The 144,179-nt window shown below is 30.9% G+C and overlaps 1 protein-coding gene across 4 annotated transcripts; it reads left to right on the forward strand.

Annotated features, from left to right (window-relative positions):
• The first annotated feature begins 28,710 nt into the window (after positions 1–28,710).
• On the forward strand, positions 28,711–116,301 carry LOC143256305 (uncharacterized). 4 transcript variants are annotated; one of them, XM_076513379.1, is made up of 7 exons: positions 28,711–29,269; positions 53,261–53,528; positions 57,489–57,635; positions 62,019–62,095; positions 63,529–63,734; positions 65,308–67,791; positions 115,333–116,301. In XM_076513379.1, the coding sequence occupies exons 1-6, from the start codon at positions 28,812–28,814 to the stop codon at positions 66,000–66,002; spliced, it is 1,851 nt and encodes a 616-aa protein (XP_076369494.1). In that variant the 5' UTR covers positions 28,711–28,811; the 3' UTR covers positions 66,003–67,791; positions 115,333–116,301. The 4 variants fall into 4 exon arrangements, with proteins under 4 accessions (XP_076369494.1, XP_076369495.1, XP_076369492.1 ...); XM_076513380.1 differs by having other exon boundaries at positions 28,713–29,269; positions 63,538–63,734; positions 65,302–67,791; XM_076513377.1 differs by having other exon boundaries at positions 28,714–29,269; positions 65,302–67,791.
• Positions 116,302–144,179: the final 27,878 nt, after the last annotated feature.

The raw sequence follows: 144,179 nt of genomic DNA on the forward strand, positions 1-144,179 counted from the left end.
CTAAGGTATTCGGTATTAAAACTGGTGAATCAAGACACTGTACTAAAGATCTAAGGTATTCGGTATTAAAACTGGTGAATCAAGACACTGTACTAAAGATCTAAGGTATTCGGTATTAAAACTGGTGAATCAAGACACTGTACTAAAGATCTAAGGTATTCGGTATTAAAACTGGTGAATCAAGACACTGTACTAAAGATCTAAGGTATTCGGTATTAAAACTGGTGAATCAAGACACTGTACTAAAGATCTAAGGTATTCGGTATTAAAACTGGTGAATCAAGACACTGTACTAAAGATCTAAGGTATTCGGTATTAAAACTGGTGAATCAAGACACTGTACTAAAGATCTAAGGTATTCGGTATTAAAACTGGTTAATCAAGACACTGTACTAAAGATCTAAGGTATTCGGTATTAAAACTGGTGAATCAAGACACTGTACTAAAGATCTAAGGTATTCGGTATTAAAACTGGTTAATCAAGACACTGTACTAAAGATCTAAGGTATTCGGTATTAAAACTGGTGAATCAAGACACTGTACTAAAGATCTAAGGTATTCGGTATTAAAACTGGTGAATCAAGACACTGTACTAAAGATCTAAGGTATTCGGTATTAAAACTGGTTAATCAAGACACTGAACTAAAGATCTAAGGTATTCGGTATTAAAACTGGTTAATCAAGACACTGTACTAAAGATCTAAGGTATTCGGTATTAAAACTGGTGAATCAAGACACTGTACTAAAGATCTAAGGTATTCGGTATTAAAACTGGTGAATCAAGACACTGTACTAAAGATCTAAGGTATTCGGTATTAAAACTGGTGAATCAAGACACTGTACTAAAGATCTAAGGTATTCGGTATTAAAACTGGTGAATCAAGACACTGTACTAAAGATCTAAGGTATTCGGTATTAAAACTGGTGAATCAAGACACTGTACTAAAGATCTAAGGTATTCGGTATTAAAACTGGTTAATCAAGACACTGTACTAAAGATCTAAGGTATTCGGTATTAAAACTGGTGAATCAAGACACTGTACTAAAGATCTAAGGTATTCGGTATTAAAACTGGTGAATCAAGACACTGTACTAAAGATCTAAGGTATTCGGTATTAAAACTGGTGAATCAAGACACTGTACTAAAGATCTAAGGTATTCGGTATTAAAACTGGTGAATCAAGACACTGTACTAAAGATCTAAGGTATTCGGTATTAAAACTGGTTAATCAAGACACTGAACTAAAGATCTAAGGTATTCGGTATTAAAACTGGTTAATCAAGACACTGTACTAAAGATCTAAAGTATTCGGTATTAAAACTGGTGAATCAAGACACTGAACTAAAGATCTAAGGTATTCGGTATTAAAACTGGTGAATCAAGACACTGTACTAAAGATCTAAGGTATTCGGTATTAAAACTGGTGAATCAAGACACTGTACTAAAGATCTAAGGTATTCGGTATTAAAACTGGTTAATGAAGACACTGTACTAAAGATCTAAGGTATTCGGTATTAAAACTGGTGAATCAAGACACTGTACTAAAGATCTAAGGTATTCGGTGTTAAAACTGGTGAATCAAGACACTGTACTAAAGATCTAAGGTATTCGGTATTAAAACTGGTGAATCAAGACACTGTACTAAAGATCGGTATTAAAACTGGTAATCAAGACACTGTACGATCTAAGGTATTCGGTATTAAAACTGGTGAATCAAGACACTGTACTAAAGATCTAAGGTATTCGGTATTAAAACTGGTGAATCAAGACACTGTACTAAAGATCTAAGGTATTCGGTATTAAAACTGGTGAATCAAGACACTGTACTAAAGATCTAAGGTATTCGGTATTAAAACTGGTGAATCAAGACACTGTACTAAAGATCTAAGGTATTCGGTATTAAAACTGGTTAATCAAGACACTGTACTAAAGATCTAAGGTATTCGGTATTAAAACTGGTGAATCAAGACACTGTACTAAAGATCTAAGGTATTCGGTATTAAAACTGGTGAATCAAGACACTGTACTAAAGATCTAAGGTATTCGGTATTAAAACTGGTTAATCAAGACACTGTACTAAAGATCTAAGGTATTCGGTATTAAAACTGGTTAATCAAGACACTGTACTAAAGATCTAAGGTATTCGGTATTAAAACTGGTGAATCAAGACACTGAACTAAAGATCTAAGGTATTCGGTATTAAAACTGGTGAATCAAGACACTGAACTAAAGATCTAAGGCATTCGGTATTAAAACTGGTGAATCAAGACACTGTACTAAAGATCTAAGGTATTCGGTATTAAAACTGGTTAATCAAGACACTGTACTAAAGATCTAAGGTATTCGGTATTAAAACTGGTGAATCAAGACACTGTACTAAAGATCTAAGGTATTCGGTATTAAAACTGGTGAATCAAGACACTGTACTAAAGATCTAAGGTATTCGGTATTAAAACTGGTGAATCAAGACACTGAACTAAAGATCTAAGGCATTCGGTATTAAAACTGGTGAATCAAGACACTGTACTAATGATCTAAGGTATTCGGTATTAGAAGTGGTTAATCAAGACACTGTACTAAAGATCTAAGGTATTCCGTATTAGAACTGGTTAATCAAGACACTGTACTAAAGATCTAAGGTATTCAGTGTTAAAACTGGTGAATCAAGACACTGTACTAAAGATCTAAGGTATTCGGTATTAAAACTGGTGAATCAAGACACTGTACTAAAGATCTAAGGTATTCGGTATTAAAACTGGTTAATCAAGACACTGTACTAAAGATCTAAGGTATTCGGTATTAAAACTGTGAATCAAGACACTGAACTAAAGATCTAAAGTATTCGGTATTAAAACTGGTGAATCAAGACACTGAACTAAAGATCTAAAGTATTCGGTATTAAAACTGGTTAATGAAGACACTGTACTAAAGATCTAAAGTATTCGGTATTAAAACTGGTGAATCAAGACACTGTACTAAAGATCTAAGGTATTCGGTATTAAAACTGGTTAATGAAGACACTGTACTAAAGATCTAAAGTATTCGGTATTAAAACTGGTGAATCAAGACACTGTACTAAAGATCTAAGGTATTCGGTATTAAAACTGGTGAATCAAGACACTGAATCAAGACACTGTACTAAAGATCTAAGGTATTCGGTATTAAAACTGGTTAATGAAGACACTGAACTAAAGATCTAAGGTATTCGGTATTAAAACTAAAACTGGTCTAATATTCGGTATTAAAACTGGTGAAGACACTGTACTAAGGTATTCGATTAAAACTGGTATTCGGGTATTAAAACTGGTGAATCAAGACACTGTAAAAGATCTAAGGTAAAGGTGAATCTGTAAGGTATTCGGTATTAAAACTGGTGAATCAAGACACTGTACTAAAGATCTAAGGTATTCGGTATTAAAACTGGTGAATCAAGACACTGTACTAAAGATCTAAGGTATTCGGTATTAAAACTGGTTAATCAAGACACTGTACTAAAGATCTAAGGTATTCGGTATTAAAACTGGTGAATCAAGACACTGAACTAAAGATCTAAGGTATTCGGTATTAAAACTGGTGACAAGACACTGGTCTAATCAAGACACTGTACTAAAGATCTAAGGTATTCGGTATTAAAACTGGTGAATCAAGACACTGTACTAAAGATCTAAGGTATTCGGTATTAAAACTGGTTAATGAAGACACTGTACTAAAGATCTAAAGTATTCGGTATTAAAACTGGTGAATCAAGACACTGAACTAAAGATCTAAGGTATTCGGTATTAAAACTGGTTAATCAAGACACTGTACTAAAGATCTAAGGTATTCGGTATTAAAACTGGTGAATCAAGACACTGTACTAAAGATCTAAGGTATTCGGTATTAAAACTGTGAATCAAGACACTGTACTAAAGATCTAAGGTATTCGGTATTAAAACTGGTGAATCAAGACACTGTACTAAAGATCTAAGGTATTCGGTATTAAAACTGGTGAATCAAGACACTGTACTAAAGATCTAAGGTATTCGGTATTAAAACTGGTGAATCAAGACACTGTACTAAAGATCTAAGGTATTCGGTATTAAAACTGGTGAATCAAGACACTGTACTAAAGATCTAAGGTATTCGGTATTAAAACTGGTGAATCAAGACACTGTACTAAAGATCTAAGGTATTCGGTATTAAAACTGGTGAATCAAGACACTGTACTAAAGATCTAAGGTATTCGGTATTAAAACTGGTTAATGAAGACACTGTAATAAAGATCTAAAGTATTCGGTATTAGAACTGGTGAATCAAGACTCTGTACTAAAGATCTAAGGTATTCGGTATTAAAACTGGTGAATCAAGACACTGTACTAAAGATCTAAGGTATTCGGTATTAAAACTGGTTAATCAAGACACTGAACTAAAGATCTAAGGTATTCGGTATTAAAACTGGTTAATCAAGACACTGTACTAAAGATCTAAGGTATTCGGTATTAAAACTGGTGAATCAAGACACTGAACTAAAGATCTAAGGTATTCGGTATTAAAACTGGTGAATCAAGACACTGTACTAAAGATCTAAGGTATTCGGTATTAAAACTGGTGAATCAAGACACTGTACTAAAGATCTAAGGTATTCGGTATTAAAACTGGTTAATCAAGACACTGTACTAAAGATCTAAGGTATTCGGTATTAAAACTGGTGAATCAAGACACTGAACTAAAGATCTAAGGTATTCGGTATTAAAACTGGTGAATCAAGACACTGTACTAAAGATCTAAGGTATTCGGTATTAAAACTGGTGAATCAAGACACTGTACTAAAGATCTAAGGTATTCGGTATTAAAACTGGTTAATCAAGACACTGTACTAAAGATCTAAGGTATTCGGTATTAAAACTGGTGAATCAAGACACTGTACTAAAGATCTAAGGTATTCGGTATTAAAACTGGTGAATCAAGACACTGTACTAAAGATCTAAGGTATTCGGTATTAAAACTGGTGAATCAAGACACTGTACTAAAGATCTAAGGTATTCGGTATTAAAACTGGTGAATCAAGACACTGTACTAAAGATCTAAGGTATTCGGTATTAAAACTGGTGAATCAAGACACTGAACTAAAGATCTAAGGTATTCGGTATTAAAACTGGTGAATCAAGACACTGTACTAAAGATCTAAGGTATTCGGTATTAAAACTGGTGAATCAAGACACTGTACTAAAGATCTAAGGTATTCGGTATTAAAACTGGTGAATCAAGACACTGTACTAAAGATCTAAGGTATTCGGTATTAAAACTGGTGAATCAAGACACTGTACTAAAGATCTAAGGTATTCGGTATTAAAACTGGTGAATCAAGACACTGTACTAAAGATCTAAGGTATTCGGTATTAAAACTGGTGAATCAAGACACTGTACTAAAGATCTAAGGTATTCGGTATTAAAACTGGTGAATCAAGACACTGTACTAAAGATCTAAGGTATTCGGTATTAAAACTGGTGAATCAAGACACTGTACTAAAGATCTAAGGTATTCGGTATTAAAACTGGTGAATCAAGACACTGTACTAAAGATCTAAGGTATTCGGTATTAAAACTGGTGAATCAAGACACTGTACTAAAGATCTAAGGTATTCGGTATTAAAACTGGTGAATCAAGACACTGTACTAAAGATCTAAGGTATTCGGTATTAAAACTGGTGAATCAAGACACTGTACTAAAGATCTAAGGTATTCGGTATTAAAACTGGTGAATCAAGACACTGTACTAAAGATCTAAGGTATTCGGTATTAAAACTGGTGAATCAAGACACTGTACTAAAGATCTAAGGTATTCGGTATTAAAACTGGTTAATCAAGACACTGTACTAAAGATCTAAGGTATTCGGTATTAAAACTGGTGAATCAAGACACTGTACTAAAGATCTAAGGTATTCGGTATTAAAACTGGTGAATCAAGACACTGTACTAAAGATCTAAGGTATTCGGTATTAAAACTGGTGAATCAAGACACTGTACTAAAGATCTAAGGTATTCGGTATTAAAACTGGTGAATCAAGACACTGTACTAAAGATCTAAGGTATTCGGTATTAAAACTGGTGAATCAAGACACTGTACTAAAGATCTAAGGTATTCGGTATTAAAACTGGTGAATCAAGACACTGTACTAAAGATCTAAGGTATTCGGTATTAAAACTGGTGAATCAAGACACTGTACTAAAGATCTAAGGTATTCGGTATTAAAACTGGTGAATCAAGACACTGTACTAAAGATCTAAGGTATTCAGTATTAAAACTGGTGAATCAAGACACTGAACTAAAGATCTAAGGTATTCGGTATTAAAACTGGTGAATCAAGACACTGTACTAAAGATCTAAGGTATTCGGTATTAAAACTGGTTAATCAAGACACTGTACTAAAGATCTAAGGTATTCGGTATTAGAACTGGTGAATCAAGACTCTGTACTAAAGATCTAAGGTATTCGGTATTAAAACTGGGAATCAAGACACTGAACTAAAGATCTAAGGTATTCGGTATTAAAACTGGTGAATCAAGACACTGTACTAAAGATCTAAGGTATTCGGTATTAAAACTGGTGAATCAAGACACTGTACTAAAGATCTAAGGTATTCGGTATTAAAACTGGTGAATCAAGACACTGTACTAAAGATCTAAGGTATTCGGTATTAAAACTGGTGAATCAAGACACTGTACTAAAGATCTAAGGTATTCGGTATTAAAACTGGTTAATCAAGACACTGTACTAAAGATCTAAGGTATTCGGTATTAAAACTGTGAATCAAGACACTGTACTAAAGATCTAAGGTATTCGGTATTAAAACTGGTGAATCAAGACACTGTACTAAAGATCTAAAGTATTCGGTATTAAAACTGGTTAATCAAGACACTGTACTAAAGATCTAAGGTATTCGGTATTAAAACTGGTGAATCAAGACACTGTACTAAAGATCTAAGGTATTCGGTATTAAAACTGGTTAATCAAGACACTGTACTAAAGATCTAAGGTATTCGGTATTAGAACTGGTGAATCAAGACACTGTACTAAAGATCTAAGGTATTCGGTATTAAAACTGGTGAATCAAGACACTGTACTAAAGATCTAAGGTATTCGGTATTAAAACTGGTTAATGAAGACACTGAACTAAAGATCTAAGGTATTCGGTATTAAAACTGGTTAATGAAGACACTGTACTAACGATCTAAAGTATTCGGTATTAAAACTGGTGAATCAAGACACTGAACTAAAGATCTAAGGTATTCGGTATTAAAACTGGTGAATCAAGACACTGTACTAAAGATCTAAGGTATTCGGTATTAAAACTGGTTAATGAAGACACTGTACTAAAGATCTAAAGTATTCGGTATTAAAACTGGTGAATCAAGACACTGTACTAAAGATCTAAGGTATTCGGTATTAAAACTGGTGAATCAAGACACTGTACTAAAGATCTAAGGTATTCGGTATTAAAACTGGTTAATGAAGACACTGAACTAAAGATCTAAGGTATTCGGTATTAAAACTGGTTAATGAAGACACTGTACTAACGATCTAAAGTATTCGGTATTAAAACTGGTGAATCAAGACACTGAACTAAAGATCTAAGGTATTCGGTATTAAAACTGGTGAATCAAGACACTGTACTAAAGATCTAAGGTATTCGGTATTAAAACTGGTGAATCAAGACACTGTACTAAAGATCTAAGGTATTCGGTATTAAAACTGGTTAATGAAGACACTGTACTAAAGATCTAAGATATTCGGTATTAAAACTGTGAATCAAGACACTGAACTAAAGATCTAAGGTATTCGGTGTTAAAACTGGTGAATCAAGACACTGTACTAAAGATCTAAGGTATTCGGTATTAAAACTGGTGAATCAAGACACTGTACTAAAGATCTAAGGTATTCGGTATTAAAACTGGTTAATGAAGACACTGTACTAACGATCTAAAGTATTCGGTATTAAAACTGGTGAATCAAGACACTGAACTAAAGATCTAAGGTATTCGGTATTAGAAGTGGTTAATCAAGACACTGTACTAAAGATCTAAGGTATTCGGTATTAGAACTGGTGAATCAAGACTCTGTACTAAAGATCTAAGGTATTCGGTATTAAAACTGTGAATCAAGACACTGTACTAAAGATCTAAGGTATTCGGTATTAAAACTGTGAATCAAGACACTGAACTAAAGATCTAAGGTATTCGGTGTTAAAACTGGTGAATCAAGACACTGTACTAAAGATCTAAGGTATTCGGTATTAAAACTGGTGAATCAAGACACTGTACTAAAGATCTAAGGTATTCGGTATTAAAACTGGTGAATCAAGACACTGTACTAAAGATCTAAGGTATTCGGTATTAAAACTGGTGAATCAAGACACTGTACTAAAGATCTAAGGTATTCGGTATTAAAACTGGTGAATCAAGACACTGTACTAAAGATCTAAGGTATTCGGTATTAAAACTGGTGAATCAAGACACTGTACTAAAGATCTAAGGTATTCGGTGTTAAATCTGGTGAATCAAGACACTGTACTAAAGATCTAAGGTATTCCGTATTAGAACTGGTTAATCAAGACACTGTACTAAAGATCTAAGGTATTCAGTGTTAAAACTGGTGAATCAAGACACTGTACTAAAGATCTAAGGTATTCGGTATTAAAACTGGTGAATTAAGACACTGTACTAAAGATCCAAGGTATTCAGTATTAGAACTGGTTAATCAAGACACTGTACTAAAGATCTAAGGTATTCAGTATTAGAACTGGTTAATCAAGACACTGTACTAAAGATCTAAGGTATTCAGTATTAAAACTGGTGAATCAAGACACTGTACTAAAGATCTAAGGTATTCGGTATTAAAACTGGTGAATCAAGACACTGTTCTAAAGATCTAAGGTATTCGGTATTAAAACTGGTTAATGAAGACACTGTATTAAAGATCTAAGGTATTCGGTATCAAAACTGTGAATCAAGACACTGTACTAAAGATCTAAGGTATTAGGTATTAAAACTGGTTAATGAAGACACTGTACTAAAGATCTAAGGTATTCGGTATTAAAACTGTGAATCAAGACACTGAACTAAAGATCTAAGGTATTCGGTATTAAAACTGGTGAATCAAGACACTGAACTAAAGATCTAAGGCATTCGGTATTAAAACTGGTGAATCAAGACACTGTACTAATGATCTAAGGTATTCGGTATTAGAACTGGTGAATCAAGACTCTGTACTAAAGATCTAAGGTATTCGGTATTAAAACTGTGAATCAAGACACTGTACTAAAGATCTAAGGTATTCGGTATTAAAACTGGTTAATGAAGACACTGAACTAAAGATCTAAGGTATTCGGTATTAAAACTGGTTAATGAAGACACTGTACTAACGATCTAAAGTATTCGGTATTAAAACTGGTGAATCAAGACACTGAACTAAAGATCTAAGGTATTCGGTATTAAAACTGGTGAATCAAGACACTGTACTAAAGATCTAAAGTATTCGGTATTAAAACTGGTGAATCAAGACACTGTACTAAAGGTCTAAGGTATTCGGTATTAAAACTGGTGAATCAAGACACTGTACTAAAGATCTAAGGTATTCGGTATTAAAACTGGTGAATCAAGACAATGAACTAAAGATTTAAAGTATTCGGTATTAAAACTGGTTAATGAAGACACTGTACTAAAGATTTAAAGTATTCGGTATTAAAACTGGTGAATCAAGACACTGTACTAAAGATCTAAGGTATTCGGTATTAAAACTGGTTAATGAAGACACTGTACTAAAGATCTAAGGTATTCGGTATTAAAACTGGTGAATCAAGACACTGAACTAAAGATCTAAAGTATTCGGTGTTAAAACTGGTTATTCAAGACTCTGTACTAAAGATTTAAATAGTCATGTGCTGCTAATCACAGTTTAAACTTACGAAGTAATTTAGTGTTTCCACGACGCTAAATATCAAATAAATACCATGTGTTTTCTCTCAGCATACATATGTGTACTGCTTGAGTATTGACATCTTATAAAAAATATTTTTATTTTATATAAGTCTAGTGAAACACTTTGAAGTTTTATCGTCTGGACAACTGTGTATTATTTGTTCGTTGTATATGATGCCTAGTGATACGGTAATACACTTCACATGCACGTGATCACATTTGTTTTCTACAAATTTGTTTTGCTGTTCGAACCCAAGCTGTGGTTATGTGTGTTAGGCACGTTACTGAAGTTGTAGCGTGAAACATAAGAATGCATGTTAAATAACAAAACCAAAACCATGACAATCTCACGTATACTCCGTAAGGGTATTTAAATGGAAGCTATTCTCATACTAAGATTGTCCCTAAATCCTTAACGTCGTATGATTTAACTGTCGGTTTTTGTTTTTCTTAAATTAATCGAGTCATCAATGTAAAATTCTCATATTTTTAGAACTATTTCTATAAATAAACCGTTATTGCAATGGCTAAAGTTATAAATGTATATTTCAGTCGTCTGCCAATCTATAAATTATCTTATTTGGCAGAGTTATTGGAAACAAACACTGTATCTTTTCTTGAACTTAACAAGGATGGTGAATATTGTTATTGTCCTTAATTTTTTTAATCTTCCTACTTGTATTAAATTTGGTCAATTGGTTAACACTTTTCTACGAGAGAAAAAGGTTTGATTTGTTTCAAATTTTGTGCAAAGTTACACGAGAGTTATCTGTGCTAACCGTATCTGAGGTAACCGTCCCTAATTTAGCAAAGACAAGAGGGAAGGCGGTTAATCACCACCGCCCACTGCCAACTCTTGGGATACTTTTCTACCAACGAATAGGAGGATTGATAGAGCATAATAACGTCCTCACGACTGAAAGGGCGAGCATGTTTGGTGTGGTGGAGGATTCGAACCCACAATCCTCAGATTACCAGTCGAACGCCCTAACCACCTGGTAATGGCGGGCCAAGAGATAAGGGAACGGTTTGGAATTGTATAGGATATATAAATGGTGAATTTTGAACGTTTTCTTTTCTAGTTATTAGACATTTGTATTACGTAATAGGAACAGCACGCATAGAAAAGGGGAGAATATAGAATTTCACCAATAGGGCCCAATTTAAATATAAAGTATAAATATAAAGTAGGCTTAACTGGTCCATGTTTATCAAGATATTTTTACTAATATTTACGGTAAATATCTGTTATAACTGGTCACCAATTCTCTTACAAAATACCATCAAATGTAATGAGTTTTGATTGTTCGTCCTTCAAGTGATGGAGTGACTTAGTGGTGGGGGGACTCCGGCTGAGCAAAGTAAGGAAGATTTGTGACGTTATTTGTTTTACATCATAACTTGTGGTGTAGCACATTCTTCTCTGGCATGTTAAAAAAGGTTGTCTGTCTCACTGAAGTCGATCAATGTAGGCAATGCATCATTATGCAGAAAGGTCTTCTGTAACAAATATTGATAAACCGAGCTCAGATCAATCAAAACAGCTTGTTTTATGATACTTCATTCAATATTCTTTAAGCTCGGGTGTTTTAAACTATATTGGAGAAGAAGGTGTATTTAGTGATGAATGTTTTCATTAAATCATTATTTTTGTTTTTAACCCTAATTTAATAGATACTAGCGTATGGGTGTCTGCCAATCCATGAAATCCAGAACCAAGCAGTCCTTTCGTATTGGCCCGTCATGACCAGGTAGGTTAAGGCTGTCGACTCGTGATCTGAGGGTTGCGGGTTCGAATCCCCGTCACACCAAACATACTTGCTCTTTCAGCCGTGGGAGCGTTATAATGTGACGATCAGTCCCACTGTTCGTTGGTAAAAGAGTAGCCCAAGAGTTGGCGGTGATTGGTGATGACTAGCTGCTTTCGCTCTAGTCTTACACTGCTAAATTAGGGACGGCTAGCGCAGATAGCCCATTGTGCAGCTTTGTGTTTAACTTCAAACAAACAAACAAGACAAAGTTTTAGTACATATTTGCAACTTTAGATTTTTTTATCCCTTCGTTACAATATAATTATTTTATACATCTATTAAAGCTGTGTGTTTTATTTCTCTTTTTCATTCTGCCCTATAATATTATATACCATAAGTCTATTATTCGGAGAACACATTAAAAACCCTAGATATCAGTTCGGGTTGCACTTGGGACAGAGCCTCCCATTTTGTGGTGGACAAAGTCAGTGCTAACTGGTATACTCCACCGCAGTATCTGACATTTATCTCCATATTTGACAACATAACATCATATTAATATGAAGACCAGAGAATGTGACAAAAATGTAACGTAATTACCACTACATGTCAGTATCGACTCTCATGACCAGTCATGTTTAGTTACCATGATAAGTCAGTGCTAGTCACCATGACACGTTAGTATTCAATGCCATGACACATTTTTGCCACTGCAAAAGATAAAAGTGACGATCCAATTGTAAAACTACGAATATAATTTGTTCTCGTAAAAAAACCCAAAACATTTAGATCTATAGAAGGTGGCGTTCAGAACCTAATGTACAGGAAATATTAAAAACGTGCTAAGAGGAAGACTTTAGAAGGATTGCTCTGACCATTCATGATGGTCCAACCAGAGGAAAGTCTTATTATTTGTCAAACTATCACATTAAATATGACACCAGTTTCAGTACGCAAACTGGTGTTATTAGTAATAATTGTGATATATTCTTGTAAATAACTTCTTGTTAACGTGATATGGTCAATCGTGTCCACTTCATGAAACAGAAACAAATTAGAACCTCTGATGAACCAGTAACGTCGAGTGTATGACGGCATATTGTGGTAATATTAACGTATAGTTAAGAAACTAATCAGGTACTGAGGGTTAACACCGTCAAATTTAAATCATAGAATCATAGAATAGACTTGGCACTATGATATTAAAGATACCATTAACCTTCAGGGGCCTCGTCCATAAGTAATTATTATATTAGTTTAATCACAGAACTCAGCAGAAGAGTCATTTTGGTTTGCCATGTTTCCAAAAATTGTAAAAGAAGAGAACTATCCAGTTCCTTTAGGAGAATGGATTCTATTACCACTTTGTTAAATTTGTTTGAAGCAGGATATCCCTTAAGAGAATGAATACTATAGTCACTTCATTGGATGTGTTTGAAGCAGGACATTCTTCAGGAAAAGTGATTCTAATACCACTTTGTTGGATATGTTTAAAACAGGACAATATAAATAAGCCAACTATGAAACCAAGAGTGCAAATCTGGCGATGTGGAATGAAAAAACAAACAATATACCTGTGAGCTCTAAAAACCATAAGTCTAGTTTTGGTCAATTCATAATTATTAAAGAAAAAGGAAAATACCTGTTATTGAGAAGGTCAGACAACAGAGGTGTTATTTTCATAGAATTATATCGGTGGAAGCTCATTTGAATATGCTGAAGGAACAATTAGATATTTTTCAATGAACTATATTGCTTTAAGCGACAGTAGCGACTACTAAAGTTTCAATGTACTATATTGCTTTAAGCGACAGTAGCGACTACTAAAGTTTCAATATACTATATTGCTTTAAGCGACAGTAGCGACTACTAAAGTTTCAATGTACTATATTGCTTTAAGCGACAGTAGCGACTACTAAAGTTTCAATGTACTATATTGCTTTAAGCGACAGTAGCGACTACTAAAGTTTCAATGTACTATATTGCTTTAAGCGACAGTAGCGACTACTAAAGTTAAAGAACCAAACAATTTGTTGGAATGTTATCTTGCAGGAACTTTGAAACCAAACAGTAATCAGTAGCTCGTTTTAGCTTCTGATGATGGGTGTCCTTAGAAGACAATCAGGATATAAACCAAACAGTAATCAGTAGCTCGTTTTAGCTTCTGATGATGGGTGTCCTTAGAAGACAATCAGGATATAAACCAAACAGTAATCAGTAGCTCGTTTTAGCTTCTGATGATGGGTGTCCTTAGAAGACAATCAGGATATAAACCAAACAGTAATCAGTAGCTCGTTTTAGCTTCTGATGATGGGTGTCCTTAGAAGACAATCAGGATATAAACCAAACAGTAATCAGTAGCTCGTTTTAGCTTCTGATGATGGGTGTCCTTAGAAGACAATCAGGATATAAACCAAACAGTAATCAGTAGCTCGTTTTAGCTTCTGATGATGGGTGTCCTTAGAAGACAATCAGGATATAAACCAAACAGTAATCAGTAGCTCGTTTTAGCTTCTGATGATGGGTGTCCTTAGAAGACAATCAGGATATAAACCAAACAGTAATCAGTAGCTCGTTTTAGCTTCTGATGATGGGTGTCCTTAGAAGACAATCAGGATATAAACCAAACAGTAATCAGTAGCTCGTTTTAGCTTCTGATGATGGGTGTCCTTAGAAGACAATCAGGATATAAACCAAACAGTAATCAGTAGCTCGTTTTAGCTTCTGATGATGGGTGTCCTTAGAAGACAATCAGGATATAGCTTTTTTTTCAAATTTTGCACACTTTATTAACTTTTAAAGGAAGCCTGCAATATCCAAAGTGGAAATCCAAAGAAATTAGTGAACTGATGGAACATCGATGATCATCATTCGATAAACAGAATGCTCGTAGAACCTAGTAAAACGTGAGTGATCACCATTCGATAAAAATAACACTAGTAGAACTTAGTAAAACGTGAGTGATCACCATTCGATAAAAATAACACTAGTAGAACTTAGTAAAACGTGAGTGATCACTATTCGATAAAAATAACACTAGTAGAACTTAGTAAAACGTGAGTGATCACTATTCGATAAAAATAACACTAGTAGAACTTAGTAAAACGTGAGTGATCACCATTCGATAAAAATAACACTAGTAGAACTTAGTAAAACGTGAGTGATCACTATTCGATAAAATAACACTAGTAGAACTTAGTAAAACGTGAGTGATCACCATTCGATAAAAATAACACTAGTAGAATTTAGTAAAACACAGGTGATTATCATTCATTAAAAATAATGAACTTGGGCTCCACATGAAGAAACAGAATTCTTCCAATCGCTTGAAGATTTTGTTCTGGAATGAAGTTTTGACACTAAAGGTGATATGAAACGTGCTCAGCACATTTCAGTGTTCAAGAACTGGAATGTTAGAAACCTGGATGATGCTTACTGATATAATCAAAGTAAAGACAACAGGAACCAATGATTGGGAGTCTAACAGAGAACTGTCATCAGCAGTTGACATAAATATAAACTTATAGTTTGGATATCCGTGACTGGCTCTCCAAGTAGATGGAAGTTATTGACATGAGACTGGTATAGTCTTCTTATGAGTAACTTTATCTCCAAATCGGAGCTACTCTGGTAAGTGCTTATAGACCAAAAATGTAGAGAACATTAAGTGACAAAGTATCTAATCTGATGTGGATCAAGAAAAGAATATATATATATATAAAAATGTAGAGAACATTAAGTGACAAAGTATCTAATCTGACGTGGATCAATAAAAGTATATATATATATATATGAATGTAGAGAACATTAATTGACAAAGTATCTAATCTGATGTGGATCAAGAAAAGTATATATATATGTATAAAAATGTAGAGAACATTAAGTGACAAAGTATCTAATGTGATGTGGATCAATAAAAGTATATATATATATATATAAAAATGTAGAGAACATTAAGTGACAAAGTATCTAATCTGATGTGGATCAAGAAAAGTATATATATATATATATATATAAATGTAGAGAACATTAAGTGACAAAGTATCTAATCTGATGTGGATCAAGAAAAGTATATATATATATATAAATGTAGAGAACATTAAGTGACAAAGTATCTAATCTGATGTGGATCAAGAAAAGTATATATATATATATAAATGTAGAGAACATTAAGTGACAAAGTATCTAATCTGATGTGGATCAAGAAAAGTATATATATATATATATAAAAATGTAGAGAACATTAAGTGACAAAGTATCTAATCTGATGTGGATCAAGAAAAGTATATATATATATATAAAAATGTAGAGAACATTAAGTGACAAAGTATCTAATGTGATGTGGATCAAGAAAAGTATATATATATATATATAAATGTAGAGAACATTAAGTGACAAAGTATCTAATCCGATGTGGATCAAGAAAAGTATATATATATATATATAAATGTAGAGAACATTAAGTGACAAAGTATCTAATCTGATGTGGATCAAGAAAAGTATATATATATATATATATAAATGTAGAGAACATTAAGTGACAAAGTATCTAATCTGATGTGGATCAAGAAAAGTATATATATATATATAAAAATGTAGAGAACATTAAGTGACAAAGTATCTAATCTGATGTTGACCAAGAAAAGTATATATATATATATATATAAATGTAGAGAACATTAAGTGACAAAGTATCTAATCTGATGTGGATCAAGAAAAGTATATATATATATATATATATAAATGTAGAGAACATTAAGTGACAAAGTATCTAATCTGATGTGGATCAAGAAAAGTATATATATATATAAATGTAGAGAACATTAAGTGACAAAGTATCTAATCTGATGTGGATCAAGAAAAGTATATATATATATATATAAATGTAGAGAACATTAAGTGACAAAGTATCTAATCTGATGTGGATCAAGAAAAGTATATATATATATATAAAAATGTAGAGAACATTAAGTGACAAAGTATCTAATCTGATGTGGATCAAGAAAAGTATATATATATATATAAAAAATGTAGAGAACATTAAGTGACAAAGTATCTAATCTGATGTGGATCAAGAAAAGTATATATATATATATATAAATGTAGAGAATATTAAGTGACAAAGTATCTAATCTGATGTGGATCAAGAAAAGTATATATATATATAAAAATGTAGAGAACATTAAGTGACAAAGTATCTAATCTGATGTGGATCAAGAAAAGTATATATATATATATATATAAATGTAGAGAATATTAAGTGACAAAGTATCTAATCTGATGTGGATCAAGAAAAGTATATATATATATAAAAATGTAGAGAACATTAAGTGACAAAGTATCTAATCTGATGTGGATCAAGAAAAGTATATATATATATATATATAAAATGTAGAGAACATTAAGTGACAAAGTATCTAATCTGATGTGGATCAAGAAAAAGTATATATATATATAAATGTAGAGAACATTAAGTGACAAAGTATCTAATCTGATGTGGATCAAGAAAAGTATATATATATATATATAAATGTAGAGAACATTAAGTGACAAAGTATCTAATCTGATGTGGATCAAGAAAAGTATATATATATATATATAAATGTAGAGAACATTAAGTGACAAAGTATCTAATCTGATGTGGATCAAGAAAAGTATATATATATATATATATAAATGTAGAGAACATTAAGTGACATAGTATCTAATCTGATGTGGATCAAGAAAAGTATATATATATATATAAAATGTAGAGAACATTAAGTGACAAAGTATCTAATCTGATGTTGACCAAGAAAAGTATATATATATATATATAAAATGTAGAGAACATTAAGTGACAAAGTATCTAATCTGATGTGGATCAAGAAAAGTATATATATATATATATATATAAATGTAGAGAACATTAAGTGACAAAGTATCTAATCTGATGTGGATCAAGAAAAGTATATATATATATAAATGTAGAGAACATTAAGTGACAAAGTATCTAATCTGATGTGGATCAAGAAAAGTATATATATATATATATATATAAATGTAGAGAACATTAAGTGACAAAGTATCTAATCTGATGTGGATCAAGAAAAGTATATATATATATATAAAAATGTAGAGAACATTAAGTGACAAAGTATCTAATCTGATGTGGATCAAGAAAAGTATATATATATATATATAAAAATGTAGAGAACATTAAGTGACAAAGTATCTAATCTGATGTGGATCAAGAAAAGTATATATATATATATATAAATGTAGAGAATATTAAGTGACAAAGTATCTAATCTGATGTGGATCAAGAAAAGTATATATATATATAAAAATGTAGAGAACATTAAGTGACAAAGTATCTAATCTGATGTTGACCAAGAAAAGTATATATATATATATATAAATGTAGAGAACATTAAGTGACAAAGTATCTAATCTGATGTGGATCAAGAAAAGTATATATATATATATATAAAATGTAGAGAACATTAAGTGACAAAGTATCTAATCTGATGTTGACCAAGAAAAGTATATATATATTAAAATACCTCTTTCAACAGCCGGCCAGTAATGGTCGAACAGTCGATAACAGTATGTTTGCCAAAGGTTTTGGATGACATTAAAAAATGTAACTATAACGTACTGTTTTTTTGTTACTTTATTGCGTTCATCAGAATGTCTGCAGAACAGTTAAGAAGACTAAATTTCTAGCATGAATGCTAAACGTAATTGTCAAATCTATATAAATATAGATTCATTTTGGTGAGTATTAGAAACATCAAATATTTTATGTCGGTCTGTTTATGTAAGACGAGTTATTTTGTTTTCCATTTTCCTTTTTTAAGGGTTACTCAAGGAGGGTGAAAATAGCCAAAACCTGCTAACAAGTCATGAATTTTATGATAGAGAGGGTTTCATGTTTATTCTCATTAATTTAAACAGTTTGTCTTTTAATAATTCACAATAATACATTTTGACGTCAATGTTGCATGGTCTTTCAAACCCTATTTAAATATAGATTCACTTCGGTAGTTTAAAGGACAACTAAAGTCACCACACTTATAAGGTATCAATATATTATTGTCATACAGAAAGACTGACCTATTGACTGCTACTGCATTTGTAGAAGCTATTGATAGAGTTTAATTGTTGTTGTTTTTTTAATTTGTGCAAAGCTGAGCGAGGGCTATTTGCGCTGTCTCCAATTTAGCAGTGTAAGACTAAAGGGAAAGCACCGATAGGTGGCCACAAAACTGACTATATCAAATACTTGGTGGCGAGAAACCCACTTGAAATAAAATTGTATCTCAGAAGGGCTGGTATGGGTATTAACACACATTGATAAACAGAGAACAACGTTTCGACCATCCTAGAAAGTCATCTTAACCTGAAGATGATCTAGAAAGGTCAAAACGTTGTTCTCTGTTTATCAATAAGTGTTAATACCCATACCAGCTGTTCAGAGATACATTGCTAGAGCATAATAGTCGGTCACTTATAATAAGTTAACGAATGGAACAAAAACTGATAACTGTTAAACTATTCTTAAACCAAATAAATTATTATCTCAGTTTATCTTTGAAATAAATAATTTTCTCGCAACAGTATTTATTTTCTTATTTGTTTCATCTTTAAGCCACATAAGAGACTATGTATGCTTTGTCCACGGTAGAGACTATGTATGCTTTGTCCACGGTAGAGACTCTATCCTTTCTAACTTTCCCTTAACTGGACTGGGACAAGTATTTACCCTAAAATATATGAAAACGAAAATTAGAAGAAAAAACATGAAAAACATTTCTCAACTTTTGACCATTCCATTTGTACTTTAAAAACCACCTTCAACGATACAGTCACGAGGGTGAAATACATACAAATATGTTCGTGTAACTTGAGGTAGTTGAGAAGCTGGACTTTTGCCTGATCAGACAGATTAATCGTGTACTGCATTACTGTAGACTACAACATTAATGAATCGATACTTATGCTAGGGGTGGGTGACTCAGACTTATCTATATATATATATACTGGAAAATGAGAAATAAGAGGACACTGGGATTCATGATGGTCACTGTGACACACCACATGTTGTAGCAATATCGACTCGACCTAAACATATATGTGTTCTGCCAATCCTTGTTATAAATGAGACGGAAATCTAGCGGAAAGAACCAATTACTTTCAAGAACAGTAACTTTTATTATTTTGATGTTAGAGTTATAAAATATCATGTGGTACTAGTATAACAACAGGAATAATAATAAGCCAGGGCGATGAAAACAAAGTTCGGTGTTTCAAAGTAAGATGAATAGAATGTAAAAACAAAGATCGGTGTTTCAAAGTAAGATGAATAGAATGTGAAAACAGTATTCAATATTTCAATGTATGATGAATAGAATTGGAAAGCAAAATTCGGTGTTTTAAAGTAAGAGAAATAGAATGTGAAAACAGAATTCGGTGTTTTAAAGTAAAAAGAATAGATTGTGAAAGGAAAATTCGGTGTTTCAAAGTAAAATGAATAGAATGTAAAAACAAAGATCGGTGTTTCAAAGTAAGATGAATAGAATGTGAAAACAAAGATCGGTGTTTCAAAGTAAGATGAATAGAATGTAAAAACAAAGATCGGTGTTTCAAAGTAAGATGAATAGAAGGTAAAAACAATGTTCGGTGTTTCAAAGTAAGATGAATAGAATGTGAAAACAAAAATCGGTGTTTCAAAGTAAGATCAATAGAATGTGAAAACAAAGATCGGTGTTTCAAAGTAAAATGAATAGAATGTGAAAACAAAGATCGGTGTTTCAAAGTAAGATGAATAGAATGTGAAAACAATGTTCGGTGTTTCAAAGTAAGATGAATAGAATGTGAAAACAAAGATCGGTGTTTCAAAGTAAGATGAATAGAATGTGAAAACAGTATTCAATATTTCAATGTATGATGAATAGAATTGGAAAGCAAAATTCGGTGTTTTAAAGTAAGAGAAATAGAATGTGAAAACAGAATTCGGTGTTTTAAAGTAAAAAGAATAGATTGTGAAAGGAAAATTCGGTGTTTCAAAGTAAAATGAATAGAATGTGAAAACAAAGTTCGGTGTTTCAAAGTGTGATGAATGAGATGTGAAAAGAAAGTTTTGTGTTTCAATGTAAGATGAACATTGTGTGAAAACTAAGTTCGGTGTTTGAAAGTAAGATGCAGAGAATGCGAAAGCAAATTACTCTGTTGCAAAGTTTGATATGTAAAAAGTGAAAACAAAGTTCTGAGTTGAAAAGTAAGATGAATAGAATGTTAAAAGGAAGTTCGGTGTTTGAATAAAAAGTGAAAACAAAATTCGATGTTTCAAAGTAAGATGAAGATAATGTGAAAACATAATTCGGTGTTTCATTGTAAAATGAATAGAAAGTGAAAACAAAGTTCGGTGTTTAAAAGTAAGATGGATAGAATGAGAAAACAAAATTCGGTGTTTGAAAGTAAGATGAATAGAATGTCAAAATCACGATCGGTGTTTCAAAGTAAAAACAATAATTTGTGAAAACAAAATTCGGTGTTTCAAAGTAAGATAAAAGAACGTAGAAACAAAATTCGATGTTATAAAGTAAGATGAATAGAATATGAAATTATCGTTCTGTGTTTGAAAATCAGACGAATGGTATGTGAAAAGAAAGATCTGTGTTTCAAAGTAAGATGAATAGAATGTTAAAAGAAAGTTCGGTGTTTGAATGAAAAGTGAAAACAAAATTCGGTGTTACGAAGTAAAATGAATAGAAAGTGAAAACAAAGTTCGGTGTTTCAAAGTAAGATGAATAGAAAATGAAAACAAAATTCGGTGTTTGAAAGTAAGATGAATAGAATGTGAAAACAAATTTCGGTGTTTTAATAAAATTTGAAAACAAAGTTCGATGTTTCAATAGAATGTGAAAACATTGTTTTGTGTTTCTAGAGAATTTGAAAACAAAGTTCTATGTTTCAATTTTTTTTTTGAATTTTAAAGAAGATAGGGATCTCAATATGTAGATACATCAAAAAATGAACAAACTTTCCCTTTGAAAAAGGAAAGTACAAGTAGATGCAGAGTGTTTAACACAAATCTCTTGTTTTTTGAATTTCGTGCAAAGCTACACGAGGGTTATCTGCTCTACCCGTCCTTTTTTTAGCAGCGTTAGACTAGAAGAAAGACAGTTAGTGATCATCACCTACTGCCATGTCTTGGAATACTCTTTTACCAATGAATAGTGAGATTGATCGTAACATTATGGAGCCCACGCGTCTGAAATGGAGCGCATATTTGGTGGGACGGGATTCGAACCCTCGACCTTCTTTATACGAGTCGATCGTTCTCACTATCTTGCTATGCTGGGTACACGGGTCTCTTCACCATCAGCTCACTCTATAAATTACAAATCGAGAATCTGAGTCTATTGTTTTTGTTTTATGGAATTTCGCACAAAGCTACTCGAGGGTTATGTGTGCTAGCCGTCCCTAATTTAGTAGTGTAAGACTAGAGGGAAGGCAGCTAGTCATCACCACCCACCGCCAACTCTTGGGCTACTCTTTTACCAACGAATAGTGGGATGGATCGTTACATTATAACGCCACCACGGCTGAAAGGAGGAGCATGTTGGGTGCGACCGGGATTCGAACCCGCGACCCTCGGATTACGAGTCGAAATCCTTAACGCGCTAGGCCATGCCAGGCCCTATCTGAGTCTAACACGGAGTAGAACACCGGGTTTGTAATGGAACAGTGGACCCTAGAAATCAGCTGACCAACAGAAGGGTAGATAACCTTCACGTGTTACTAAACCAGTTTTGGCAGCTTAAAACATAAAGTGTGGAAAATTGAAGGGATGGATGTGGTTAAAAGGTAAAACTGTCATTTCTGTCATATCCTCTGAATTATCCAGTGAATCACATGTCCAGATTAGTTGGTCATGTAGCAGGTCTTGAACTAAAATGTTGTAAAGATGAAAATCGATACCTGGATTTAAATGTGTAAATCGTGAAATTATTTTAATTAATTAAGTTAGGGAAGTATAAATTACTCTATATATGGACTCGAACTGTTTTTATAGACAACAATCACTTACAGCTGCTTGTCACTCTTTCCACCCAGTTCAAGGTGAGAGGTCATGGGAATAACTGACACAAACTCAGATTGGTACCTAGGTGCCACTAGATTGTTGTGAAACCTGAAGAGGGACCTTTAAATCTTCCATCAATGTGAAGATGTATGGTTCGCATCCAACAAAACATCATCTTCCGCACCTTGGGGTGTTAGCTCTTGGAAGGGCATTCATAAATTGTTGAGCGCATTTTGTTGTTGTTGTTGTTTGTTTGTTCAAATGCGGGAGGCAATTAATTCAGCACTTTAAACACCAGGTCTCGATTTACCCGGTTTATTCAATTAATTCGGCACTTTAAACGCCAGGTCTCGATTTACCCGATTTATTCAATTAATTCGGCACTTTAAACACAGGTGTCGATTTACCCGATTTATTCAATTAATTCGGCACTTTAAACACCAGGTCTCGATTTACCCGGTTTATTCAATTAATTCGGCACTTTAAACACCAGGTCTCATTTACCCGGTCTCGACTTTAAACACCAGGTCTCGGTTTATCAATTAATTCGGCACTTTAAACACCAGGTCTCGATTTACCCGGTTTATTCCCACTTTAAACACCAGGTCTCGATTTACCCGATTTATTTATTCAATTAATTCGGCACTTTAAACACCAGGTCTCGATTTACCCGATTCAATTAATTCGGCACTTTAAACACCAGGTCTCGATTTACCCGATTCAATTAATTCGGCACTTTAAACACCAGGTCTCGATTTACCCGATTTATTTTACCCGGCACTTTATTCAATTAATTCGGCACTTTAAACACCAGGTCTCGATTTACCCGATTTATTCAATTAATTCGGCACTTTAAACACCAGGTCTCGATTTACCCGGTTTATTCAATTAATTCGGCACTTTAAACACCAGGTCTCGATTTACCCGGTTTATTCAATTAATTCGGCACTTTAAACACCAGGTCTCGATTTACCCGGTTTATTCAATTAATTCGGCACTTTAAACACCAGGTCTCGATTTACCCGGTTTATTCAATTAATTCGGCACTTTAAACACCAGGTCTCGATTTACCCGATTTATTCAATTAATTCGGCACTTTAAACACCAGGTCTCGATTTACCCGGTTTATTCAATTAATTCGGCACTTTAAACACCAGGTCTCGATTTACACAATTAATTCGGCACTTTAAACACCAGGTCTCGATTTACCCGGTTTATTCAATTAATTCGGCACTTTAAACACCAGGTCTCGATTTACCCGGTTTATTCAATTAATTCGGCACTTTAAACACCAGGTCTCGATTTACCCGGTTTATTCAGTTAATTCGGCACTTTAAACATCAGGTCTCGATTTACCCGGTTTATTCAATTAATTCGGCACTTTAAACAACAGGTATCGATTTACCCGATTTATTCAATTAATTCGGCACTTTAAACACCAGGTCTCGATTTACCTGGTTTATTCAATTAATTCGGCACTTTAAACACCAGGTCTCGATTTACCCGGTTTATTCAATTAATTCGGCACTTTAAACACCAGGTCTCGATTTACCCGATTTATTCAATTAATTCGGCACTTTAAACACCAGGTATTCAATTAATTCGGCACTTTAAACAATTAATTCGGTTAAAACACCAGGTCTCGATTTACCCGATTTATTCAATTAATTCGGCACTTTAAACACCAGGTCTCGATTTACCCGATTTATTCAATTAATTCGGCACTTTAAACACCAGGTCTCGATTTACCCGATTTATTCAATTAATTCGGCACTTTAAACACCAGGTGTCGATATTTTATTTTTAACTTAAGTTGTTTTTTTTTTTGGCTTGGAAAACCCGTATTTCTTGTAGAAACTTTTTCAGTGGGCAGATGTCGCTGAAGTAGATGTTCTGTACGCTGATTTGTGAGAATCAATGGCCGTAGGTTTTTCTTTAATATGATTTAATTCATCGTATTTCAATCTTAAAGTTGTGACTTTCAACATATGTATACAAAAATATGCAAAGCAGAAAACTGAAAGTTAGTTTTATTTGCAAGTGTAAAATGAATACTAATTTATTTGTTAAGCACAAACCTACACATTGTGCTATCTATATTGTATTCACCACATGAATCGAAACCCTGGTTATAGTCTTCAGACTTATTACACTGTTATTGGTGATGAACAAATTCATATTTTGGTCATAAATTAATGGAGACATTTCCGGAGAAAGATTTTTGGTGTTACTTTTTTAAAAAATAATTCAGTTTTAAAATGAGTGAATGTTTTTTGTAGAAAGTTCTGTTGAGTTATATTCTTGTCTTCTTTCTGTTCAAGTGTAACCATAACGGTCTTAGTTGGCTTGGCGGTTAGAGTACTGGACTCCCAGTTTGAATCCTTAGAGTAATCTTTCAGCCGTGGAGGAGTTATGTTGTGACTACCAATCCCACTATTCGTTGGTAAAAGAGTAATTGAAGAATTGGTGATGACACAACAGTGTCATAATATTAAATATCCTAGAGTTACCATATCACAGTCAACAGTGTCATAATATCAAATATCCTAAAGTTACCATATCACAGGTCACAGTGTCATAATATTAAATATCCTAGAGTTACCATATCACAGTCAACAGTGTCATAATATTAAATATCCTAGAGTTACCATATCACAGTCCACAATATCACAATATTAAACCTCTTAAAGTTACCATATCTCAGTCAACAGTATCACAATACTAAACATCTTAATGTTACCATATCTGAGTCGAAAGTTAAACTTCTATAAATTACCATATCTCATTCAACCGTATCACACTCTTAATAACATAATGTTCATTGTTATTGTTGTTATTTAGTTATAAACACACTTGTCCTTATTGTTATTTATTTAGAAACACACTTGTCCTTATTGTTATTTCTTTATAAACACACTTGTCGTTACTGCTATTTATTTAGAAACACACTTGTCCTTGTTGTTATTTCGTTATAAACACACTTGTCCTCATTGTTATTTCTTTATAAACACACTTGTCGTTACTGCTATTTATTTAGAAACACTTGTAGTAGCTGTTATTTATTTATAAACACACTTGTTCTTATTGTTATTTCGTTATAAACACATTTGTCGTTACTACTATTTATTTATAAACACACTTGTCCTTATTGTTATTTCGTTGTAAACACACATGTCGTTACTACTATTTATTTATAAACACACTTGTCCTTATTGTTATTTCGTTATAAACACACTTGTTCTTGCTGTTATTTCGTTATAACGGCCCAGCATGGCCAGATGGGTTAAGGCGTGCGACTCATAATATAAGGGTCGCGTGTTCGCATCCCCATCGCGCAAAACATGCTCGCCATTTCAGCCGTGGGGGCGTTATAATGTAACGGTCCATCCAACTGTTCGTTGGTAAAATAGTAGCCTAAGTGTTGGCGGTGGGAGGTGATTACTAGCTGCCTTACCTCTAGTCTTACACTACTAAATTAGGGACGGCTAGCACAGAGAGCCTTTGAGTAGCTCACTTGTTATTTCGTTATAAACACACTTGTTCTTGTGTTATTTCGTTATAAACACACTTGTCCTTGTGTTATTTTTTTATAAGCACACTAATCTTTACTGTGCAATAAAGCAATACCAGATAGATTCTGTTGAGATATTTGTCTTTTATTGAAATAGATGCAAGAAAAAGTTAAAAGCGCATATACGATATATACCTATGTCAATTTAAATAAAGAAATACAGTGTTATTACAAAATAACAGTGTAACTGTTACATTATCTCGTTATATTGTTGTCAAAATATACCATAAAATATGACGTCTACTAATGAATCTTACAAATTGGCATAGTAAACAATATAGACCTTATTTATCTTCCACACATACACTGACCCTATTTATCTTCCACACATACACAGACCCTAATTATCTTCCACACATACACAGACCCTATTTATCTTCCACACATACATAGACCCTATTTATCTTCCACATATACACAGACCCTATTTATCTTCCACACATACATAGACCCTATTTATCTTCCACACATACACAGACCCTATTTATCTTCCACACATACACAGACCCTATTTATCTTCCACACATACACTGAAACCTAATTTTGCTGGTATATCGATTGCAACTTCATTTTGTATGCAATTTATTTGTCATGGGTATAGTGAGGCCTAAATTGTCAGATGTTTTCTTTATTATTCCTAAGAAATATTGTATAAGGTATCTAAACTAGAGATACCACGAGATCTAGTTTTGTGTACTCTCCTTAAGCATGCGTTCTGGTGCAGTTGTTATTTATGCACAAAGCTATACAATGGGCTATCACTACTCTGCCCACCGTCACTATTGAAGGCCGATTTTTACTGTGTAAAGGTCTGAGACTAACCGTTATGCCACCGATACGGGGAAGGGGGTATACTCGATTTAACAATTTCGTATTATTGTAAATCGTTCCATTATTTGTTATGTAGTCACCAGATTTTTGGTGTGTTTCTTATTAAACATCTTTTACAACTGTTATCAGAGTTATGGTGTGTTATTTATTAGATAAACACCACATTCATTAACACTGTTATCAGAGTTATGGTGTGTTATTTATTAAATAAACACCACATTCATTAACACTGTTATCAGAGTTATGGTGTGTTACTTATTAGATAAACACCACATACATTAACACTGTTATCAGAGTTATGGTGTGTTACTTATTAAATGAACACCAGATTCATTAACACTGTTATCAGAGTTATGGTGTGTTATTTATTAGATAAACACCACATTCATTAACACTGTTATCAGAGTTATGGTGTGTTATTTATTAAATAAACACCACCTTCATTAACACTGTTATCAGAGTTATGGTGTGTTATTTATTAAATAAACACCACATACATTAACACTGTTATCAGAGTTATGGTGTGTTATTTATTAAATAAACACCACGTTCATTAACACTGTTATCAGAGTTATGGTGTGTTATTTATTAAATAAACACCACATTCATTAACACTGTTATCAGAGTTATGGTGTGTTATTTATTAAATAAACACCACATTCATTAACACTGTTATCAGAGTTATGGTGTGTTATTTATTAAAAACACCACGTAAACACCAGTGTTATTCACCACATTAACACTGTTATCAGAGTTATGGTGTGTTACTTATTAGATAAACACCACATTCATTAACACTGTTATCAGAGTTATGGTGTCTTATTTATTAAATAAACACCACATTCATTAACACTGTTATCAGAGTTATGGTGTTATTTATTAGTTATTAACACTATTAAATTAAACACCACATTCATTAACACTGTTATCAGAGTTATGGTGTGTTACTTATTAAATAAACACCACATTCATTAACACTGTTATCAGAGTTATGGTGTGTTACTTATTAGATAAACACCACATTCATTAACACTGTTATCAGAGTTATGGTGTGTTACTTATTAAATAAACACCACATTCATTAACACTGTTATCAGAGTTATGGTGTGTTATTTATTAAATAAATACCACATTCATTAACACTGTTATCAGAGTTATGGTGTGTTACTTATCAGATAAACACCACATTCATTAACACTTATGTGTTATCTGTTGTTCACTGCAATATTACTAAAACGTTATTATAACACGTTTAAGAATGAACATTATTCTACTTCAGAAAACAGTTTATGATGTCGAACTTAGATTATTAATTCACTAAGATCCAGCATGGAACAGGTTTCCATTTTGGTTACATGAAGATGTATATGTTATTGAGATAAGTATGTCTGGTAAGTGTGCTCAAACTTCATAAATTAAGTCTTAAATAAGTATCGTTCATTCTTGTGTCTCTCAACAGATGGCAGGTCGGGAGCCATTTCAACATCAGTACGTCTAGTCGCAATGCTTAGAATGGTGTGTTGGTTCAATTCTCCAGGGAACGCCTGGGATGACCGTCTTGGTTCCCGTGATTGGCTGGGTCTGTCGGACTTATAGAATTTAGAGTGAGCCAATGATCTAGGTGTATAGATGTGTTTTGTGAACAGCGAGTCTTCTGAGTTGGTAGGGAATTTGGGTTTCGAAGACCGTGTCTTCAACGAGCACTTCATTTCACTACCTTTTCTATGTAATTCGCTCAGCTTGATCGTAAAGATAACCCAGCCGACGAAATCCACGAAAATGTTACCGCACGGAATGGCCTACCACCCGTTTCTATTGCCTTCCTTCTCGGCGGCCGCTGAAGCTCACGACCACCTTGGCTGTAGCCTGAATCCGTTCCTGTCTCCGCAGAAGTATTTCTCCTTACACACCCCGGTGCCCCTGCCAAAGTTCCCGCTGTACCCGCCGCACTTGCAGCCGTCACCACAAGATTTGGAACCTGACGATGAAGGCGTCCAAGACGATCCAAAAGTCACTTTGGAATCGAAGGACTTGTGGGAAAAATTCCATACTTTTGGAACTGAGATGGTTGTCACAAAAACTGGCAGGTAGGCTGGGGGGGGAGTATGGAAAATATTGGTTTTAATGTTCGCCACGCGCGTCAAAACAAATGTTTATATACACTCACCTGATCAAAATATGCCTGAATATCACATTTATGTGCGAATCTAAGAACATTAGAGAAAACGTTTCAAAACACCGCCGTACATTTCACGACTTCTCGGAAACGTGTTTGTAGAATTCAATGTATGTGAAATAGACATATTTAAACTGATTCTGTTATTAAACACAACGGGATGAAATTCTGGTTAAATATATAGGACATCAAGCCTTTATAAATTTTCTTCCATCGTATAAATTTATGTAAAATCACGAAGAATGAATATTTGTTTTTTGTAAAATCAAATGTTAACGTTTCACTTTTCGTATTTTGACTCAGGTTTCGTGGCCGATAGCGAAGTACATATATATGTATATATATCGTCACTGAGACAGAATAAACCGGCTTACTCCCCAACAAGATCCCCTCCAGATAGTTTAATTGGTTATTTTGGCCAAAGCCAAGTAAAAACAAGAATACTGAAACTGAAGTGAACCTGCCTGAAGGTAGCGACTATGAGATGACAAACTAGTGTCTTGATTGTCAAAGTGGTGGGCTTCTTCTGAAAATTGAGATTCGATAAAAATAACAGTTTTCTACTTTTAATTAAGTAGAGAATTTCCAAGCACCACGTGGTAGATTCATCGTTCAAGTATCGATTTTGAAAAAAATTAAAAAGCCAAATTCTATTTTAGGTTACACAGATCGTTGATATAATTATTTATAATTCACATTTCTCACGTAACCGAACCTCATAGTTTCAAGATGACGGGTATCGAAACCTAGATTTTAGCGTTATATACATTCAGATTTACTTCAAATCTTCTGGAGGACTCTTGGGGGAAGATCGGTAAATATTTTTCAACCGATAACGTAAGACATTATCTGCGTATGTATATTTTTCTTCATAAAATAAGAAAACGAATTATTGAGTTGTTTAGAGACTTTTTTTCTTTGTGGAAGAAAATACGAAATTAATGCAGTAAACTGTCACTGTACTTTGTTATGCCCTGCCTGCGAACTAACCTATTTGTTACATATACTATTTAGCTCTGGGAAACATTTAACATCGTTAAAGGTAGTTAAACAAACGTTATTTAAAGCTAATATGTGAAAGTTTAAAGGGGTGTTAACATCGAAACTACTTTAATAATATTCTGTTTACTACAGTACAACCTTTCAACGTTAAAAAGTCAATTTTCCTAACAAGGGTGCTTCACAATCGAGTATTTGATCAATAATTCGATTTTAAATAGGCACTACTTTCGAGCTCGCTTATTCTACTTGTTTAATCTAATCGTGAATAATGCATGTTAACATTTAAATAGTTGTTGAAATGTTACGTGAAACCTTGAATAGCATTTTATATATATATATATATATGGATGGCGATGTGATGGAACACACTTCGCACTTTGTAGTGTGTACGAGATAAACCTGCAAATAATTTGGAAAAGTTTGGGTAGTTCAATATATAAAAAGTGACAATAAAACTAAACCTTACGTCTAGTTTCCAAATCATACTGTACTTTATACTGTTAACAAATGTCTGTTAACTCTTATTTTATAGATCATAAAGTATATTTTAAAATACCAGGGAAACATACTTTTAAGGAATTATAAGTGACTTCAAAAATGTTTGACCTCTGACCTTGGTTAATTTTCATAACGAGTCTTTTAAATTGCGTTCAAAAACTGACCGTTCATGCGTTTTATGTGAGGTTTTCGAACTGACATAAACCTGTCTTTATCGCTGACCAGCCATGCGTTTATGTGAAGTTTTCAAACTGATATAAACAGGTCTGTTTCTCACTGACCGTCTATAATTTTAAGTAAGGTTGTTGGTCTGACATAAACCTATCTGTTTATCATTGACCGTTCGTGCGGTTCTGTGAAGTTTTGAAACCGATATAACAGACTTGTTTATCCTTGACCATACACGTACTTTTGCAAGGTTTTAAAGGCTTTGTTCTCAGGGGCTCAATGCTGTAACATGGAGTTCGATTCCTTGCTATGGTAAAAAGTCTGCAATATGTTGTCTGGACATTAAACTATTACGGTAGAAAGTCTGCAATATGTTGTCTGGACATTAAACTATTATGGTAGAAAGTCTGCAATATGTTGTCTGGACATTAAACTATTAAGGTAGAAAGTCTGCAATATGTTGTCTGGACATTAAACTATTATAGTAGAAAGTCTGCAATATGTTGTCTGGACATTAAACTATTATAGTAGAAAGTCTGCAATATGTTGTCTGGACATTAAACTATTATGGTAGAAAGTCTGCAATATGTTGTCTGGACATTAAACTATTATGGTAGAAAGTCTGCAATATGTTGTCTGGACATTAAACTATTACGGTAGAAAGTCTGCAATATGTTGTCTGGACATTAAACTATTATAGTAGAAAGTCTGCAATATGTTGTCTGGACATTAAACTATTATGGTAGAAAGTCTGCAATATGTTGTCTGGACATTAAACTATTACGGTAGAAAGTCTGCAATATGTTGTCTGGACATTAAACTATTACGGTAGAAAGTCTGCAATATGTTGTCTGGACATTAAACTATTATAGTAGAAAGTCTGCAATATGTTGTCTGGACATTAAACTATTATGGTAGAAAGTCTGCAATATGTTGTCTGGACATTAAACTATTATGGTAGAAAGTCTGCAATATGTTGTGTGGGCATTAAACTATTATGGTAGAAAGTCTGCAATATGTTGTCTGGACATTAAACTATTACGGTAGAAAGTCTGCAATATGTTGTCTGGACATTAAACTATTACGGTAGAAAGTCTGCAATATGTTGTCTGGACATTAAACTATTATGGTAGAAAGTTTGCAATATGTTGTCTGGATATTAAACTATTATAGTAGAAAGTCTGCAATATGTTGTCTGGATAATAAAATATTATAGTAGAAAGTCTGCAATATGTTGTCTGGATATTAAACTACTATAGTAGAATATCTGTTGTCTGGACATTAATCTACTATAGTAGAAGGTATTCAGTCTGTTGTCTGGCTCTTGGTTTTGCGCAGATTCTGTTCTTAACTCACTGTTGACATGATGGACGTAATAAGTATATTTTTTAAGTCCATATCAGCACCGATTCTTTGAATTATCTCTCTGTATTTAAATATTAACTATACAGACACATCACTACATTTTTCACCATTTTTATATGTTATCATTACTAGCTTCTCTCAAACAACGCAAATGGACGACTTCTCGGAATAAGATAGGTATTTCTTTCCTCAGGATGTTAACTCTTCATGGCTCAAACGTTTAGAGATTCTTTTTTTCTAGAATATTTGTTTGGTTGTTTGTTGCTAAGCACAAAACTACACAATGAATGATTGTGCTGTGCCCAACATGAGTATCGTAACCATGTTTTTTAGCGGTATAAACATAAGAGTAGTCCCTGTGCAATTGTTTTTATTTTAATATTTAAAACACTTTAAACAATCCAACGGTTTCAGAACAACGTGAATAATATAAAGGATATCGTAAATAACAATAATTAGTCCTACTGGTGGGTAAAACTGTAATTATTTACGAGCTAGCTTTTCTCCTTACTACTTATTTATTATTTAATGAACTTGTGTCACTAGCATTGATACTATAATTTTTCTAAACATTACTTACGGACACACTAACTGTGCTGTGCATACAGATTAGAGTATGTGTTTATGTCTTAGTCTTATGATGTGTTAGTCTATAGTGTTAGGTATTTCTGATCAGTTTATTATATGGATCTGACTTCACCTTTTATACGTTTGTTTTACATTTGATCAGAATCTATTCATACGTAATCTAAAATACTTTTAGAATTGTTGTACATACAGAACACTTTAACAGCATGCAGTAAATAGGTTCATTGTACGTTGCATACATGTTTCTTTACAACGGTCGCTATTAGGTAAGTATTTCTCAGACGTCATGAGTGAAACCAAAAATTAAAAAGTAATAATAAGTCAACCACACTTTCTCTAACGTAGTGCCGATGAGGCCTTTCGCAGAATGCTAGTGCTCACGAAACCGGCTGAGATAAGTTATTGTGTGAAACTGATTGAACTAACAAACTGCATGTAATACCACATTTTTATATATTAATGCGCTATTATTTTTTAAATATTTTTCTGTTGGTTTAAGGATAGTAAAGATGTTGATAGAGTCTTTAAATGTATCTTACAATGATTAACAACTTACCATTGTTGAACTCATACCAGTGTGCTGTCACCTGGCGAGACTTATGCAATTCACATTCTTGGTGAGTTCTGAGTTTAAAAACATAGTTCCTGTGGTTACAAGAAGTTTTCTTCTTACGAAACTTGTAACTGTTGTTTACCTCTCACCATAATATAAGACCTAATGTATTTATTTGCTTTACTTTTGTTTGTTTCTGAATTTCGCGCAAAGCTACACGAGGGCTGTGTGCGTTAGCCGTCCCTAATTTTGCAGTGTAAGACTGGAGGAAAGACAGCTAGTCATCACCATCCATCACAAACTCTTGGGCTACTTTTTTACCAACAAATAGTGGGATTGATCGTCACATTATAACGCTCCCATGGATGAAAGGACGAGCATGTGTGGTTTGACGGGGATTCGAACCCGCGACCCTCAGATTACGAGGGTCTCTTTGTTTACTCTCCTAGCTAGTACGTATGATCTGTGAAATCCACAGAACTAGTGTACTGCAGAGAGAGCAGCGTCTGTACATAATAGATTGGGCCTCTACATAATTCACATATCAACTTCCATTTAAAATCTTTAACAACTATTTGCTAGTAAATGAGTAGTCCAAGTATTAGCGATGAGTGCCGACCACTAGCTGCCTTCCTTCTAGTCTTACATTACTAAATTAGGGACGCCTAGCACAGATAACCATCGTGTAGGTTTACGCAAAATTAAAAAAAAACTAAAACCAAAAACACTTTATACACAGAGACTATACAATGGTTTTTTTTTTGCACTTTAATAACAAAACGAGAAGAGTTATGGAAACTGTTATTAGAGTTAGACGAACGGTTCTGAATGAATAACTGTTTACTAACAGCTGCTTTTTGTGGAATCGCCGATCCGTATAGAGCTTTTGCTATTGTTTTCTAACCTAATTGCCGAAGATGTACTGGCTCTGAAATATAAATCACTTATGTACCTAGTTAACACCTACTAAAACATGCCCTTTGTTGAACGTATCGCGACGACTAATGTAATAACACTGCTTCCTTACTTTCCAACAATTTAACCTACAGCGCGAGCTCTTTTCGAATGTTCCGGAAGCGTTTCAAACGAAGTCTGCATCTATTTCACCCCACGTCTCCTCGTTCGTCGTATCAACCATTTTTAGTTTTATTTCCTGATTTTTTGTTTTCTGCATACGACTCAGGTTTGAAAATGACAGAGTAAAGACAAGTGTTTACGATATTCTGTACCGGTTTACAAATAATAATAACACGCGTTTACAATAGTACAGGGTGTTTGAAAAGTCACTGTGCACTTATGTATTTATTAACAGACATGTTTCAATATAGAATACAGGAGGTAAATATGAATGACAATTATAAACAATATTGAAAGTGACCACCGTTGTCATCAATACAGACTTGGATCCTTCTTATTTTGTTTCTAAACGCCGCTATCAGTTGCTGGCTTGAAATGGACTGAATAAAATATTATTACAAAACCGCACAATGACTTTCCGAACACCCTGTGGTAAAACTCTGTACCGGTTTACAAATAATAACAACACGTGTTTACAATGCTAGTGAAATTCTCTACCGGTTTACAAATAATAATAACACGTGTTTACAATACTAGTAAAACTCTGTACCGGTTTACAAATAATAATAACTCGTGTTTACAATACTAGTAAAACTCTTTACCGGCTTACAAATAATAATAACACGTGTTTACAATACTAGTAAAACTCTGTACCGGTTTACAAATAATAATAACACGTGTTTACAATACTAGTAAAACTCTCTACCGGTTTACAAATAATAATAACACGTGTTTACAATACTAGTAAAACTCTTTACCGGCTTACAAATAATAATAACACGTGTTTACAATACTAGTAAAACTCTCTACCGGTTTACAAATAATAATAACACGTGTTTACAATACTAGTAAAACTCTTTACCGGCTTACAAATAATAATAACTCGTGTTTACAATACTAGTAAAACTCTTTACCGGCTTACAAATAATAATAACACGTGTTTACAATACTAGTAAAACTCTCTACCGGTTTACAAATAATAATAACACGTGTTTACAATACTAGTAAAACTCTGTACCGGTTTACAAATAATAATAACACGTGTTTACAATAATAGTAAAACTCTGTACCAGTTTACAAATAATAATAACTCATGTTTACAATAATAGTAAAACTCTGTCCGATTTACAAATAATAATAACACGTGTTTACATTACTAGTAAAACTCTATACTGGTTAACAAATAATAATAACACGTGTTTACAATACTAGTAAAACTCTGTACCGGTTTACAAACCTGATTCTATCAGAAACTATTGTCAACTTTAACGTTTATACAAACTCACAGTTGGTAAGTCCCCAGTGTTTTCGATGCAGTAAGTTCGTTTTCCTGCCATACTTATTAGACACGAAATATACATACATTGGCCCGCAACCTTAATTCGGAATTGGAATATTGTGATATGTTCTTGTTTTAAGACTTATAATCTAAGATGAAACTAAACGTGACTTTCAGTTGTGTTATACAGAACAACTTAGGTTGTGTTGGGTTACAATAACTTGTGTTCGATTTGGTCGTAATATGTGAGGTTATGATGTGTTATATTGGATTAATTTTGTGTTTGTTTAAGATGGTATGTTAGGTGTTGGGTTAGTTATGTAGAATTGAAATTTGTAAGGTTAGGTTATACCATTTATATTAAGTTATACTGTACTGAATTAGTTACGGTACGTTATGCTTTATTAAGCTGTATTCGCTAAGGTCAGGATAAGGTATGCGCAGTTACTTTCGTTGTATTACAATATGTTAACCTCTCTTCAAGCTGTGTGATATAAGTTAAGATATATTGTATTATATTACGTTGTTTTAGTTTAGTTTATGTTGATTGTGTATCAGGTTAAGTTATGTTACTTTGTGTTATGCTGTCTTATTTTATGTTGTATGTAATTGGTTAAAGTAAGTCACAATAGAAAAGATTAGGTTATTGAGGTTTTATTATTCTTACTTGAGATTAAACTAATTTATGTTAGATTAAAGTAAATTAGGTCGTGAGACATTACGTTATGGAACATCAGGTTTAGGTTTTTTTACTTAAAGTTACGTATGGGATCACAAATCACAGCCACAATTGCTATATTCGGTCATTCATTCGGATAAACTGTAGGTTCAGTTTTTGATATTTAAGGCTAGTTATGTGTATGAAGATGACCTCAAATCATAGCTACCGCTAACACATCCTACATGTGTTATTCTGTTGTTTAACAATAAATATATAATTACAGGTATGGTATTGTATGACTATACACAGCGTGGTGTGTATCTTATATGTTATATCCTCTATTCACAACGTGGTGTGTATCTTATATGTTATATCCTCTATTCACAACGTGGTATGTATCTTATATGCTATATCCTCTATTCACAACGTGGTGTGTATCTTATATGCTATATCCTCTATTCACAACGTGGTGTGTATCTTATATGTTATATCCTCTATTCACAACGTGGTGTGTATCTTATATGTTATATCCTCTATTCACAACGTGGTGTGTATCTTATATGTTATATCCTCTATTCACAACGTGGTGTGTATCTTATATGTTATATCCTCTAATTCTGGTTACATTATCACTACACACGATGACATCGAAAAGTGAACACCGGCTACATTATATGTAATAATGTGTGTTTGATTCACGAGCCTTGTATATAAGTACATTGGTCGAATTGATCAAAGTTTTGATTAGTAGGTTTCAAGAAGAACAAATGGGGGGGATAGTTAGGATATTGAATGTGAAATGGGGGGATAGTTAGGATATTGAATATGAAATGAGGGGGATAGTTAGGATATTGAATGTGCTATTAAAATTATTTAACCAACATGTAGGTTGATTGTATTTTTAAAGCATAACACGCATAACCGAGAAACATAAATCAACCTTGTTAATACTGTTTTTAACCTCAATACGTTTGTTTGTTTTTGAATTTCGCGCAAAGGTACTCGAGGGCTATCTGTGCTAGCCATCCCTAATTTAGCACTGTAAGACTAGGGGGAAGGCAGCTAGTCATCACCACCCACCGCCAACTCTTGGGCTACTCTTTTACTAACGAATAGTGGATTGATCATAACAATGTAACGCCCCCACGGATGAAAGGGCGAGCATTTTTGGTGCGACCGGGATTCGAACCAGCGACACTCGGATTACAAGTCGAACGCCATAACACGCTTGGCCATGCCGGGCCCACCTTCATGCGATCACAGAAATATCGAGCAAATCATACATAGTTGAACTATAGCAATAACAATATATTTGTACATAATTATAGAAAAACAAACACACACGTCTGATAATCCCTCACAATGCTATTTAAAAAACAAACACACACGTCTGATAATCCTCTCACAATGCTATTTAAAAAACAAACACACACGTCTGATAGTCCCTCACAATGCTATTTAAAAACAAACACACATGTCTGATAATCCTCTCACAATGCTATTTAAAAACAAACACACACGTCTGATAGTCCTCACAATGCTATTTAAGAAACAAACACACATGTCTGATAATCCTCACAATGCTATTTAAAAAACAAACACACATGTCTGATAATTTCTCACAATGCTATTTAGAAACAAACACACGTCTGAGAATCCTCACAATGCTATTTAAAAACAAACACACACGTCTGATAGTCCTCACAATGCTATTTAAAAAACAAACACACATGTCTGATAATCCCTCACAATGCTATTTAAAAAACAAACACACACGTCTGATAATCCTCTCACAATGCTATTTAAAAAACAAACACACACGTCTGATAGTCCCTCACAATGCTATTTAAAAAACAAACACACATGTCTGATAATCCTCTCACAATGCTATTTAAAAAACAAACACACACGTCTGATAGTCCCTCACAATGCTATTTAAGAAACAAACACACATGTCTGATAATCCTCACAATGCTATTTAAAAACAAACACACATGTCTGATAATTTCTCACAATGCTATTTAGAAAACAAACACACACGTCTGAGAATCCCTCACAATGCTATTTAAAAAACAAACACACACGTCTGATAGTCCCTCACAATGCTATTTAAAAAACAAACACACACGTCTGATAATCCTCTCACAATGCTATTTAAAAAACAAACACACACGTCTGATAGTCCCTCACAATGCTATTTAAAAAACAAACACACATGTCTGATAATCCTCTCACAATGCTATTTAAAAAACAAACACACACGTCTGATAGTCCCTCACAATGCTATTTAAGAAACAAACACACATGTCTGATAATCCCTCACAATGCTATTTAAAAAACAAACACACATGTCTGATAATTTCTCACAATGCTATTTAGAAAACAAACACACACGTCTGAGAATCCCTCACAATGCTATTTAAAAAACAAACACACACGTCTGATAGTCCCTCACAATGCTATTTAAAAAACAAACACACATGTCTGATAATCCCTCACAATGCTATTTAAAAAACAAACACACATGTCTGATAATTCCTCACAATGCTATTTAGAAAACAAACACACACGTCTGAGAATCCTTCACAATGCTATTTAGAAAACAAACACACACGTCTGATAATCCCTCACAATGCTATTTAGAAAACAAACACACATGTTTGATAATCTCTCACAATGCTATTTAGAAAACACACACACACGTCTGATAATCCCTCACAATGCTATTTGACCACTGTCTGTCTAAAATTGACTATTATTTTGCTCATAAATATTTTATTACAAATACATAAAATAATGTATTCATTCTTTGTCTAGATTTCACTATTTTCCTTTCAATAATGTCGTATAACATATAAAGAAATATCCGGTTTTCCTATAAATTTGATTGTCAGTTCTTTTCTACGTGGAAAATGATATGGAATATTGCTAATGAGTATTTACTTTCTTACATTGACTTCAGTTCATGATTGACTTGATGGCACGTGTTATAAAGTCGTATACTCACATAATTGTAGGTAACGTTTCTAACCTCCTATGGTGAACCAGAATTGTTTTAAGAAATATGAAAATATTGTGAAATTTCTTCCATCTGAATTCACATAACTTCTTTTCCTTTCCTGGATGATATATATATATACATATTAAAATAATTATAATGTATTAATAAGTGACGACATAATAAAAACTTTCCAATTAATAGTCTGAATGTTTAATAGAAGTTTTAAAAACTAAACCAACATTAGTTTGTTATAGTTGAAGGAAATCATTATGTTAAAATATCATCTATTTTAAATACATGTAACGATTATTTATAGATGTTACGGATAAATCCGTCGTGTAAATAATGTAATGTGTTTTTATTTGTTTATACGGCCCGCCATGTCGAGGTGGAAAAGGCATTCGACTCCTACTCCGAGGGTTGTGGGTTTGAATCCCCGTCACACTAAACATGCTCGCCCTTTCTGCCGTGGAGGCATTATAATGTGACTGTCAATCCCACTATTCGTTGGTAAAAGAGTAGCCCAAGAGTTGATGGTGGGTGGTTATGACTAGCTGCCTTTCCTCTAGTCTGACACTGCTAAATTAGGGACGGCTAGCGCAGATAGTCCTCGAGTATCTTTGCGCGAAATTCATAAACAAACAAACATATACAGGAAATTTTTCTTTTATCGAAACGAATCGATCAAAAAAGGATAAACTGGGAAAATGAAACGCTAAGAAAAGTAACATGCAATGTTGTATCTCTAGACACCTGAAATACAAGATCATAAACAGCCTAACCTTAATATATAAAAGTGATGAAAACAAACTTTTGAACGTCTCGAAGTTACAAAATGACACCACCAGAGGTCATGCTATGTTTTGTATGTTTCTTGTGAGGTTTGGTTGTTTTAATAAAATAATCAATAAAATACTTATCCGTTTATTTATCTGTTTAACTTAGAGCTAATATCACAATTACCCAACGATACAGCAGTTTCATCGGGGTTAATATAAGGTGCATATGTACTCTGAGTTTTTTAAATAACTCGAAGCATCACGTGATTGAAGAAGGAATATAAACTAATGATTTAATCACCAGAGGGGCAAAAAAATAGTAGAAGAAAATTCTAGAATAAACTGATGCATCCAGTGTGAAAGTAGTGACAACAGACATTTCTCAAACATACTCTCTCACAAGAACTCGATTAATAACTAAATTTTGGGCCACCCTGAACCCTGCTGTGAAAGACTCGTTCGACCTCACTGAACTCGTGCTTGGATTGTAAGGTTAACCTCTAGTTAAATCAGCTTTCAGGATACAAATTGTTGTTTCTGCTGTTGTGGACACTCGGTTGATTCTTCGTACACAGTGACGTAAGTATACCCTTATATTTCCCGTAATTTCAAGGGGGCTTGAGCCCAAAGGGAGCCCGAATCGTAACTACAATTTTAGGGGAATAAATGCAGGAGTTCAATCTCTTTTTATGTGAAGGGGAAGAGGATATGTTTTGTGGTTACGTCACTGATCATATGCCAATGTAGTTCTACCTTATTCTCTTCATGCGTATACACACACACATACTGGAGAGAAAAACAGTTGCACAATTATAAGTTGAATTCAAACATTACGACACTGCAGTTATAACATATCTTTGTGAAACTATCTTCCCTTAAGTATACTATAATTAAGTTTTGTATTTAGAGACTCTAACCTAAAGTTTCACAGGTTTACACTCGCATATCAAAATGTCGCTACGTTCATCGAAACATGTGCTATTTTTATCAAAGTAGCTCATAGAGTGGACGACTTTTTTCCACTTGTACTTTATATATTCTCAAAATATACAGTAGAATATTATTACAAATTAAAAACTTTAAATATTGTTGTACAGTATGAACATTTATCGAACATTACTGTTGAGAAGATTCGTAGGCCTAAGTAATATGTTTCATTGTTAAAACTTAACGACGCCTTTCTTTAGTTTTAAAAACTTACTTTAATGCTTTATATTACAGTTTCGAAGCTTAACAACACGGTTATATAGGTTTTCAGTATTCTAATGTTTCTTCTTGAATTGTTGAGTCTTAAAATATGTTTTTATATTTTTAAAAACTTACTCTAGCGTTTCTTGTTGAAGTCTTAAGACACGTTACATTGGTTTACAGAACTTTAATATTCTTGTTACATTGTTGAAACTTAACAGCATGATTCTATAGGTTTAAAGGCTTACTCTAATGTTTCTTGTCGAAGCCTTACAACACTCTAATGGTTCCTGTTAAATTTTTTGAGGTTCGTGGACTTCTGAAGATTTACATCTTAGATAGTTTTGTGGTACTTTACAACTGCTACTGTGAAAATTCAATTTTAAATTCAATTTTCATGTCGTGCAATTGAACTTTAAATTGTATTTATAAAGTTTCGAAAATCAAATTTTAAAATCCAGACCCGAAAATGGTTGTAACCATCAAAACATGTATTTATAATTTACCATTTGTTTCAGGTATAAGTTCCCCCTTTTGGAAAACAAAGTTCCATAGGTTTAGCTCACCTTTCATCACATCTTCGAACTTAAAGTCTGAGGGCAGTTTGGACGGATAGCGGAAAAAGCTGCTACACGTTTTAAGGAACGTGTGCACGTGAGGATGACCGAAGGTTTTCAAAACGTTCTAACAAAGCACTCCCCATTCAAGCCTTCCTCAGACTTTGTTTTTGAAAAGTTTGTTCCTTGTTATAAAAATTGTTGAACTATCACGTTCCATAGATCTAATTAACCCTTTTATGTCGCATTAATTAACATCAAACCTAGAGAAGTGCGTTCTATGTATACGTTCACCTTCACAGCTACTAATAACCATCCGTATTTATGAAGAACTGCCAGGTGGTGCAGTGACATCAAGGTTTACAATATACTAACAGCAGTAAATGTGTATTCCAGTACAATGTAATAATAACCATCCGTATTTATGAAGAACTGCCAGGTGGTGCAGTGACATCAAGGTTTACAATATACTAACAGCAGTAAATGTGTATTTCAGTACAATGTAATAATAACCATCCGTATTTATGAAGAACTGCCAGGTGGTGCAGTGACATCAAGGTTTACAATATACTAACAGCAGTAAATGTGTATTCCTGTACAATGTATTAATAGCAGCGAAAATATGAAAACATATCCATTTCATAGTGTATTCCAGTATCATATACTAAGAACAACACACGTGTGAAAACACATTCACATTTTCTCGTTGTACCGTGAAACTACCGTTGGAATGTTAATACATACTTCTCTACAACTGTTGATACAAATACCAGTAAGCTCTTATTAGATCGTTTATCCTTGTTTAACTTGTGTTGCTATGGTAACTTTATCATAAATAGTTTAAGTACCTCTCGTGTTAATATATTTCTTTGTTTAAGTTCTATATACGAAGTAAGAGAACTGTCTATTACAGAGTAGTTGAAGGTAGGCTATTAGGCCTAGAAATTGTTATTATATCTTCAAAGGAATTTAAAACACAAATCATTTCACAATCCTTATCTTTCCTTTCCCCTCACACGAGGTTTACTGGTAAGTCTGTGGAAATATAACGCTAAATATCGGGTTTCGATACTCGGGGGTAAGGAAACAGCACGGATACCGCATTGTGGAATTTCGTGCCTCACAAGAGACATACAGAAAATAGCGTGACCTCTGGTGGTGTCATTTTGTAACTTGGAGACATTCAAAAGTTTGTTTTCGTCACTTTTATACGTTAATGTTAGGCTGTTTACGATCTTGTATTTCAGGTGTCTAGAGATACAACATTACATGTTACTTTTCTTAGCGTTTCATTTTCCTAGTTTATCCTTTTTGATCGTTTCGAGAAAAAAAAAATTTCCTGTGATTGTTTGTTTGTTTTTGAATTTCGCTCAAAGCTACTCGATGGCTATCTGTGCTAGCCGTCCCTAATTTAGCAGTGTAAGAATAAAGGGAAGGCAGCTAGTCATCACCACCCACTGCCAACTCTTGGGATACTCTTTTACCAACGAATAGTGGGATTGACCGTCACTTTATAACGCCACCACGGCTGAAAGGAGGAGCATGTTGGGTGCGACCGGGATTCGAACCCGCGAACCTCGGATTACGAGTCGAACTCCTTGATACGCTTGGCCGTGCGGGGCCCAATTGTGATTGTTACATTACATTATATAGTCGTATGACTATACCAGTTATGTTCACTGTCCACTGAGTTTTCTTCATTTTGACTTCTAATCTACATAGTTACTTTGTCCTGATTAAAATTAGCGATAAATCCATGTGTTTCAGTCTAATACGGTCTCTATACCAGTAGTCACGTGTCCACATGTTAGTACGGTCTCTATACCAGTAGTCACGTGACCAAATGTTAATACGGTCTCTATACCAGTGAAGCCACGTGTTCAAATGTTATTACTGTCTCTATACCGGTGTATTAAGGTGTCCACATGTTAGTACGGTCTCCATACCAGTGTGGTAACGTGTCTACATGTTAGTACGGTCTCCATACCAGTGTAGTAGCGTGTCCACATGTTAGTGCGGTCTCCATACCAGTGTAGTAACGTGTCCACATGTTAGTACGGTCTCCATACCAGTGTAGTAACGTGTCCACATGTTAGTACGGTCTCCATACCAGTGTAGTAACGTGTCCACATGTTAGTACGGTCTCCATACCAGTGTAGTAACGTGTCTACATGTTAGTACGGTCTCCATACCAGTGTAGTAACGTATCCACATGTTATAATGTTATAAACTGACTTCGTGCCTGTGTTATGTGAAAAAGTGTACGATGTAACCCATGTACATTGATGTGGTTGAGGCTACACATCAGTTTTCATTACTTTAAGTCATCAAACATAGTTAAACAAAACTATACACATATCTAGGAACAAAACAAGCAAGAACGTTTCAATTATTTTGTGTTATTAGCTTGCGGATGAAACGGCACAAATAGCTCAGTAAATATGATTCACTTTGAAACTTGAAGTAGACCCGAAGGGAGGCGAATTATTGTAGTTCTATTGGAACCTTTTGGTATCATTCATTACTCAAACAAAATACCGGAGTTAACCCTTAAAGTTTGGGGCATTTTACTGTAAGAAAGTGTAACTGATAGACTAAATTTATGGATATACTAAGGCTTAACCTTAAAACTAAGTCATTTGACGTAAAGTCTTGAATTTAAATATCTTAGAATATGTCACTAATTTTAAAACTCAGCAGTATATAAAGAAACATAGAAACTTTACATATATGTGTCCAGTGATGTGGTTCATAATCCTCAACCGATAAAAAGAACTAATCCTCAAATAAGTTTTTTAAGTACAACTAAACATTTTAACCTAGTGTTATTATTGATATCCCATTTCTCAGAAGTGGGTTTAGTTTTCAAACACATCATTAACTCAGAATTACACTTTTGTTATAAATTTCTTTATTTGTGTTTACTTTGATAATATATATATAGTAATTATTTACAAGTACATTTGTTAGCATTACATCTCTTCGTGTATATCTAAATATTTGTACCAGAGACACACAGTAAAACACACTTTAATGCACACAATATGTATATTTTATTAATATTATAGAGAAAATATTAATAACTTTCTTTAAACACAAATCTTTGATACGAATGTGTCTGTTAAGCACGTGCTCTTTGAATTTCATGTCGATCCAATCAACAGTTAGCTAATTTTAGGTTGTGCGTTTATTGTATTTGGAAGCCAGGCAAGGGCAAGAGTGTTAAGGCGTTCGACTCGTAATCCGAGGGTCGCGGATTCGAATCCCGGTCGCACCAAACATGCTCCTCCTTTCAGCCGTGGTGGCGTTATAAAGTGACGGTCAATCCCACTATTCGTTGGTAAAAGAGTATCCAAGAGTTATTGGTGGGTGGTGATGACTAGCTGCCTTCCCTCTAGTCTTACACTACTAAATTAGGGACGGCTAGCGCAGATAGCACTTGGGTATATTTGGGCGAAATTCCAAAAACAAAAACAACAAATTTATTGTATTTGGTAATAGATTTTTAAACAGGAATGGAAACATTAGTATATTCTCGCATGTGTTTCTTTGTGTGTGTGAATCTATTTATAAAGTTAATGATTTATTTAATTAATAAAGCAATTTTTGTCTGCAATTATCAAACAATTTCGCCATGTAATTAAGCGTCCATGTTTAATCGTACGATTCTTAACAGTATCAACTTTCGTCTTTGGATTTCTAGAACGGCTACAAATACTATTTTAAAAATGTAAAACTGTTTCGGTAACATATAAACACGATTCGAAGTGTCACTTAAACAACACAAACTACTTATGGTATCATAGAAACACGACTCGAAGTGTCACTTAAACAACACAAACTACTTACGGTATCATAGAAACTCGACTCGAAGTATCACTTTAATAACACAAACTACTTATGATATCATAGAAACACGATTCGAAGTATCACTTTAATAAAACAAACTACTTTTGATATCATAGAAACACGATTTGAAGTGTCACTTAAACAACACAAACTGCTTATTGTATCAAAGAAACTCGCCTCGTAATGTCACTTAAACAACACAAACTACTTATGATATCATAGAAACACGACTCGAAGTGTCACTTAAACAACACAAACTGCTTATTGTATCATAGAAACACGACTCAAAGTATCACTTTAATAACACAAACTACGTATGATATCATAGAAACACGACTCAAGATGTCACTTAAACAACACAAACTGCTTATTGTATCATAGAAACACGACTCGAAGTGTCACTTTAATAACACAAACTGCTTATTGTATCATAGAAACACGACTCGAAGTATCACTTTAATAACACAAACTGCTTATTGTATCATAGAAACACGACTCGAAGTGTCACTTAAACAACACAAACTACTTATGATATCATAGAAACACGACTCGAAGTGTCACTTAAACAACACAAACTGCTTATTGTATCATAGAAACACGACTCGAAGTATCACTTTAATAACACAAACTACGTATGATATCATAGAAACACGACTCAAAATGTCACTTTAATAACACAAACTACTTATTGTATCATAGAAACACGACTCGAGGTATCACTTTAATAACACAAACTGCTTATTGTATCATAGGAACACGACTCGAAGTGTCACTTAAACAACACAAACTGCTTATTGTATCATAGAAACACGACTCGAAGTATCACTTTAATAACACAAGCTACGTATGATATCATAGAAACACGACTCAAAATGTCACTTAAACAACACAAACTGCTTATTGTATCATAGAAACACGACTCGAAGTGTCACTTTAATAACACAAACTGCTTATTGTATCATAGAAACACGACTCGAAGTATCACTTTAATAACACAAACTGCTTATTGTATCATAGAAACACGACTCGAAGTGTCACTTAAACAACACAAACTACTTATGATATCATAGAAACACGACTCGAAGTGTCACTTAAACAACACAAACTGCTTATTGTATCATAGAAACACGACTCGAAGTATCACTTTAATAACACAAACTACGTATGATATCATAGAAACACGACTCAAAATGTCACTTTAATAACACAAACTACTTATGATATCATAGAAACACGACTCGAAGTGTCACTTAAACAACACAAACTGCTTATTGTATCATAGAAACACGACTCAAAATGTCACTTTAATAACACAAGCTACGTATGATATCATAGAAACACGACTCGAAGTGTCACTTAAACAACACAAACTACGTATGATATCATAGAAACACGACTCAAAATGTCACTTTAATAACACAAACTACTTATTGTATCATAGAAACACGACTCGAAGTATCACTTTAATAACACAAACTGCTTATTGTATCATAGAAACACGACTCGAAGTGTCACTTAAACAACACAAACTGCATATTGTATCATAGAAACACGACTCGAAGTATCACTTTAATAACACAAGCTACGTATGATATCATAGAAACACGACTCAAAATGTCACTTTAATAACACAAAGTACTTATGATATCATAGAAACACGACTCCAAATGTCACTTAAACAACACAAACTACTTATGGTATCATAGAAACACGACTCGAAGTGTCACTTAAACAACACAAACTGCTTATTGTATCATAGAAACACGACTCAAAATGTCACTTTAATAACACAAACTACTTATGATATCATAGAAACACGACTCGAAGTGTCACTTAAACAACACAAACTGCTTATTGTATCATAGAAACACGACTCGAAGTGTCACTTTAATAACACAAACTACTTATGATATCATAGAAACACGACTCAAAATGTCACTTTAATAACACAAACTACTTATGATATCATAGAAACACGACTCAAAATGTCACTTAAACAACACAAACTACTTATGGTATCATAGAAACACGACTCGAAGTGTCACTTAAACAACACAAATTACGTATGATATCATTGAAACACGACTCAAAATGTCACTTTAATAACACAAACTTCTTATGATATCATAGAAACACGACTCGAAGTATCACTTTAATAACACAAACTGCGTATTGTATCATAGAAACACGACTCGAAGTATCACTTTAATAACACAAACTACTTATGATATCATAGAAACACGACTCAAAATGTCACTTTAATAACACAAAGTACTTATGATATCATAGAAACACGACTCCAAATGTCACTTAAACAACACAAACTACTTATGGTATCATTGAAACACGACTCGAAGTGTCACTTAAACAACACAAACTGCTTATTGTATCATAGAAACACGACTCAAAATGTCACTTTAATAACACAAACTACTTATGATATCATAGAAACACGACTCGAAGTGTCACTTAAACAACACAAACTGCTTATTGTATCATAGAAACACGACTCGAAGTATCACTTTAATAACACAAACTACGTATGATATCATAGAAACACGACTCAAAATGTCACTTAAACAACACAAACTGCTTATTGTATCATAGAAACACGACTCGAAGTGTCACTTAAACAACACAAATTACGTATGATATCATAGAAACACGACTAAAAATGTCACTTTAATAACACAAACTACTTATGATATCATAGAAACACGACTTGTGATACTCACTGGCCTGGTAGTTAGCACGCCAGAAATACAAACCGGAACATCCGTGATTGGCAGTTGGTTGGTGTCAGTTTTCGTTCCGTACTTTGAGGCCACGGTTATGTGTTATAAGAATGCCCGTCGATATTCGAGTTCGCGGCGGACTTCAACATCAAGAGCACCTTGTTCACAGATAGGTCTTGTGTAGCTTTGAACAAGACATAGAAGCGTGAATATTTTCTTGAAGACATTTGCTTACCGGAAGAAACAGTGTTTAAAATAGCACACGAGTACGCTACAGAACTTATATACCCAACACACTAGTCCGACTGTTACGTCGTTCAGCCGTGTAGCTAACAGTGCACGAAAGTGAAAACGTGTCTTTGGATTTTGTATCTGGACTTTATTCGTGACTAAACACAAAATAAAATAAGACATGATTTTTAATCATAGTTTAATAAATATTTACGCAGAAAAAGTAATTAATTAGCATAACACTGTATATATACGTCAAATAAATAGAGAGGATCGTTACACTTTGACGTACCGTAAAAATGTTTTAGTATTCTATCAAACGGAACATTGATTTAAGAATTCGTAGGGTGTGGATGGATCTTCACCAAATTTGGTGTGAAGATTCATTAGATCCATGTTCGTACAAATTATCAGTTTTGCATTTTGCGGATTCTGTGGGCGTCATTTACAATTACGTATAAGGAAAACAACTTTTCATGTTTCAGGATAACTTTTAATCAATCATGAATTTACATAATTTCCCTCTCGGGTCTGGTACCCCAGCTAGTATGTTTTATGTATTATTAGCTTTAGTAAACTTACTGCTTAACATCGTATATTTTATGTATTATTAGCTTTAGTAAACTTACTGCTTAACATCGTATGTTTTATGTATTATTAGCTTTAGTAAACTTACTGCTTAACATCGTATGTTTTATGTACTATTAGCTTTAGTAAACTTACTGCTTAACATCGTATGTTTTATGTATTATTAGCTTTAGTAAACTTACTGCATAACATCGTATGTTTTATGTATTATTAGCTTTAGTAAACTTACTGCTTAACATCGTATGTTTTATGTATTATTAGCTTTAGTAAACTTACTGCTTAACATCGTATGTTTTATGTATTATTAGCTTTAGTAAACTTACTGCTTAACAGCGTATGTTTTATGTACTATTAGCTCTAGTAAACTTACTGCTTAACATCGTATGTTTTATGTATTATTAGCTTTAGTAAACTTACTGCTTAACATCGTATGTTTTATTTATTATTAGCTTTAGTAAACTTACTGCTTAACATCGTATGTTTTTTAACATTACCACATAAACTGTTCTTAACTCTCTCCACAGCTATTTAATATCATATGTTATTGGCATTACTACATTAAGTGTTGTTAACTACTTAGTGGCGTATGCTATTAATATTACTACATTAAGGACAGTCAGTTGTATTAATCTTGCGATTGTGGGTTTTACATAATAAACAACTGAATTTCAATTAGAGATCTTATCTTTTATTCCTGCTTTAGAACAGAGGTGGGCAACTCCGTGGCCACTGACCACATGTGACCAGTGGATGGGACAGTTGTGACCAGCTCGAGTTTAGGAATCAACTTTTTCCTTCATTTACTTTTTTATTGCAAATTTGGTAACCAGCAACTGCACTGCCTCACGACGTGTCTAATGTCGCGCGCTTCATCACTGTCACAGACCCCGCTCATTTTGTAACGTCAGTCTGGTTGAGATGTTTTTTGTCGAGTGTGCTTTGTTTTGTATGCGCTTGCAAAGATATTTTTCTTGTGCACCTTTAAGTGTTTAAATATATTTTGTTTTTAATCCCATAATATAGATAAGTGGATAATTCGAAAACGAAAAAACCCAGATGATGGTGAACACTTAGAAAGTAAAGACAATTCAATTGATTCTGAAATTTCTTGAAGTGTCAAAACCTTTTAATTTGGATTTTAAAAAACTGGTTTCTGTCACAATAGGCAGTGTTCCCGCCATGACTGGAGTGAGATTATGACATGTTTCTCTTCTGGAGCAGCATTTAATTGAAAATAATGTGAAGTCCACGCTGCCATCTTTCCATTGCAGTAGGAAAGTTTATGTGGTAAAATGTCTAAAAGTGATGAATTGAGAAATTTGATGGACAATAAAAATTGTGAATTATGTTAGAAGTTGAAGCTCTCTCATCCATCGTCAGTTTGTTGAGTCTTTCAAGAAAAGCAGTGATTGTACTTTTGATGATCTTACTGATTTTGTAAGATGGTTAAACAGAGGAAAAGTCTAAGAATGATTCACTTCCTTATTTCTTCAAATAAAAGAGAATCTTGTTGAAAAATGTAAGATTGAAAATTTCCCTGAAACTTTGTCATGACAGTGTGATTTGTACTTTTTGTGTGACATGATGACTCACTTGAATAATTTGAATATGAAGCTTCATGGAAGAGGTAAAATAATAAGCGAGCAATCACAGTATATTTATAAATTTCAATTAAAGCTTTACCTCCTTGCAGAACAATTACAAAAGAATAATTTGACACATTTTGCAAAGTTTAATAGTTTTCTAGAAAATAGTAAGGGCTATGATTTCTCTGATGCTGAAGATGATTTCTGTGTAAACTGGATAAAAAATATATCCCGAAAATTTGAACCACGTTTCTCCGAATTTAAAACTTTGAAATTGAAATTTTTGCATGATCAATTTCCATTTGACTTAGGAAATTTCAGTGAGGAAATTACATTTTTTTTTGTCTTTAGACAAGTGTTTAAATAATTTCAAAATTATTTTCCATGTTTGAATTCACGTGGGTGTGTGAGCCAACATTTTCTACGATCGATTTTATCAAGTCTAGATACAGATCTCGGCTTACTGACATAGATTTAGATGCAGAGATAAGATGCTCATTGAGTATAGATATTAAGCCAAATTTCACGAAACTTGTTGATGAAAACCCTCATCAATTTTCACATTGAAGGTTAGTTGAAATGCAAATATTTTGTTTAAACTAACACCTCTCAAGATGAAACTTTGTAGTATGGACGGCAATTGCCTGTTGTGGAGACACAAGTATAGAGGATCTGAAGACGAAAGGCGGAAGACATTCGAAACGTCGTCTTCTGCACTCGTGTCTTCACAACAGGCAGTTGCCGTCCATTCTACAAAGTTTTATCAAGAATACTCTGCCTAAACAATCTATCAAAAACCATCTTTCAATTTCTTTTTGAATAGTATGGCCAACGTTGTTTTCATTAGCCACAGTTATGGCCACTATGAAAAATAAGTTGCCCACCCCTGCTTTAGAACATGTTAGATTCTTTTCCGTCTATTTTTAACTTTATGATATATGTTACCTACTATCAGCTGTTGTATTGTACCCGAATTCACCGCTCTTATGTTTCGCTATTCAACGGTTGTGGGCCCGGCATGGCCAGGTGGGTTAAAGCGTTCGACTCGTAATCTGAGGGTCGTGGGATCGAATCTCGGTCGCATCAAACACGCTCGCCATTTCAGCCGTGAGGGCGTTATAATGTGACGGTCAATCCCACTATTCGTTGGTAAAAGAGTAGCCCAAGAGTTGGCGGTGAGTAATGATTACTAGCTGCCTTCTCTCTAGTCTTACACTACTAAATTAAAGACGGCTAGCGCAGATAGCCCTCGAGTAGCTTTTCGCGAAATTCAAAAACAAACAAACGAACAATCAACTGTTGCTTTCTTTGCTGACGTGTGCATAATGTGACATGTTAAGACATGCTCTTTTTCTTTCGATCCATGCTCAGATCTAATTAGGTGTGATGTTTGTTTTGTATTCCACTTTTCTGACATACACATGTTTCGTGTGATGTTTGTTTTGTATTCCACTGTTTCTGTGATGTTTGTTTTGTACATGTTTCATACACATGTGTGTGATGTTTGTTTTGTATTCCACTTTTCTGACATACACATGTTTCGTGTGATGTTTGTTTTGTATTCCACTTTTCTGACATACACATGTTTCGTGTGATGTTTGTTTTGTATTCCACTTTTCTCCATTATGAATAATTTTAAAGTATCCTCTTTTAACACTCTTCTAACTTTTAGAAGTACAATATTTCTCCAGCCCAGTCAGAAATGTTGTTGTTAAAAAAGAAAGTCTAGTCTTTCTAATGTGTGTTCTTCTAGTGTTTGTTTCTTAACTTCTTGTATATGATTTATTTTAAAACCTGCGGCTAGTTGCTCTCTTTGCTATGTTTTGTGCCCCAATATTTTCACGTCCAACTACATTTCTGTACCGATGTTTGTGTACGTTTCCGGGTTGTTTATTTTTCTGTCTTATGAAAATACGATATACATCCATACCTTTCTTACGACGACGTAATTCTTATCGCACAGAACCGAATCACGGTTATCCTTATTGGATATTTCATGATCATTCGGCTCTTTTCACCGGTATTAGATTTTTGTAACACGTAACTGTATTTTTCGAATTACGTATTTTATTTATTTTATGTGCCAACTGCAGGTGGTTGTCAAATTAATATGCCGCTCTTATACTGTTAAAATTTTAAAACTGTAGGAATAAAAAATATAAATATACTTTAATATGTTTCTATTTTTTACCACCAGGCGGATGTTTCCTGCATTTAAAGTGAGGCTCTCCGGACTCGACAAGAAGGCCAAGTATATTATGTTAATGGACATTGTTGCCTCTGACGAGTGTCGCTACAAATTTCATAATCGACGGTGGGTCGTGGCAGGTAAAGCTGACCCCGAGATGCCAAAAGGAATGTACATTCATCCGGACTCTCCGAGCACGGGGGAACAGTGGATGCAGAAGGTGGTGTCCTTCCACAAACTGAAGTTGACCAACAACATTTCTGATAAACACGGATATGTAAGTCTATTGATATGGGACCTCGAGGTTACAAAATAACCGCAATTTTACTTATATATTATAAGAACGCCATCTGAAACATTGGCTTCATTATATGAGAGGCTTTATAAAGTCTAATATAAACTACGATTGAGGTAATTAAAGTAGGGTTTTTATAACAGTAAAACGATTTATTTAAGATCACAACTTTCACAGCAAGGAAGAATATACTTATTTTTATCACCAGATATTTGTTTTATGGATTATTTGTAGCCAAGCTGTTTTAAAAAAAAAATATTCCTTTTTGTGTAATTCCCTCAGCCGATTAACAAACTCCGTTCGTTTGGTCCAGGTGCCATAATAAAACAGAGATTTTGTTTAGAACTAAGTACAAAGGAACAGGTTGGTTATCTGCCCTCTACCCACCACGGGTATCAAAATCCGGTTTCTAGCGTTGTAAGTCTGTAGACATAATGCTCTGTCATTAGGGGCTCATTTTCAATTACACAGGTTTTAAATCGTTTTATTAGGACGTTCGACTCGTAATCCGAGGATCACGTGCTCAAATCCCCGTCACACTGAACATGCTTGCCCTTTCAGCCGTGGGGGCGTTGTAATGTGACGGTTAATCCCACTATTCGTTGGTAAAAGAGTAGCCCAAGAGTTGTCTGTAGGTGGTGATGACTGGCTGCCTTCCCTCTAGTCTTATACTGCAAAATTAGAAACGGCTAGCGCAGATAGTCCTCGTGTAGCTTTGCGCGAAATTAAATAAAACAAAACAAGCCATTTCACATTAATCGAATTTGTAGTTTGGTAAAAACTTTATTTTAGCTTGTAGTGATTTCATCACTGTTACTTCCGGCAGAGAAGTGTAAATAGTAAAAAATATTATGTTCTTATGAGACTCATAAAGATTCTTCCAGCTAAAACAAATGGAAGACTGAAGGACCTCTGAAGTGTTTCTGTTTTATTATTATTTTAAATACAAAGTTTAGTGACTTCAAAAAGTGTTGATTATTGACTAGTTATTTGGAATTTACCACAAGGCTCAATAATGGACTATCTGTGCTATACTCACTTTATGACCTTAATATAAAACAAACAAACAATGAAGTAATTTATAGCTAACAGCTGTTTATTGGTGAGATATGTTATAAAATGTGTCAAACGTATATATTTTGGTTTTTGTCTAATGATTAATTTAAACTATGTAAGCATGGCCAGTATTTTATCGTGAAACCAAAAGACAAGAGTTTTGGGAATATATATATATACATATAAACGAAACACCTTCCACGTGAAAATAATCAATTTGTTTGTAAAATAGTAGATAAATAGTTTGTATCATATCAGAAGCAAACACTATCTAACACAGGAGAAAAAGATGGACATTATAAATGTTGTAAGGTTAGTTCCTGTGGCTTGATGTGTTTCGTGTTCTTCCTATTTCGTCTTTGCACAAAAGTATCGCTTTCTAAGCATTCGTAGAGTTAAACTATGAATTATCACATGGATGGTGCATCAGACTTGAATTATACATTTAAAGTTTGAGAAAAGAGCCATCTGTCGATATTTATGATGTACCCTCGTGTTACGTTCCTTCCGCGTGGCTGAGACTAAATCCACCAATAAATTTTTAAGCTTACTTTTACCGTAATGATCGGGCTCTCGCGGACATCGGTAAAAACTGTGTCGGAGGTTAACCACTCCTTCTCGATGTTTCTCGACTATTCGCAGCCGTTTGGCCTTGCGTGAAACCCACAAAATGCTTTTATAACCATTTTAGATCATAAAATACGAAGAAAATGCAATAAACGTTCTTTCACAACTGGCGCTGATGTAACCCGATAATGGTACAGATAATGGTACAGAGGTAAAACTGGAAATTCGGTTCCTCTTTCTATCATTTGTTTTCTTTTATTCCTCTTTACACAAGAAAAATTACAATTGCACGCCCCACGAGGAACATTCAAAATTATCTTAAAACAGCTACAGTTCTAGGTACAAAGTCAATTAGTGTATGAAAAACGACTCGAGTGAGATTACAAGGACTAAAAGAAAACATGCCTGGGATTATTTCCAGAAATTACGAATACTGCTACTAGGCGACAGCACCATCTCCGTCGAAAACCATGCAGAGGAAGGAAAGAAATAAAGAAAAAAGTGAGCCGTCAGCCGTGTGTATATTATGTAGCGAAACAAAATAATTTGAGCGCTTAAAGTCGCGTTGACCTTTCTGAAATGGAACCCGTGATCAGACGCGTCACTTTACGAAAGTGCTGCTTTATCCACAACTTAGGCTTAACTCTGTCAATTAACAGAACATATGACTTTCAAATGCCGAAACAAAAAACAAAACCTACTCACAGAGATATACGTCCATTACTTAAAATCAGTTCTAACAAGTCAAAAGCGTTCTGCCGACTGCATAACATTTTTATTTTGTGTATGTTTTCCAGAATAAATGTACAACTGTACACAACAATACTATCAATTCTGTTGACTGTACGAAAGTTGTATTTTACAGCAAACTTGTGTGCAACAGTACTACTGACTGTGTGAAAGTTTTATTTTATAGAAAAGTGTGTGTAACAATACTACTGACTGTGTGAAAGTTTTATTTTATAGAAAAGTGTGTGCAACAATACTACTGACTGTGTGAAAGTTTTATTTTATAGAAAAGTGTGTGTAAGAATACTACTGACTGTGTGAAAGTTTTATTTTATAGAAATGTGTGTGTAAGAATACTACTGACTGTGTGAAAGTTTTATTTTATAGAGAACTGTGTGTAACAATACTACTGACTGTGTGAAAGTTTTATTTTATAGAGAACTGTGTGTAACAATACTACTGACTGTGTGAAAGTTTTATTTTATAGAAAAGTGTGTGTAACAATACTACTGACTGTGTGAAAGTTTTATTTTATAGAAAATTGTATGTAACAATACTACTGACTGTGTGAAAGTTTTATTTTATAGAAAAGTGTGTGCAACAATACTACTGACTGTGTGAAAGTTTTATTTTATAGAAAACAACAATACTACTGACTGTGTGAAAGTTTTATTTTATAGAAAAGTGTGTGTAACAATACTACTGACTGTGTGTTTTATTTTATAGAAAAGTGTGTGTAACAATACTACTGACTGTGTGAAAGTTTTATTTTATAGAAAAGTGTGTGTAACAATACTACTGACTGTGTGAAAGTTTTATTTTATAGAAAAGTGTGTGTAACAATACTACTGACTGTGTGAAAGTTTTATTTTATAGAAAAGTGTGTGTAACAATACTACTGACTGTACGAAAGTTTTATTTTATAGAAAACTGTGTGTAACAATACTACTGAATGTATTAAAGTTTTATTTTATAGAAAAGTGTGTGTAACAATACTACTGACTGTATTAGAGTTTTATTTTATAGAAAAGTGTGTGTAACAATACTACTGACTGTGTGAAAGTTTTATTTTATAGAAAAGTGTGTGTAACAATACTACTGACTGTGTGAAAGTTTTATTTTATAGAAAACTGTGTGTAACAATACTACTGAATGTATTAAAGTTTTATTTTATAGAAAAGTGTGTGTAACAATACTACTGACTGTATTAAAGTTTTATTTTATAGAAAGGTGTGTGTAACAATACTACTGACTTTATGAAAGTTTTATTTTATAGAAAAGTGTGTGTAACAATACTACTGACTGTATTAAAGTTTTATTTTATAAAATAAACGTACGAAAAAATAGTGATAATACTATTAATACTATGTATAATTTGTTGTGTAGAAAAAACGTATGCAACAATATTATGCTTATGTATCTGTGGCAGTTTTAGGAGTCGCCCACTAATTATTCTATAAATGAATATTTGTAATTATTACTATAGATAGAGATTTGCTTGTTTTGGGATAAAGTGTGTGTACTCTAACTACAAAATATTTAAATGTAATAAAAATAAAGATTTCCTTTCGCTGTTTCTTTTAATTTTAGTCCATTTTGAACTCCATGCACAAATACCAGCCGAGGTTTCACCTTGTACGGGCTAACGACATCTTGAAGCTGCCGTACAGTACGTTCCGTACATACGTTTTTAAAGAGACTGAGTTTATCGCAGTCACGGCTTATCAAAACGAAAAGGTCAGTGATGTCATTTTGTTCATTATAAAAAGACAAGTACACTGTTTCATTGACAGTGAGACAAATCGTCAGCCATATTAATATATACTTTTGGTGATGATAGATCTATATGAACTGGTAGATAGGTTAATTTATATAAAATATACAACAGTTTACTGATATTAAGGTCGACTTTTGGTAACGATAGGTCTATAAGAACTGTCATGTAGATTAATGCATGTAAGACATACAACATACTAGGGCTGTAGCTATTACATGTGTATCTCATATGTAATTTAGCGTTCAACCTTTCTTCGATTTCTGTACAGTCGTGGTTTTTAGTAAATGCGTACACGTGTTTGTGGGTGTAGGATTGTTTGTCCGACGTTATCTTGTAAAAGGGTCACGGTTGTAGAGCTACTTGTCTAGGTCAATCTAAAACAGGATATTTGTCACCCTTCTTCCAAATGACCATTCGTCATCAGATAGTAAGAGACGGGAGATTATGAGACTCATCTGGAGAATCCTGGGAAGGGCTGGTCATTCTTCTGTCGCCAACAGACCCGCTGTCGCCGCCCCGGGACGCCCGAGCTACCCGGTAAAGATCGCTGTTGTCTTCATTCAACGACGCGAGTGATCCTCTATAAAGAGCGGCACATCTTTAGTCCGCCTTTATCCGTACGTTCGTTCCGCCTGGTCTTACGGTAAGAAAGCACGTTTGGTATCTTGACCTTTTTAGACGGTCATGTCCACATCACTGTTTGTTAGGCGGCAGTGGCCTCATCACTCAACAAGATCAGAGACAAAATTAAAACACGAAAAAACAACATAAAAACAGTCACTCGAAGTATGCCTTAGTGTCATCTCAAGGATACAGCACTCCAAGTATGCCTCAGTGTTATCTCAAGGATACAGAACTCCAAGTATGCCTTAGTGTTATCCAAGGATACAGCACTCGAAGTATGCCTTAGTGTTATCTCAAGGATACAGCAACTCCAAGTATGCCTTAATGTTATCTCAAGGATACAGCACTCGAAGTATGTCTTAGTGTATCTCAAGGATACAGCACTCCAAGTATGCCTTAGTGTATCTCAAGGATACAGCACTCGAAGTGTGAGTGTTACATAAGGATACAGCAAGTTTTTATTTTAATATAACGTTTCTATAAAAAGGCGAAGTTCTGTATGAACTGTGACTATTTGGCCACATCTACAATACAATCCTTACACCATAATATGAGAAGTTAACATCTGTCTGGAGTACAGCTGTAAATCTGTTGTCCACTTTACAAACTTGTAATACCTACAGCAAGAAATTCATAATATGAGAAGTATGGGACATCAACATCTGTCTGGAGTACAGCTGTAAATCTGTTGTCCACTTTACAAACTTGTAATACCTACAGCAAGAAATTCATAATATAAGAAGTATGGGACATCAACATCTGTCTGGAGTACAGCTGTAAATCTGTTGTCCACTTTACAAACTTGTAATACCTACAGCAAGAAATTCATAATATGAGAAGTATGGGACATCAACATCTGTCTGGAGTACAGCTGTAAATCTGTTGTCCACTTTACAAACTTGTAATACCTACAGCAAGAAATTCATAATATGAGAAGTATGGGACATCAACATCTGTCTGGAGTACAGCTGTAAATCTGTTATCCACTTAACAAACTTGTAATACCTACAGCAAGAAATTCATAATATGAGAAGTATGGGACATCAACATCTGTCTGGAGTACAGCTGTAAATCTGTTGTCCACTTTAGAAACTTGTAATACCTACAGCAAGAAATTCATAATATGAGAAGTATGGGACATCAACATCTGTCTGGAGTACAGCTGTAAATCTGTTGTCCACTTTAGAAACTTGTAATACCTACAGCAAGAAATTCTAGTAAAACTGTTGCAACATTCATCATAACACAGCCTCATAACAGAATTTGTTGCACGAATATGTCCGAGTCTCAAAAACCACGAGTGTCGATACCTATTGATGAATCACGTTCACGTACACCCAAAGCCCCATGGGAGTTCCAACAACGGTCGTCAGAAGAACCGCAGTGCGTTACCGGTACAAGCGTGTTGTATAAGAACATTCTCGATCGATTTATTGCTTTATAATACTTTTATGAAGTTTTAATGTCATGGTTAACAGCATATTACCGCACAAACAAATGTTTTTGGTTGAAATGGGAATTGTATTATACTGAACATTCGTGACAGAATTTTCGTTCATTTCCGGGTCAGCTGTTTGTAAACATTTACAGCTATGAGCTTACAGGGGCATACTTCTGTAAATAAACTACATCCAGCACTTGTATCGAAAATAAACTCAGGAGTCTAGCAGTTGTTCTTCCATAAATATCTTTCATGAATGTTGTTTCATATTTCGAAACTGTGACGTAACACTACAGGTGGCGCACGAATGTGCTTGCTTTAAAACGAAATTTTATTTGAAGGCAAACTATTGTCACTCCGTTTTAAACAATTACCAATATTAGAATAAATTCTACAAACTCACTGTGAAAATTACCAGTACATGTTTATACACACGTGAAATTAACCATTGTTCATAATCATGTTCGATTAGTTTCATAATATATATATTTTTAAATAACTTAAACAGATTACTGGGTAATATCCCTATTATATTCGCTATTAAAAATGTTTAGTTATCAAAGCAACTAGTTTCAGTTAGTGTTATATACATGACTTAGAGCATTGGTTAAGATTTATATAACAAGTTGAAAAATCACCAATTCTAAATTTCAAGACGGATGAAACAAAAATATATAAAAATGTTCGAACTATTATTTCTATTTGATATATTTGTCACCATTGCGATTTTAACAACGTACGTTTTAAATTACTAGTTGTTGTTTTTTGAGCGATTAAATTTATTTCTTCGAACTACTTGGTTATAAAGAAATTGATAAAAATTTGTTTAGTTTTCAAACATACGTTAATTACGTCGTTGGTTTCACAATGTTTCTAAAGTTTTACAGAAACTCAGGACCACGAGGGAGACACAACATGACTGTTTAGGCTTCTAAACTCCACAAAGTCCTTGATTCATATCGTCAGTAAACAAACTTATGTGTTACAAAAATTATACTATTTCATGCCAAACTTGGAGATTTTTAAGTGAAAGAAAAACACAGAAAACAAACTTATTCCTCTCTGTTCTGTGCTCACCAAACATACACAGTGATGTTATATGACATCTCGATATCTCTCACCAAACATACACAGTGATGTTATATGACATCTCGATATCTCTCACCAAACATACACAGTCATGTTATATGACATCTCGATATCTCTCACCAAACATACACAGTCATGTTATATGACATTTCGATATCTCTCACCAAACATTCACAGTCATGTTATATGACATCTCGATATCTCTCACCAAACATACACAGTCATGTTATATGACATCTCGATATCTCTCACCAAACATACACAGTGATGTCATATGACATCTCGATATCTCTCACCAAACATACACAGTCATGTTATATGACATCTCGATATCTCTCACCAAACATACACAGTCATGTTATATGACATCTCGATATCTCTCACCAAACATACACAGTCATGTTATATGACATCTCGATATCTCTCACCAAACATACACAGTCATGTTATATGACATCTCGATATCTCTCACCAATATACACTTTATATTTTCCCTAATAACATGCAACAATACTCAAAATGTCACTCGATCCTATTGATTCATTGTGTAAAATCATGATGTTACAGTAATTTAGCTTTATACAAGTTCTGTGAGTTTGTTTTTATTATTTCCGGATGTATTAAAACTTACTATAAAAAAATAAAGTTCGGTCAAAGTACGAAAAGGTTTTATTGTAATTTTTATTAAAACCAGTGTATTGGAATGTAATTACAAAGTTTGTTACAATGTTGACCTCGTGATACACTTCACAATTTAGTGTTTCTCAACTTCTTGAATTAAAATCGTTCAAGTAAACTTCGATAAAATCACGTCAGTAGAAAAATGTGAGAAAACACTCATCAAAATTTAAAACTTAAATTATCAAAGTGATTAGAAAAGTCCTCACTGGTTACACTGTTGTAAGTTGTCCACGTTTCTGACGGTAGATATCAAACTTACTACCTGTTGTAAGTTATCAATGTTTCTGACGGTAGATATCAAACTTACTACCTGTTGTAAGTTATCAATGTTTCTCACGGTAGATAGCAAACTTACTACCTGTTGTAAGTTATCAATGTTTCTCACGGTAGATATCAAACTTACTACCTGTTGTAAGTTATCAATGTTTCTGGTAGATATCAAACTTACTACCTGTTGTAAGTTATCTATGTTTCCAAAAATTAAAAATATATTTTTTTTAAATTCCAGATCACGCAGTTGAAAATCGAGAATAATCCGTTTGCTAAAGGCTTCAGAGACACTGGTAGTGGAAAGAGAGATAGAAAGTAAGTTTCATGTCTTTCTGTCTATCTCTACGTTTATGTATCTTTTATCTCGCTTTTAACTGAATGATAACATACACCACATCTTGTGTGCCTGTTCACATATCAATGTTCATATTTATTTATTTATATTACGTTTGTGCGAATTGCTAATTAGTTTAGCTTTACGATTATTTATGATTACTGGCACAGCAGTATGCATGCGGACTTACAACGTTTCGATATCCCTGGTGGACAGAGCACAGTACCTCTTTGTGCAACTTTGTGCTTAATTCCAAACAACAAGAAAATACGTAAAATATGATTTTTACGTTTTTGAGATAATATTCAAGGTTTTCGTGGATATTTGAGGTTAAAAAAAAACTGATGACGTTTCATTTACAGATTTGAGTAAGTGTGTGTGTGTGTGTGTGTAGTTCGCTGCTTTTGAAAAATATAAAAATCGCGCGTACAAAAAAAGTAAAGTAAGATATTGTGTAAGTTTTTAAATTCATGGAGTAAAGTTAAGTCTTAAGACTTAGGTCTTATATAAGATTTGTTTAATCCTTGGCATAAGTTTTAAAATATGTTTAAACATCGTAAAGCAGTTTCCAAAGAAAACTAAGTGTGTGTGTGTGTGTGTAGTTCGCTGCTTTTGAAAAATATAAAAATCGCGCGTACAAAAAAGTAAGGTAAGATATTGTGTAAGTTTTTAAATTCATGGAGTAAAGTTAAGTATTAAGACTTGGGTCTTATATAAGATTTGTTTAATCCTTGGCATAAGTTTTAAAATATGTTTAAACATCGTAAAGCAGTTTCCAAAGAGGACTAAGTGTGTGTGTGTGTGTGTGTCGTTCGCTGCTTTTGAAAAATATAAAAATCGCGCGTACAAAAAAGTAAGGTAAGATATTGTGTAAGTTTTTAAATTCATGGAGTAAAGTTAAGTCTTAAGACTTAGGTCTTATATAAGATTTGTTTAATCCTTGGCATAAGTTTTAAAATATGTTTAAACATCGTAAAGCAGTTTCCAAAGAGGACTAAGTGTGTGTGTGTGTGTGTAGTTCGCTGCTTTTGAAAAATATAAAATCGCGCGTTTTTAAGGTAAGATATTGTGTAAGTTTTAAATTCATGGAGTAAAGTTAAGTCTTAAGACTTAGGTCTTATATAAGATTTGTTTAATCCTTGGCATAAGTTTTAAAATATGTTTAAACATCGTAAAGCAGTTTCCAAAGAGGACTAATCTTCAAACAGCAGTTTTTAACTGGAGTTGAGCTTCGTAAAATAGTTGTTGAGAGAAATTAAGTTATATATATCAGTTTATAAAGAAGGTTTAAACATTCAGTAATTTTGAAACAGGATTTAAACCTCGTATCAAAGCTTTAAACAGGTGTATAAGTCTGATAAAAAATTCTTTAAAGTTATCTGTGTTCCAAAAGCTAGTGCTAACTAAACAACAGTGTTTCCAGGCGCCCATTACTTCCAATGACAGAAGCTCATCTCCCAGCGACAAATGAGGATCCCAAACGGGACAGTGTAGACCCAATAGAAGGCTGCAGCAGTGAAGAGGAAACAGTGGATGTCGGAGGAGGTGGAGAAGAGCTATTGGACCACCCCATAATCCCTAATACTCCGCTTGTTAACAATAGGTCAGGAGACCAGGAAGGTACTATTATTTCTACAATATAAGGTAGTCAGGTTATAAGATATAAACGGGTACAGTAATATAGTTAACCAATGAAAAGTTGTCATAGACATGCGCTTTTGTGGTCTTACTTTTCTCTAGGTTATGTTCAACGACTGTTTAATTGTCACTTTCATATCCTATGCGACACGAATAAAAAATCGTATTAAATTGTCGTTTTTGCGTTATATATTTCCTAAATTACCCCTAAGCACATGCTACACGAATGTTCATATTTTGTTCGCGTGTTATATAACACATCTGCCACAAACCTCGAGCCTATAAGTACTTCAAGCCTTATTTATTAAGAGTATAACGTTCCCCCACATGTGACGCTGGTCTGTTCAAGTCCTACGTATATACTCATCAACTTTTCATGGTTTTATTTCCGGAACGGCAGAACAAAGGAATATTGTTTTGAAATATCCTCTAGGAAATAAGTTTTCTAGTTTAGTTATTATCATAGATGTAAAGAGGACAAGTGTTTGATATTCATAAGTGAAGCATCCGTCACTAGAAACCGAGCAGTAAGACTAAAGATATAGTTAGCTTGTTTCTCTTCTAGTTCGTTTCATTCATTACAACCTGTGTGCCCATGTAACCACGTCTCTGATTGGTTAAACAAACTAAAAGTCTTACGTTGTAGGAGTTCTCAGACAGTACTGCACTTTTTGTTACTTTTCTAAACGGAGTCTCTGTATACCTTATTATGTTTTATCTTCGTGAGATTCATGTGACTTTCGTGGCTGTTTATAATTAAACTGATAAGGTACTTTAAAAATTAATTTGAGGTAATAGTTTATGAACAGTGGTTTGCTTAGAATTTCGCGCAAAGATACACAAGGGCTAGCTCTCTTTAATGTAGCAGTGTAAGACTAGAGGGAAGGCAGCTAGTCATCACCACCCACCGCCAACTCTTGGGCTACTCTTTTACCAACGAATAGTGGGATTGACCGTCACATTATAACACCCCCACGGCTGGGAGGGCGAACATGTTTGGCGCGACTCGGACGCGAACCCGCGACCCTCAGATAACGAAGCGCACGCCTTAACACGCTAGGCCATGCCGGGCCGTAGCAGGTTCTGCAATAGAAATTGCATATACATTAATATTTAATTAACAACGTAAATATGTATATACGAGATAGAGTGTTACCCAATTTACGAAACATAATTCATTGTGTTTAACAACATATTCTAGAGAGACTTTTGAATTGAAAAAGAAATTTCTCGTGCCAATTTTAATTTTTGTACAGCAAAATTACTACAGTTATTAGTTTTTGTTGCTTGTTAACATAAAGTTTATTTTGACTGTTAGTTTTACACTCTTACATATAATTACTAACTTTCATTGAGTTGATTGCAGTTCTAAATCGTAGACGAAATTAATCGTAAACTAAGTACGTCTTTCAGTGTTAGGAAGTGCTTAAACTTCTTTCATATCGTATGTTTTTTATTGTTAGATTAGAAAGCTTAGTTGGTATATGTATATGTATATTTATATGTTTATAGACATTTATATGTCTATTGATTGACGCCCTTTTGACAGTTCCAGAAGATAACAAGATGGATCTGGAGAAAACGGAAAACAGTGATGTTGTTAATAGAAAGACAAAGTCCTCAGAAGACAAGAACTTGGAGATCTCATGTAAAAAAAGCCAGACAGCTTCTGTGGCCATACCTGGATCATATATTCCGGAATCTTCGAGTACTGTGGCACAGGGTTTTCATAGTGTTGACCTCCCAGAGAACCATGCACACAGTTTACATCATCTTGGAATTCATAACACATTAGGAGGCGGATTACCCCACCCTCACATATTTCCTTATCTCTACTCACAAGCACTGTACCCTCAGTTGTATTTTCCTCACGCCATTCCCACGACATCTGCAACATCTGCAAGTGTGTCATCACATGATCTTTATTCTTTTATGACTCGTAATAACCCAAGGTTTTTGGACCCTGGATGCAGACATGGGCATCATCGATTTTTTCCATATTTGTTACCAGTGGCCACCAGCTCGACGCAGCTTCCTCCTTCTACTGTCCACTGTCCTGTCCCTCTTCCACTTCTCAAGGGCATGTCTTTATCCCCAGCTTCGGAAGTTGCAAGTTCTTCCAGTTCAATAAGTCCAACCGTCTCTTCTCCTGCTTCTAGTACGTTACAGAGTATAGAGGACATGGTCAACGGGTTGGAAAGACAGCAGGAACAACTTGCCGTTCTGTCTTTGTCCAAACTTAATGAATGATGACTAGAGTGATCAAGTGGGAAAGAGCCAGCCAAGCTTTCTGCTTAGCATCACCCAGAGCTTAGCAAGAGCCACGTTGACCTCTGGTGGCCAAGAACACAATCCAATAAGTTCCGCTCCTTCCAAGACAGATCTACTGAGGACGATATAGTGGAATCTGGGTGGGGTAACAAGAAGTCACACATTGTCTCCTACCCAGAAGAAAAGTAAATGAATCTGTCTGCGTGACAGTAAATCAGATATTTAGATAGCTAATAAACAAGAAAAGCATTCAACCTCGAAAAGTGAATTAATGAAACTCGTGTCCTGCTCAAACAATGAATAGAAAACTTCATTTTTTTTTTAATTTTGTGATATGGTTATTCTATTTGTGGCTTTAAAAAACAAACAAACTATATTCTGCTTTGTTATACCTAACACTGGTTTGACAGATATGGTTTATTTTCTGTGCACGTTTCTCACCCTATCATAAATAATTTGGCAAAGAAACGTAAACCCACCCTCGTTGTTCTTTTGGAGGCAAACACTAGCTTAATAGATGAAGTGAAATGCACAATCAGAATTTTTGTCGAATAATAAGTCAAAGGAAGGTTCCTGGACCAACACTTAATGTTCATCTGGTGCCTTAACAGATGATTGACGTTACATATTCTGTTCGTGACAAGTGTCGACTTCAGAAATCTTCCTGCCAATGTCTCTACGCCCAACATTGGATTTATGAATTCTTGAAAACATATCTTCGAAACTCGTTTGTGTCCATTGTTAATTTGGAGGATGGTGTGGCAGTACGTAAGTCCAACTGTCGCTTTTGAGGATGATTTTAGGTGCGTTTGGTAACCAGCTGCAGTACGAAGTTCAACAATCGTTTGAGAAGTTGTTGGAAAGCCATTTGTAAAATATCAATGTAAGTACTTTGTGAAATGGAACTTTAAAGATTGGACCTTGTATTAAACTCTAGTTATGAAAGTTCATTACGTTCCTACAGTTACGGAGAGTTTTTATATATGAATTATCATCAACTCTTGGATACTCTCTTGACAACTTGTTTAAAGAGTTTTTTAAATTATGCTCAACAATGTTCTGAGTTCCTATTTCAATCAATTTTTGGAGCAATTCAATAGTAAAACATTTCTCTGACATAAAATGTCTAAACAAAGGAATGATGAAATGGAAACTGTAAGGAAACTGCAAGGCTAGACTAATGCACTGTATTGTTGAATTACGTACTGGAGTTAAGGAAATTGGATTGAGTAATACGTAATATAGGTGAAATACGTAATTGTGTAGAGGAAACTGGATTGGATGATATTTAATACACTGTATTGCCAAACTAATTTTGAAGTGAAGTACATTGGAGCGAGGTATACTGAAATTACAAAAAAAACTTACTCGATAATCGATTTTCAAACTAACGATGTGATCTGCCTGTTTGTGTCAAGGCCCGGAACTATATCGTTCAAAGCTTTTGGTTTTTTAATGATGTGTCTTTAAAACGTAAAATAAATATTAGCAATCAGTTTCAGTGGAATGTCAAGAAATCTTTGTTGTCCTTTGAGTTTGGGAATTGTGTAGGATATGATAAAAGTTGTACAGTACATAATGAGCGGTTTAGACACAAGTGGTTGGCTTGTCTGTTTCATTGTTTTTGAGTGAAGTGAATGGAGAACTCGCGAACACTTGAAGAAAGTCCAAACAACAATCTACTTAAAAACACTACAATACTGCAACTATCTTGGCAGAAATTTTCACAATGCGTGATGTCCAGACAGATGAAATCAACGAATACTTGGTAAGCAAAATATTTCTGTTTGTCAAACTATCAAACAACCAATAACACATAAAATTATAAGAGTGTGGATATTCACTTGAACCTTGCAATAGCTAGGAAAAAAAATTGTTATTATCGTAAACATATTTAAATTTTCTTTCAGCTCGGTTTTTTTGTCCAGTTTTCATTTAGTTTTCTCGTCGAGTTAATTTTCTTGGGGTAAAGTAGATAACACACCAGGAGTTACTTGTGTAGGAGTTTTCTCTCAAAATAGAAATTGAAACGAAAATAAAGATGACATTTGTCTGTGGATTAAAGTAAAGCCCTAAAATAAAAAGTATTTTATTTTGTCTGAGACCAGAATTAGTAAATCATAATTCAGTAAAAACAATCATTTTGAGTTGGATTAGCTGATTATGTGTTCTAGAATACACACCTAGGAGCTGATATGGAACATCCAGACTTTATTTGGGGCTGAATGAATACACATCTAGGAGCTGATATGGAACATCCAAACTTTATTTGGGGCTGAATGAATAAACATCTAGAAGCTGATATGGAACATCCAGACTTTATTTGGGGATGAATGAATAAACATCTAGGAGCTGATATGGAACATCCAAACTTTATTTGGGGATGAATTAGGAAGATGGATATTTTTTTTTGGCTATGAATTCAGAAAATGGACCTTTCTTCTTCTACTGTGAGTCCAAAAGATGAGTTTTGCTTTTCAGGTCTAAATTAGGAATGTGGGCCTTGTCTCTGCCGGTCCGAATTCGGTAGATCGGCTGTTCTTCTTCTTGGTTGCATTGAATTAGGATTATTTTTTGAAAGCGCTCAGTTTTTTTTTTTTTTCATTTCACGCAAAGCTACACGAGGGCTATCTACGCTAACCATCCCTAACTTAGCGGTGTAAGACTAGAGGGAAGGCAACTAGTCATCACCACCACACCGACCGCCACCTCTTGGGCTACCTTTTTACCAATAAATAGTAGGATTGACCGTCACATTATAACGCCCCCACTATTTAAAGGGCGAACATGTTTGGTATGGCGGAAATTCGAACCCGCGACCCTCAGATTACGAGTCGAGTGTCTTAACCACCTGGCCATGCCGGGTCCCAAAAGCGCTCGGAACAAGGGATGCTTTAAGTTGTGTTTTATCCACTTTCTTTATCCTCCATGTTTTCTGCTGCTCTGGTTCCAGCTGAAGCTGGACGAGGTATTAATCAACAAACAAGTTTCAAGTAGTGTCAAGATACACGTAGATTCGACGTCCGGTGTGTGGATCTCTGAACCAAATAACGGAATGATGCTTTTACAAAATAACTATAAGAAACAAAAGATTGTCAGAAATCTATAGTGGGTATTTGATGTTATATCTTCACGGATTATATTAATAACAGTGGAAATAAACCTAAACCTCTGTCTTGAATTACGTAGTATGATGTCATCTCACGTGCCAACGTATACGTGACGCTTTAACTTTCTAATAAATTTTCTTACGAAACAACAAGACATAGCGTTTTGTGTCTTTGATGTTTCTAGGCAACAATGATGACAAGTGAAATAACGAACCACGTGCTCAACCTAACATTTTAATATATGTCGAGAGGGATTATTTCTATTCGAATATTCTAGAGACTTTCCAAACTTTCCTTCAGTTTTTCCAGTGAACTATAACAAGCTGGAAGGCCGTATTGGGTGTATTTTACATATAAATAGGAAGAGACCGACTGCACTCGCTACATTGTTATCCGTTAAGAAATTGACAATATAGGAAAACGTTCCAGTTTATTTACTCTTTCAAGCATGTCTTCAAAGAATGCTTCCGGAAATTTATCGTAAAGCTTCCTCTATCTTTGAAAAATACCAATCATGTGATAGCATTATGTCAAAATACCAATCATGTGATAGCATTGTGTCAAACAGAGAAGAAAGAAAAACAGATAAAAAAAGAACGCGTATGTGCATAGATTCCCAGTGTTGTCTATTTTAGAAAAAACAAAACTCAAACCTTACTTGTTTGAGTAATAACCCTACGTTGCTATCGTTATATATATAAATATATATATATATTTTTACTGGGCATCTTTTACGCTTAACTAAATTCTATCACTAACGGACGAATAAACAATAGATTTAATATCGTCATGTTTAACAGTGACTGTTAGTCTGTCAGTATGTTTATTCTGAATTAAGCACAAAGCTACACAATGGACTATCTGTGCTCTGCCTACCACGGGTACGAAACCCAGTTTCTAGCAGTGTGAGTCCGCAGACGTGCCGATAGGGGCGCGTCAGTATGTGATGAAGAATTTAATAAAATGTTGATCTATTTATTTCAAATAAATATTTCAAATTAAAAAGGGAGGAATACTCTTTCTTCAAGTCAAGTGAGCGTGTGTAGTAACGCCGGGATCCATTTTCAATCTTTTAAATTGATTTTTAAAGGTGAATTTTACAGAAAAAAAGAAAACTTCACAGTCAAAAGAACTACTCATACTGATTAATTTTGTAGGTTCACATTTTTTATAAAACATATGTGCTAATAAATGAAACATAGAACTTGTCGCAGAAAGAGCCCTTTCTGAACAGCAATCCGAACGTTTTAGATTTTACATTTGCCGCTAGGAAAAGTACTGTGACGTAATAGTTGCCAAACACACCGCCGACGCCAGCGCGTTGAATGTAAATAAACATGGCCAGTGCGTACGGAGAAACAGAGGCGGAGTGTGTTTTGACTTTGTGGTCTGAACAATGTTGAGTATCGCCATATCAATTGGAACCTACTCTGAACGAACCTAGAACAGTTACTTTTGACACAGATCTGACAAGTTCTAGTGATGAGGACAGTTCCACGAGTGAGAGTAGCAGAACTGTGAGTGATACTGAAGAACTGAGATTATATATTAAAACAACATGCTTTATGAGGGCTATGAGATTTACATTTAATATGACAATGTCAGAGTACTGTGTTAAGATTAATTTTATTATGATGAGTTATGGAAATTGTTATGGAGTTTATATTTGATTGTTTACAAGTCTACAATGTTTGTTTTAAATACATAACATGTACTTGATTACTTCAACATGTTCAAGACACAGTCTTATTTCAATTTATCTTGAAATGTTAAATTTGAAAAATGATATTCTTCAAACTTTTCCATATTTAAAAATGATACAAAAACATCTACTGAATGATCTACCAGTTTTAAACTTGGAATGTACTCTATTTGGGATAGATTTGTCCACTGTCTAGACTATGAAATCAAGGTTTCACTGACTTTCAGGTGCCACAAATGCAAAACACGCTCATGAAAGTGAAATGTGTATGTCTAGTTACATTCTTCAAAAACTTGTACTTTTTAAATTATTATATTATACTGGTTATTGTTTATCACTTTATACTGCACACATACCTTTAAGTTTGTTCTTTTGGTGATGGCAAGGGATGGCTTCAGAGGGGTGGAACCTGTACGCTGCAGGCTGAGATCAGTCCTCAGCTCTACACGAGGAAAGATGGTGGGGACAATCCTGTCTACTGCTGATAGTTTTTTTCAGTCTCAACCTGCCTGGCTTGTAACCCACAGAATCCAAAACAGTGGGATCCGACACAAAACATGAGCGTTCAAAGTGATCTTTACAAAGCTTTGCATGGTATGAAGGAGTCCAGTTCTTCCTATTGACCATCCGCACCCACTGTCGCCACCTTGCCGGTTCCTTCTCCTTGCACGGAAACGAAAAGAAGCTTTTGCCCGATACCGAACCGTTTTTATAACCATAAGCAATGTAGTAAACCAAGTTATCATAAAACAAACATAAAGTAGCAATATCAAGACAAAAAATAGTCTCACAAAGTATGTAATCTGAAAAAAGCACTGATAGATTTACATAAAACACCAGCACTGAAAGGAACACAATGGTCGGCGCGCAATGAAGCGTGTTTGGAAACTATTACGTCATAGTTGTAAAACATCACGGAAATAGCCGAACGACTGAGAAGAACTTGAGTTCGAGGACCCGTATATTTTGTTTCATTTTTTACTCAAAAACTAAAGTGTTTAAAAAATATGGCAACCTCACAGGAATTATACCTGACCAAAGTACAGTTTCTAAGGCAATTATTAAATGTGTTGAAAATTCACCTTTAAGATAATTTGTAGGATTTGATATGTTTCATACAAACACAAATCATGTTCAGATAACATTCTTATTGTCATGAGCATAGCTGACATTGTTTAATAAACCTTAGATTGAACATAAACAGTGCTATGTTACTAGATGCAAAAAACGAAACATTGATGACATTGTTTATTAAACCATAGATTGGACAAAACTGTGTTATATTACTAGATCCACAAAACATTGATGGCATTGTTTTTTAAACCATAGATTGGACAAAACAGTGTTACATTACTAGATCCACAAAACAAAACAGAAATGACATTCTTTGATAGATTGTTTAGGCAGATTATTCATGATAAAACTTTGTAAAATAAACAGCATCTGCCTGTTGTGAAGACACAAGTGTAGAAGACAACGTTTCGAATGTCTTCTTGCTTCTGAACATGAAAGGCGGAATATTTTCGAAAGTCGTCCTCTACACTCTTGTCTCCACAACAGGCAGATGCTGTTTATATTACAAAGTTTCCTCAGAGATGAAATTGTTTATTAAACTTTAGATTAGACATAAGAACTGTTATGTTACTAGATCCACAAAACGAAACATTAATGGCATCGTTTATAAAACCATAGATTGGGTATCGACTTCAAAAGCCAGAAATACAAATATTTATCACTTGTATCTTTGGTTTTCTTAACTCTTAAAACAGAACACTTTGGGGACCGAGGTGAAGTGCATCTAGTTATAAAATTAGTTTTAATAAAACGATTCACTATGTATGTATATGTGAGTGTGTTTTGTGTGTATGTTTTGCTGAGTAGTTTTGTTAATTACGGGAAATATGTTTTGAAGTCTACCGACAATGTTATGTTTAACTGTTAACATTATGGTGTAACTTTACTATATCACTATATGTCTGTGGGTTAAGTTTCATATATTGTGGATAATGTTATGTTTAACTGTTAACATTATGGTGTAACTTTACTATAACTGTTAACATTATGGTGTAACTTCACTATATCACTATGTGTCTGTGGGTTACGTTTCATACATTGTGGAGAATGTTACGTTTAACTGTTAACATTATGGTGTAACTTCACTATATCACTATGTGCATGTGGGTTAAGTTTCATACATTGTGGATAATGTTATGTTTAACTGTTAACATTATGGTGTACCTTTACTATATCACTATGTGTCTGTGGGTTACGATTCATATATTGTGGATAATGTTATGTTTAACTGTTAACATTATGGTGTAACTTCACTATATCACTATATGCATGTGGGTTAAGTTTCATACATTGTGGAGAATGTTATGTTTAACTGTTAACATTATGGTGTAACTTCACTATATCACTATGTGTCTGTGGGTTAAGTTTCATACATTGTGGATAATGTTATGTTTAACTGTTAACATTATGGTGTAACTTCACTATATCACTATGTGTCTGTGGGTTAAGTTTCACACATTGTGGATAATGTTATGTTTAACTGTTAACATTATGGTGTAACTTTACTATAATTGTTAACATTATGGTGTAACTTTACTATAATTGTTAACATAGTGGTGTAACTTTACTATATCACTATGTGTCTGTGGGTTAAGTTTCATACATTGTGGATAATGTTATGTTTAACTGTTAACATTATGGTGTAACTTCACTATATCACTATGTGTCTGTGGGTTAAGTTTCATACATTGTGGAGAATGTTACGTTTAACTGTTAACATTATGGTGTAACTTCACTATATCACTATGTGCATGTGGGTTAAGTTTCATACATTGTGGAGAATGTTATGTTTAACTGTTAACATTATGGTGTAACTTCACTATATCACTATGTGTCTGTGGGTTACGTTTCATACATTGTGGATAATGTTATGTTTAACTGTTAACATTATGGTGTAACTTCACTATATCACTATGTGTCTGTGGGTTAAGTTTCATACATTGTGGAGAATGTTATGTTTAACTGTTAACATTATGGTGTACCTTTACTATATCACTATGTGTCTGTGGGTTAAGTTTCATACATTGTGGATAATGTTATGTTTAACTGTTAACATTATGGTGTAACTTCACTATATCACTATGTGTCTGTGGGTTAAGTTTCATACATTGTGGATAATGTTATGTTTAACTGTTAACATTATGGTGTAACTTCACTATATCACTATGTGTCTGTGGGTTATGTAGTTTCATATATTGTGGATAATGTTATGTTTAACTGTTAACATTATGGTGTAACTTCACTATATCACTATGTGTCTGTGGGTTAAGTTTCATACATTGTGGATAATGTTATGTTTAACTGTTAACATTATGGTGTAACTTCACTATATCACTATGTGTCTGTGGGTTAAGTTTCATACATTGTGGATAATGTTATGTTTAACTGTTAACATTATGGTGTAACTTCACTATATCACTATGTGTCTGTGGGTTAAGTTTCATACATTGTGGATAATGTTATGTTTAACTGTTAACATTATGGTGTAACTTTACTATATCACTATGTGTCTGTGGGTTAAGTTTCATTATTGTGGAACTTTACTATTTAACTGTTAACATTATGGTGTAACTTTACTATATCACTATGTGTCTGTGGGTTAAGTTTCACACATTGTGGATAATGTTATGTTTAACTGTTAACATTATGGTGTAACTTCACTATATCACTATGTGTCTGTGGGTTAAGTTTCATACATTGTGGAGAATGTTACGTTTAACTGTTAACATTATGGTGTAACTTCACTATATCACTATGTGCATGTGGGTTATGTTTCATACATTATGGTGTGCCTTTACTATATCACTATGTGTCTGTGGGTTAAGTTTCATACATTGTGGATAATGTTATGTTTAACTGTTAACATTATGGTGTAACTTTACTATATCACTATGTGTCTGTGGGTTAAGTTTCACACATTGTGGATAATGTTATGTTTAACTGTTAACATTATGATGTAACTTCACTATATCACTATGTGTCTGTGGGTTGAGTTTCATACTTTGTGGATAATGTTATGTTTAACTGTTAACATTGTGGTGTAACTTCACTATATCACTATGTGTCTGTGGGTTAAGTTTCACACATTGTGGATAATGTTATGTTTAACTGTTAACATTATGGTGTAACTTCACTATATCACTATGTGTCTGTGGGTTACGTTTGACACATTGTGGATAATGTTATGTTTAACTGTTAACATTATGGTGTAACTTCACTATATCACTATGTGTCTGTGGGTTAAGTTTCATACATTGTGGAGAATGTTATGTTTAACTGTTAACATTATGGTGTAACTTTACTATATCACTATGTGTCTGTGGGTTAAGTTTCACACATTGTGGATAATGTTATGTTTAACTGTTAACATTATGGTGTAACTTCACTATATCACTATGTGTCTGTGGGTTAAGTTTCACACATTGTGGATAATGTTATGTTTAACTGTTAACATTATGGTGTAACTTTACTATAATTGTTAACATTATGGTGTAACTTTACTATAATTGTTAACATTATGGTGTAACTTCAGTATATCACTATGTGTCTGTGGGTTAAGTTTCGTACATTGTGACTAATGTTATGTTTAACTGTTAACATTATGGTGTAACTTCACTATATCACTATGTGTCTGTGGGTTAAGTTTCATACATTGTGGATAATGTTATGTTTAACTGTTAACATTATGGTGTGCCTTTACTATATCACTATGTGTCTGTGGGTTAAGTTTCATACATTGTGGATAATGTTATGTTTAACTGTTAACATTATGATGTAACTTCACTATATCACTATGTGTCTGTGGGTTGAGTTTCATACTTTGTGGATAATGTTATGTTTAACTGTTAACATTGTGGTGTAACTTCACTATATCACTATGTGTCTGTGGGTTAAGTTTCACACATTGTGGATAATGTTATGTTTAACTGTTAACATTATGGTGTAACTTCACTATATCACTATGTGTCTGTGGGTTACGTTTCATACATTGTGGATAATGTTATGTTTAACTGTTAACATTGTGGTGTAACTTCACTATATCACTATGTGTCTGTGGGTTAAGTTTCATACATTGTGGAGAATGTTATGTTTAACTGTTAACATTATGGTGTAACTTCACTATATCACTATGTGTCTGTGGGTTAAGTTTCACACATTGTGGATAATGTTATGTTTAACTGTTAACATTATGGTGTAACTTTACTATATCACTATGTGTCTGTGGGTTAAGTTTCACACATTGTGGATAATGTTATGTTTAACTGTTAACATTATGGTGTAACTTCACTATATCATTGTTAACATTATGTTTCACACATTGTGGATAATGTTATGTTTAACTGTTAACATTATGGTGTAACTTCACTACACTATAATCTGTGGGTTAAGTTTCACACATTGTGGATAATGTTATGTTTAATTGTTAACATTATGGTGTAACTTCACTATATCACTATGTGTCTGTGGGTTAAGTTTCACACATTGTGATAATGTTATGTTTAACTGTTAACATTATGGTGTAACTTCACTATATCACTATGTGTCTGTGGGTTAAGTTTCATACATTGTGGATAATGTTATGTTTAACTGTTAACATTATGGTGTAACTTCACTATATCACTATGTGTCTGTGGGTTAAGTTTCATACATTGTGGATAATGTTATGTTTAACTGTTAACATTATGGTGTACCTTTACTATATCACTATGTGTCTGTGGGTTAAGTTTCATACATTGTGGATAATGTTATGTTTAACTGTTAACATTATGGTGTAACTTTACTATATCACTATGTGTCTGTGGGTTAAGTTTCACACATTGTGGATAATGTTATGTTTAACTGTTAACATTATGATGTAACTTCACTATATCACTATGTGTCTGTGGGTTGAGTTTCATACTTTGTGGATAATGTTATGTTTAACTGTTAACATTGTGGTGTAACTTCACTATATCACTATGTGTCTGTGGGTTAAGTTTCACACATTGTGGATAATGTTATGTTTAACTGTTAACATTATGGTGTAACTTCACTATATCACTATGTGTCTGTGGGTTAAGTTTCACACATTGTGGATAATGTTATGTTTCACTGTTAACATTATGGTGTAACTTTACTATATCACTCTCTGTGAGGAAGATTTTACTTTATTTTGTATATTTTGTTACAGTTATATTATTAATAGATTCTAACGTGTTTTTCCCACAATGTTGTCTTCTACAGTTGTCATCCAAACGGTCTGAGTGCATCAGTAACATGCTGGTTATTTTCTACAAATTGTTGTTACCAATAAACGTATTTCATTTTTCTTCTTCAACCTAATCATTCGCCTAGGAAAACGTTCTTTCGTGTCTTAGCGGTAAGTCAGTCGGTTAATAACATACACGGTGAGCAGAGTACAGATAGTCCATTGTGTAGTTTGATCATTACAAGAAACAAAGATCCAGACAGACAGTACTAAAAGTCTCCTAAAGTTGAGGGTTAAGTGTGACGTTTTCTCTGAAATCAGATAGTGTATATGTGTGTGTGTAAAATTTAGCAGTGTAAGACTAGAAGAAAGGCAGCTAGTCATCACCACCCACCGCCAACTCTTGGGCTACTCTTTTACCAACGAATAGTGGGATTGACCGTCACATTATAACGTCCCCACGGCTGAAAGGGCGAGCATGTTTGGTGCGACCGGGATTCGAGCCCGCGACCCTCGGATTACGAGTCGAACGCCGTGACACACTTGGCAATGCCGGGCCAAAAATCGTTTCGACTTGCACCGTATCGCTTGTTATAGCTTTCAGCACGCATGCGCTGCATAAGTAATGATTTAGTAAAAAGATCGACTTATTTGTTACTGAACATCAACAGTGAAATACGACATAAAAAAGATGAAATTCACCTTCTACGTAACCTACGTAATTAATTTATCCTGTTTTCAGATGTGATACCGAACGAAATACACGTTTAAAGAGGAACTGCGATCAAAAATCGAGGGTAATTATTTAAAACAAAGAACATTAACTGATAACTATTAAGCTCAACATGTTTCAACATCATGTTTAATTAACATGTTTCAACATCATGTTTAATCAACATGTTTCAACAACATGTTTAATCATCATGTTTAATCAACATGATTCATCAACACGTTTCAACATCATGTTTAATCAACATGTTTCAACAACACGTTTCAACATCATGTTTAATCAACACATTTCAACAACACGTTTAATCAACATGTTTCAACAACAGGCTGATTTTCAAAATTTCGAAAATTATTTTCTTCTTTACAAATATGAACTTAACATAATATAATATAATATAACATAATAATATAATATAACATAATATAACATATAACATAATAACATAATATGACATAATATAACATATAACATAATGTAACATAATAACATAATATAAAAGTAGCCCTGAATGTCGCGTTTTTGAAAGTATTTGGATGATTTTTCCAAATGATTCAATCTACTTCATATGTTTAACACATATAACGTGAGTTGTTAAGTGATAGATAACAAACAAACGAATATCGGTTTATTTACATGACAAGTTTTGAATAACTGAATTTTAACTGTCTTCAGATTGTTAGAATAAACCTAGAGGAAATGAATATGTTAGTTATATTTGCAAGATACATAGTAATTAAAAGTTTGAAACGAAAACACTTCTATTAAAAACTAGCATAAAGAAACCTTGCAGTTTTATATTCATGTTAGGAAATCCTACTGTTTAATATTAACATAAATATCTAATGGTTTGTATTGGTTGATATAAATCATACTGTTTTATAATAACATAAATATATTGGTTGATATAAATCATATTGTTTTATAATAACATGAGGAATCCTAATGTTTTGTATTGATGTATATAAATCATACTGTTTTATAATAACATAAGGAATCCTAATGTTTTGTAATGATGTATATAAATCATACTGTTTTATAATAACATAAGGAATCCTAATGTTTTGTATGGATGTATATAAATCATACTGTTTTATAATAACATAAGGAATCCTAAAGTTTTGTATGGATGTATATAAATCATACTGTTTTATAATAACATAAGGAATCCTAATGTTTTGTATTGATGTATATAAATCATACTGTTTTATAATAACATAAGGAATCCTAATGTTTTGTATTGATGTATATAAATCATACAATTTTATAATAACATAAGGAATCCTAATGTTTTGTAATGATGTATATAAATCATACTGTTTTATAATAACATAAGGAATCCTAATGTTTTGTATGGATGTATATAAATCATACTGTTTTATAATAACATAAGGAATCCTAATGTTTTGTATTGATGTATATAAATCATACTGTTTTATAATAACATAAGGAATCCTAATGTTTTGTATTGATGTATATAAATCATACTGTTTTATAATAACATACGGAATCCTAATGTTTTGTATTGATGTATATAAATCATACTGTTTTATAATAACATAAGGAATCCTAATGTTTTGTATTGATGTATATAAATCATACTGTTTTATAATAACATAAAGAATCCTAATGTTTTGTATTGATGTATATAAATCATACTGTTTTATAATAGCGTAAGGAATCCTAATGTTTTGTATTGATGTATATAAATCATACTGTTTTATAATAACATAAGGAATCCTAATGTTTTGTATTGATGTATATAAATCATACTGTTTTATAATAACATAAGGAATCCTAATGTTTTGTATTGATGTATATAAATCATACTGTTTTATAATAACATAAGGAATCCTAATGTTTTGTATTGATGTATATAAATCATACTGTTTTATAATAACATAAGGAATCCTAATGTTTTGTATTGATGTATATAAATCATGTTGTTTTATAATAACATAAGGAATCCTAATGTTTTGTATTGATGTATATAAATCATACTGTTTTATAATAACATAAGGAATCCTAATGTTTTGTATTGATGTATATAAATCATACTGTTTTATAATAGCGTAAGGAATCCTAATGTTTTGTATTAATGTATATAAATCATACTGTTTTATAATAGCGTAAGGAATCCTAATGTTTTGTATTAATGTATATAAATCATGTTGTTTTATAATAACATAAGGAATCCTAATGTTTTGTATTGATGTATATAAATCATACTGTTTTATAATAACATAAGGAATCCTAATGTTTTGTATTGATGTATATAAATCATACTGTTTTATAATAACATAAGGAATCCTAATGTTTTGTATTGATGTATATAAATCATACTGTTTTATAATAACATAAGGAATCCTAATGTTTTGTATTGATGTATATAAATCATACTGTTTTATAATAACATAAGGAATCCTAATGTTTTGTATTGATGTATATAAATCATACTGTTTTATAATAACATAAGGAATCCTAATGTTTTGTATTGATGTATATAAATCATACTGTTTTATAATAACATAAGGAATCCTAATGTTTTGTATTAATGTATATAAATCATACTGTTTTATAATAGCGTAAGGAATCCTAATGTTTTGTATTAATGTATATAAATCATGTTGTTTTATAATAACATAAGGAATCCTAATGTTTTGTATTGATGTATATAAATCATACTGTTTTATAATAACATAAGGAATCCTAATGTTTTGTATTGATGTATATAAATCATACTGTTTTATAATAACATAAGGAATCCTAATGTTTTGTAATGATGTATATAAATCATACTGTTTTATAATAGCGTAAGGAATCTTAATGTTTTGTATTAATGTATATAAATCATGTTGTTTTATAATAATATAAGGAATCCTAATGTTTTGTATTGATGTATATAAATCATACTGTTTTATAATAACATAAGGAATCCTAATGTTTTGTAATGATGATGTATATAAATCATACTGTTTTATAATAACATGTTTTGTAAGTTTTATAATAACATAAGGAATCCTAATGTTTTGTATTGATGTATATAAATCATACAGTGTTTTATAATAACATAAGGAATCCTAATGTTTTGTATTGATGTATATAAATCATACTGTTTTATAATAACATAAGGAATCCTAATGTTTTGTATTGATGTATATAAATCATACTGTTTTATAATAACATAAGGAATCCTAATGTTTTGTATTGATGTATATAAATCATACTGTTTTATAATAACATAAGGAATCCTAATGTTTTGTATTGATGTATATAAATCATACTGTTTTATAATAACATAAGGAATCCTAATGTTTTGTATTGATGTATATAAATCATACTGTTTTATAATAACATAAGGAATCCTAATGTTTTGTATTGATGTATATAAATCATACTGTTTTATAATAAAGGAATCAATAAGTATATAAATCATACTGTTTTAATCCTAATGTTTTGTATTGATGTATATAAATCATACTGTTTTATAATAACATAAGGAATCCTAATGTTTTGTATTGATGTATATAAATCATACTGTTTTATAATAACATAAGGAATCCTAATGTTTTGTATTGATGTATATAAATCATACTGTTTTATAATAACATAAGGAATCCTAATGTTTTGTATTGATGTATATAAATCATACTGTTTTATAATAACATAAGGAATCCTAATGTTTTGTATTGATGTATATAAATCATACTGTTTTATAATAACATAAGGAATCCTAATGTTTTGTATTGATGTATATAAATCATACTGTTTTATAATAACAATGTTTTGTAAGTATATAAATCATACTGTTTTAATCATAAGGAATCCTAATGTTTTGTATTGATGTATATAAATCATACTGTTTTATAATAACATAAGGAATCCTAATGTTTTGTATTGATGTATATAAATCATACTGTTTTATAATAACATAAGGAATCTGTTTTGTATTGATGTATATAAATCATACTGTTTTATAATAACATAAGGAATCCTAATGTTTTGTATTGATGTATATAAATCATACTGTTTTATAATAACATAAGGAATCCTAATGTTTTGTATTGATGTATATAAATCATACTGTTTTATAATAACATAAGGAATCCTAATGTTTTGTATTGATGTATATAAATCATACTGTTTTATAATAACATAAGGAATCCTAATGTTTTGTATTGATGTATATAAATCATACTGTTTTATAATAACATAAGGAATCCTAATGTTTTGTATTGATGTATATAAATCATACTCCTAATGTTTTGTTTTATAATAACATAAGGAATCCTAATGTTTTGTATTGATGTATATAAATCATACTGTTTTATAATAACATAAGGAATCCTAATGTTTTGTATTGATGTATATAAATCATACTGTTTTATAATAACATAAGGAATCCTAATGTTTTGTATTGATGTATATAAATCATACTGTTTTATAATAACATAAGGAATCCTAATGTTTTGTATTAACATAAGGAATGTATATAAATCATACTGTTTTATAATAACATAAGGAATCCTAATGTTTTGTATTGATGTATATAAATCATACTGTTTTATAATAACATAATCCTAATGTTTTGTATTGATGTATATAAATCATACTGTTTTATAATAACATAAGGAATCCTAATGTTTTGTATTGATGTATATAAATCATACTGTTTTATAATAACATAAGGAATCCTAATGTTTTGTATTGATGTATATAAATCATACTGTTTTATAATAACATAAGGAATCCTAATGTTTTGTATTGATGTATATAAATCATACTGTTTTATAATAACATAAGGAATCCTAATGTTTTGTATTGATGTATATAAATCATACTGTTTTATAATAACATAAGGAATCCTAATGTTTTGTATTGATGTATATAAATCATACTGTTTTATAATAACATAAGGAATCCTAATGTTTTGTATTGATGTATATAAATCATACATGTTTTATAATAACATAAGGAATCCTAATGTTTTGTATTGATGTATATAAATCATACTGTTTTATAATAACATAAGGAATCCTAATGTTTTGTATTGATGTATATAAATCATACTGTTTTATAATAACATAAGGAATCCTAATGTTTTGTATTGATGTATATAAATCATACTGTTTTATAATAACATAGGAATCCTAATGTTTTGTAATGTATATAAATCATACTATAATAACATAAGGAATCCTAATGTTTTGTATTGATGTATATAAATCATACATAGTTTTTATAATAACATAAGGAATCCTAATGTTTTGTATTGATGTATATAAATCATACTGTTTTATAATAACATAAGGAATCCTAATGTTTTGTAATGTATATAAATCATACTGTTTTAAATAACATAAGGAATCTAATGTTTTGTATTGATGTATATAAATCATACTGTTTTATAATAACATAAGGAATCCTAATGTTTTGTATTGATGTATATAAATCATACTGTTTTATAATAACATAAGGAATCCTAATGTTTTGTATTGATGTATATAAATCATACTGTTTTATAATAACATAAGGAATCCTAATGTTTTGTATTGATGTATATAAATCATACTGTTTTATAATAACATAAGGAATCCTAATGTTTTGTATTGATGTATATAAATCATACTGTTTTATAATAACATAAGGAATCCTAATGTTTTGTATTGATGTATATAAATCATACTGTTTTATAATAACATAAGGAATCCTAATGTTTTGTATTGATGTATATAAATCATACTGTTTTAAATAACATAGGAATCTGTTTTGTATAATATAAATCATAATAATAACATAAGGAATCCTAATGTTTTGTATTGATGTATATAAATCATACTGTTTTATAATAACATAAGGAATCCTAATGTTTTGTATTGATGTATATAAATCATACTGTTTTATAATAACATAAGGAATCCTAATGTTTTGTATTGATGTATATAAATCATACTGTTTTATAATAACATAAGGAATCCTAATGTTTTGTATTGATGTATATAAATCATACTGTTTTATAATAAAGGAATCATAAGGAATCCTAATGTTTTGTATTGATGTATATAAATCATACTGTTTTATAATAACATAAGGAATCATACTAATGTTTTGTATTGATGTATATAAATCATACTGTTTTATAATAACATAAGGAATCCTAATGTTTTGTATTGATGTATATAAATCATACTGTTTTATAATAACATAAGGAATCCTAATGTTTTGTATTGATGTATATAAATCATACTGTTTTATAATAACATAAGGAATCCTAATGTTTTGTATTGATGTATATAAATCATACTGTTTTATAATAACATAAGGAATCCTAATGTTTTGTATTGATGTATATAAATCATACTGTTTTATAATAACATAAGGAATCCTAATGTTTTGTATTGATGTATATAAATCATACTGTTTTATAATAACATAAGGAATCCTAATGTTTTGTATTGATGTATATAAATCATACTGTTTTATAATAACATAAGGAATCCTAATGTTTTGTATTGATGTATATAAATCATACTGTTTTATAATAACATAAGGAATCCTAATGTTTTGTATTGATGTATATAAATCATACTGTTTTATAATAACATAAGGAATCCTAATGTTTTGTATTGATGTATATAAATCATACTGTTTTATAATAACATAAGGAATCCTAATGTTTTGTATTGATGTATATAAATCATACTGTTTTATAATAACATAAGGAATCCTAATGTTTTGTATTGATGTATATAAATCATACTGTTTTATAATAAAGGAATCATATATAAATCATACTGTTTTATAATAACATAAGGAATCCTAATGTTTTGTATTGATGTATATCCTAATGTTTTGTATTGATGTATATAAATCATACTGTTTTATAATAACATAAGGAATCCTAATGTTTTGTATTGATGTATATAAATCATACTGTTTTATAATAACATAAGGAATCCTAATGTTTTGTATTGATGTATATAAATCATACTGTTTTATAATAACATAAGGAATCCTAATGTTTTGTATTGATGTATATAAATCATACTGTTTTATAATAACATAAGGAATCCTAATGTTTTGTATTGATGTATATAAATCATACTGTTTTATAATAACATAAGGAATCCTAATGTTTTGTATTGATGTATATAAATCATACTGTTTTATAATAACATAAGGAATCCTAATGTTTTGTATTGATGTATATAAATCATACTGTTTTATAATAACATAAGGAATCCTAATGTTTTGTATTGATGTATATAAATCATACTGTTTTATAATAACATAAGGAATCCTAATGTTTTGTATTGATGTATATAAATCATACTGTTTTATAATAACATAAGGAATCCTAATGTTTTGTATTGATGTATATAAATCATACTGTTTTATAATAACATAAGGAATCCTAATGTTTTGTATTGATGTATATAAATCATACTGTTTTATAATAACATAAGGAATCCTAATGTTTTGTATTGATGTATATAAATCATACTGTTTTATAATAACATAAGGAATCCTAATGTTTTGTATTGATGTATATAAATCATACTGTTTTATAATAACATAAGGAATCCTAATGTTTTGTATTGATGTATATAAATCATACTGTATATAAATCATACTGTTTTATAATAACATAAGGAATCCTAATGTTTTGTATTGATGTATATAAATCATACTGTTTTATAATAACATAAGGAATCCTAATGTTTTGTATTGATGTATATAAATCATACTGTTTTATAATAACATAAGGAATCCTAATGTTTTGTATTGATGTATATAAATCATACTGTTTTATAATAACATAAGGAATCCTAATGTTTTGTATTGATGTATATAAATCATACTGTTTTATAATAACATAAGGAATCCTAATGTTTTGTATTGATGTATATAAATCATACTGTTTTATAATAACATAAGGAATCCTAATGTTTTGTATTGATGTATATAAATCATACTGTTTTATAATAACATAAGGAATCCTAATGTTTTGTATTGATGTATATAAATCATACTGTTTTATAATAACATAAGGAATCCTAATGTTTTGTATTGATGTATATAAATCATACTGTTTTATAATAACATAAGGAATCCTAATGTTTTGTATTGATGTATATAAATCATACTGTTTTATAATAACATAAGGAATCCTAATGTTTTGTATTGATGTATATAAATCATACTGTTTTATAATAACATAAGGAATCCTAATGTTTTGTATTGATGTATATAAATCATACTGTTTTATAATAACATAAGGAATCCTAATGTTTTGTATTGATGTATATAAATCATACTGTTTTATAATAACATAAGGAATCCTAATGTTTTGTATTGATGTATATAAATCATACTGTTTTATAATAACATAAGGAATCCTAATGTTTTGTATTGATGTATATAAATCATACTGTTTTATAATAACATAAGGAATCCTAATGTTTTGTATTGATGTATATAAATCATACTGTTTTATAATAACATAAGGAATCCTAATGTTTTGTATTGATGTATATAAATCATACTGTTTTATAATAACATAAGGAATCCTAATGTTTTGTATTGATGTATATAAATCATACTGTTTTATAATAACATAAGGAATCCTAATGTTTTGTATTGATGTATATAAATCATACTGTTTTATAATAACATAAGGAATCCTAATGTTTTGTATTGATGTATATAAATCATACTGTTTTATAATAACATAAGGAATCCTAATGTTTTGTATTGATGTATATAAATCATACTGTTTTATAATAACATAAGGAATCCTATTGATGTATATAAATCATACTGTTTTATTGAATCCTAATGTTTTGTATATGTATATAAATCATACTGTTTTATAATAACATAAGGAATCCTAATGTTTTGTATTGATGTATATAAATCATACTGTTTTATAATAACATAAGGAATCCTAATGTTTTGTATTGATGTATATAAATCATACTGTTTTATAATAACATAAGGAATCCTAATGTTTTGTATTGATGTATATAAATCATACTGTTTTATAATAACATAAGGAATCCTAATGTTTTGTATTGATGTATATAAATCATACTGTTTTATAATAACATAAGGAATCCTAATGTTTTGTATTGATGTATATAAATCATACTGTTTTATAATAACATAAGGAATCCTAATGTTTTGTATTGATGTATATAAATCATACTGTTTTATAATAACATAAGGAATCCTAATGTTTTGTATTGATGTATATAAATCATACTGTTTTATAATAACATAAGGAATCCTAATGTTTTGTATTGATGTATATAAATCATACTGTTTTATAATAACATAAGGAATCCTAATGTTTTGTATTGATGTATATAAATCATACTGTTTTATAATAACATAAGGAATCCTAATGTTTTGTATTGATGTATATAAATCATACTGTTTTATAATAACATAAGGAATCCTAATGTTTTGTATTGATGTATATAAATCATACTGTTTTATAATAACATAAGGAATCCTAATGTTTTGTATTGATGTATATAAATCATACTGTTTTATAATAACATAAGGAATCCTAATGTTTTGTATTGATGTATATAAATCATACTGTTTTATAATAACATAAGGAATCCTAATGTTTTGTATTGATGTATATAAATCATACTGTTTTATAATAACATAAGGAATCCTAATGTTTTGTATATAAATGATGTATATAAATCATACTGTTTTATAATAACATAAGGAATCCTAATGTTTTGTATTGATGTATATAAATCATACTGTTTTATAATAACATAAGGAATCCTAATGTTTTGTAATGATGTATATAAATCATACTGTTTTATAATAACATAAGGAATCCTAATGTTTTGTATTGATGTATATAAATCATACTGTTTTATAATAACATAAGGAATCCTAATGTTTTGTATTGATGTATATAAATCATACTGTTTTATAATAACATAAGGAATCCTAATGTTTTGTATTGATGTATATAAATCATACTGTTTTATAATAACATAAGGAATCCTAATGTTTTGTATTGATGTATATAAATCATATGTTTTATAATAACATAAGGAATCTAATGTTTTGTATTGATGTATATCATATATACATAAGGAATCATACTGTTTTATAATAACATAAGGAATCCTAATGTTTTGTATTGATGTATATAAATCATACTAATGTTTTGTATTGATGTATATAAATCATACTGTTTTATAATAACATAAGGAATCCTAATGTTTTGTATTGATGTATATAAATCATACTGTTTTATAATAACATAAGGAATCCTAATGTTTTGTATTGATGTATATAAATCATACTGTTTTATAATAACATAAGGAATCCTAATGTTTTGTATTGATGTATATAAATCATACTGTTTTATAATAACATAAGGAATCCTAATGTTTTGTATTGATGTATATAAATCATACTGTTTTATAATAACATAAGGAATCCTAATGTTTTGTATTGATGTATATAAATCATACTGTTTTATAATAACATAAGGAATCCTAATGTTTTGTATTGATGTATATAAATCATACTGTTTTATAATAACATAAGGAATCCTAATGTTTTGTATTGATGTATATAAATCATACTGTTTTATAATAACATAAGGAATCCTAATGTTTTGTATTGATGTATATAAATCATACTGTTTTATAATAACATAAGGAATCCTAATGTTTTGTATTGATGTATATAAATCATACTGTTTTATAATAACATAAGGAATCCTAATGTTTTGTATTGATGTATATAAATCATACTGTTTTATAATAACATAATGGATTGATGTATATAAATCATACTAATGTTTTTTTGTATTGATGTATATAAATCATACTGTTTTATAAACATAAGGAATCCTAATGTTTTGTACATACTGTTTTATAATAACATAAGGAATCAATGTTTTGTATTGTGTATATAAATCATATATAATATAAGGAATCCTAATGTTTTGTATTGATGTATATAAATCATACTGTTTTATAATAACATAAGGAATCCTAATGTTTTGTATTGATGTATATAAATCATACTGTTTTATAATAACATAAGGAATCCTAATGTTTTGTATTGATGTATATAAATCATACTGTTTTATAATAACATAAGGAATCCTAATGTTTTGTATTGATGTATATAAATCATACTGTTTTATAATATACATAAGGAATCCTAATGTTTTGTATTGATGTATATAAATCATACTGTTTTATAATAACATAAGGAATCCTAATGTTTTGTATTGATGTATATAAATCATACTGTTTTATAATAACATAAGGAATCCTAATGTTTTGTATTGATGTATATAAATCATACTGTTTTATAATAACATAAGGAATCCTAATGTTTTGTATTGATGTATATAAATCATACTGTTTTATAATAACATAAGGAATCCTAATGTTTTGTATTGATGTATATAAATCATACTGTTTTATAATAACATAAGGAATCCTAATGTTTTGTATTGATGTATATAAATCATACTGTTTTATAATAACATAAGGAATCCTAATGTTTTGTATTGATGTATATAAATCATACTGTTTTATAATAACATAAGGAATCCTAATGTTTTGTATTGATGTATATAAATCATACTGTTTTATAATAACATAAGGAATCCTAATGTTTTGTATTGATGTATATAAATCATACTGTTTTGTATAATAACATAATAATAACATAAGGAATCCTAATGTTTTGTATTGATGTATATAAATCATACTGTTTTATAATAACATAAGGAATCCTAATGTTTTGTATTGATGTATATAAATCATACTGTTTTATAATAACATAAGGAATCCTAATGTTTTGTATTGATGTATATAAATCATACTGTTTTATAATAACATAAGGAATCCTAATGTTTTGTATTGATGTATATAAATCATACTGTTTTATAATAACATAAGGAATCCTAATGTTTTGTATTGATGTATATAAATCATACTGTTTTATAATAACATAAGGAATCCTAATGTTTTGTATTGATGTATATAAATCATCCTAATGTTTTATATGTATATAAATCATAGTTTTATAATAACATAAGAATCCTAATGTTTTGTATTGATGTATATAAATCATACTGTTTTATAATAACATAAGGAATCCTAATGTTTTGTATTGATGTATATAAATCATACTGTTTTATAATAACATAAGGAATCCTAATGTTTTGTATTGATGTATATAAATCATACTGTTTTATAATAACATAAGGAATCCTAATGTTTTGTATTGATGTATATAAATCATACTGTTTTATAATAACATAAGGAATCCTAATGTTTTGTATTGATGTATATAAATCATACTGTTTTATAATAACATAAGGAATCCTAATGTTTTGTATTGATGTATATAAATCATACTGTTTTATAATAACATAAGGAATCCTAATGTTTTGTATTGATGTATATAAATCATACTGTTTTATAATAACATAAGGAATCCTAATGTTTTGTATTGATGTATATAAATCATACTGTTTTATAATAACATAAGGAATCCTAATGTTTTGTATTGATGTATATAAATCATACTGTTTTATAATAACATAAGGAATCCTAATGTTTTGTATTGATGTATATAAATCATACTGTTTTATAATAACATAAGGAATCCTAATGTTTTGTATTGATGTATATAAATCATACTGTTTTATAATAACATAAGGAATCCTAATGTTTTGTATTGATGTATATAAATCATACTGTTTTATAATAACATAAGGAATCCTAATGTTTTGTATTGATGTATATAAATCATACTGTTTTATAATAACATAAGGAATCCTAATGTTTTGTATTGATGTATATAAATCATACTGTTTTATAATAACATAAGGAATCCTAATGTTTTGTATTGATGTATATAAATCATACTGTTTTATAATAACATAAGGAATCCTAATGTTTTGTATTGATGTATATAAATCATACTGTTTTATAATAACATAAGGAATCCTAATGTTTTGTATTGATGTATATAAATCATACTGTTTTATAATAACATAAGGAATCCTAATGTTTTGTATTGATGTATATAAATCATACTGTTTTATAATAACATAAGGAATCCTAATGTTTTGTATTGATGTATATAAATCATACTGTTTTATAATAACATAAGTTTTATAATAACATAATAATAACATAAGGAATCCTAATGTTTTGTATTGATGTATATAAATCATACTGTTTTATAATAACATAAGGAATCCTAATGTTTTGTATTGATGTATATAAATCATACTGTTTTATAATAACATAAGGAATCCTAATGTTTTGTATTGATGTATATAAATCATACATGTTTTATAATAACATAAGGAATCCTAATGTTTTGTATTGATGTATATAAATCATACTGTTTTATAATAACATAAGGAATCCTAATGTTTTGTATTGATGTATATAAATCATACTGTTTTATAATAACATAAGGAATCCTAATGTTTTGTATTGATGTATATAAATCATACTGTTTTATAATAACATAAGGAATCCTAATGTTTTGTATTGATGTATATAAATCATACTGTTTTATAATAACATAAGGAATCCTAATGTTTTGTATTGATGTATATAAATCATACTGTTTTATAATAACATAAGGAATCCTAATGTTTTGTATTGATGTATATAAATCATACTGGAATCCTAATGTTTTGTATATGTATATAAATCATACTGTTTTATAATAACATAAGGAATCCTAATGTTTTGTATTGATGTATATAAATCATACTGTTTTATAATAACATAAGGAATCCTAATGTTTTGTATTGATGTATATAAATCATACTGTTTTATAATAACATAAGGAATCCTAATGTTTTGTATTGATGTATATAAATCATACTGTTTTATAATAACATAAGGAATCCTAATGTTTTGTATTGATGTATATAAATCATACTGTTTTATAATAACATAAGGAATCCTAATGTTTTGTATTGATGTATATAAATCATACTGTTTTATAATAACATAAGGAATCCTAATGTTTTGTATTGATGTATATAAATCATACTGTTTTATAATAACATAAGGAATCCTAATGTTTTGTATTGATGTATATAAATCATACTGTTTTATAATAACATAAGGAATCCTAATGTTTTGTATTGATGTATATAAATCATACTGTTTTATAATAACATAAGGAATCCTAATGTTTTGTATTGATGTATATAAATCATACTGTTTTATAATAACATAAGGAATCCTAATGTTTTGTATTGATGTATATAAATCATACTGTTTTATAATAACATAATCCTAATGTTTTGAATGATGTATATAAATCCTATATGTTTTTTTGTATTGATGTATATAAATCATACTGTTTTATAATAACATAAGGAATCCTAATGTTTTGTATTGATGTATATAAATCATACTGTTTTATAATAACATAAGGAATCCTAATGTTTTGTATTGATGTATATAAATCATACTGTTTTATAATAACATAAGGAATCCTAATGTTTTGTATTGATGTATATAAATCATACTGTTTTATAATAACATAAGGAATCCTAATGTTTTGTATTGATGTATATAAATCATACTGTTTTATAATAACATAAGGAATCCTAATGTTTTGTATTGATGTATATAAATCATACTGTTTTATAATAACATAAGGAATCCTAATGTTTTGTATTGATGTATATAAATCATACTGTTTTATAATAACATAAGGAATCCTAATGTTTTGTATTGATGTATATAAATCATACTGTTTTATAATAACATAAGGAATCCTAATGTTTTGTATTGATGTATATAAATCATACTGTTTTATAATAACATAAGGAATCCTAATGTTTTGTATTGATGTATATAAATCATACTGTTTTATAATAACATAAGGAATCCTAATGTTTTGTATTGATGTATATAAATCATACTGTTTTATAATAACATAAGGAATCCTAATGTTTTGTATTGATGTATATAAATCATACTTTTATAATAACATAAGGAATCCTAATGTTTTGTATATGTATAAAATCATAATAATAACATAAGGAATCCTAATGTTTTGTATTGATGTATATAAATCATACTGTTTTATAATAACATAAGGAATCCTAATGTTTTGTATTGATGTATATAAATCATACTGTTTTATAATAACATAAGGAATCCTAATGTTTTGTATTGATGTATATAAATCATACTGTTTTATAATAACATAAGGAATCCTAATGTTTTGTATTGATGTATATAAATCATACTGTTTTATAATAACATAAGGAATCCTAATGTTTTGTATTGATGTATATAAATCATACTGTTTTATAATAACATAAGGAATCCTAATGTTTTGTATTGATGTATATAAATCATACTGTTTTATAATAACATAAGGAATCCTAATGTTTTGTATTGATGTATATAAATCATACTGTTTTATAATAACATAAGGAATCCTAATGTTTTGTATTGATGTATATAAATCATACTGTTTTATAATAACATAAGGAATCCTAATGTTTTGTATTGATGTATATAAATCATACTGTTTTATAATAACATAAGGAATCCTAATGTTTTGTATATAAATCATACTGTTTTATATAAATCAATGTTTTGTATTGATGTATATAAATCATGTTTTATAATAACATAAGGAATCCTAATGTTTTGTATTGATGTATATAAATCATACTGTTTTATAATAACATAAGGAATCCTAATGTTTTGTATAATAACATAAGGAATGTATATGTAAAAATCATACTGTTTTATAATAACATAAGGAATCCTAATGTTTTGTATTGATGTATATAAATCATACTGTTTTATAATAACATAAGGAATCCTAATGTTTTGTATTGATGTATATAAATCATACTGTTTTATAATAACATAAGGAATCCTAATGTTTTGTATTGATGTATATAAATCATACTGTTTTATAATAACATAAGGAATCCTAATGTTTTGTATTGATGTATATAAATCATACTGTTTTATAATAACATAAGGAATCCTAATGTTTTGTATTGATGTATATAAATCATACTGTTTTATAATAACATAAGGAATCCTAATGTTTTGTATTGATGTATATAAATCATACTGTTTTATAATAACATAAGGAATCCTAATGTTTTGTATTGATGTATATAAATCATACTGTTTTATAATAACATAAGGAATCCTAATGTTTTGTATTGATGTATATAAATCATACTGTTTTATAATAACATAAGGAATCCTAATGTTTTGTATTGATGTATATAAATCATACTGTTTTATAATAACATAAGGAATCCTAATGTTTTGTATTGATGTATATAAATCATACTGTTTTATAATAACATAAGGAATCCTAATGTTTTGTATTGATGTATATAAATCATACTGTTTTATAATAACATAAGGAATCCTAATGTTTTGTATTGATGTATATAAATCATACTGTTTTATAATAACATAAGGAATCCTAATGTTTTGTATTGATGTATATAAATCATACTGTTTTATAATAACATAAGTTTTGTAATCATACTGTTTTATATGTTCCTTGTATTGATGTATATAAATCATACTGTTTTATAATAACATAAGGAATCCTAATGTTTTGTATTGATGTATATAAATCATACTGTTTTATAATAACATAAGGAATCCTAATGTTTTGTATTGATGTATATAAATCATACTGTTTTATAATAATAAGGAATCATAAGATGAATCCTAATGTTTTGTATTGATGTATATAAATCATACTGTTTTATAATAACATAAGGAATCCTAATGTTTTGTATTGATGTATATAAATCATACTGTTTTATAATAACATAAGGAATCCTAATGTTTTGTATTGATGTATATAAATCATACTGTTTTATAATAACATAAGGAATCCTAATGTTTTGTATTGATGTATATAAATCATACTGTTTTATAATAACATAAGGAATCCTAATGTTTTGTATTGATGTATATAAATCATACTGTTTTATAATAACATAAGGAATCCTAATGTTTTGTATTGATGTATATAAATCATACTGTTTTATAATAACATAAGGAATCCTAATGTTTTGTATTATATAAATCATACATAATAACATAAGAATCCTAATGTTTTGTATTGATGTATATAAATCATACTGTTTTATAATAACATAAGGAATCCTAATGTTTTGTATTGATGTATATAAATCATACTGTTTTATAATAACATAAGGAATCCTAATGTTTTGTATTGATGTATATAAATCATACTGTTTTATAATAACATAAGGAATCCTAATGTTTTGTATTGATGTATATAAATCATACTGTTTTATAATAACATAAGGAATCCTAATGTTTTGTATTGATGTATATAAATCATACTGTTTTATAATAACATAAGGAATCCTAATGTTTTGTATTGATGTATATAAATCATGTTGTTTTATAATAACATAAGGAATCCTAATGTTTTGTATTGATGTATATAAATCATACTGTTTTATAATAACATAAGGAATCCTAATGTTTTGTATTGATGTATATAAATCATACTGTTTTATAATAACATAAGGAATCCTAATGTTTTGTATTGATGTATATAAATCATACTGTTTTATAATAACATAAGGAATCCTAATGTTTTGTATTGATGTATATAAATCATACTGTTTTATAATAACATAAGTTTTGTAATCCTGTATATGTTTTGTAATAACATAAGGAATGTTTTGTATATGTATAAAATCATACTGTTTTATAATAACATAAGGAATCCTAATGTTTTGTATTGATGTATATAAATCATACTGTTTTATAATAACATAAGGAATCCTAATGTTTTGTATTGATGTATATAAATCATACTGTTTTATAATAACATCATAAGTTTTATAATCATACTGTTTTATAATAACATAAGGAATCCTAATGTTTTGTATTGATGTATATAAATCATACTGTTTTATAATAACATAAGGAATCCTAATGTTTTGTATTGATGTATATAAATCATACTGTTTTATAATAACATAAGGAATCCTAATGTTTTGTATTGATGTATATAAATCATACTGTTTTATAATAACATAAGGAATCCTAATGTTTTGTATTGATGTATATAAATCATACTGTTTTATAATAACATAAGGAATCCTAATGTTTTGTATTGATGTATATAAATCATACTGTTTTATAATAACATAAGGAATCCTAATGTTTTGTATTGATGTATATAAATCATACTGTTTTATAATAACATAAGGAATCCTAATGTTTTGTATTGATGTATATAAATCATACTGTTTTATAATAACATAAGGAATCCTAATGTTTTGTATTGATGTATATAAATCATACTGTTTTATAATAACATAAGGAATCCTAATGTTTTGTATTGATGTATATAAATCATACTGTTTTATAATAACATAAGGAATCTAATGTTTTGTATTGATGTATATAAATCATACTGTTTTATAATAACATAAGGAATCCTAATGTTTTGTATTGATGTATATAAATCATACTGTTTTATAATAACATAAGGAATCCTAATGTTTTGTATTGATGTATATAAATCATACTGTTTTATAATAACATAAGGAATCCTAATGTTTTGTATTGATGTATATAAATCATACTGTTTTATAATAACATAAGGAATCCATACTGTTTTATAATAACATAAGGAATCCTAATGTTTTGTATTGATGTATATAAATCATACTGTTTTATAATAACATAAGGAATCCTAATGTTTTGTATTGATGTATATAAATCATACTGTTTTATAATAACATAAGGAATCCTAATGTTTTGTATTGATGTATATAAATCATACTGTTTTATAATAACATAAGGAATCCTAATGTTTTGTATTGATGTATATAAATCATACTGTTTTATAATAACATAAGGAATCCTAATGTTTTGTATTGATGTATATAAATCATACTGTTTTATAATAACATAAGGAATCCTAATGTTTTGTATTGATGTATATAAATCATACTGTTTTATAATAACATAAGGAATCCTAATGTTTTGTATTGATGTATATAAATCATACTGTTTTATAATAACATAAGGAATCCTAATGTTTTGTATTGATGTATATAAATCATACTGTTTTATAATAACATAAGGAATCCTAATGTTTTGTATTGATGTATATAAATCATACTGTTTTATAATAACATAAGGAATCCTAATGTTTTGTATTGATGTATATAAATCATACTGTTTTATAATAACATAAGGAATCCTAATGTTTTGTATTGATGTATATAAATCATACTGTTTTATAATAACATAAGGAATCCTAATGTTTTGTATTGATGTATATAAATCATACTGTTTTATAATAACATAAATGTTTTGTAATCATACTAATGTTTTGTATTGATGTATATAAATCATACTGTTTTATAATAACATAAGGAATCCTAATGTTTTGTATTGATGTATATAAATCATACTGTTTTATAATAACATAAGGAATCCTAATGTTTTGTATTGATGTATATAAATCATACTGTTTTATAATAACATAAGGAATCCTAATGTTTTGTATTGATGTATATAAATCATACTGTTTTATAATAACATAAGGAATCCTAATGTTTTGTATTGATGTATATAAATCATACTGTTTTATAATAACATAAGGAATCCTAATGTTTTGTATTGATGTATATAAATCATACTGTTTTATAATAACATAAGGAATCCTAATGTTTTGTATTGATGTATATAAATCATACTGTTTTATAATAACATACTGTTTTATAATAACATAAGGAATCCTAATGTTTTGTATTGATGTATATAAATCATACTGTTTTATAATAACATAAGGAATCCTAATGTTTTGTATTGATGTATATAAATCATACTGTTTTATAATAACATAAGGAATCCTAATGTTTTGTAATCCTGTTTTGTAATGTCCTAATTTTTGTATTGATGTATATAAATCATACTGTTTTATAATAACATAAGGAATCCTAATGTTTTGTATTGATGTATATAAATCATACTGTTTTATAATAACATAAGGAATCCTAATGTTTTGTATTGATGTATATAAATCATACTGTTTTATAATAACATAAGGAATCCTAATGTTTTGTATTGATGTATATAAATCATACTGTTTTATAATAACATAAGGAATCCTAATGTTTTGTATTGATGTATATAAATCATACTGTTTTATAATAACATAAGGAATCCTAATGTTTTGTATTGATGTATATAAATCATACTGTTTTATAATAACATAAGGAATCCTAATGTTTTGTATTGATGTATATAAATCATACTGTTTTATAATAACATAAGGAATCCTAATGTTTTGTATTGATGTATATAAATCATACTGTTTTATAATAACATAAGGAATCCTAATGTTTTGTATTGATGTATATAAATCATACTGTTTTATAATAACATAAGGAATCCTAATGTTTTGTATTGATGTATATAAATCATACTGTTTTATAATAACATAAGGAATCCTAATGTTTTGTATTGATGTATATAAATCATACTGTTTTATAATAACATAAGGAATCCTAATGTTTTGTATTGATGTATATAAATCATACTGTTTTATAATAACATAAGGAATCCTAATGTTTTGTATTGATGTATATAAATCATACTGTTTTATAATAACATAAGGAATCCTAATGTTTTGTATTGATGTATATAAATCATACTGTTTTATAATAACATAAGGAATCCTAATGTTTTGTATTGATGTATATAAATCATACTGTTTTATAATAACATAAGGAATCCTAATGTTTTGTATTGATGTATATAAATCATACTGTTTTATAATAACATAAGAATGTTTTGTATATATATAAATCATACTGTTTTATAATAACATAAGGAATCCTGTTTTGTAATGATTATATAAATCATACTGTTTTATAATAACATAAGGAATCCTAATGTTTTGTATATGTATATAAATCATACTGTTTTATAATAACATAAGGAATCCTAATGTTTTGTATTGATGTATATAAATCATACTGTTTTATAATAACATAAGGAATCCTAATGTTTTGTATTGATGTATATAAATCATACTGTTTTATAATAACATAAGGAATCCTAATGTTTTGTATTGATGTATATAAATCATACTGTTTTATAATAACATAAGGAATCCTAATGTTTTGTATTGATGTATATAAATCATACTGTTTTATAATAACATAAGGAATCCTAATGTTTTGTATTGATGTATATAAATCATACTGTTTTATAATAACATAAGGAATCCTAATGTTTTGTATTGATGTATATAAATCATACTGTTTTATAATAACATAAGGAATCCTAATGTTTTGTATTGATGTATATAAATCATACTGTTTTATAATAACATAAGGAATCCTAATGTTTTGTATTGATGTATATAAATCATACTGTTTTATAATAACATAAGGAATCCTAATGTTTTGTATTGATGTATATAAATCATACTGTTTTATAATAACATAAGGAATCCTAATGTTTTGTATTGATGTATATAAATCATACTGTTTTATAATAACATAAGGAATCCTAATGTTTTGTATTGATGTATATAAATCATACTGTTTTATAATAACATAAGGAATCCTAATGTTTTGTATTGATGTATATAAATCATACTGTTTTATAATAACATAAGGAATCCTAATGTTTTGTATTGATGTATATAAATCATACTGTTTTATAATAACATAAGGAATCCTAATGTTTTGTATTGATGTATATAAATCATACTGTTTTATAATAACATAAGGAATCCTAATGTTTTGTATTGATGTATATAAATCATACTGTTTTATAATAACATAAGGAATCCTAATGTTTTGTATTGATGTATATAAATCATACTGTTTTATAATAACATAAGGAATCCTAATGTTTTGTATTGATGTATATAAATCATACTGTTTTATAATAACATAAGGAATCCATAATGTTTTGTATTGATGTATATAAATCATACTGTTTTATAATAACATAAGGAATCCTAATGTTTTGTATTGATGTATATAAATCATACTGTTTTATAATAACATAAGGAATCCTAATGTTTTGTATTGATGTATATAAATCATACTGTTTTATAATAACATAAGGAATCCTAATGTTTTGTATTGATGTATATAAATCATACTGTTTTATAATAACATAAGGAATCCTAATGTTTTGTATTGATGTATATAAATCATACTGTTTTATAATAACATAAGGAATCTAATGTTTTGTGTATATAAATCATACTGTTTTATAATAACATAAGGAATCCTAATGTTTTGTATATATAAATCATACTGTTTTATAATAACATAAGGAATCCTAATGTTTTGTATTGATGTATATAAATCATACTGTTTTATAATAACATAAGGAATCCTAATGTTTTGTATTGATGTATATAAATCATACTGTTTTATAATAACATAAGGAATCCTAATGTTTTGTATTGATGTATATAAATCATACTGTTTTATAATAACATAAGGAATCCTAATGTTTTGTATTGATGTATATAAATCATACTGTTTTATAATAACATAAGGAATCCTAATGTTTTGTATTGATGTATATAAATCATACTGTTTTATAATAACATAAGGAATCCTAATGTTTTGTATTGATGTATATAAATCATACTGATGTATATAAATCATACTGTTTTATAATAACATAAGGAATCCTAATGTTTTGTATTGATGTATATAAATCATACTGTTTTATAATAACATAAGGAATCCTAATGTTTTGTAAGGAATCCTAATGTTTTGTATTGATGTATATAAATCATACTGTTTTATAATAACATAAGGAATCCTAATGTTTTGTATTGATGTATATAAATCATACTGTTTTATAATAACATAAGGAATCCTAATGTTTTGTATTGATGTATATAAATCATACTGTTTTATAATAACATAAGGAATCCTAATGTTTTGTATTGATGTATATAAATCATACTGTTTTATAATAACATAAGGAATCCTAATGTTTTGTATTGATGTATATAAATCATACTGTTTTATAATAACATAAGGAATCCTAATGTTTTGTATTGATGTATATAAATCATACTGTTTTATAATAACATAAGGAATCCTAATGTTTTGTATTGATGTATATAAATCATACTGTTTTATAATAACATAAGGAATCCTAATGTTTTGTATTGATGTATATAAATCATACTGTTTTATAATAACATAAGGAATCCTAATGTTTTGTATTGATGTATATAAATCATACTGTTTTATAATAACATAAGGAATCCTAATGTTTTGTATTAATATATAAATCATATAATAACATAAGGAATCCTAATGTTTTGTATTGATGTATATAAATCATACTGTTTTATAATAACATAAGGAATCCTAATGTTTTGTATTGATGTATATAAATCATACTGTTTTATAATAACATAAGGAATCCTAATGTTTTGTATTGATGTATATAAATCATACTGTTTTATAATAACATAAGGAATCCTAATGTTTTGTATTGATGTATATAAATCATACTGTTTTATAATAACATAAGGAATCCTAATGTTTTGTATTGATGTATATAAATCATACTGTTTTATAATAACATAAGGAATCCTAATGTTTTGTATTGATGTATATAAATCATACTGTTTTATAATAACATAAGGAATCCTAATGTTTTGTATTGATGTATATAAATCATACTGTTTTATAATAACATAAGGAATCCTAATGTTTTGTATTGATGTATATAAATCATACTGTTTTATAAACAACATAAGGAATCCTAATGTTTTGTATTGATGTATATAAATCATACTGTTTTATAATAACATAAGGAATCCTAATGTTTTGTATTGATGTATATAAATCATACTGTTTTATAATAACATAAGGAATCCTAATGTTTTGTATTGATGTATATAAATCATACTGTTTTATAATAACATAAGGAATCCTAATGTTTTGTATTGATGTATATAAATCATACTGTTTTATAATAACATAAGGAATCCTAATGTTTTGTATTGATGTATATAAATCATACTGTTTTATAATAACATAAGGAATCCTAATGTTTTGTATTGATGTATATAAATCATACTGTTTTATAATAACATAAGGAATCCTAATGTTTTGTATTGATGTATATAAATCATACTGTTTTATAATAACATAAGGAATCCTAATGTTTTGTATTGATGTATATAAATCATACTGTTTTATAATAACATAAGGAATCCTAATGTTTTGTATTGATGTATATAAATCATACTGTTTTATAATAACATAAGGAATCCTAATGTTTTGTATTGATGTATATAAATCATACTGTTTTATAATAACATAAGGAATCCTAATGTTTTGTATTGATGTATATAAATCATACTGTTTTATAATAACATAAGGAATCCTAATGTTTTGTATTGATGTATATAAATCATAAGGAATCTGTTTTATAATAACATAAGGAATCCTAATGTTTTGTATTGATGTATATAAATCATACTGTTTTATAATAACATAAGGAATCCTAATGTTTTGTATTGATGTATATAAATCATACTGTTTTATAATAACATAAGGAATCCTAATGTTTTGTATTGATGTATATAAATCATACTGTTTTATAATAACATAAGGAATCCTAATGTTTTGTATTGATGTATATAAATCATACTGTTTTATAATAACATAAGGAATCCTAATGTTTTGTATTGATGTATATAAATCATACTGTTTTATAATAACATAAGGAATCCTAATGTTTTGTATTGATGTATATAAATCATACTGTTTTATAATAACATAAGGAATCCTAATGTTTTGTATTGATGTATATAAATCATACTGTTTTATAATAACATAAGGAATCCTAATGTTTTGTATTGATGTATATAAATCATACTGTTTTATAATAACATATAGGAATCCTAATGTTTTGTATTGATGTATATAAATCATACTGTTTTATAATAACATAAGGAATCCTAATGTTTTGTATTGATGTATATAAATCATACTGTTTTATAATAACATAAGGAATCCTAATGTTTTGTATTGATGTATATAAATCATACTGTTTTATAATAACATAAGGAATCCTAATGTTTTGTATTGATGTATATAAATCATACTGTTTTATAATAACATAAGGAATCCTAATGTTTTGTATTGATGTATATAAATCATACTGTTTTATAATAACATAAGGAATCCTAATGTTTTGTATTGATGTATATAAATCATACTGTTTTATAATAACATAAGGAATCCTAATGTTTTGTATTGATGTATATAAATCATACTGTTTTATAATAACATAAGGAATCCTAATGTTTTGTATTGATGTATATAAATCATACTGTTTTATAATAACATAAGGAATCCTAATGTTTTGTATTGATGTATATAAATCATACTGTTTTATAATAACATAAGGAATCCTAATGTTTTGTATTGATGTATATAAATCATACTGTTTTATAATAACATAAGGAATCCTAATGTTTTGTATTGATGTATATAAATCATACTGTTTTATAATAACATAAGGAATCCTAATGTTTTGTATTGATGTATATAAATCATACTGTTTTATAATAACATAAGGAATCCTAATGTTTTGTATTGATGTATATAAATCATACTGTTTTATAATAACATAAGGAATCCTAATGTTTTGTATTGTATATAAATCATATGTTTTATAATAACATAAGGAATCTAATGTTTTGTATGATGTATATAAATCATACTGTTTTATAATAACATAAGGAATCCTAATGTTTTGTATTGATGTATATAAATCATACTGTTTTATAATAACATAAGGAATCCTAATGTTTTGTATTGATGTATATAAATCATAGGAATCTGTTTTATAATAACATAAGGAATCCTAATGTTTTGTATTGATGTATATAAATCATACTGTTTTATAATAACATAAGGAATCCTAATGTTTTGTATTGATGTATATAATGTATATAAATCATATTGATGTATATAAATGTTTTATAATAACATAAGGAATCCTAATGTTTTGTATTGATGTATATAAATCATACTGTTTTATAATAACATAAGGAATCCTAATGTTTTGTATTGATGTATATAAATCATACTGTTTTATAATAACATAAGGAATCCTAATGTTTTGTATTGATGTATATAAATCATACTGTTTTATAATAACATAAGGAATCCTAATGTTTTGTATTGATGTATATAAATCATACTGTTTTATAATAACATAAGGAATCCTAATGTTTTGTATTGATGTATATAAATCATACTGTTTTATAATAACATAAGGAATCCTAATGTTTTGTATTGATGTATATAAATCATACTGTTTTATAATAACATAAGGAATCCTAATGTTTTGTATTGATGTATATAAATCATACTGTTTTATAATAACATAAGGAATCCTAATGTTTTGTATTGATGTATATAAATCATACTGTTTTATAATAACATAAGGAATCCTAATGTTTTGTATTGATGTATATAAATCATACTGTTTTATAATAACATAAGGAATCCTAATGTTTTGTATTGATGTATATAAATCATACTGTTTTATAATAACATAAGGAATCCTAATGTTTTGTATTGATGTATATAAATCATACTGTTTTATAATAACATAAGGAATCCTAATGTTTTGTATTGATGTATATAAATCATACTGTTTTATAATAACATAAGGAATCCTAATGTTTTGTATTGATGTATATAAATCATACTGTTTTATAATAACATAAGGAATCCTAATGTTTTGTATTGATGTATATAAATCATACTGTTTTATAATAACATAAGGAATCCTAATGTTTTGTATTGATGTATATAAATCATACTGTTTTATAATAACATAAGGAATCCTAATGTTTTGTATTGATGTATATAAATCATACTGTTTTATAATAACATAAGGAATCCTAATGTTTTGTATTGATGTATATAAATCATACTGTTTTATAATAACATAAGGAATCCTAATGTTTTGTATTGATGTATATAAATCATACTGTTTTATAATAACATAAGGAATCCTAATGTTTTGTATTGATGTATATAAATCATACTGTTGTTTTGTATAATAACATAAGGAATCCTAATGTTTTGTATTGATGTATATAAATCATACTGTTTTATAATAACATAAGGAATCCTAATGTTTTGTATTGATGTATATAAATCATACTGTTTTATAATAACATAAGGAATCCTAATGTTTTGTATTGATGTATATAAATCATACTGTTTTATAATAACATAAGGAATCCTAATGTTTTGTATTGATGTATATAAATCATACTGTTTTATAATAACATAAGGAATCCTAATGTTTTGTATTGATGTATATAAATCATACTGTTTTATAATAACATAAGGAATCCTAATGTTTTGTATTGATGTATATAAATCATACTGTTTTATAATAACATAAGGAATCCTAATGTTTTGTATTGATGTATATAAATCATACTGTTTTATAATAACATAAGGAATCCTAATGTTTTGTATTGATGTATATAAATCATACTGTTTTATAATAACATAAGGAATCCTAATGTTTTGTATTGATGTATATAAATCATACTGTTTTATAATAACATAAGGAATCCTAATGTTTTGTATTGATGTATATAAATCATACTGTTTTATAATAACATAAGGAATCCTAATGTTTTGTATTGATGTATATAAATCATACTGTTTTATAATAACATAAGGAATCCTAATGTTTTGTATTGATGTATATAAATCATACTGTTTTATAATAACATAAGGAATCCTAATGTTTTGTATTGATGTATATAAATCATACTGTTTTATAATAACATAAGGAATCCTAATGTTTTGTATTGATGTATATAAATCATACTGTTTTATAATAACATAAGGAATCCTAATGTTTTGTATTGATGTATATAAATCATACTGTTTTATAATAACATAAGGAATCCTAATGTTTTGTATTGATGTATATAAATCATACTGTTTTATAATAACATAAGGAATCCTAATGTTTTGTATTGATGTATATAAATCATACTGTTTTATAATAACATAAGGAATCCTAATGTTTTGTATTGATGTATATAAATCATACTGTTTTATAATAACTAATGTTTTGTATTGATGTATATAAATCATACTGTTTTATAATAACATAAGGAATCCTAATGTTTTGTATTGATGTATATAAATCATACTGTTTTATAATAACATAAGGAATCCTAATGTTTTGTATTGATGTATATAAATCATACTGTTTTATAATAACATAAGGAATCCTAATGTTTTGTATTGATGTATATAAATCATACTGTTTTATAATAACATAAGGAATCCTAATGTTTTGTATTGATGTATATAAATCATACTGTTTTATAATAACATAAGGAATCCTAATGTTTTGTATTGATGTATATAAATCATACTGTTTTATAATAACATAAGGAATCCTAATGTTTTGTATTGATGTATATAAATCATACTGTTTTATAATAACATAAGGAATCCTAATGTTTTGTATTGATGTATATAAATCATACTGTTTTATAATAACATAAGGAATCCTAATGTTTTGTATTGATGTATATAAATCATACTGTTTTATAATAACATAAGGAATCCTAATGTTTTGTATTGATGTATATAAATCATACTGTTTTATATGTATAACATAAGGAATCCTAATGTTTTGTATTGATGTATATAAATCATACTGTTTTATAATAACATAAGGAATCCTAATGTTTTGTATTGATGTATATAAATCATACTGTTTTATAATAACATAATAATAACATAAGGAATCCTAATGTTTTGTATTGATGTATATAAATCATACTGTTTTATAATAACATAAGGAATCCTAATGTTTTGTATTGATGTATATAAATCATACTGTTTTATAATAACATAAGGAATCCTAATGTTTTGTATTGATGTATATAAATCATACTGTTTTATAATAACATAAGGAATCCTAATGTTTTGTATTGATGTATATAAATCATACTGTTTTATAATAACATAAGGTTTTGTATTGATGTATATAAATCATACTGTTTTATAATAACTAATCCTAATGTTTTGTATTGATGTATATAAATCATACTGTTTTATAATAACATAAGGAATCCTAATGTTTTGTATTGATGTATATAAATCATACTGTTTTATAATAACATAAGGAATCCTAATGTTTTGTATTGATGTATATAAATCATACTGTTTTATAATAACATAAGGAATCCTAATGTTTTGTATTGATGTATATAAATCATACTGTTTTATAATAACATAAGGAATCCTAATGTTTTGTATTGATGTATATAAATCATGTTGTTTTATAATAACATAAGGAATCCTAATGTTTTGTATTGATGTATATAAATCATACTGTTTTATAATAACATAAGGAATCCTAATGTTTTGTATTGATGTATATAAATCATACTGTTTTATAATAACATAAGGAATCCTAATGTTTTGTATTGATGTATATAAATCATACTGTTTTATAATAACATAAGGAATCCTAATGTTTTGTATTGATGTATATAAATCATACTGTTTTATAATAACATAAGGAATCCTAATGTTTTGTATTGATGTATATAAATCATACTGTTTTATAATAACATAAGGAATCCTAATGTTTTGTATTGATGTATATAAATCATACTGTTTTATAATAACATAAGGAATCCTAATGTTTTGTATTGATGTATATAAATCATACTGTTTTATAATAACATAAGGAATCCTAATGTTTTGTATTGATGTATATAAATCATACTGTTTTATAATAACATAAGGAATCCTAATGTTTTGTATTGATGTATATAAATCATACTGTTTTATAATAACATAAGGAATCCTAATGTTTTGTATTGATGTATATAAATCATACTGTTTTATAATAACATAAGGAATCCTAATGTTTTGTAATGTTTTGTATGTATATAAATCATACATGTTTTATAATATATAAATCATAAGGAATCCTAATGTTTTGTATTGATGTATATAAATCATACTGTTTTATAATAACATAAGGAATCCTAATGTTTTGTATTGATGTATATAAATCATACTGTTTTATAATAACATAAGGAATCCTAATGTTTTGTATTGATGTATATAAATCATACTGTTTTATAATAACATAAGGAATCCTAATGTTTTGTATTGATGTATATAAATCATACTGTTTTATAATAACATAAGGAATCCTAATGTTTTGTATTGATGTATATAAATCATACTGTTTTATAATAACATAAGGAATCCTAATGTTTTGTATTGATGTATATAAATCATACTGTTTTATAATAACATAAGGAATCCTAATGTTTTGTATTGATGTATATAAATCATACTGTTTTATAATAACATAAGGAATCCTAATGTTTTGTATTGATGTATATAAATCATACTGTTTTATAATAACATAAATAACATAAGGAATCCTAATGTTTTGTATTGATGTATATAAATCATACTGTTTTATAATAACATAAGGAATCCTAATGTTTTGTATTGATGTATATAAATCATACTGTTTTATAATAACATAAGGAATCCTAATGTTTTGTATTGATGTATATAAATCATACTGTTTTATAATAACATAAGGAATCCTAATGTTTTGAATCTAATGTTTTGTTGTAATGTTTTGTATTGATGTATATAAATCATACTGTTTTATAATAACATAAGGAATCCTAATGTTTTGTATTGATGTATATAAATCATACTGTTTTATAATAACATAAGGAATCCTAATGTTTTGTATTGATGTATATAAATCATACTGTTTTATAATAACATAAGGAATCCTAATGTTTTGTATTGATGTATATAAATCATACTGTTTTATAATAACATAAGGAATCCTAATGTTTTGTATTGATGTATATAAATCATACTGTTTTATAATAACATAAGGAATCCTAATGTTTTGTATTGATGTATATAAATCATACTGTTTTATAATAACATAAGGAATCCTAATGTTTTGTATTGATGTATATAAATCATACTGTTTTATAATAACATAAGGAATCCTAATGTTTTGTATTGATGTATATAAATCATACTGTTTTATAATAACATAAGGAATCTAATGTTTTGTATTGATGTATATAAATCATACTGTTTTATAATAACATAAGGAATCCTAATGTTTTGTATTGATGTATATAAATCATACTGTTTTATAATAACATAAGGAATCCTAATGTTTTGTATTGATGTATATAAATCATACTGTTTTATAATAACATAAGGAATCCTAATGTTTTGTATTGATGTATATAAATCATACTGTTTTATAATAACATAAGGAATCCTAATGTTTTGTATTGATGTATATAAATCATACTGTTTTATAATAACATAAGGAATCCTAATGTTTTGTATTGATGTATATAAATCATACTGTTTTATAATAACATAAGGAATCCTAATGTTTTGTATTGATGTATATAAATCATACTGTTTTATAATAACATAAGGAATCCTAATGTTTTGTATTGATGTATATAAATCATACTGTTTTATAATAACATAAGGAATCCTAATGTTTTGTATTGATGTATATAAATCATACTGTTTTATAATAACATAAGGAATCCTAATGTTTTGTATTGATGTATATAAATCATACTGTTTTATAATAACATAAGGAATCCTAATGTTTTGTATTGATGTATATAAATCATACTGTTTTATAATAACATAAGGAATCCTAATAAGGTAATCCTCATGTTTTCCTAATGTATTGATGTATATAAATCATACTGTTTTATAATAACATAAGGAATCCTAATGTTTTGTATTGATGTATATAAATCATACTGTTTTATAATAACATAAGGAATCCTAATGTTTTGTATTGATGTATATAAATCATACTGTTTTATAATAACATAAGGAATCCTAATGTTTTGTATTGATGTATATAAATCATACTGTTTTATAATAACATAAGGAATCCTAATGTTTTGTATTGATGTATATAAATCATACTGTTTTATAATAACATAAGGAATCCTAATGTTTTGTATTGATGTATATAAATCATACTGTTTTATAATAACATAAGGAATCCTAATGTTTTGTATTGATGTATATAAATCATACTGTTTTATAATAACATAAGGAATCCTAATGTTTTGTATTGATGTATATAAATCATACTGTTTTATAATAACATAAGGAATCCTAATGTTTTGTATTGATGTATATAAATCATACTGTTTTATAATAACATAAGGAATCCTAATGTTTTGTATTGATGTATATAAATCATACTGTTTTATAATAACATAAGGAATCCTAATGTTTTGTATTGATGTATATAAATCATACTGTTTTATAATAACATAAGGAATCCTAATGTTTTGTATTGATGTATATAAATCATACTGTTTTATAATAACATAAGGAATCCTAATGTTTTGTATTGATGTATATAAATCATACTGTTTTATAATAACATAAGGAATCATACTAATGTTTTGTATTGATGTATATAAATCATACTGTTTTATAATAACATAAGGAATCCTAATGTTTTGTATTGATGTATATAAATCATACTGTTTTATAATAACATAAGGAATCCTAATGTTTTGTATTGATGTATATAAATCATACTGTTTTATAATAACATAAGGAATCCTAATGTTTTGTATTGATGTATATAAATCATACTGTTTTATAATAACATAAGGAATCCTAATGTTTTGTATTGATGTATATAAATCATACTGTTTTATAATAACATAAGGAATCCTAATGTTTTGTATTGATGTATATAAATCATACTGTTTTATAATAACATAAGGAATCCTAATGTTTTGTATTGATGTATATAAATCATACTGTTTTATAATAACATAAGGAATCCTAATGTTTTGTATTGATGTATATAAATCATACTGTTTTATAATAACATAAGGAATCCTAATGTTTTGTATTGATGTATATAAATCATACTGTTTTATAATAACATAAGGAATCCTAATGTTTTGTATTGATGTATATAAATCATACTGTTTTATAATAACATAAGGAATCCTAATGTTTTGTATTGATGTATATAAATCATACTGTTTTGTATTGTATATAAATCATATAATAACATAAGGAATCCTAATGTTTTGTATTGATGTATATAAATCATACTGTTTTATAATAACATAAGGAATCCTAATGTTTTGTATTGATGTATATAAATCATACTGTTTTATAATAACATAAGGAATCCTAATGTTTTGTATTGATGTATATAAATCATACTGTCCTAATGTTTTGTATATGTATATAAATCATAATAATAACATAAGGAATCCTAATGTTTTGTATTGATGTATATAAATCATACTGTTTTATAATAACATAAGGAATCCTAATGTTTTGTATTGATGTATATAAATCATACTGTTTTATAATAACATAAGGAATCCTAATGTTTTGTATTGATGTATATAAATCATACTGTTTTATAATAACATAAGGAATCCTAATGTTTTGTATTGATGTATATAAATCATACTGTTTTATAATAACATAAGGAATCCTAATGTTTTGTATTGATGTATATAAATCATACTGTTTTATAATAACATAAGGAATCCTAATGTTTTGTATTGATGTATATAAATCATACTGTTTTATAATAACATAAGGAATCCTAATGTTTTGTATTGATGTATATAAATCATACTGTTTTATAATAACATAAGGAATTAATGTTTTGTATAATAACATAAGGAATCCTAATGTTTTGTATTGATGTATATAAATCATGTTGTTTTATAATAACATAAGGAATCCTAATGTTTTGTATTGATGTATATAAATCATACTGTTTTATAATAACATAAGGAATCCTAATGTTTTGTATTTTGTATATAAATCATACTGTTTTATAATAACATAAGGAATCCTAATGTTTTGTATTGATGTATATAAATCATACTGTTTTATAATAACATAAGGAATCCTAATGTTTTGTATTGATGTATATAAATCATACTGTTTTATAATAACATAAGGAATCCTAATGTTTTGTATTGATGTATATAAATCATACTGTTTTATAATAACATAAGGAATCCTAATGTTTTGTATTGATGTATATAAATCATACTGTTTTATAATAACATAAGGAATCCTAATGTTTTGTATTGATGTATATAAATCATACTGTTTTATAATAACATAAGGAATCCTAATGTTTTGTATTGATGTATATAAATCATACTGTTTTATAATAACATAAGGAATCCTAATGTTTTGTATTGATGTATATAAATCATACTGTTTTATAATAACATAAGGAATCCTAATGTTTTGTATTGATGTATATAAATCATACTGTTTTATAATAACATAAGGAATCCTAATGTTTTGTATTGATGTATATAAATCATACTGTTTTATAATAACATAAGGAATCCTAATGTTTTGTATTGATGTATATAAATCATACTGTTTTATAATAACATAAGGAATCCTAATGTTTTGTATTGATGTATATAAATCATACTGTTTTATAATAACATAAGGAATCCTAATGTTTTGTATTGATGTATATAAATCATACTGTTTTATAATAACATAAGGAATCCTAATGTTTTGTATTGATGTATATAAATCATACTGTTTTATAATAACATAAGGAATCCTAATGTTTTGTATTGATGTATATAAATCATACTGTTTTATAATAACATAAGGAATCCTAATGTTTTGTATTGATGTATATAAATCATACTGTTTTATAATAACATAAGGAATCCTAATGTTTTGTATTGATGTATATAAATCATACTGTTTTATAATAACATAAGGAATCCTAATGTTTTGTATTAATGTATATAAATCATGTTGTTTTATAATAACATAAGGAATCCTAATGTTTTGTATTGATGTATATAAATCATACTGTTTTATAATAACATAAGGAATCCTAATGTTTTGTATTGATGTATATAAATCATACTGTTTTATAATAACATAAGGAATCCTAATGTTTTGTATTGATGTATATAAATCATACTGTTTTATAATAACATAAGGAATCCTAATGTTTTGTATTGATGTATATAAATCATACTGTTTTATAATAACATAAGGAATCCTAATGTTTTGTATTGATGTATATAAATCATACTGTTTTATAATAACATAAGGAATCCTAATGTTTTGTATTAATGTATATAAATCATGTTGTTTTATAATAACATAAGGAATCCTAATGTTTTGTATTGATGTATATAAATCATACAGTTTTATAATAACATAAGGAATCCTAATGTTTTGTATTGATGTATATAAATCATACTGTTTTATTATAACATAAGGAATCCTAATGTTTTGTAATGATGTATATAAATCATACTGTTTTATAATAGCGTAAGGAATCTTAATGTTTTGTATTAATGTATATAAATCATGTTGTTTTATAATAATATAAGGAATCCTAATGTTTTGTATTGATGTATATAAATCATACAGTTTTATAATAACATAAGGAATCCTAATGTTTTGTAATGATGTATATAAATCATACTGTTTTATAATAACATGAGGAATCCTAATGTTTTGTATTGATGTATATAAATCATACTGTTTTATAATAACATAAGGAATCCTAATGTTTTGTATTGATGTATATAAATCATACTGTTTTATAATAACATAAGGAATCCTAATGTTTTGTATTAATGTATATAAATCATACTGTTTTATAATAGCGTAAGGAATCCTAATGTTTTGTATTAATGTATATAAATCATGTTGTTTTATAATAACATAAGGAATCCTAATGTTTTGTATTAATGTATATAAATCATGTTGTTTTATAATAACATAAGGAATCCTAATGTTTTGTATTGATGTATATAAATCATACAGTTTTATAATAACATAAGGAATCCTAATGTTTTGTATTGATGTATATAAATCATACTGTTTTATAATAACATAAGGAATCCTAATGTTTTGTAATGATGTATATAAATCATACTGTTTTATAATAGCGTAAGGAATCTTAATGTTTTGTATTAATGTATATAAATCATGTTGTTTTATAATAATATAAGGAATCCTAATGTTTTGTATTGATGTATATAAATCATACAGTTTTATAATAACATAAGGAATCCTAATGTTTTGTATTAATGTATATAAATCATACTGTTTTATAATAGCGTAAGGAATCCTAATGTTTTGTATTAATGTATATAAATCATGTTGTTTTATAATAACATAAGGAATCCTAATGTTTTGTATTGATGTATATAAATCATACTGTTTTATAATAACATAAGGAATCCTAATGTTTTGTATTGATGTATATAAATCATACTGTTTTATAATAACATGAGGAATCCTAATGTTTTGTACTGATGTATATAAATCATGCTGTTTTATAATAACATAAGGAATCCTAATGTTTTATATTAATGTATATAAATCATACAGTTTTATAATAACATAAGGAATCCTAATGTTTTGTATTGATGTATATAAATCATAGTGTTTTATAATAACATAAGGAATCCTAATGTTTTGTATTGATGTATATAAATCATACTGTTTTATAATAACATGAGGAATCCTAATGTTTTGTATTGATGTATATAAATCATACTGTTTTATAATAACATGAGGAATCCTAATGTTTTGTATTGATGTATATAAATCATACTGTTTTATAATAACATAAGGAATCCTAATGTTTTGTATTGATGTATATAAATCATATTGTTTTATAATAACATAAGAAATCCTAATGTTTTGTATTGATGTATATAAATCATACTGTTTTATAATAACATAAGAAATCCTAATGTTTTGTATTGATGTATATAAATCATACTGTTTTTTAATAACATAATGAATCCTAATGTTTTGTATTAATGTATATAAATCATGCTGTTTTATAATAACATGAGGAATCCTAATGTTTTGTATTGATGTATATAAATCATACTGTTTTATAATAACATAAGGATCCCTAATGTTTTGTATTGATGTATATAAATCATGCTGTTTTATAATAACATGAGGAATCCTAATGTTTTGTATTGATGTATATAAATCATACAGTGTTATTTATAATAACATAAGGAATCCTAATGTTTTGTAATGATGTATATAAATCATACTGTTTTATAATAACATAAGGATCCCTAATGTTTTGTATTGTTGTAGATAAATTATGTTGTTTTATAATAACATAAGGAATCCTAGTACTTGGTATTGAAGTGTATAAATCATACAATTTTATAATACCGTTATAGTTTTTTCTTCCTAGATTATCATTGTACATTGTAGCATTGTTTTGTATTGATCGAAATAATATTATATAATAATATTTATTACATTGTAGGTAGAAGAGGAATTGTATTTATCCCAAAACTGTACTTATAGCCTTGTCGAACCACAAAAAACATTACGGATATGATCCAATGAATTGATTAGGTGTTCTATGAGAAGGACGGATAAGATACAATGACCGGATCAGGTGTTACACGAGCCGTATCGATAAGATACCATGATCGGATTAGGTGTTTTACGAGAAGACGTGCTGGTCAAGATACAATGAGATGGTTAAGTGTTTTATCAGAAGACGTGCTGCTTAAGATACAATGAGATGGTTAAGTGTTTTATCAGAAGACGTGCTGCTTAAGATACAATGAGATGGTTAAGTGTTTTATCAGAAGACGTGCTGGTCAAGATACAATGAGATGGTTAAGCGTTTTACCAGAAGACGTGCTGGTCAAGATACAATGAGATGGTTAAGTGTTTTATCAGAAGACGTGCTGCTTAAGATACAATGAGATGGTTAAGTGTTTTACCAGAAGACGTGCTGGTCAAGATACAATGAGATGGTTAAGTGTTTTATCAGAAGACGTGCTGGTCAAGATACAATGAGATGGTTAAGTGTTTTATCAGAAGACGTGCTGCTTAAGATACAATGAGATGGTTAAGTGTTTTACCAGAAGACGTGCTGGTCAAGATACAATGAGGTGGTTAAGTGTTTTATCAGAAGACGTGCTGGTCAAGATACAATGAGATGGTTAAATGTTTTACCAGAAGACGTGCTGGTCAAGATACAATGAGATGGTTAAGTGTTTTATCAGAAGACGTGCTGCTTAAGATAGAATGAGATGGTTAAGTGTTTTATCAGAAGATGTGCTGGTCAAGATACAATGAGATGGTTAAGTGTTTTACCAGAAGACGTGCTGGTCAAGATACAATGAGGTGGTTAAGTGTTTTATCAGAAGATGTGCTGGTCAAGATACAATGAGATGGTTAAGTGTTTTACCAGAAGACGTGCTGGTCAACGAAGATACAATGAGATGGTTAAGTGTTTTATCAGAAGACGTGTTTTATCTGGTCAAGATACAATGAGATGGTTAAGTGTTTTACCAGAAGACGTGCTGGTCAAGATACAATGAGATGGTTAAGTGTTTTACCAGAAGACGTGCTGGTCAAGATACAATGAGATGGTTAAGTGTTTTACCAGAAGACGTGCTGGTCAAGATACAATGAGATGGTTAAGTGTTTTACCAGAAGACGTGCTGCTTAAGATACAATGAGATGGTTAAGTGTTTTATCAGAAGACGTGCTGGTCAAGATACAATGAGATGGTTAAGTGTTTTACCAGAAGACGTGCTGGTCAAGATACAATGAGATGGTTAAGTGTTTTACCAGAAGACGTGCTGGTCAAGATACAATGAGATGGTTAAGTGTTTTACCAGAAGACGTGCTGGTCAAGATACAATGAGATGGTTAAGTCTATATTTTGACGATTGTGGACAAATAAATATTGTTATCTTGAAAACCTTTTTTTCTCTCTATAAAATATTCGGGATTTCACCAAAGACAGATCACGAAAAAATAACATAAAAAAAATCATATTTAAGTTTGTGAAATTAAGATGGCGCTATACGATCTCTAGCGTCATAGTGACGTAAAGAGAATTAAACCTGTTCTTAACAAACAATAAAGTTAATTTATGTTTTATAGATACTTGTTTTATACGCTAATGAACCCATTATTCGGATGAGTTTATTATTTATTTTTGTGCGGAATATTTTTATTTTCAAATTATTTTGATTTTTCACCAAACACTATCAGCTTGTTTACGTACACATAATTTTACTGGCTGTTACATTACGTTAATAAAAGTGGAATTTTAACTTTGGTGAGACAGTGTGAAAACCTTTTTAATGAGTGGTTTTTTGAAACATATTTCTGTTGCACGAACAGTGTTTATTATTTTGATTTTTCTTGGCAACCTCCATTTCGGACGTATTCAATTATAAATAAGTCTACGGATTTACAACGCTAAAATCAGGGATTCGATTCCCATCAGTAGACGCACCAGATAGTCCGATGTGGCTTGGCTATAACACATCCACAGGGTTATATTATGTTCTTGTCTCTGGGAATGGTGAGAATTGTATTTTTTCATATTTTAAACATCTTTATATAAAAAAGTCCAAGATTTAGGTTTCGAGTCTTCTTATATCCACAGAAAGTTTGGCATGACTGGGTTAGATTAGTATGCATAGTTAGTTAAAGTGAGACAGAGATTTTTATAGTTCGAAGATATGATTTTTTCACTATTATTTCTCACTTTGAGTATAAAATTAATCCTTTTAGTTGTCTACTGTTCAATTCTCAAAGTGCCCAGATATAGTTGCAGTATCCAAAATAATCGTCCTACTTGCAGCGAAAGATTCAGTTGGTAAGTGCACGTGAACAAAATTTCCCATATTAGGAATTTGACGTATTCTCTTGTGGCTAGTTCATTAACCAATTAGCTTGCGGACGCTTCTCTCTTTTTCTTGTTTCTCCCCTTTATTCAGTTGGACGACACTGGGAATCTAAGAACTGATCGCAGACTCTTTTTGTGACTCGAGTATCAATCCGGTGACTTAGTTTCTAGGAGCAGTTGGCTTCTGTTTATTTAGTTGAAAGATATTTCAAATACCAGGTGCGCAAGTTATGACTTCTCTTGTGACATCATTTCTTCGTATCTTCAAGTTTGTTTGTTTTCAATTTCGCGCAAAGCTACACGCGGGCTATCTGTGCTAGCCGTCCCTAACTTAGCAGTGTAAGATTAGAGGGAAGGCAGCTAGTCATCACCAACCACCGTCAGCTCTTGGATTACTCTTTTACCAACAAATAGTGGAACTGACCGTCACATTATAACGCCCCCACGGCTGAAAGGGTGAGCATGTTTGGTGCGATAGCGATTAGAACCCGCGAACCTCGTGTTACGAGTCGAACGCCTTAACCCACCTGGCCATTCGTCTCTTCACAAATGTAAACTAGATATCATTACACTGTTGTTTACGAAGCTCATAACCACTTAATATGTCCTTGTTTGTTTTCGGAGTGTAAAATGGGAACTTGAAGTGTATTATTATCAGTTCTGTTCTGTAAGTGTCAGGAAATCAGTCTCGGTTTTAAACTGTATTCTTGACTTTTCGTAGAGCAACGCCAACTATATGATTACAAGTAATTTCATGCTGTGTTAACATCAATATCCAGGAATTATTTGGTTTCACCTTGTGATCTCCCCTTTCATTAAACCTTTTAGGGTTACAGCAAGATGTGGTCGAACGTCACGCCTCGATGCTGCTCACAAGGCCAAGCTAGGCTTAGAGCGGCCACCTTGAACCAATTAGGTCTAGTCAGCATCACGTGACCTACATATATCTCCGGTATTCTGCAACTGTCTATTCAGTGTAGTATTAACTGTTGTCACTGAAACGTTTAAAAAGTTGTTTGCCCATAATTAGAATGTCCTTAGGGTTTAAAATTCATATAATCTTATTCGGGAAAACAAACAAAACCGAAGTCTAAATCACTGTTGTAAACAACCTCAAGAAACAGTTAGTCTGATAACGAGTGTTACAAAAATTATGTTTTTTGTTGTTTTTTTTTAAATTTCGCGCAAATTTTCGAGGGCTATCTGCGCTAGCCGTCCTTAATTTAGCAGTGTATGACTAGAGGGAAGGCAGCTAGCTAGTCATCACCACCCAGCGCCAATTCTTGGGCTACTCTTTTACCAACGAATAATTGGATTGACCGTCACATTGTAACGCCTTCACAGCTGAAAGGGCGAGCATGTTTGGTGTGACGAAGATTCGAACCTGCGATTCTCATATTACGAGTCGAGTGCCTAAACTGGGCCGAAAAGCATGTTAACGAAGAGCAAACGAAACTGTTGCTTAACGCTTTTCAATATATAATTGTATGAGACGATACTGGTCACATATTTGAAGATGCACTTAGGTAACACATTCTCTTAGTAGTTTCTATTTAAACATTGTTCTGGAATACGGGTCTCCGGCATGACCAGGTGGTTATGGGGCGCTCGACTCCTAATTTGAGCGTTACGAGTTCAAATCGCTGTCACACCAAACATGCTCGCCCTTTCAATCGTGGGGGCGTTATAATGTTACGGTCAATCCCACTATTCATTGGTAAAAGAGTAGCCCAAGAGTTGGCAATGGGTGGTGATAACTAGCTGCCTTTCCTCTGGTCTTACGCTGCTAAATTAAGTACGGCTAGCGCAGATAGCTCTCGCATAGCTTTGCGCGAAATTCAAAAACAAACATTGTGGGATACGTTTCATTATTATGAACTACGTGTTTGAAGATATATCCATATAACAAGTTATATTGTTAGTAACCATCTCACAGATCGTGTTGTTAATTTAGTTACTACAGCTTTGAAATATTCAAATTAATATTCGTAACTGATATCAGTTATAATAATAGTCTGGTATTGCATACTACACATTAAGATTTACATCAGTAGGGAGTCTTCAGTGTCTGGTATTTATTACTTTGTAGGCTGAAGGCATGATGGTAACACTGCTCTCAAAATGTTAGAGTTAACCCTAAATAATCATGCATTGCAATTAACATCTCTCCTCTGTTTCGGTACGCTGATTCGGAGGTCTCAAAACGAAACGGTACAGTTTATTTGTTTGTGAAGCTTTTCTAGTTTTGACAGAAGTTTGTTGCCTCGAAAGAAGTTTTGCAAGATGAAACTGTTGAAGGTAAAATGTTGATAATGCATCAGATTCGACTGTGAAACAACTGAGTCCTTGCTTCAGTTGGCTTTACCACAATACGTTAATGAATATTTATGAAATTCCAAGAAATGTTAGGACTTCGAGTTGTTTAGAAGTTGATGGAAACCAAGCTGGAAGTTAGAAATACAACTTGCTGATAGAACCTCGTGTGAGAAGATTTAAACTACTTTGGAAAAAGTGACGTATTTTGAAAGTGTTGAAAATGGACTGACTCACTTTTATACTGTAATTTTATGGTTTCGGTTTCAACTTACGCGTATTTTTTTTGTTTTAATATTCCCCGATTTCAGACACTTATTCATATTTCAAGTATTGTTCACTCGTGTTTTATTCTCCGTAAACAATGTATGTGTGTGTGTGTTTTTTTCTTATAGCAAAGCCACAAAGGGCTACCTGCTCAGCCCCACCGACAAGAATCGAACCGCTGATTTTAGCGTTGTAAATCCGGAGACATACCACTGTACTAGCGGGGAGCTATCCGTAAACAATCTAACATGGTTATATTTTATTTTAAGAACATGATATATTCATACTAACATCGTAGGTGAAAGAAAGTTGAGAAAAATCCCAAAACGACTATTACTTAAGGACTTTATTTTAAAGTGAAGGCACTTGAATATAAAAACCAAAAACTTGGGTTCCTAACTTTAAGAATACGCACATTTTAAACGATTGCATCCTAATGATACACCACCATAGCATTGAAATAATTATTTTGATTTATCTATCTAGAATATAAGTATCGGTTACACCTATTTATTTTTCTTTGATTTCTTAATTTTAAAATACAACTTCGCAAGCTGGAAATTTCCTTGTGTGGCGTATTATTACGAGCTAAGTAACAAGTATTATTTGCTTGTTTGTTTAGAACTAGGCACAAAGACACTCATTGGGCTATCTGTGCTCTGCCGACCACGGGTATCGAAACCCGGTTTTTAGTGTGTAAGTCCGCAGACATACCGCAACAAGTATTAAAACCATACGTAACGTGATTTTGTAAAGATATTTCTTGATATGCTTTCATGATTCGAAGCTTCGATATTATTGCTAATTACGTTTTTGCAACTATAATAATTAAAACTGTGAACGTAAATAAATCCAAACCTTACGCACTTCTTACGTGCGTGAATTTTCAGCGAAAACTTTATATAAACGAAAAGCGGCCTTAAATAATTCATTGGAATACATTATCTGTTTGAGTTATTAACGACTTCTAAGCAGAACGGTGTGTGTTATTTGCTTTAAAGCAAAGCCACATTAAGCTATCTTCCGTGTCCACCGCGGGGAGCGAACCCCAGATTTTAGTGTTGTAATTCGGGAGTTTTTATTACTAACCCTGCCCAGTAGATGATAACACAGAAACTTTACATGAAAACGTTCAGATAGGAAACAAAATGAGAAACGTAATATTTACAAAAACAACTGACATTAAAACTAATACTACTAAATAAAAACATCACCACTACACAGTCAATCATCTGGTGTGTGAATTCAGAAGAAAGAGACTTACCGCTGTCCCAGCGTGGGACGACCAGGGTAAGAGAGAATACATACTTATTTATAATAACATGAATTAACCAGACTCGTCCTGTGTATGTGGAACTTTTCTTACACCTGTGTAAAGTGTATTTGTTATTAACCCACAATCACCGCGGCGATCGAAACCCGATTTTTGTGTTATAAACATTCAGACTTGCCGCTGAGCCACTTGGGAGTAGGACAGGAGAAGTTCAGAAGGCGTAGGAGCTTTCAGACATGACTCGACATTCGAAAAATATTTAAGAAAAAAAATGAAAGTAAAAGCTGGGACCAGTAATTTGGTTATAAATAATCCTTTTATGACGGCGCCTAAATTTGATATGAAGGCGACATCTTATTGAGTAATTTATTGCTACATGTGTCACGTGATCATTAAGACGAAACATGTCGCTTGGCAACACGGGGTTGTGTGAAAAATCTGGGACACATGTAATGCGGTAGAACCGTGTTGAGGAAACGAATCAACACCTTTCTTTCTCTCTGTCTGTAACTATCATTAATCTGTGTGTCTTTCATTGTAATTTTCACACTTTGAAATAGAAATTGTATAGAAAATGTGTTGTTATTCATGGGTAAAGCTTTCCTCAGAAAAACAAAACACATTAACACACGAGAAATTTATATAGGCCTAGGAATATTCCTTTTCCGAAATCATTTATCTGCACCTAAACAATGGCTGGTTTTAATATATCTCTTTAAAACCAAGATTGTTCAAAAAATATCTTCATGCTTGAGTAAAATAACTATTTTGTAATTATACTGTATAATACCAGTCCTCATGTCAAGTTCCCAAGGTATACTATATAATACCAGTACTCATATCAGGTTCTCAAGGTATATTGTATAATACCAGTACTCATGTCAGGTTCCCAAGGTATATTGTATAATACCAGTACTCATATCAGGTTCTCAAGGTATACTATATAATATCAGTACCCATATCAGATTCCCAAGGTATACTATATAATACCAGTCCTCGTGTCAGGTTCTAAAGGTATACTATATAATACCAATCCTCGTGTCAGGTTCTCAAGGTATACTATATAATACCAGTTCTCGTGTCAGGTTCTCAACGTATACTATATAATACCAGAACTCATATCAGGTTCCCAAGGTATACTATATAATACCAGTCCTCGTGTCAGGTTCTAAAGGTGTACTATATAATACCAGTACTCATGTCAGGTTCTCAAAATATACTATATAATACCAGTACTCATATCAGATTCCCAAGGTATACTATATAATACCAGTGCTCGTATCAGGTTCTCAAGGTATACTTATAATACCAGCACTCATGTCAGGTTCTCAAAATATACTATATAATACCAGTACTCATATCAGGTTCCCAAGGTATACTATATAATACCAGTTCTCGTGTCAGGTTCTCAACGTATACTATATAATACCAGTACTCATATCAGGTTCCCAAGGTATACTATATAATACCAGTCCTCGTGTCAGGTTCTCAAGGTGTACTTATAATACCAGTACTCATGTCAGGTTCTCAAGGTGTACTATATAATACCAGTACTCATATCAGGTTCCCAAGGTATACTATATAATACCAGTGCTCGTATCAGGTTCTCAAGGTGTACTTATAATACCAGTACTCATGTCAGGTTCTCAAGGTGTACTATATAATACCAGTACTCATATCAGGTTCCCAAATTATACTATATAATACCAGTACTCATGTCAGGTTCCCAAGGTATACTGTATAATACCAGACCTCGTGTCAGGTTCTCAAGGTATACAATATAATACCAGTACTCATGTCAGGTTCCCAAGGTATACTATATAATACCAGTGCTCGTATCAGGTTCTCAAGGTATACTATATAATACCAGTACTCATGTCAGGTTCCCAAGGTATACTATATAATACCAGTACTCATATCAGGTCTCAAGGTATACAATATAATACCAGTACTCGTGTCAGGTTCTCAACGTATACTATATAATACCAGTACTCATATCAGGTTCCCAAGGTATACTATATAATACCAGTACTCATATCAGGTTCCCAAGGTATACTATATAATACCAGTGCTCGTATCAGGTTCTCAAGGTGTACTTATAATACCAGTACTCATGTCAGGTTCTCAAGGTGTACTATATAATACCAGTACTCATATCAGGTTCCCAAATTATACTATATAATACCAGTACTCATGTCAGGTTCCCAAGGTATACTGTATAATACCAGACCTCGTGTCAGGTTCTCAAGGTATACAATATAATACCAGTACTCATGTCAGGTTCCCAAGGTATACTATATAATACCAGTGCTCGTATCAGGTTCTCAAGGTGTACTATATAATACCAGTACTCATGTCAGGTTCTCAACATATACTATATAATACCAGTACTCATATCAGGTTCCCAAGGTATACTATATAATACCAGTTCTCGTGTCAGGTTCTCAACGTATACTATATAATACCAGTACTCATATCAGGTTCCCAAGGTATACTATATAATACCAGTCCTCGTGTCAGGTTCTCAAGGTGTACTTATAATACCAGTACTCATGTCAGGTTCTCAAGGTGTACTATATAATACCAGTACTCATATCAGGTTCCCAAGGTATACTATATAATACCAGTACTCATGTCAGGTTCTCAAGGTGTACTTATAATACCAGTACTCATGTCAGGTTCTCAAGGTATACTATATAATACCAGTACTCATGTCAGGTTCCCAAGGTATATTGTATAATACCAGTCCTCATGTCAGGTTCTCAAGGTATACTATATAATACCAGTACTGATATCAGGTTCTCAAGGTATACTATATAATACCAGTACTCATACCAGGTTCTCAAGGTATACTATATAACACCAGTCCTCGTGTCAGGTTCCCAAGGTATACTATATAATACCAGTGCTCGTATCAAGTTCTCAAGGTGTACTTATAATACCAGTACTCATGTCAGGTTCTCAAGGTGTACTTATAATACCAGTCCTCATGTCAGGTTCTCAAGGTATACTATATAATACCAGTACTCATATCAGGTTCTCAAGGTATACTATATAATACCAGTACTCATACCAGGTTCTCAAGGTATACTATATAATACCAGTGCTCGTATCAGGTTCTCAAGGTATACTTATAATACCAGTACTCATGTCAGGTTCCCAAGGTATACTATATAATACCAGTGCTTGTATCAGGTTCTCAAGGTGTACTTATAATACCAGTACTCATGTCAGGTTCCCAAAGTATACTATATAATACCAGTACTCATATCAGGTTCCCAAGGTATAATATATAATACAATACTGATGTCAGGTTCTCAAGGTATACAATATAATACCAGTACTCATAACAGGTTCCCAAAATATACTATATAATACCAGTACTCATACCAGGTTCTCGAGGAATACAATATAATACCAGTACTCATGTCAGGTTCTCAAGGTATACAATATAATACCAGTACTCATATCAGGTTCCCAAAATATACTATATAATACCAGTACTCATACCAGGTTCTCGAGGAATACAATATAATACCAGTACTCATGTCAGGTTCTCAAGGTATACTATATAATACCAGTAGTCATGTCAGGTTCTCAAGGTGTACTTATAATACCAGTACTCATGTCAGGTTTTCAAGGTGTACTTATAATACCAGTAGTCATATCAGGTTCTCAAAATATACAAAATAATACCAGTACTCATATCAGGTTCCCAAGGTATAATATATAATACAATACTGATGTCAGGTTCTCAAGGTATACAATATAATACCAGTACTCATAACAGGTTCCCAAAATATACTATATAATACCAGTACTCATACCAGGTTCTCGAGGAATACAATATAATACCAGTACTCATGTCAGGTTCTCAAGGTATACTATATAATACCAGTACTCATGTCAGGTTCTCAAGGTATACAATATAATACCAGTACTCATATCAGGTTCCCAAAATATACTATATAATACCAGTACTCATACCAGGTTCTCGAGGAATACAATATAATACCAGTACTCATGTCAGGTTCTCAAGGTGTACTTATAATACCAGTACTCATGTCAGGTTCTCAAGGTATACTATATAATACCAATCCTCATGTCAGGTTCCCAAGGTATATTGTATAATACCAGTCCTCATGTCAGGTTCTCAAGGTATACTATATAATACCAGTACTCATATCAGGTTCTCAAGGTATACTATATAATACCAGTACTCATACCAGGTTCTCAAGGTATACTATATAATACCAGTCCTCGTGTCAGGTTCCCAAGGTATACTATATAATACCAGTGCTCGTATCAGGTTCTCAAGGTGTACTTATAATACCAGTACTCATGTCAGGTTCCCAAGGTATACTATATAATACCAGTGCTCGTATCAGGTTCTCAAGATGTACTTATAATACCAGTACTCATGTCAGGTTCCCAATGTATACTATATAATACCAGTACTCATATCAGGTTGCCAAGGTATACAATATAATACCAGTCCTCGTGTCAGGTTCCCAAGGTATACTATATAATACCAGTGCTCGTATCAGGTTCTCAAGGTGTACTTATAATACCAGTAGTCATGTCAGGTTCTCAAGGTGTACTTATAATACCAGTACTCACTTCAGGTTCTCAAAGTATACTATATAATACCAGTCCTCGTGTCAGGTTCCCAAGGTATACTATATAATACCAGTGCTCATATCAGGTTGCCAAGGTATACAATATAATACCAGTCCTCGTGTCAGGTTCTCAAGGTGTACTATATAATACCAGTACTCATGTCAGGTTCTGAAGGTGTACTTATAATACCAGTAGTCATGTCAGGTTCTCAAGGTCTACTATATAATGACAGTACTCATATCAGGTTCTAAAGGTATACTACATAATTCCAGTCCTCGTGTCAGGTTCCCAAGGTATACTATATAATACCAATCTTCATGCCAGTTTTTGAGATATACTATTATCACTCTATAATTAAAGAAGAGAGAGAGAGAAATTGAAAGAATAAGAGAATATTAAGCAGTGAAAAATAGAATGTGAGTAAGAAAGAAAAAACGCAGATGATAGTAAGAAGGAAGAGAAAGGTGATGATATTGAGAAATATGGCAAATCAATAAGAAGGTAATACAACAAAATCGAGGTCATCAGAAAGTGAAAGGCCCGACATGGTCAGGTGGTTAAGTCACTCGACTCGTAATCTAAGGGTTTGAATCCCCATCCCACCAAACATGCTCGCCATTTCAGCCGTGGGGGCGTTATAATGTGACGGTCAAACCTACTATTCGTTGGTAAAACAGTAGCTCGAGAGCTGCTCAATTAGGAACGTTTAGCGCAAATAGCCATCGTGTAGTTCCATACCAAACCATAGAGTGAAAATAAATCATAATAGACAGTAACAAATAGAAAATCTGGAAAGAGATTATTAGACTGGATTAAATCCACTTTATAGATATCTATCTACTAGTACTTGTTTTCCTAAACCTGGAGACTTGAAGTGAAGAGATGCTTGTCTTGTGTCTAGCAGACAGTCTAGGAATTCATTAAACTACCTCGTTAGCTGCGCGCCCTCGATCGATGGATGTCCAGCTAACAGACGCCGCTAACGATAGCTCCAACTTCTGTGAATGATCGAATGACTTGTGGTAGCAGGAGTTGTCTGTAAGGCACCACGTACTGATCTGGCCAGCGAGAGCTTTCTATTGCACTCTGACGAATAATTAAGTGGGTCCTTTATTTGTACTTCTGGAAATTCATCTCTCTCGGTATCTCAGAAAGACTTGCATATGGATGTACCGAGCAAGAGATCGGTCAAGGGCCTAATTAAAGACCAACTGATCTTTATTTGTTGAGAAACGAGAGAGTTGTGCAAATCTTTGATAATTACTTCGCTATCGCCTGAAGCCAGTTTCTCTAAGGCAGCACCAGAAGGACTCGTATCAATTGTTGACTGTGTACAGTTGTGACTCGGAGTTTAGGAGTGTCACAAACGTCTCTAGATAGCGCTTTAAACAAATCTGATGTTAAATCTGATCAGACTTGTGCCGTGTTAACGCATGATGTACGTCATCATATTCACGTGGAATTCAATGCTACACTGAGAAAGAGTGTAGATATTTTTGTTACGTTGTCATCGATCGAACGTATGACTGTTTTATTCGATATTTGATGTAACGGAAGTAAACAAAAAGTTGTTTATCACTGAATTTTACCTAATAACTTATGACATTTGAAAATGGCGTCGCTCGAGTTGTAACAACTCAAGTTGAAACAAAATAAACAATAGCTTTCGAAAAGAAGTTAGTTAGGTTGTCCACCGAAACAATGTTTTATATATCCATAATCCCTCATCCCGCATATACACACATAAAAAAAGGAACAATGATCGAATGAGAAAATTTTATATAAAGACAAGAGCACCACAGAGCAGAGCAGTGTCTTTACTGTTTCAACGTTTATGTTTAGAATGTTCTAGGCATGATAAGTCAACCAAACAGACACATCTAACTGACCATATTTTATTATTTAATATAGATCAGTATTCACTGGTTAACACTCATATATGTAAACACGGGTATGTCATAATTAATTTTAAAAATAACTTTAATATCATTTTAATTTCAATGATTTATTTTTATCAATAAGCAATGGATTTGACCATTGACCTGAGTACACTATTTTTAATGTGAATTATTCCAACATTTAAGCATTTTGCAAACTACTATCTTGAGTCATTGAAGAGTTTTGATGGTTTCAGTTAATAATACAGAAAGGATTACAACAATCAGAGACAGTAAAGACTTTGTAAGAATGTTTTAACAAACTGACAAACAAGTGACTACAACAATCAGAGAAAGTAAAGACTTTGTAAGAATGTTTTAACAAACTGACAAACAAGTGACTACAACAATCAGAGAAAGTAAAGACTTTGTAAGAATGTTTTAACAAACTGACAAACAAGTGACTACAACAATCAGAGACAATAAGGACTTTGTAAGAATGTTTTAACAAACTGACAAACAAGTGACTACAACAATCAGAGACAGTAAAGACTTTGTAAGAATGTTTTAACAAACTGACAAACAAGTGACTACAACAATCAGAGAAAGTAAAGACTTTGTAAGAATGTTTTAACAAACTGACAAACAAGTGACTACAACAATCAGAGACAGTAAAGACTTTGTAAGAATGTTTTAACAAACTGACAAACAAGTGACTACAACAATCAGAGACAGTAAGGACTTTGTAAGAATGTTTTAACAAACTGACAAACAAGTGACTACAACAATCAGAGAAAGTAAAGACTTTGTAAGAATGTTTTAACAAACTGACAAACAAGTGACTACAAAAATCAGAGACAGTAAGACTTTGTAAGAATGTTTTAACAAACTGACAAACAAGTGACTACAGCAATCAGAGACTGTAATGACTTTGTAACAATGTTTTAACAAACTGACAAACAAGTGACAACAACAATCAGTGACAGTAAAGACTTTGTAAGAATGCTTTAGTGATGTGACAATGAAGTGATTCCAACTATAACAGCCTCTGTAAGTCTTGTATTTTGTTGCTAAATAAACCTTCAAATGTTCCTTAGACGACTCATTCAAGCTTTTTTTATAGATTACTGTTGATTTGTTTATGTTAGCATTAGTTGTAATAATATAAAGATATTTTTCTAAACGTAACTTTGCGCACAAATGAAACAAAAAGGGAAGTTAAAGCTTTCAAAAGATGATAACACGTGATTAAACATGAAAACATTAGTGGTAATGGATGGATTTCAAGCGCACGTGACAAAATTGAGGGCTATGATTGAGGAAACGTAAGCTTTTTTGAAAAAAATAAAACAAAAAATGTGAAGGTAAAAGAATTAGTACCTCGTATTGATAACAGAGGGAGGGGCTAAAAGATAGCACGTCACATTAAGATATTTTTTGATTGCATCAACACAATTTTCATCATTTAAACGGAATAGTCATGAACAAAACTCAGAAAGAAATAGCATCCAAGTGCGAGATGAAAGTATTCAAACGACTATTTTAAATGTTACACTATTATCAATTGATTTGCTCGATACGGCCAGGTAGTTAAGGTAATCGACTCGTCATCCCAGGATCTCGGGGTTCCCGTCACTTCAAACAGACACGTCCTTTCAGCCATGGGGGCGTTATAATAAAACGATCAATCCCACTATTCGTTGGTAAAGGAGTAGACCAAGAGTTGGCGGTGGGTGGTGATGACTAGCTGCCTTTCCTCTAGTCTTACACTGCTAAATTAGAGACGCTAGCGCAGATAGCCCTCGCGTAGCTTTGCACGAAATTCAAAACAGAACAAGTTTTGTTTCGGTATGTACAATGAGTAGGACAAGGGTCGGCGTTTTGTTTCTATTAAAATAAATAATATTCGTCTTTAGGACAGAACCTACGCAAATGTTCAGTCTATGTAAATGAAACCTTAATTTACATACAATACATTGACTTCCATTATCCGATGATATGTTTACTATCTGGGCCATATATATATTTCGGTTAGCTTTCTTTGGCTGTTCCTTGAACACGACTGACCTTGTCTGTTTTGAACAAGAGAATCATGGAGAATGTTCCAGACAACTGTAGAATTTGTGGCCCAATTTTTACTGCCATTTTGTGAGAGTTATAGAGTGAGATTTTCTTTTAGTTTCGTCTCGACAACCTTCGTAATACACTCGGTAAAGTAAAACGTTCTAGAATAGTTTAACGTTACCTGATCATACGTATAATTACGTGCATTGTAAAACCAACAGCTTCTTATCGGGCTATGTTAGTTATATAGTCCTTATTGTAACAAGAACAATGCTTTACACACCGTTAGGCTTGACGTGGCGTCCTCAGAAGGCGTCAAACAACATGCAAAGAACGGCAGTTTGGTCCTACAGAGAAGGCCAGGAGGTGCCGTAGGGAAGGCAGACCATACGGCGCCGCTCCACGGGTCGCCGGACAGGTAGTGGGTGGGGCTATCTTCTTTCCGTTGATAGCTTGTTTACGCCTGCCCCTGTACCTACAATGATCACTTGGTGTCAGAGAAAACAAGGTATTCGTCGACGCCAACTCTCTTGCTCCTGGGGCAAGCTTGGCCACCAGCCTCTACAGCCCCTGGGAAGATTGGGTGACTGATAGTCTGGCCACCCGACACGGGCCAGCCTGTTCAGGATATTACCTCCATTTGACTGGATATACTACGATACAGACGTGTACTTGCATCACATAAGCGTGATACAACAGCGAAGGTTTCAAAGCTTTGAAAGACAGGAAAAAATAAGGATTTCTTTTTTTGTTTTCAATTCTATGAGAGCCCTTGTCTTCTTGATGGATTGAAACGTTTAATCTCACAGTTTCGATTAAAGACTATAATTACATGGATAACAACAAGAAAACGCCATTACTGCATATTCAGGTTTTCTTCACAAGAAGATGTTCAAAATGAACCCTGACCTCTTTTGATCGACCAGGTAATTGACATAGATCTAACTTTCAAATGTGAAGAAATTCATAAATATGTAAAGACCAGATTGAACGTTAAAAAGTGGCACACAGCAAGAAATATATAAAAAAACCAATAAAAGTTCTACAGATTACGTCGTTAGTCAAGAGGTCGGCTTCCTTTTTGTAAACTCACGAAAGGTTTTTCGAACAACTTTGTCAATGTTCTAAATGTTAATTCTTCTTCTTGGATATCAACAAAGATATGAGACCAAAAAACAACAACAACAAAACCCTCGAATATTATTGGGTGAGCATACTGACTAAGGACTTTAGTGAGACAGAAACCATTTATAATCAATGAGAGAGACAAACGTAAAAGTCATTACATTTGATGCAATTAAAAAAAAGATTGCTTCTTGTCTGTAAGAACTGATTCACCAATTATTCATCTCTTCATCAGAACTTGAAATTTATTAATGATGTTATTCCTCAGGTTCTGGAGAGAAAACCAATCACAGAGTTGCACCATATGCTGTTCCGTTTTGGTTGAAATTACATGACGAGAAACCAATCATAGAGTTGCAACAACAGCTGTTCTGGTTTGGTTGAAATTACATCACAAGAAACCAATCATAGAGTTGCACCAACAGCTGTTCCGTTTTGGTTAAATTACATCACGAGAAACCAATCATAGAGTTGCACCAACAGCTGTTCCGTTTTGGTTGAAATTACATAACGAGAAACCAATCATAGAGTTGCACCAACAGCTGTTCCGTTTTTTACATCACGAGAAACCAATCATAGAATTGCACCAACAGCTTTTCCGTTTTGGTTGAAATTACATCACGAGAAACCAATCATAGAGTTGCACCAACAGCTGTTCCGTTTTGGTTGAAATTACATAACGAGAAACCAATCATAGAGTTGCACCAACAGCTGTTCCGTTTTTTACATCACGAGAAACCAATCATAGAATTGCACCAACAGCTTTTCCGTTTTGGTTGAAATTACATCACGAGAAACCAATCATAGAGTTGCACCAACAGCTGTTCCGTTTTGGTTGAAATTACATAACGAGAAACCAATCATAGAGTTGCACCAACAGCTGTTCAGTTTTGGTTAAATTACATCACGAGAAACCAATCATAGAGTTGCACCAACAGCTGTTCCGTTTTGGTTAAATTACATGACGAGAAACCAATCATAGAGTTACATCAACAGCTGTTCCGTTTTTTACATGACGAGAAACCCGAGTTTTTGCCTAACTTTACACCACAACAATTGTATAAAACGTCATTGGTTTCAATTAATATATTTCTAAGTTATTGTGATAAAATTACCCACAATGCAAAGCAAACTTCTTACTCTTGTTGAAAACGAACCCAAAATATGTTTTTCTTTACCAATGCTGAAGAGGTGTGTTTCTTTATTAATGGGTAACGAACAACGAACTGTAGTTACATGTAATGTGGTATCTGTTTCACGGTACCAGCTATATTAGTTAAAGGTAATGTTGTATCTGTTTCACGGTACTAGTTATAATAGTTATCTCTAATGTGGGAAGTGTTTCACAGCACCAGCTACGGTAGTTACATGTAATGTGGTATCTGATTCAAGGCACAAGCTATAGTATTTATATATAATATGGAATCTGTTTCACGGTACAAGCTATAGTAGTTATATATCAGGTAGTATCTCTTTCACGATACCAGCTATAGTAGTTACATATAATGTGGGATCTGTTTCAGGACCCCATTTATAGTAGTTACATTTAATGTGGTATCTGTTTAATGGTACCAGTTATAGTAGTTATATCTAATGTGGTACATGTTTAATGGCACATTTATAGTAGTAATACATAATGTGGTATCTGTTACACGGCACTGATTTTAGTAGGTACTTGTAATGTGGTATCTGTTTCACGGTAACAGCTATACTAGTTGCATGTAATGTGGTATCTGTTTAACGGTAAAGTTATAGTAGTTATATATAATGTGGGATCTATTTTACGGTACCAGCTATAGTAGTTATATATAATGTGGAATCTGTTTCACGGCACTGGAAATAGTAGTTATATGTAATGTGGTATCTGTTTCACGGTATTAGCTATAGTAATTAAATGTAATGTGGTATCTGTTTCACGGTACCAGCTATAGTAATTACATATCATGTGATATATGTTTCGCGGAACAGATATAGTACTTTTATATAATGTGGGGATCTCTTTCACGACACAGTTATAGTAGTTACATGTAAAGTGTGATCTGTTTCACGGCACCAGTTATAGTAGATACATGTAATGTTGGATCTGTTTCAAGGCACTAGCTATAGTAGTTATATGTAATGCGGTAATTCTTTAACGGCACAGTTATATTCGTTTTATATATTGTGGGATCTGTTTCACGGTACCAGCTTTAATAGTTACATGTAATATGGAATCTGTTTCTCGGTACCAGTTATAGAAGTTATATGTAATGTGGGATCTCTTTCACGGCACCAGCTACAGAAATTGCATGTAATGTGGTATATGTGTGACGGTTCCAGCTATAGTAGTTATATAGAATGTGGTATCTCTTTCCCATCACCAGTTATAGTAGTTATAAATAATGTGGTATCGGTTTCACGGAATTGTTTATAGTAGTTACATGTAATATGGTATCTGTTTCACGGTACTAGTTATAATAGTTATGTCCAATGTGGGATGTGTTTCACGGCACCAGCTATAGTAGATATATATAATATTGTATCTGTTTCTCTGCACCAGTTATAGTGTTAGATACAATGTGGTATCTGTTTCACGGTACCAGCTATATTAGTTACATGTAATGTGGCATCTGTTTCACGGTACCAGCTATAGTAGTTATATGTAATGTCGTATCTGTTTCACGGTACCAGCTATAGTAATTACATGTAATATGGAATCTGTTTCACGGTACCAGCTATAGTAGTTACATGTAATGTCGTAACTCTTTAACGGCACAGTTATATTCGTTATTTATAATGTGGGATCTGTTTCACGGTACCATCTATAGTAGTTACATGTAATATAGAATCTGTTTCACTGTACCAGCTCTAGTAGTTACATATAATGTGATATCTCTTTAACGGCACAGTTATAGTCGTTATATATAATGTGGTATCTTTTTAACAGGACCAATTATAGTAGTAATTAATAATGTGGTGTCTCTTTCACGGTACCAGTATTATTTTTTTATATCTAATCTGGTACCTGTTTCACGATAGAGTCGTAGTCGTTATATATAATGTGGTATCTGTATCACAGCACCAGTTATAGTAGTTATGAATAAAGTGGTGTCTGTTTCATTTTACAACTTATATTAGTTATATCTAAGGTGGTACATGTTTCACGGTAGAGTTATTGTAGTTATATATAATGTGGTATCTGTTTCAGGGTTCCAGCTATAGTAATTACATATCATATGGTATATGTTTCACGGCACAGTTATAGCAGTTACATGTAATGTGGGATCTTTTTCACGGCACCAGTTATATTAGTTACATGTAATGTTTGATCTGTTTCACGGCACCAGTTATAGTAGTTACATATAATGTGGGGTCTGTTTCAAGGCACTAGCTATAGTAGTTATATGCAATGTGGTATCTGTTTCATTGTACCAGCTATAGTAGTTACATGTAATATGGAATCTCTTTCACGATACCATCTACAGTAATTACATGTAATGTGGTGTCTCTTTCACGGTACCAGCTACAATAATTAGAAGTAATGTGGTATCTGTTTCACGGCACAGTTATAGCTGCTATATATAATTTGGGATCTGTTTCACGGTACCAGCGATAGTAGTTATATATGAGGTAGTATCTCTTTCATGATACCAGCTATATTAGTTACATATAATGTGGGATCTGTTTCACAACACCAGTTATAGTAGTTACAAGTAATGTGGTATCTGTTTCACGGTACCAGTTATAGTAGTCATATCTAATGTGGTACATGTTTAATGGCACATTTATAATAGTAATACATAATGTGGTATCTGTTTCACGGTAACAGCTATAGTAGCTGCATGAAATGTGTTATCTGTTTAACGGTGAAGTTATAGTAGTTATATATAATGTGGCATCTATTTCAGGGTATCAGCGATAGCAGTTATATATAATGTGGTATCTGTTTTACGGTACCAGCTAAAGTTGTTGTATCTAATGTGGTACCTCTTTAACGCACAGTCATAGTAGTTATGTATAAGGTGGTATCTGTTTCACGGCACGGGTAATAGTAGTTATATGTAATGTGGTATCTGTTTCTTGGTACCAGCTATAGTAATTAAATGTAATGTGGCATCTGTTTCACGGTAACAGCTATAGTAATTACATATCATGTGGTATATTTTTCACGGAACAGATATGGTAGTTTTATATAATGTGGGATCTCTTTCACGACACAGTTATAGTAGATACATGTAATGTGTGATCTGTTTCACGGCACCAGTTATTGTAGTTACATGTAATGTGGTAACTCTTTAACGGCACAGTTATATTCGTTTTATATAATGTGGGATCTGCTTCACGGTACCAGATATAATAGTTACATGTAATGTGGTAAATCTTTAACGGCACAGTTATAATCGTTATATAAAATGTGGTATCTGTATCACAGCAGCAGTTATAGTAGTTATGAATAAAGTGGTGTCTGTTTCATTTTACAACTTTTATTAGTTATATCTAATGTGGTACATGTTTCACGGTAGAGTTATAGTAGTTACATGTAATGTGGTATCTCTTTAACGGCACATTTATAGAAGTTATATATAATGTGATATGTGTTTCACGGCACCAGTTATAGAAGTTATATGTAACGTGGAATCTCTTTCACGGGACCAGCTATAGAAGTTGCATGTAATGTGAAATATGTATGACAGTTTCTGCTATAGTAGTTATATATAATGTGGTATCTGTTTCACATCACCAGTTATAGCTGCTATATATAATTTGGGATCTGTTTCACGGTACCAGGGATAGTAGTTATACATGAGGTAGTATCTCTTTCATGATACCAGCTATATTAGTTACATATAATGTGGGATCTGTTTCACATCACCAGTTATAGTAGTTATAAATAATGTGGTATCGGTTTCACGGAATTGTTTATAGTAGTTACATGTAATATGGTATCTGTATCACGGTACCAGCTATAGTAGTAATATATATTGTGGTATCTGTTTCGCGGCACAGTTATAGTAGTTACATGTAAAGTGAGATCTCTTTTACGGCACCAGTTATAGTAGTCACATCTAATGTGTAATCTGTTTCACGGTATCAGCTATAGTAGTTACATGTAATGTGGTATCTTTTTAACGGCACAATTATAGTCGTTATATATAATGTGGTATCTGTTTAACAGCACCAGTTATAGTAGTTATGAATAATGTGGTGTATCTTTTATGTTACCACTTATGTTAGTTATATCCAATTTAATACATGTTTCACGGTAGATTTATAGTACTTATATATAATGTGTTATCTGTTTCACGGCACCGGTTATAGTAGTTACATATTATGTGGTACTTGTTTCATGGTACCAGCTATAGTAGTTATATGTAATATGGCATCTTTTTCACGGTATTAGTTATAGTAGTTACATGTAAGCTGTTACCTGTTTCACGGCACAGTTATAGTTGCTATATATAATGTGGGATCTGTTTCACGATACCAGCTATAGTAGTTATATATAAGGTAGTATCTCTTTCACGATACCAGCTATAGCAGTTACATATAATATGGGATCTATTTCACGGCCCCAGCTATAGTAATTACATGTAATGAGGTATATGGTTCACGGTTTTAGCTATAGTAATTATATATAATGTGTTATCGATATCACGGCACTGGTTTTAGTCGTTACATATAATATGGTATCTGTTTCACGGTACTAGTTATTTATAATCGTTATGTCTAATGTGGGATGTGTTTAACGGCACCAGTTATAGTAGTTACATGTAAAGTGGTATCTCTTTCACGGTTCCAACTATAGAGGTTATATATAAAGTGGTATCGGTTTCACAGGACTAGTTATAGTAGTTACATTTAATGTGGTATCTGTATCACGGTACCAGCTATTGTAGTTTTATGTAATGTGGTATCTGTTTCACGGTACTAGTTATAATAGTTATGTCTAATGTGGAATGAGTTTCACTGCACCAGCTATAGTAGTTACATGTAATGTGGTATCTGTTTAACGTCACAATTATAGAAGTTATATATAATGTGATATCTGATTCACGGCACTAGTTATAGTAGTTACATGTAATGTGGGATCTCTTTCATAGCACCAGGTATAGTAGTTATATATAATGTGGAAACTGTTTCACGCACAGTTATAGTAGTTATATATAATGTGGTATCTGATTCACGGCACCGTTAATAGTAGATACATGTAATGTCGTATCTGTTTGACGGTACCAGCTATAGTAGTTACATGTAATATGGTATCTGTTTCTCGGCACAGATATAGTATTTATATATAATGTGGGATCTGTTTCACGGTACCATCTATAACAGTTATATATATTGTGGTATCTGTTTCACGGTACCAGCTATAGTTGTTATATATAATGTGGTATGTATTCACGGGATCGGTTATAGCAGTTACATGAAATGTGGGATCCATTTCACTGCACCAGTTATAGTAGTTACACGTAATGTGGGATCTATTTCACGGCACTAGCTATAGTAGTTACACGTAATGTGGTATCTGTTTCACGGTAGCAGCTATAGTAGTTATATATAATGTGGTATCTGTTTAACGGTACTAGCTATAGTAGTTATATCTAATGTGGAACCTGTCTCACGCACAGTTATAGTAGTAATATATAACGTGGTTTCTGATTCACGGCACCGTTAATAGTAGATGCATGTAATGTCATATCTGTTTCACAGCACCAGCTATAGTACTTACATGTAATATGGTATCTGTTTCACGGCACCAGTTATAGCAATTACATATAATGTGAGATCTGTTTCAAGGCACTAGCTATAGTAGTTATATGCAATGTGGTATCTGTTTCATGGCACCAGCTATAGCAGTTACATGTAATATGGAATCTCTTTCACGGTACCAGCTATAGTAGTTACATGTAATGTGGTAACTCTTTAACGGCACAGTTATATACGTTATATATAATGTGATATGTGTTTCACGACACCAGTTATAGATGTTATATGTAATGTGGGATCTCTTTCACGGGACCAGCTGTAGAAGTTGCATGTAATGTGGTGTATGTATGACGGTTCCAGCTATAGTAGTGACATGTAATGTGGTATCTGTTTAACGGCACAGTTATAGTCGTTATATATAATGTGGTATCTGTTTAACAGCATCAGTAAAAGTAGTTATGAATAATGTTGTGTCTGTTTCATGTTACCACTTATATTAGTTATATCTAATGTAATACATGTTTCACGGTAGAGTTATAGTAGTTATAGATAATGTGGTACATGTTTCACTGTAGAGTTATAGTAGTTATATATAATGTGATATCTCTTTCACGGCACCGTTCATAGTAGTTACATGTAATGTCGTACCTGTTTCAGGGTACTATATATTGTAGTTACATGTAATGTGCGATCTGTTTAACGGTACCAGCTATAGTAGTTATATGTAATGTGGAAACTGTTTCACGCACAATTATAGTAGTTATATATAATGTGATATTTGTTTCACGACACCAGTTATAGAAGTTATATGTAACGTGGAATCTCTTTCACGGGACCAGCTATAGAAGTTGCATGTAATGTGTAATATGTATGACGGTTTCTGCTATAGTAGTTATATATAATGTGGTATCTGTTTCACATCAGCAGTTATAGTAGTTATAAATAATGTGGTATCGGTTTCACGGAATTGTTTATAGTAGTTACATGTAATATGGTATCTGTTTCACGATACCAGATATAGTAGTTACATGTAATGTTTGATCTGTTTCACGGCACCAGTTATAGTAGTTACATATAATGTGGGATCTGTTCCAAGGCACTAGCTATAGTAGTTATATGCAATGTGGTATCTGTTTCATGGTACCAGCTATAGTAGTTACATGTAATGTAGGATCTCTTTAATAGCACCAGGAATAGTAGTAATATATTATGTGGTATCGTTTAACGGTACCAGCTATAGTACTTATGTGTGATGTGGAAACTGTTTCACGCACAGTTATAGTAGTTATATATAATGTGGTATCTGATTCACGGCACCGTTAATAGTAGATACATGTAATGTCAAATCTGTTTGACGGTACCAGCTACAGTAGTTACATGTAATATGGTATCTGTCTCACGGCACAGATATAGTAGTTATATATAATGTGGGATCTGTTTCACGGTACCAGCTATAGCAATTATATATAATGTGGTATCTGTTTCACGGTACCAGCTATAGTAGTTATATATAATGTGGTATCTGTTCACGGGACCGGTTATAGCAGTTACATGAAATGTGGGATCTGTTTAACGGTACCAGCTATAGTAGTTATATGTAATGTGGAAACTGTTTCACGCACAGTTATAGTAGTTATATTTAATGTGGTGTCTGATTCACGGCACCGTTAGTAGTAGATACATATAATGTCATATCTGTTTGACGGTACCAGCTACAGTAATTACATGTAATGTAGTATCTCATTCACGACACCAGCTATAGCAGTTACATGTAATATGGAATCTGATTCACGGTACCAGCTATAGTAGTTACATGTAATGTGGTATTTCTTTGACGGCACCAGCTATAGTAGTTACATGTAAAGTGGTATTTCTTTGACGGCACCAGCTATAGCAGTTACATGTAATGTGGTATCTGTATCACGGTACCAGAAATAGTAGTTACATGTAATATGATATCTGTTTCACGGTACAAACTATAGTAGTTACATGTAATGTGGTATCTCTTTCACGGTACCAGCTGCAGTAATTACATGTAATGTGGTATCTCTTTCACGGTACCAGCTACAGTAATTACATGTAATGTGGTATCTGTTTCACGGCACAGTTATAGTTGCTATATATAATGTCGTATCTGTTTCTCGACACCGGTTATTGTAGTTACATGAAATGTGGTATCTGTTTCACGGCACCAGTTACAGTAGTTACATGTAATGTAGGATCTTTTTCACGGCACCACCTATCGTAGTTACATGTAATGTGGTATCTGTATCACGGTACCAGCAATAGTAGTTACATGTAATATGATATCTGATTCACGGTACAAACTATAGTAGTTACATGTAATGTGGTATCTCTTTAACGGCACACTTATAGTAGTTATGAATAATGTGGTGTCTCTTTCACGGTACCAGTTATTTTAGTTATATCTAATGTGGTTCATGTTTTACGGTAGAGTCATAGTCGTTATATATAATATGGTATCTGTTTCAGATCACCAGTTATAGTACTTATAAATAATGTGATATCGGTTTCACGGAATTGTTTATAGTAGTTATATGTAATATGGTATCTGTTTCACGGTACCAGTAATAGTAGTTATATCTAATATGGTACATGTTTAACGGCACAGTTATAGAAGTTATATATAAGGTGGTATCTGTTCGACTTACAGTGACAGTTTAATTTTCTTACTCGCATAAGTAGTGGAACAATATTTTTGTTATTCCACTTTTAGGGGCAGAGTTTCTTTCTGTCTCCTACATATTTAGGAAAATATTCTTGTAATTCCACTTAAAGGTACAGTTTTACTGTCTTCCTCTCGTATGTTCAGAGACAATATTTTTAGAATTCCACTTACAGGGACAGTCTTACTGTCTTCCTCCCGTAAGTTCAAGAGCAATATTTTCTTCGTTCCACTTTCACGGACAGTTTTACTGTGATGCTCTTATAAATTCAGGAAAATATTTTCGTAGTTCCACTTCCATGGACAGTTTTATTGTCTTCTTTCTATATAAGTTTAAGAACAATATTTTTGTTGTTCCAATTAAAGGAACAGTTTAACTGACTTCCTTCCATCAGTTCAAGGACAATATTTTTGTTTTTCCACTTACATGGACAGTTTTACTATATTCCACACGTAAGTTTAGTGGCAATATTTTTGTTACTCCACTTATAGGCACAGTTTTACTGCCTCCCTTTCGTAACTTCAGAGACAATATTTTGGTTATTCCACTTACAGGGACAGTTTTTTGTGTTTCTCACGTAAGTTCAGGAACATTATTCTTAATATTCCACTTACAGGGACAGTTTTACTGTCTTCCTTCTATATAAGTTTAAGAACAATATTTTTGTTATTCCACTTACAGGGACAATTTTTGTGTTTTCCGCCCATAATTTCAGGAACAATATTTTTGTTATTCCACTTACATGGACAATTTTTTGTGTCTTCCGCCCATAATTTCAAGAACAATATTTTTGTTATTCCACTTACAGGGACAGTTTTACTTTTTTCCTCCCATAAGGTCAGTAACAATATTTTTTTCATTCCACTTACATGGACAGGTTTTCTTTCTTCCTCCTACATATTTAGGAACAATATTTTTGTAATTCCATTTACAGGTACAGTTTTACTGTCTTCCTCTCGTATGTTCAGGGACAATATTTTTAGAATTCCACTTACAAGGACAGTCTTACTGTCTTCCTCCCGTAAGTTCAAGAGCAATAATTTCTTGGTTCCACTTCCATGGACAGTTTTACTGTCTTCTTTCTATATAAGTTTAAGAACAATATTTTTGTTTTTCCAATTAAAGGAACAGTTTAACTGACTTCCTCCCATCAGTTCACCGACAATATTTTTGTTTTTCCACTTACATGGACAGTTTTACTATATTCCACACGTAAGTTTAGTGGCAATATTTTTGTTACTCCACTTACAAGCACAGTTTTACTGTCTCCCTTTCGTAACTTCAGGGACAAATTTTAGTTATTCCACTTACAGGGACAGTTTTACTGTCTTCCTTGTATATAAGTTTAAGAACAATATTTTTGTTATTCCACTTACATGGACAATTTTTTTGTCTTCCGCCCATAATTTCAGGAACAACATTTTTGTTATTCCGCTTACAGGGACAGTTGTACTGTTTTTTTCCCGTAAGTTCAGGGACAATATTTTTGTTATTCCACTTACAGGGACAGTTTTACTTTTTTCCTCCCATAAGGTCAGTAACAATATTTTTCTCATTCCACATACAGGGACAATTTTACTCTGTTATTCCAATATGTTCAGGAACAATATTTTTGTTATTCCACTTACAGGAACAGTTTTTCTTCCTTCCTCCTACATATTTAGGAACAATATTTTTGTAATTCCATTTACAGGTACAGTTTTACTGTCTTCCTCTCGTAAGTTGAGGAACAATATTTTTAATATTACACTTACAGGGACAGTTTTACTCTCTTCCTGCAATATGTTCAGAACAATATTTTTGATATTCCACATACAGGGACAGTTTAACTGTTTTCTTCCCATAAGTTCATGAACAATATTTTTTTATTCCACTTACAAGGACAGTTTTAGTGTCTTCCTCTCGTATGATTAGGGACAAAATTTTATTATTCCACATACAGGGATTGTTTTACAGTCTTCCTATCTATTATAAGTTCAGGAACAATATTTTTTATTTCTCTTACAGGGACAGTTTTACTGTTTTTTTCATATAAGATCAAAAACAATATTTTCCATCTTCCACTTTGAGGGAGACTTTTACTCTCTTCCTCCGATAAGTTTAGGAAAAATAATTTTGTAATTCCACTCACAGTTTCAGTTTTGCTGTCTTCCACACATAATTTTAGGAACAATATTTTTGTTATTCCACTTACTTCGTCAGTTCTACACTAATTTCACAAAAGTTTAGGGACGATATTTTTGTTATTCCACTTACAGAGACAGTTTAACAGTCTTCCTTTCATGAAATCATTAACAATATTTTTGTTATTCAACTTACAGGGACTCTTTTACTGTATTATTCTCATAAGTTTAGTGACAATATTGGTAATATTCCACTTAAAGGGACAGTTTTACTGTATTCCTCCTATATATTCAGAACAATTATTTTGTTATTCCACTTACAGAAACAGTTTTCTGTCTTCCTCCCATAAGTTCAGGTACAATATTTTTGTTATGCCACTTACAACGACAGTTTTACTGTCTTCCTTCTATAAATTCAGGAACAATATATTCGTTATTCCACTTACAGGGTCAGTCTCACTGTTATCCTCTTATAAATTTAGGGACAATATTTTTGATGTTCCACTTTAAGGGACAGTTTTACTCTTTTCCTCCTATAAGTGTAGGAACCATATTTTTGTTATTTTACTTACAGGGACAATTTTATCTGTCTTCCGCCCATACGTTGAGGAACAATATTTTTGTTATTCCACTTACAGTGACATTTTTACTCTCTTCTTCCTATATGTTCAAAAATAATTATTTTGTTATTCCACTTATAAAGACAGTTTTACTGTCTTCCTTCAATAAATTCAGAAAAAAATATTTTTGTTGTTCAATTACAGGGACAGTTTTACTGTCTTCCTCCCATCAGTTCAAAAACAATATTTTTGTTATTCCAGTTACAGGGACAATTGTACTGTTTTTCGCCCGTAAGTTCAGAGACAATATTTTTGTTATTCCAGTTACAGGGACAATTGTACTGTTTTTCGCCCGTAAGTTCAGAGACAATATTTTTGTTATTCCACTTACAGCGACAGTTTTACTGTCTTCCTCCAGTGAATTCAGAAAAAAAAAAAATTGTTGTTCAATTACAGGGACAGTTTTACTGTGTTTTTTCGATATAAGTTTAAAAACAATATTTATTTATTTCACTTACAGGGACACTTTTTTATGTCTTCCGTTTATACGTTCAGGAACAATATTTTTGTTATTGCACTTACAGGGACAGTTTTACTCTGTTCTTCCAGTAAAATCAGGAACAATATTTTTGTTATTCCAATTACAGGTTCAGTTTTACTGTCTTCTTATCGTAAGTTTTGGGAAAATATTTTTGGTATTCCACTTACAGGGACAATATTTTGTGTATTCCGCCCATAAGTTCAGGAAAAATATGTTTATTATTCCACTTACAGGTACAGTTTTACTGTCTTCCTCTCATAAATTCAGGGACAATATTTTTGTGATCCAATAGTAGTATATTTAGCATAAAATT

Source organism: Tachypleus tridentatus, chromosome 7 (genome assembly GCF_004210375.1).
Source record: "Tachypleus tridentatus isolate NWPU-2018 chromosome 7, ASM421037v1, whole genome shotgun sequence".
NCBI lineage: Eukaryota > Metazoa > Arthropoda > Merostomata > Xiphosura > Limulidae > Tachypleus > Tachypleus tridentatus.

Bases quoted from the DNA above. Each gene is read 5' to 3' on its own strand.
- LOC143256305 (XM_076513377.1), top strand. From the start codon at position 28,812: ATGTGTTTTGTGAACAGCGAGTCTTCTGAGTTGGTAGGGAATTTGGGT. The intron at 62,096-63,528 runs GTAAGTTTCATG...ACTAAACAACAG, and splicing joins AGTGGAAAGAGAGATAGAAA to TGTTTCCAGGCGCCCATTAC. The intron at 63,735-65,301 runs GTACTATTATTT...CCCTTTTGACAG, and splicing joins TAGGTCAGGAGACCAGGAAG to TTCCAGAAGATAACAAGATG.